General features: G+C 41.0%; 1 protein-coding gene and 3 long non-coding RNA genes across 5 annotated transcripts; all 4 read left to right on the forward strand.

Moving 5' to 3' along the window:
* Positions 1 to 2,227: 2,227 nt before the first annotated feature.
* On the forward strand, positions 2,228 to 101,705 carry LOC118557149 (NACHT, LRR and PYD domains-containing protein 12-like). The gene is made up of 12 exons (XM_036126498.1): positions 2,228 to 2,495; positions 12,759 to 12,884; positions 15,120 to 15,245; positions 16,621 to 16,699; positions 16,859 to 17,087; positions 17,231 to 19,019; positions 19,451 to 19,624; positions 68,044 to 68,217; positions 90,314 to 90,487; positions 92,139 to 92,312; positions 98,229 to 98,275; positions 98,424 to 101,705. The coding sequence occupies exons 1-12, from the start codon at positions 2,356 to 2,358 to the stop codon at positions 98,942 to 98,944; spliced, it is 3,753 nt and encodes a 1,250-aa protein (XP_035982391.1). The 5' UTR covers positions 2,228 to 2,355; the 3' UTR covers positions 98,945 to 101,705.
* LOC118557153 lies at positions 2,641 to 3,967 on the forward strand. Of its 2 annotated transcripts, XR_004927650.1 has the most exons (3): positions 2,641 to 2,837; positions 3,133 to 3,227; positions 3,608 to 3,967. It is a non-coding gene; the product is annotated as an uncharacterized LOC118557153 (long non-coding RNA). The 2 variants fall into 2 exon arrangements; XR_004927649.1 differs by lacking the exon at positions 2,641 to 2,837 and having other exon boundaries at positions 3,065 to 3,227.
* LOC118557157 lies at positions 59,939 to 65,443 on the forward strand. The gene is made up of 3 exons (XR_004927658.1): positions 59,939 to 59,992; positions 62,576 to 62,689; positions 65,401 to 65,443. It is a non-coding gene; the product is annotated as an uncharacterized LOC118557157 (long non-coding RNA).
* Positions 101,706 to 119,821: 18,116 nt separating the features above from the next.
* Positions 119,822 to 121,554, forward strand: LOC118557132. Its single transcript, XR_004927630.1, has 3 exons — positions 119,822 to 119,852; positions 120,297 to 120,410; positions 121,473 to 121,554. It is a non-coding gene; the product is annotated as an uncharacterized LOC118557132 (long non-coding RNA).
* The last annotated feature ends 1,433 nt before the right edge of the window (positions 121,555 to 122,987 follow it).

Here is a 122,987-nt window from a genome sequence, read left to right on the forward strand (position 1 = left end):
AATATCATCTTTATTGTCATTGAAACACACATTGAAACATACAACAAAATTTGTTCTCTGCTTTTAACCCATCACCCTTGGGGAGCAGTGGGCTGCCATGTGAAGCGTTCAGAACTGCAGCTGTCATCACTTGTAGAGTCTGCAAAATTTGGTATTCATTGTTTAAATCATAACTAATAAAATTAATTAAACGAATTAGAACCAAACTCAAAAAAATCCATTTCCTATTTCTAAATTTGCTCGGCTTCGATTGAAAGGGCAAGCCTAAATAATGAATTGAATTGAATTTTAATTCATACAATCCCAACTCCGGCTCGCTTTCTTTACTACAGCATCACTCATGTCCAGATTATTAAGTAAAATTCTGGGAACACATAAGATAAGATAAAATAGGGATTTATTAATCTCACATTGGAGAAATTGACTTGTCACACATCGGCTTAATAAACAAAAAGAAGGTGCCAAAAGGAGGAGAGGTGCATAAGGTATAAGGTATATACAGTGTGTCCACATATGTACAGTGTATCAAAACAAAAAGAATAAAAAATAAATAAAAGTACAGTGGAGATAAAGCAGATATTTAGGATGACTTATGTACACTCAGGTGACTTATATACAAATGGAATGACGTTTTACATTAAGTGGTACCAGGTAAGAACACGGTGAGGTAGTGAGATAACTATACAGCTGAAGTTGCTTATTAAACAGGATTATTTAACAGTATTATAACATAATGCTGAGACACTGTGGTTTGTGCTGAATGTACATCTTTTTCTTTTATGGGCTGTTTTGGCGGATTTCAGCCGTCATAAATGATGCCAGGCAATCGAGCTTCGTTGAGTTGTTCCCGTGTTTACATTTACAACTGTCAGGCAGAACCGTGATTATAAGACCCAATTCCAATTATACACCATTTCGTTTATTCTCCTAAAATGTTTAGACAGACCCACCCGAATCGAAACAGACACTAGCGCTGTCTTTCGTGTTACACTCATCACTTTCTGAATCGCCATTCGAACTTGTTGTGTACTCCATTGAACTCTCTGTAGCGTAGCCTGAGCTCCGCCTACGAACTACGTCATCGTACCACGTGACCCAAATTGTGGATTTTCTGCCTAGCGGTCGCCGACGGACAATTTTTAGTCCTCAAAAACATCTTTAACGGCGCAATCACGATCTTAATGGCAATTTTTTTGAAAATATGGTCACTAGTGCATGTATTTCCGAGTTGGTCGATCTCAGAATAAAGAAGTAACATTAAGTTTGAATCGTCATTGTGCCTCGCTTAATTTCGGTTAATTACACTAAATGCTTGGGTTAAACCATCAGCTTTTCTAAGCTTAGCTAAATTTACCTTTAGATAAACTTTGTTTGTAATCTTCAATACAAATGCAAATGGTGTTTAAAACTTGATGGTATTAAACAAACAATTTGATTCAAGTTTAATACTCACTATAATATATATATATATATAAATATATATCATAGCTCTCAACTCTCACGCATTGACCGTGTGACACACGCATTTCAGCAATTGCACACGCTCACACGCATTACTTTGAAAATCTCAATCTTTCAATGAAAATCTCACTCTTGAAACGCACGCGTACGGACACCTCGCGTCATGGCGGAACCAATTTGCGTTGCAATGGTTTCCGCACGTCCAGTAGTAGAGGTAACACAGCTGCAAGGACCGCCGCGGCGCAAACAAGTTTCCCTCATCCAAAGTGAAACACTTCTACGGTCCGTGTTGCGTGCGAATAAAATGGTAATGGGCCTTTCAGACAGGCTGCGACGACCGCACTGCTGCGCTGTGAAACCCATTCTTTTCAATGGCTTGCGCCGCGCCAGGGCGGTTTATCGCTGCGTCGAGCAAAGCGCAAGCACAGCGCAGAACTTTGAGCGCGGCGAGCGCGGCGCGCCGTGACGAATGCACGCGTTGCCATAGAAACCGCAAATGCGCTGCGCTGAACCCCGCGGCCAGCGCAGCGCAAATCGCTTCCTGTCTGAAAGGCCCTTAAGTCGGCATGTGTTATTACAAACTGTAACATGAAAGCAAAGTCCGTTTAAAATAGTGACCGTCTTGAATCGACCAACAGCACCCCCCCCCCCCCCCCCGTTGGACCGTATCAATCGACCAACAGCACCCCCCCCCCCCGTCAACAATCTCACTCTCAGTCGTCAAAAGTTGAGAGATATGTATATATATATATTTACGCCTTGTACATACAACAAAAGATCAGAATATGCATCATAAATGGCCTATGATACAATATAGACAGTTGACAATTCAAAACAGGTAGCTATTTAATCAACTTACCTCAGAAGTTACTCGAGAGTCAGCAATGGAAGTAAATGATGTCCGACGCCATAGAATGGCTTTTTGGAACTATGCGAGGCTGCATACCCCGGAAGTGGGCGGCAAACAGCGTACAACGCAGTCCAATGGGAGTGTCGCGACTCTTTTTAGCTCTATGGCTCTGGGTAGATCGACGGTAGGTCTCTGTCTGTTCTTCAGCACTTTAGACCGTCTGAACAAACTGTAAGTTTGCTTTGTTTCCTACCAGAACTTTGTCTTGGGGAACTTTCCTCTTTGTTTCTGCTCTCTGATGTTTGGACAACATGTTCACTTTTGATTTCAGATCAAAATTTAATCTCTGCTATTTGAAAACTAATCTACAGGATTATTAGATTATTGGTGAATTGGAACTAAACATCATTAAAAGCTGATGTTTCTTTGTTTTCTTCATTGAAGAAACTGCGTCATTTTCTCATTTCCTGGAATCAAACTCTGGTCTTCCATTAAAGTCAGACACAACAGCTTCCTGCTGCTTCCTGTGAGTCCTTTCAAAATAAAATGACATCGTTGTTAAAATGTGTTTGATTCAGTCAGATTATTAAATAGTTCAGCTGTTTTCAGTTCAGCTTTGATGCAGCAGATAATCCACTTGTAGAGTTTGATGATTGTGAAATAAAATAGTTGCTGATGTTCAGTCAGAGTGAATCAGTGTCAGTGGATGAAAAGTTGCTCCATGGCTCCATCTAGTGGACTGATAGTAGAAGTACAGCTGCCATCAGCTGCTGATGGCAGCTTCCTCTAAGTACCCCTGACCATAGATATCCATAATAAAGGCTAGATGTCTTACGGCGGAGTCTCAAACGTCATCACCGGCGGCCATCTTGCCTCAGGCAAGCTTTCTGGCGTGCTCTGTGGTACCTAATGTAAGGTGAGTGATCAGCACGAACACAAATACTCTTATCTCATTGAATTCTTGACGGATTTACAAACAGTTTGGTTTCTTACAAACGTTATTAACGTGGCTATAATTCTTGATGCTTGAACATGTCAAAATTGCAGATTTTCTTGTTGAAAAATGACTTAATCATGCAGCATAGTTGTGCATCACGGCTACTTGCGCAAGTTATCAAGGCTGAGACCACTGGTCAATTATATAGGTTTTACTGACACCAATAACGATTGTATGACAATTAATCTTTGGTGTAAATTTGAGGGAAATCAATCTCACAATGGTCCAAAAAGATAAATGTTCCCCTAATTTCCCCATGGTTATTATAAATTATTTTAATATACCAACTCTTATTTCAGGATTTGTTGTGCGACGGGCTCTGAAGAAGCTGTCCTGTGATGTCTGCCGTGCCAGCTTGGTAACAGATGCTGCATCTGCCATCACGGACCAGCGCTATCACCTGCTGAAGTTAAAAAACAATGGAAATCTGGTGATTCCATCAGAAGGCACAGTGATGTGGTCAGGACAGCAGAGTGGGTCATTCGTCAGACCTGTCTATGGCAAAGACAGCCACCACCATACGCTGTTAACGTTGGTTGTGTCCTTGTTTTTTAAGTTAAGGCTGCACCACATTGCCAAAATAACTAACCTTAGCTTACAGAGCAACAACATGCAACAGAAGCTCAATAAAACCGTCCTTTTCAAAGGGCATTAGCCAAGCTATGTTTTTTGGGTCATTTTTTAAATCTCTGTCTTCCATGTGTATACCATCACAGTAGTGTAGGTGGGGATTTCAACATGCTACATCTATATATACTTGTGAAGGGGACTATTGTACCAATTTTTATAGCAAATAAATGTCACTTTTATAATGGTTTAAAAATAGGAACTTTTGTGTAATTACTCCTGATATATAATCTGAATAGTCTACATGAAACTTCAAAGTGTTACCTTTAATTTGAAACCTGGATTATGCTTCTACACCAAGAGGTTGCCACACAATAAGCCTTTTTTGTCAGTATTTCATATTTTATTATAACAGTAATATTCATATTATAAAAGTATGTATGTAAATATAAATAAATTAGGACTGTGAAATAATTAGTCACACCCAAATAAAAGTGTATATATATATATATATATATATATATATATATATATATATATATATATATATATATATATATATATAAATGTATATATAAATATATGTATATATATATAAATATATATAAATGTATATATAAATGTATATATAAATATATATCTATATGTATATATAATTATATATAATATAATATGTATATATAAATGTATATATAAATATATATATATATATATATATATATATATATATATATATATATATATATATATATGTGTGTGTGTGTGTGTGTGTATATATATATGTCATGTTGCCATTCTGTACACTGAGTTTTAATAGCATATATTGATTTAACATAAATACCTTGTGCATGTGTATATTTATTGCACCTGTATGTTCTATTCAATGTTCTTTTCATATAAAATTCCATGGTTATAATTATTCATAAGTGTGCAGTGTCATAACTACATGTCTGACTTTTGTTTAACAAACCAAACAGTTTGAGAATCGTTAGACAATTGAGGAAGTTATGGTTATTTAAGTACATGCGCCATTGAAAGACAATGTTACGAATGAGCGAGCTGCCTGTGGCAAGATGGCCGCCACGTGCGGACGTTGACCACTGAGCTATATAATACACTGGAGTGCTGATTTTGCCGAAAAACTGAAGTCACTGGCCGCCATCTTGCTACTCCCTACTCTCACAGAATCCCATAGGATTTGGTTGCAACAACAAGCAGTTTTCTGGCTCAGTGAAAACGTTTCACAGGTAATTCTACAGTCAGTGGATGTACTAACACTATCAACTACTAGGAAATTAGGTGCTGAAATATTTTACATGTTATTCATATTAAATATATACATATGTATATATAAGTATGTGTATATGTATTTATGTATATATATGTATACACATATGTAAATATATGTTTTTGTATATTGTTATTTATATATTTATAAATGTTAAACATATATATTTAAATGAATAAAATGCAAAATATTTCAGCACATGACTTTCTCAGTAGTTGATATTTTTAGAACATAACATAAAAGTATATGGCATTTGACATTTTAAAAGTCTTAAGCCCCCCCTGAACATGATAAAATCCTCGTTATTCGATGCTGTAGCACACATATTCCCTAGTTACTGGGGGGAAATAGGGAGTACCAATATGGCGGCTGGTGGCTTCAAAGCGACTCGTTCAAACAGACGGTGATTAGCACTCCAGTGTATTATATAGCTCAGTGACGTTGACCCCCATTGGCCAGCAGCGCGGACGAGACATCTAGCCTTTATTATGGATATCTATGCCCCTGACTGCAGAACGCAGATCGGGGCGTGTCTCAACATTGAGCCACGCAAATGTTGAGACACTGTTGAATCCTTTTCGGGCGCCATCTGGTGGCGGAGACCCTTCAGCACATTTACAAATAGCAATGCATCACCTTTGGCCAGCTTTTTTTTTATTTTTTTATTTTATTTTATTGAATGGATTTTTTTCAGACAGACAATTCCACTAACTAAACAAAAAAAGGTGATCAACAAAATTACAAGAACATCACAATCAACACATGCATATTCATCGGACAGGCTTTCAGCAATGTGCAAAAAGTAGGCGTAAGTAAATTAAAAATACCATCAACTTTTTAAAAGCATGCATAAACACTTAGAACAAATTTGAAACTGAATAAGGAAGGAGGTTGGAACCACAAATAAAAAGCTTTTATAATGGGCCTGAACAGAACTTACCCACTTAATTTACTGAGGAATGGTCTTTCATATGGTTGTCCATCACTGGTTTTGTGCAGAAGGGACAGTGGAATAGTCTGCTGTTTAGTCACTGTTTATTGTCATCATCCAACAATATACTTATGTGTCTTTAAATACTGCATAAATGGAATAATTTAAAAAATCACAAGACCAATGCCTAAAGCTATAAAACTTTGTTTCAAATGTTGTTTTGGAGAGATCTATATATAAAAAAACATCTAATCATGGTCACATATGAGGTTATACTTGTAGTTTATTAAAAGGGAATTGTTTTTTTTGTTTTTGTCATCCATCCATCCATCCTTCCATTTTCTAACACGCTTGTCCTGCTGGGGTCAGGAGGGGTGCTGGTGCCCATCTCCAGACGTCTTGTTTTTATTGGTAGTTTCTATTTCTGTTCAAGTTCATATATAAATATGTAAGGTGGCGTTGGTGCTCATACCAAAGAATGTGCATGTGTTAATTGTGATTTTAATGTAATTTTGTCAATCACTTTCTTTTAGTTGGTGGAATTATTGGGTCTGTCTGGGAAAAACAAATATTAAAATAAAAAAAACTCGCTTTTTTTCTCTCTTTCTTTCATCTTTTCTCTTTTTTTTTCCATCTGCCTTTTTGTTTTAGTGTTCATATAATATGAAGGATTCCCTGCAAAAAAAAAAAAAACTGGCTATGGGGTGGTTCACGCGTGACGTCCGCGCTACTTCCAGGTCCCGCGTGTAGGCAAAAACAGGACTTTTCTTGCATTCTATCACTACAAAACGGGTGATTTTGAGTGTACTTTTAGTTAGTTTATTTTCGAAATGTAAACAATGCCTACGCCTTGTTGTGCTCCTGGTTGCACACAGAGGCATTCCAATTCGTTGGATGTACGTTTCTGTCATTTACCGAAGGACGAAGGACGAAGAAAGAAATGGATATTTTCAATGAAAAAGGACCTAGGCAGACAATCCTAATGGACTGTAGGAGCCATCATACCCTGACAGAATTTGCAGTCTACACTTCATCTCCGGTAAATACAACTTAATTTTGCACTGGTAATGTAATGAATCACGGCAGCGGACCCAGAATTCAGCCAGACCAGCAGAGGTTCTTAAAAAAGGGATTTATTTAACAAAAAGCAGAGCAATCCAAAAGGACTGAATAATCAAAAAGACTAATAAAAAACATCCAGAACTTCATAGGAACAGAAACTGACTGGTAACATGGCAAAATAACTCAGGTTCTCTGGAAGGGGAAAAACTTGGTCAAAATTCCAAAAACAAACATCAGATCAGGATTGACTCAACCAAAAACATGACAAGACCAACAAGACGACCTGGCACTGATGTCTGGTCTCAACAGTATATATGGAGGTGGAGGCAGGTGAAACTGGTGAGAGGTGATTGCAGCAGGGGTGGAGTTAGGCAGGTGTGCAGAGTAAGTAATTAGACCAGACATCAGTGCTGAGGCTCAAAACAAGAACAGCTCAGAAACCAAACCTAAAAAGCTGAGAGGACAAGTGGACAGAAACAAACTACACCAGACCTTATAAGAAACAACCCCTAAGTATAAAACTAAAACAGAAGATAAAGCCAAGACTAACACAGATGACCAAAACAGGATAAACTAACTGTAAACAAGCAAATCAGGAACCTAGACAAGACAAAACTCAAAGCAGCCAGAGAACCTAAGGCAGGAGAGTGAACAAACCAAAACAGAACCTAGAATATTACAGAGCCCCTCCCTCAAGGGCGGATTCCAGACGCCCTCCAACGTCTACAGGAGTCCAAAGAAAACAAGACAGACTGGGCGGGTGGAGGGGGTTCCAGGATGGAGGGCCAACGTCTGAAACAGAAAGCTGTTAATGAGGTCATAAAACACAACTCCAAACAGAAAACAACCCTAAAAGGGCGACCCCGGCGTGGCAGAGTCTCTACAGGAAAACCCTGCGTCAGAAAGCAGAGCAGGGCTTTGGGCGGCCGGCGTCGGAGCAGGGCTTTGGGCGGCCGGCGTCGGAGCAGGGCTTTGGGCGGCCGGCGTCGGAGCAGGGCTTTGGGCGGCCGGCGTCGGACAGAGACTAGAGGCGGGTCCTCCTGGACCACCTCCTCGCAGGGCTTGAGGACACAGACCGGAGGCGGGTCCTCCAGGACCCCCTCATGGGGCTTGGGCGGAGGCAGGTCCTCCAGGACCCCCTCATGGGGCTTGGGCGGAGGCAGGTCCTCCAGGACCCCCTCATGGGGCTTGGGCGGAGGCAGGTCCTCCAGGACCCCCTCATGGGGCTTGGGCGGAGGCAGGTCCTCCAGGACCCCCTCATGGGGCTTGGGTGGAGGCAGGTCCTCCTGCATAGGCTCGGGGACCGAAGCGTCAGTCAGTCCCTCAGAAACCGATTCAGAAGCCGAGGCGTCGGCCGGACCCTCGGGGACAGACACAGGTGCCGAGGCGTCGGCCGGACCCTCGGGGACAGACACAGGTGCCGAGGCGTCGGCCGGACCCTCGGGGACAGACACAGGAGCGGGTCGGCTGTAGAAAGCCGTGAGAGCTGCCCTATAATGGCCCTCAACGTCCCTTAATTTTGCCTCCAATTCTGCAGAATAACTGCAGCGAAGAGCCTCCCTGAGGCGTTTAATTATGGGGGCAAAAGTTCTTATTTTGTCCTCCAAAGCCTTGTAGTCGGCATCTGGGACCCCACTAGGAGGAGCAGTAGACGTCTCAGGGCTGGAAGGTGGAGGAAACTGAACCGCTGGACAGGAAGTGGCAGTAGGGGCCGTGGAGGCTGCCGACAGGAACTGAGACGCAACAGCAGAAGGTGGCTGGACAGGCCCGTCTGACCGCTGACCAGGACCGCTGCTGGAGGAGCTGCAGACAAGCCGTCGTCTTCTCCTCCGGCAGCCGGACAGTGAAGACTGCGGGGATGCTGATCCCTCCTGACTGGATGGAGCCGCCGGGCCTGGCGGCGATCCCTGTGCCTCAGTATCAGGAAAAGGATACGGGGTCGGCTCCGGGAAAAGGTCAGGACGAAGCTCCTGCACCACCTCCGCACTGACCTCCAGAAAAAAATCCGGGTCTGGATGGCACCGCTGCGGGGGAGTGTTGCTGCCAAGGAGGTGACGTCTGGGACCATACCCGGGAGGGCAGAGCACCAGCCTAGAACCCTCAAATGCTCCCTTCATTACAGCTCTGCAGGGAACAGGGCCCTCTGAATGCTGCAGACTTATGTAAACACTTAAAAAGCAGAGCGGGAAAAAGGCAAAAAATAAATAAACTTACTGATCTGGCGATGGGTCCAAAAACTGGCCAGGTCGTACTGTAATGAATCACGGCAGCGGACCCAGAATTCAGCCAGACCAGCAGAGGTTCTTAAAAAAGGGATTTATTTAACAAAAAGCAGAGCAATCCAAAAGGACTGAATAATCAAAAAGACTAATAAAAAACATCCAGAACTTCATAGGAACAGAAACTGACTGGTAACATGGCAAAATAACTCAGGTTCTCTGGAAGGGGAAAAACTTGGTCAAAATTCCAAAAACAAACATCAGATCAGGATTGACTCAACCAAAAACATGACAAGACCAACAAGACGACCTGGCACTGATGTCTGGTCTCAACAGTATATATGGAGGTGGAGGCAGGTGAAACTGGTGAGAGGTGATTGCAGCAGGGGTGGAGTTAGGCAGGTGTGCAGAGTAAGTAATTAGACCAGACATCAGTGCTGAGGCTCAAAACAAGAACAGCTCAGAAACCAAACCTAAAAAGCTGAGAGGACAAGTGGACAGAAACAAACTACACCAGACCTTATAAGAAACAACCCCTAAGTATAAAACTAAAACAGAAGATAAAGCCAAGACTAACACAGATGACCAAAACAGGATAAACTAACTGTAAACAAGCAAATCAGGAACCTAGACAAGACAAAACTCAAAGCAGCCAGAGAACCTAAGGCAGGAGAGTGAACAAACCAAAACAGAACCTAGAATATTACAGGTAATTGTTCTGCTTAAATAATTAAAGCCGCAAGCGCCGCTCTGGCCTATTAGCCACTGCAGGGGTTCGCGCACAGCCGGCCGCCAGCCACCGCAGAACGCATTTTCCCCGCCCGTCCACCGGGCGATACACACGTACGCGTTGGGCAGCGCTCCCCCACGACTCACAAAAATCTGGTGCAGATCGGTCGACGCAGCGAGGAGATACAGCCGTTGAATAATGATAATGCATTTGGCCACCGGACTGGACTAAAGCGTTCGGCCAGCATTCACAGACTCGCTCCGTGCCTTCAGGCGACAGTATCTGGATGTTATCTGGCAATCTGATACCATTAACCATCAACTTACTCTTAAAACGATCTTGTGATACGTGATCTAAAGCAGAAAAACACGTCGAGAACTCATCGTTTGCTCTGTTTGCGTCTGCCACTGTGCTCGCCTTCTGCCTTCCAGTCCGGTGCGCAGGCGCAAAAAACCCGGATGAAAACAATAGCACTGAACTGGCCTATAGGATAGTTCAAGCGTGACGTCTCGCGTTACTTCCGGGTTACGCCGGTAGGCAAAAGCAGGACTGTTCTCGCCAAAACAGCGTGACAAAACAGTTGAATTAGAGCGTGCTTTTAGTTTATTTTTATAATCTAAACAATGCCTATGACTTGTGCTCCCGGTTGCACACAGAGGCATTCCAAATCGTCGGATGTACGTTTCTGTCATTTACCGAAGGACGAAGGACGAAGAAAGAAATGGATATTTTCAATGAAAAGGGCGCAGGCAGACACTCCCAATGGACTGAGGGAGCCATCATACTAAGACAGAATTTGCAGTCTACACTTCATCTCCGGTAAATACAATTTAATTCTGCTCTAGTCATTGTTCTACTGAAATAGCGGCGGAGGGGAGGTGGGGATTGCTAGACAGGGCCGGGAGAAGCGGAGTCGATGCAGCAGCCTGCTACACCAGACAGCGACTGCATTACGCCCCTGTTCACGCGCGCTAGTACGTCTGTGTTTACGCTGCAACGTCGCCGACACCCCCACCCATTTTAACAAGACAAAAACACCAAAATAATCCGTAGTGAACAATGTTTTTTTTTCTTATTTTTTTTTAACCTACCGGGCGGGTCTTCCTCTCTGCTGACGCGCGGTCTGTGTCCGACTCCGCTTTCTGCTGTTACACAAACATGTCTGAACATCCATCCATCCATTTTCTGACCCGCTTAATCCCTCATGGGGTCGCGAGGGTTGCTGGTGCCTATGTCCCGATCTTGTGATACGTTATCTGTCTGACTGCATTCAACTGATACTGATATGAAGCAGAGGAGGAGCAGATGATCTTTTTCCAGCACTAATGATGTAAAGGATGATCAGAGTTGATGTGCAGATGAATGATTTGTGTTTCCTCTGCAGGTGAAGGTAGAAAGTGTGTGTGAGCTGATGTGGATGTGAATTCAGCAGCATGGATCAGTGTGAGGACAGAGAGGAGGGAGTCCCTCCCTCTAAAACCACTCTGTGTGGGGAAGCTGAGAGCCAGAGCCACGATCAGAGGTGAGATCAGCATCTCTAAGTGTCCAGAGCCCTTTTCACACAGCGTTCTCACTATATCAGGTCAAAAGAGACCAAGTGGTCCTGAAGCTGCTGCTGTTCCTCTTTGCTGCTTCATCCAGACTGAACAGAGCAGCTTAGCATGGTACTAGGGGTGGACGATATATCGAATATACTCTGTGTATCTCGAGTTTTCCTCGGCGCGATATTGAAAATGGCTTTATCGCGACCATCGCGTGCAAATTTTCATGGCAAGATTGAGCCGCTGTATTTAATTCACTGAGTTTAGTTTCTCCCACATTCTGTGAACGCATCATTCGTTCCGCCTCCAAGCCAGAAAGCGCTGGCGCAAACCCGCACACACAACAACGTACCCGTGCGATTACTTACGTTGACGAGACGGCAAGAACCATGGCGACAGCGGGCGTTTCAGGCAGTGGTTTGGATTTCACAAGAAGGATGTCGAACAAAATGCGTTAATTTGCAAAATATGCCGTAACACCATTGCCACAAAAGGTAGCAGTAGCACAAATTTGTTCCACCTAAAAAGTCATCCAGTGCAACTCTTGCAAACTCCACGTGTCAACCCCCAGCCCCCATGATTTTAATCAGTGATTGTGGTTAAAATGGAGAAAACTGTCAGTTCTGACTAGTGGGCATCCAGCTGCTTCACTTCATTATTGATCAGGCGTCTAGAACAACCTCTATTCTGGACTCAGCAGTGGATCAGCTTTGGTTCCACCTCAGTACGTTACAAACACAACACCAAGACTTAATGAAGCTCCATCAGAACCTCCTTGATGGTCCGAGTGAAAAGGACTCAGGATTCTCCTCCGTGTCAGAGCTCAACACTAATATCACCAAACTGTCCTCTCAGTCATTTCTAACCAACATGTTTGTCTCAGAAACAGCTCTTTCTGCTCTAGAAACAAGGCTGGACTTTATTCAGGAGGATCAATGATCAGGAACATGGTGGAGGATTGGACCGGTTCTGATGGAACCATTTAGAACATCAAGTTTATGATCTGTCTGGTTCTGTTATGTCTCACAGCTCTTTATTTTAGAATCAGTCATATTTAAAATGTGTTTAAAGTAAAATGCTACAAAATGTGTTATACTTTTTTTTCCTGACAGGATTCCTAAGACACTGACACATAAACATCAACCAGAACCAGAACCCAGCTGTGTGTCCTTTAAGAGCGACTGGTCAAAGGATGCTGGCATTGACTTCAAATCTCCAGGACCTTCATCCTCAGAGAGGTGAGCTGTATCTAACTGCTGTAACTGTGGAAACTGAGTCAGTCTGAAATGTTTTTATTCCAACATGTGTTTAACGTGAGCTCAGCTCTTTTTCCCACATTTCTATGTTCATATGTGAAGCGGTGTGTGTTGGATGTTCTCCAGAACCACAGCAGTGAAAGTGGAAAGAATGGATGTTGTTGGAGGCGTCCTGGATGCTGCTACATCATGTTTAACAGCTCTGTTCTGTTTGCTTTTGGGCCTCATTGATTAGTCGCCATCATTAAACACTTTTCTCTGCTTAAAGTCAAAGATTTAGTTTGGACTGGAGCTCACTCTGATTGGGTCTCTGTGGTTCTGTAGAACCTTGTCCTGTTCACCATTAAACATCCCTGAATTTAAAGCTTCATCATTCTGATACAAAAATATAATTATGATTATTTAGCTCCATATTGTAGTAACTAGTAAATACATTTTTCTTTATTAAGTTTGTAAAAATGAACAACCTATTGCACTTGGAGTTCAGTGAATTGCTGTGAAGTTGAACCTGAAACCTTTATTGTTGAAGCTTCCCTTGAAATAACTGATAAAGGATTTATTCAAACATAAAGAAAAATGAACACTAATAAGTTAAGTGATTGTTCCTGAGTGATTGTTCTCGGCCTCCCCTGGTTCTTTTATCTGGTAAGGTGGTGATTGCATTGTAGATTTCTGTAGTAATAAAAATACTCTTCAAACCATAACTATATTTTTCCATATTTAATCTAAAAGACAGAGGAATGTTTACAGACAGAACTATGTTCTCATAACAACGCAATGCAACCGGCCCCTGAGAACCTCGTTAGTTACATTAAATACCAACCATGTGTCCACCCATTCAGGGCGTTCCCAGTATGATATCAGCGTTCCATTTATCCCATTGGTGGAGAAGGTCTGTAATGCAGACGTCCTTGCTGACACATTTCACCATAACAGTGATTCTGTCCAGTCTGAGTATGTCAGACACTTTGCCTTCAGAGTCAGTTTATCTGTAATTTGCATGGCAACCAACTTTGCAGTTCAGTTTCTGTAATCTCTTACAAGTCTTTAAGTTTAAAATCATCACAGCTTAAGGAAAGAACCTTTTATTTTGGCGCGATGTCCCAGATTTAATCGCTCCATAGCTCTTCCCAGAAGGGAGACATTCAAACAGGTCTCTGGCAGGATTCAAATGGTCCTTAATGATGACTACAGCCTGAGAGCAGACAGGATGATCCACTCCTGTTGCCATGACCACAGGGAGCTTTTTACCTCCTTCACTGACCTCAGAGAAAGTGATAGACTCGCCTTCCTCCAAGGACCCAGACGCTCAGGAACCACCTGACCTCTCCACTACATTGAGGGGGGAATTCTGCTAAAAGTGTCTGGATGTCAGAAACTCGCCAACTTCCAACACATTTCCTCGATTTTCCCTCCAGTTGTAGGTTGTAGCTACTAGAGGAGCTTTGGTTCACATCAGTTTATTTCTAAAGCTCTGATTCACAACAGATGTCGTCTTGAGATGCTTTACAAAACATCCAGTTTAGACACAGAAATTTAGAGTCAACCCAGTTTCATCATTTAGATTTAACCTAAAATATTCCTGGTTAGAAAACAATGCAGTTTCAGTTTTTCAGTTTTTCATTCAAATTAGGATAAATTTCTTTTGTGTGAATAAATGAAGCTGACAACTCATCACATCATGATTTTAATCAGTGATTGTGGTTAAAATGGAGAAAACTGTCAGTTCTGACTAGTGGGCATCCAGCTGCTTCACTTCATTATTGATCAGGCGTCTAGAACAACCTCTATTCTGGACTCAGCAGTGGATCAGCTTTGGTTCCACCTCAGTACGTTACAAACACAACACCAAGACTTAATGAAGCTCCATCAGAACCTCCTTAATGGTCCGAGTGAAAAGGACTCAGGATTCTTCTCCATGTCAGAGCTCAACACTAATATCACCAAACTGTCCTCTCAGTCATTTCTAACCAACATGTTTGTCTCAGAAACAGCTCTTTCTGCTGTAGAAACAAGGCTGGACTTTATTCAGGAGGATCAATGATCAGGAACATGATGGAGGATTGGATCGGTTCTGATGGGAACCATTTAGAACATCAAGTTTATGAACCTTCTAGTTATGTTATGTCTCACAGCTCTTTATTTTCGAATCAGTCATATTTAAAATGTGTTTAAAGTAAAATGCTACAAAATGTGTTATACTTTTTTTTCTGACAGGATTCCTAAGACACTGACACATAAACATCAACCAGAACCAGAACCCAGCTGTGTGTCCTTTAAGAGTGACTGGTCAAAGGGTGCCTACATTGACTTTAGATCTTCTGGACCTTCATCCTCAGAGAGGTGAGCTGTATCTAACTGCTGTAACTGTGGAAACTGAGTCAGTCTGAAATGTTTTTATTCCAACATGTGTTTAACATGAACTCAGCTCTTTTTCTCACATTTCTATGTTCACATGTGAAGCGGTGTGTGTTGGATGTTCTCCAGAACCACAGCAGTGAAAGTGGAAAGAATGGATGTTGTTGGAGGCGTCCTGGATGCTGCTACATCATGTTTAACAGCTCTGATCTGTTTGCTTTTGGGCCTCATTGATTAGTCGCCATCATTAAACACTTTTCTCTGCTTAAAGTCAAAGATTTAGTTTGGACTGGAGCTCACTCTGATTGGTTCTGTTCCATGTTAATGAGCTAACTGGACTCTTTAGTCCCTCTCCCATATTCATAGGTTCTGGAAATGCCCCGTTACATTTCTTTAAGAGCCAAGAACAGAAACCCAGTTCCTCCCAGTGAGCTCTCAGATGTTCCAGTTCTATTTGCAGACAGAGGTTTGATCCGTTATCTCCAGAAATCAGCTGCCCTGTTCTGATGAAAACACCTTCATGTCTTCATGTGTGGAGTGCTGATGCTGATCAGGAGGTTCTGCTGCTTCCTGGCTCCATGTCAGACTAACAGTGGATCACATTTCCACGACCCGCTGGGAAATAGCTGGTAGAGCCAGTCTGACCCATCAAGACTTGGTTCCTGTGTGCGTTGTGAGAGCAGTTCAGCAGGGAAGGAAAGCTTCATCATGTGGTTGGTGGAACCAAGCTGAGCTGAAGTGGACCATCAGAGGTTCTGCTAGTTCTTAGTGGATCAGCAGGAACATTAAACATCTCCAACTACCTGGATCCTCTGGTTCTCTGCTCACATCCAGATGTCCTTCATGGACCTTTACCTTCTGATTGTCTCTGTGTGGACAGATATAATGTGAGCTCACTGGCTTTCAGGGACCTACAGGATCCATTTTAAAATACTCAGCATCACATCCAGGACAGAACCTTACATGGACACACAGCCACATATCTCAGACCTCCTCCAGGTCCACACCACCTCAGATCTAGTCATCAGAACCTGCTGGATGTCCCACACACTGTCCTGAAGACCTGTGTGGACAGAACCTTCACCTCCACTGTCTCCAAGCTCTGGGTCACTGACAGTGTGGACAGTTTGAAGTCCCAGTTCAAGACCCACTTTTTAAAATGTCTACTGGGTGGTTCTGGTGGTTCTGGTCTTCATCCTTTTATTTCATCTTCCTCGTTTTAACTTATTTGTATCGCGTTCACTTGATGCTCAGTCTTTCTGTTTTAAGGACTTTTACTGTGAAGCTCTTGGTGAATTCATCTGTGAAAACTGCTGGATGAATATTTACTCCCTTCCTAATTGTTCTGGTTCCTCCACAGAGTGGACCAGCAGAACTCAGAGGTTCCCAGAGGTCCATCTGCCCGGCAGCATCAAACCCAGCTGGACTCCATATTTATGGTCTGTACATGTACAACAACTAGTTTTCCATCGGTTCTGTTCAGTCGTCTCCATGCTGGACTTTGTAGACCAGTGGACCGTCAGTCTGTCCAACATGGTTCTGATGTTTGGATCCATGATCTCAGTCTGATGTGTCCTTCATATATTATTCTGTTCCAGCTGCTGGAGGACAACATTGTCACTTTTGTGAAGAAGGAGCTGAAGAAGATCCAGAAGGTTCTGAGTCCAGATGACCCAGACTGCTCAGAGAGTCAGAGAGATGATGAGGAGGTGTTGGAAGGTGAGGACGAAGAGCAGAGGAGGAGCAGCAGAGAGGCACTGATGAAGATCACTGTGAACTTCCTGAGGAGGATGAAGCAGGAGGAGCTGGCTGACCGTCTGCAGAGCAGTAAGAGGATTTCTACAAAGATTTAACCTGATGGATAAATCACACATTTACTGATGTCTGAAGAGATGGAATCACATTTATTCACATCATCTTCAGAAAATCATTTGGTTTCCTTCCTGATTTCACTTTTTGTGTTAATTTAGAACAACTTCCTGCAGTTCAACATAAACTTAAATCTGGTCTGAAGGAGAAGTTCCAGTGTGTGTTTGAGGGGATCGCTAAAGCAGGAAGTCCAACCCTTCTGAACCAGATCTACACAGAGCTCTACATCACAGAGGGAGGGACTGGAGAGGTCAATGAGGAACATGAGGTCAAACAGATTGAAACAGCATCCATGAAACCACACAGAGCAGAAACAACCATCAGACAAGAAGACATCTTTAAAGTCCCACCTGGAAGAGATCAACCAATCAGAACAGTGATGACAAAGGGAGTGGCTGGCATTGGGAAAACAGTCTTAACCCAGAAGTTCACTCTGGACTGGGCTGAAGACAAAGCCCACCAGAACATCCACTTCATATTTCCATTCACCTTCAGAGAGCTGAATGTGCTGAAAGAGAAAAAGTTCAGCTTGGTGGACCTTGTTCATCACTTCTTTACTGAAACCAAAGGAATCTGCAGCTTTGAACACTTCCAGGTTCTGTTCATCTTTGATGGTCTGGATGAGAGTCGACTTCCTCTGGACTTCCAGAACCAGGAGATCCTGACTGATGCTACAGAGTCCACCTCAGTGGATGTTCTGCTGACAAACCTTATCAGAGGGAAACTGCTTCCCTCTGCTCGCCTCTGGATAACCACACGACCTGCAGCAGCCAATCAGATCCCTCCGGAGTGTGTTGCCATGGTGACAGATGTCAGAGGGTTCACTGACCCACAGAAGGAGGAGTACTTCAGGAAGAGATTCAGAGATAAAGAGCAGGCCAGGAGGATCATCTCCCACATGAAGACATCAAGAAGCCTCCACATCATGTGCCACATCCCAGTCTTCTGCTGGATCACTGCTACGGTTCTGGAGGACGTGTTGAAGACCAGAGAGGGAGGAGAGCTGCCCAGCACCCTGACTGAGATGTACATCCACTTCCTGGTGGTTCAGACCAAAGTGAAGAAGGTCAAGTATGATGGAGGAGCTGAAACAGATCCACACTGGAGTCCAGAGAGCAGGAAGATGATTGAGTCTCTGGGAAAACTGGCTTTTGATCAGCTGCAGAAAGGAAACCTGATCTTCTATGAATCAGACCTGACAGATTGTGGCATCGATATCAGAGCAGCCTCAGTGTACTCAGGAGTGTTCACACAGATCTTTAAAGAGGAGAGAGGGCTGTACCAGGATAAGGTGTTCTGCTTCGTCCATCTGAGTGTTCAGGAGTTTCTGGCTGCTCTTCATGTTCATCTGACCTTCATCAACTCTGGTGTCAACCTGATGGAAGAAAAAGACACATCTAAGAGGTCTTTATTGTCTAAGAAGTCTAATCTAAAGTTTCTTCACCAGACAGCTGTTGACCACGCCTTACAGAGTCCAAATGGACACCTGGACTTGTTCCTCCGGTTCCTCCTGGGACTTTCATTGCAGACCAATCAGAGACTCTTACAAGGTCTGCTGACACAGACAGGAAGTAGCTCACAGACCAATCACGAAACAGTTCAGTACATCAAGGAGAATATCATTGAGAATGTATCTGCAGAGAAAAGCATCAATCTGTTCCACTGTCTGAATGAACTGAAGGATCGTTCTCTGGTGGAGGAGATCCAACAGTCTCTGAGTTCAGGACGTCTCTCCACAGATAAACTGTCTCCTGCTCAGTGGTCAGCTCTGGGTTTCATCTTACTGTCATCAGCAGAAGATCTGGATGTGTTTGACCTGAAGAAATACTCTGCTTCAGAGGAGGTTCTTCTGAGGCTGCTGCCAGTGGTTAAAGTTTCCAACAAAGCTTTGTAAGGACACAGATTGTTGCTGCTTTTATTTCTGATAGTGAGAAATCAGCTAATGATTGCCTTTGACTGTTCTAGTTAAACAGTTTTACTGTTTTTAATGTTCTTTTTTTTCCCTACTTGCTTTTATTCTATTTTCTATCTACATTTTATTATTTTGGTATATCTTAATCATGTAAAGCACTTTGTATTGTCTTGTACTGAATTGTGCTATATAAATAAATTTGCCTTGCCTTGCCTAATGATGTAAACATTGATTCATGTTGCTTCAGTTTATTTGTTATAAACCAGTTCACTATAAGGATCAGCATAAAGACGTATAAAATCAGAGAGATCCATCAATCTTTCCAAGGAGAACATTGGTGACTGTAAAGAAATCAACAATATTTCTGATGAATTGTATTAATAGCAGATTTTTCTCCCTGTCTCCTCAGACTGAGTGGCTGTAATCTCTCAGAGAGAAGCTGTGAAGCTCTGTCCTCAGTTCTCAGCTCCCAGTCCTCCAGTCTCAGAGAACTGGACCTGAGTAACAACAACCTGCAGGATTCAGGAGTGAAGCTTCTCTCTGCTGGACTGGAGAGTCCAAACTGCAGACTGGAAACTCTCAGGTACAAAGTTCTCCATCCTGTTAAAACCAGATCTCTATCCATTACCTACTAAAACATGATGGAAATGTTAGTTCAATGATAGATTTGTCAGCCTTTCTTGTCTGGCCTTTATTCCCTATAAATAGAAACACAGACTCATCATGTAGGTGTGGTTCTCAGATGTTTTATATCTGCCCCCGTTGAAGAATGGCCCTCCATCTCCATCACTATTCTCAAAGGTTTTCTTTTGTGAACGCTTTAAACAATGAAATATATTCAGGACCCCAATCCCAACAAAATGTGTCAGAATTATAACTTTTGTAGCTTTCTGTGTTAATGCATTAAATAATAATAATAATAGAATTGTCCTGCCTTTTGTTAAATTACAGCAATATAGTCATGGCGTGAATAAATGACATTAATAAGACAATAAATAAGTTCATGGTTTGAATAAGTCCAAGTAAATTCATGCTACAAACAGTTAAAAAGGTTTTGCGTTTGATATTTAATCAGAAAGAGACAATTCACCTTTGTCAGATTTGTATGTGTATTACGTGAGATAGTGAGTGCTCTTAACTTAAAAATATCTTTGATGTATTTTCTCTAGGAAAAACAGGGTTTTAGCAAGTAAGGTAGAAAAAAACTGCTCGTGTTGAAGTTAAAATATATTGTACACGCTTCCGACTTGGAAAACATTCTTCTTTGTGAGTGTTACTTTGCTCAGAAAGCTCTTGAATTTGTTTTGAAAGTATTTTGGGATAAAGAATAGATTAAATGTCTCCCCGATTTATTTGTGCTCAAGCTAAGCTAGCTGAGTGTGAAATTTACTGGTTATACTCAGACATGGATGATAAAATATTTAGTTTTGTATTCTGTATATTTCAGTTAGAATAAAACCAAATTTATGAATAAAGGTTCTTCAGAGAACTCAAAAAAAATCAAGCCTTGTGTGGAGACCTTTTCCATATTGTTCATTGGCTGTCAAGCTTCACCTGTTGTGCCGACAGCACAATAATAATAATAATAATAATAATAATAATAATAATAATAATAATAATAATAATAATAATACATCAAACTTATATAGCACTTTTTGGGCACTCAAAGATGCTTTACAAAACAATTTTTTGTAAAGCGAGTTACCGATGGTTTGGGGCAGCAGCAGTGAAATTTTGATCACCTAAGGCCGTTGATCTGAAGATTACCCAGAATCCATTTTAAAATTTAAATACATTATATTAAAATGGTTTCTAACAGCTATAATCTTTCAACATTGCAGGACTTTTTAACTATATAATATTAACAAGTATTTAAAAGTTTTTTAGTCCGACTTGCACCTGCAGTTAAAACAAAGGTTGTGGCGCACCAAAGAACACTAATAATTAAAGATCAATGTTTCGACTCACATTGGTTGCATGCATTTGGTGGTCCTATTACAGAGTAACAGTAATCTTACTGTTTAGTTCCTAGATTTCAGTAGGTGACACCACAAGGGGGCGCCTATTCCCTTTTCTTTCAGTAGTGAATGATCCAGTACGAGTAATGCCCACTGAGCTATATAATACACTGGAGTGCTGATTTTGCCGAAAAACTGAAGTCACTGGCCGCCATCTTGCTACTCCCTACTCTCACAGAATCCCACAGGATTTGGTTGCAACAACAAGCAGTTTTCTGGCTGAGTGAAAACGTTTCACAGGTAATTCTACAGTCAGTGGATGTACTAACACTATCAACTACTAGGAAATTAGGTGCTGAAATATTTTACATGTTATTCATATTAAATATATATATATATGTATATATAAGTATGTGTATATGTATATATGTATATATATGTATACACATATGTAAATATATGTTTTTGTATATTGTTATTTATATATTTATAAAATTTAAACATATATATTTAAATGAATAAAATGCAAAATATTTCAGCACATGACTTTCTCAGTACTTGATATTTTTAGAACATAACATAAAACTATATGGCATTTGACATTTTAAAAGTCTTAAGCCCCCCCTGAACATGAGAAAATCCTCGTTATTCGATGCTGTAGCGCACATATTCCCTGGTTACTGGGGAAAATAGGGAGTACCAATATGGCGGCTGGTGGCTTCAAAGCGACTCGTTCAAAGAGACGGTGATTAGCACTCCAGTGTATTATAGAGCTCAGTGGTAATGCCATGTTGTTTTGAGAGGAAAAGAAATGACGTGATGCTTAAGTTTTTTTATTGAATTTATCAAACATTTACAACTTAGACTTCGGCTCTTATCAAAACATCTGTAACAAACATACATGATTAAATATCTCCCACATTTTTCAACTATTTCAAAATAAAAAAAAACAGGAAATTTTAGAACATTTTAATATAATATAGAAATATAAACAAACAGTAAAATAAACCAGTTATTAACTGTGGTTAATAACTGTTATTAACCAAACAGTTATTAACCACTAAGTGGTTAATAGCTGAAAATCTTCCATTATCGTGTACAGTTTTTTCCAAATCTACATTTATGTATGTAGTATTGTATTGCAATATTTACAACATTAACCAGTAATTCCATATTACTCTTTCTGAGAAGTAAACCAAATGTTTTGAAATTAGAAAAAAATCCACACTTATGGATTTGGGAGACATAAAGGTTATGAAATAATCTTCATAAAGTTGAACGTGTTCAGTTGTCGCAGGGCAACACAGAGACAGACAACCATTCACACACACTCACACCTTACAATTTAGAGAAGCCAATTAACCTAACAGTCGTGTTTGTGGAATGTGGGAGGAAGCCGGAGTACCTGGAAAGAACCCATGCATGCACAGGGAGAACATGCAAACTCCATGCAAAAAGACCCAGGGTTGGATTTGAACCTTCTTGCTGCAAGGCAACAGCACTACCCACTGCTCCACTGTGCAGCCCTCTCTTATGAAATCATTAGAACGATATGTGTTAATTATTATTTTAAAATGCAGGGACTGGAAATATTGAAAATATTTTGTCCACACCCACTATAAACAGGGTTGGTACTGCACTGCTTCCCCCTCCTGAGACGCCGGATAGTGGACCAGAATCGCTTCGAAGCCGTACGGAAGTCTTTCTCCGTGGCCTCTCCAAACTCTTCCCACGCCCGAGTTTTTGCCTCGGCGACCAGCCGAGCCGCCTGCCGCTTCGACTGCCGGTACACATCAGCTGCTTCCGGAGTCCCACAGGCCAATAAAGCCCGATAGGACTCCTTCTTCAGCTTGACGGCTTCCCTCACCGCTGGTGTCCACCAGCGGGTTCGAGGGTTGCCGCCGCGACATGCACCGACAACCTTGTGGCCACAGCTCTGACTAGCCGCCTCAACAATAGAGGCGCGGAACATGGTCCATTCAGACTCAATGTCCCCCGCCTCCCTCGGGACGTGTTTAGAGTTCTCCCGGAGGTGGGAGTTAAAGCTCCGCCTCACAGGGGACTCTGCCAGATGTTCCCAGCAAACCCTCACAGTGCGTTTGGGCCTGCCAGGTCTGACCGGCTTCCTCCCCCACCATCGGAGCCAACTCACCACCAGGTAGTGGTCGGTGGAGAGCTCCCCCCCTCTCTTCACCCGAGTGTCCAAGACATGCGGCCGCAGATCAGATGAAACAACAACAAAGTCGATCATTGAACTGCGACCTAGGGTGTCCTGGTGCCAAGAGCACACACCCTTATGCTTGAACATGGTGTTTGTGATGGACAATCCATGACGAGCACAGAAGTCCAACAACTGCTGTTTGGCGCATAAGCACAATCAATAGTCAGAACCCGTCCCCACACACGTATGTGGAGGGCTGTGCTCGTTCACCGGGCTAAACCCCAATTTACAGGCATCAAGATGAACATTCCCTTCCATCAATCATTAGACAATTAATTGTATTATATTCTTGTCTACATTTTTCTAAGTTGCAGAAGAAGGCAGTATTTTTAACACATTAAGGACAATTTGCTATCATTGCTTCATACACATAATCTAGGATTGCATTAGATACCAGTCAATAAACAATAGATGATCTACTTTTACCATCACTATTTAACTTAACTATTTAGCGTTGTTACGCTATTACAACTGTTTGATTATGAAGATGATTATTACTTATATTTCCCAATTATAATTTAATAATATATGATTCAAGATCAAAGGATAGCAATAATGAAAATTATTTCAAATGGTTGTGCTCAAGGGCTATGAGCCTGTAATGATTAGCACTAACCAATTGTCTAACCAATTGTTGATTGGTTTAGACTTGTCCACCAAATGTTGACAGCTTTAATTATAATTGCAATTGGAGTTTTAACCATTATTCCTTCATCACAAGCCAATGAAAATGTCTCAGTATATTCAGTTATTAACTCAAAACGAGATAATTTGATAACTCATAGAGACAAATCAATATCAAAAAAATCACAAACACAATTTCGCTGGTTAATAAATTGATAACTCCCTGTTACAGTAATTATTCTCCTTGATAAAATACTAGAAAACACTACTTATACTTAATAAAATATGGAAAAGAAAACAAATGAAAATAAAAGTCAGTCAAATTTGTTTCAGAGGTAGCAATTTGTGATCAATTCACATTTGATTAGGAATCTTATTGACATCAACATTTACTATCACAATCCAGACGTCCACACTTTGAGGTAACAGCATTGAAAGAATTCTGGCTAAATAGCTCTGAGGTAGTAAAGCTGGTATACCCAAACAGGCCTGGGGCTAAGATAGGGAATGCTTCTGGCAAAAATAGCCGCTAGCAGTGTTAGTTCATTCATAGTTAGCTTCTAACTTTCTTTAGTTCGGCTTCAAGGTGGAGCTTGGCTAACTATAGCTAGTCAGTTAATGCTACAACAGCGTGCAGCTAAGAGCCTCCACCCTACTCGGTGTCCTGCACAAGATGGCCGCTCTGAGACTTATGGTCTCAAGCCCATACGACAAATGCGCAAGATGGCGGCTCCGAGATCACAGGCTAACTCACTAGCCTATCGTGAAGGCGGGTTTTGAACAAAGAGCGGTAACCAGTCAAGACTAACGCTTCGACAAACCACGGGAAACCAGAAAGGCCTGACACGGAAAGCCACGGAAGAACTATGAAAAGAGTTTTAACTTAGCCGATCGGCAATTTGATCTTTGGATAGTCACCGTCTCCATGGTGATGGGAAGCTGTAGGCAGCCCAAGAAGTTGCTGTCCCAACTGTGTTGCATGCTGGGACCCAATGTCTGTTCTCATCTGCTTTTTCACTTAAAGCTTTGCCAGGACATCTGGAAAAGCAGATGGCAACTCCTGCCAAACGGTTAGTCCCATGACTGAAGAGAATTTTATCTCTCCGTTGTTGTCACAAGAACTTTGCATCTGTCCAAGTAGGAGTTTCTTGTAAAACGGTACAGTGAGCTTGTTGACCTTTACAAAACAAAAAACAACTATTTGTTAAAAAATAAGTTTTTATCTGAAAAATAGAACACATGGACAAGTCTAGAAAACATTAGGAAAGTGGAAAAGACCTTGAGGACAAGGTCCCTTTAACCAAAATGTCCATTATCTTCCATAAGCTTTCTAGGCTGATTTTGAGTCCACACCTGGAACATACCCCATGATACGTCAACCTTCAATAAACCCAAAAGGGCCCCTAAAGCCCACAGCTTTGCCTTCTTTCCATGCTCTTTCAATTTTTGGCCACATTGCTTGTCATGTTTTTCAGTCTTTGGGAGTCAAATCTTCATAGAAGCAAATTCCTTCTTCTTTGCACACTGGAGAAGTTTTTGTTCTCCTCCAGATCTTGTCTCTCACTGGCTGTTTCACAAAGAGAGAGATTATTTGTTGGTTAATGGTCTGAGGATCACAACCACCTAGCCTCCCACTAGTAATGGAACCTGCTGTACCCCGGCGTTATTTATGTATGTTTGAAATAAAATAAAGGTTTACAATCAGAAAAGTAACAAAAAAAACTGTAGCAAGCAGCAGGAGAGATCAGAATAGAGAGAGATGAAGCAGCGCTATCAAAGCAGAGCTGGAAGATGAATAAGTGAGAGCAAAGCCCTGGATGTCATGAAGGAAGATATTTAGATGTCTTTTAAAACCGATGCAATAACTGCGACATTTGAATTACGTATTTTGTTTAAAACAATGATATTAGTTTTTATTGTATCCCATATATTCACTACTCGCTTCACCATGACCTGACAATGAGTCAAAAGAAAAAGGCAGAAAAGATTATTTGTACACAAGCAACACCATGACTGCTCAACTACGCTCAGGCAGGACCCAAGTTGCTTATTTGGGCTTGACTTTCTTTCTAAGTGAAACCCTTTAAATATCTCCCAGTGTCCCACAGTAAAGCAAAACGAGTGGTAGATAGTTTGTCCTTTCCATGTTCCTGTTTCCTGTTCATCGCACCCACCAGAGTTGACTCTGTACATGGCAAACACACGCAGGCCAGAGCCCAGAAGGAAAGGGAAACTAGTGATGAGACAGAAAGAGAATGAGATGCAGTTAGTGGGGAAAATATAGGAAAAGGTTGAATAAAGAATGAAAGAAAAAGAGAGCACACAAAGACTGGATCTGACCTCAGATGGGAGATTTATCAAAGGCATTCTGCTGATTCTGCAAGTGTGAAATATGTGCTCACCATACGCTGGTAATGCCACTGATCCAAACCACTGCTTTATTCTTTATCTCAGATTCAATTCTTGACTCCATCGATGAGATAAAGATACCTAAACACCAGAACAATGGTGCCACTGGGACCACCAGTTTATCTTGGGTGTTTTAGGTCCAGTTTGAAGTTTGCTTAAAGCCAGAACCTTCTGCAGAGTTTGTGTCAGTTTGCAGAGTTTCCATCCCAGTGGAGCTAGTCAGGATTCATCTGTTTAAATATATCAGATGTTACTTTTTATTACCTACGGAACAAAATAGAGTTTGATTTCTATTTTATATTTATTGAAACCAGCTGAGCAGCAGCTTTTTAAGCACTACTTTTTCATGGTAACATCATGTGTTGAATTGTGTGTCTGCAGCTTGTCAGGCTGTCTGGTCTCAAAGGAAGGCTGTGCTTCTCTGGTATCAGCTCTGAGCTCCAACCCCTCCCATCTGAAAGAGTTGGACCTGAGCTACAATCATCCAGGAGACTCAGGAGTGAAGCTGCTGTCGGCTGGACTGAAGGATCCACACTGGAGACTGGAAGCTCTCAGGTATTGGAGGAATAAATGTATAGAGGTACTTTATGACAAAGTTTGATCCGACTTATTACCCCAGATGAAAAATTTAACCCCCTACAAATAATTTTCAAAATGCCGTTTACATGCCATTTAATAAAATGACAATGTTTGGACTGATTAATGACCCAGGTGATAAATCAAAGCCTCCTTTATTGAACCCCCTCCTCCATCCCTCTCCTACACCTCTTATCACTTCCAGTCAGAATAATTGTGTAGTTAATTTAAATAGGTCTATAGACTAATTAGGAATAGTTTAATTTAGTGTCCCACATTCGGAAGATTCAAGATGATGATACAAATCCAGGCAGGCTCAGCATGATGGTCTGTTCTCCCAGAAATAGTGGAAAGCTGTGGGCTGACTTTGGGCAAGGTTGGAGCAGAAAGACTTGAAATACAAAGATCACTGATCATAATCTTAAGGATATGTAAATTAAAATGGCTGCTATAGAACAGTGGTGTTCTGAAGACAGGAATGAAGTGCAGTTTTCAGGTTTGAGTCATGTTAGCAGAGATGTAAAATTGGTGTTTCTGGAAGCAGTGAGGATCTTTAGAAGCCGAGTTTTGGAAGCAGTCTATGTGGTATTTCTTGACAGTGTGTCCTTAAGATGATTTGTTAAGTAGGTTTGTTGTTCTGGCTCATGTTAGCTGACAGCAGATATAGCTAACTAAGCTTTTTCCCTTCAGTTGGTGACTCTGATCATGTTTAGTTGCCTTGTTTGCTTGATCTCCACATTATCAGTGATTGAAGCACAAGAGTGGAAGAAGATAAAACAGTTTTCATTTGTTCCCAGATCTAGTTTGGGCTCCAGACAGCATGTGTCTATAATGATTTGTGTGATCTACTAATATGAGAGGTTGTGATTACATCAGATTATAATTTGTGTTTTTATTAGTTTATTATAGTTTGTAGAACCACACACATACAGAGACCTAAATCTTCTTATTAAGGAAATCAGAACGCATCACTTGGCCTGGTCATTGGATCTGGGGTCATTTAGGCATTTAACCAATTCGTTTTTCTGCATTTCAAGGCTGCAGTGAGGAGCAGATTAAAGAGGTAGAACTTTGTTGGTCCCTCTGACCCGTCTGAGGTGAGACCCAACAATGCAGAACTGGGTTCTGGTGATATGTTGGCTTTAAAAGCTGCTTTGAAGCCTCTGATCGATCCATTCAGAACACATCCAGCTTGGAACAGAACCAGAACACATGGCTGTGATCTGCTATGTGGGTTCTGCAGGTTCTCCAGCATAAACTGGGTTATTTGGGTCCATCTTTGCTGTAATTCCTAGAGTTCTAAAGAACCTCATCATTATTCTCCACTTAAACTCCCTCCATGTGTCTGAATTTGTAGTCAGATGAGCTTCAGTGCAGATTGTCTCCCAGTCATCTTCAGAACAAACTGGGCCCGGTTCTTCCTCCCATCTCTGCTGAATTGCTCCAGAGTTCTGCTGCTTCATGGACCCAAAAATCCTGTAGAAGATCCAAGATATTTCTTTGCTGCTCTTCCTACCTGGACATCAATCAGAGCTTCTCAATGGGAGCTGGAGCTCTGATTTTACTCCTGATGTGACATCAGGGAGGATCTGAGCTGAGAGCATCTAAAATGATCATTGTTGGCAGTTTATCTTCACTTTTAAGTCCTTTAAATGTTTTAAACTGGCCGTTAGCAAATAGTTGATGAATGTAATGAAGTTTATATTCTGCCCATTTTTAAACTACTATCCGGGTTATTTGGAGCTAAGGACTTCATGTATCCAGTAGATGACAGGGAGAGATGGAGATTGATGTTCCAACGTTTTCTGGATCTTGGTCCCAAATTGAAGTGTTCTGCTTGTCCCTTCTGTTGTCTCCTTAAACTGATAGTCCAGATCCGACAGGATGTGCAGGGGTACGGTACCTGAGCTCTGCTCAATATGAAGCCAGAGCGTATCTACATCATTCATGATCCAAGTCATGATGGATTTCATTCATGCAGCAACAATTCAACTCTTTCTGAAAACTAATTAGACATAAAACAATGGAGGTTTTTACCATCCAGACCTTCAGAACCAGTTCAGCTCAATAATTCAGTTGTTTCTATGGAAGATGAACAGATTGGATCTGAAATAATAAAATTATTCACTTCTAACTGATGTTCCAGCAGATCTCTAGAAAATGGAGCTGCATCTCTCAGATATTTTAGTCATCATGTATTCTATCAATGAATCCACTGATTAAAGCAGTAATCTCAGAGACATGTGCTCCTCCAGAGGTTCCCAAGGCTTGTTCCTGGAAGCTCCTACTTGGACCTCCAATCCAGGCTCCACCCCCTTTAGAGAAGATCTTTGCATAGATGAAGCTAAGAGTCACCTTGATGCTGCAGACCTTTGTTCAGGGAGGAGATGTCAGGATGTTTGGGACAGTCTGCGCCAGGCTTTAGATGTTCTCCTCATGAGGAGCTGAAGTGGGTGTGTCCAAATGTTGGACTGGTCTTTTCTCAGTGGAGGACAATGTGTGTCTGAGAGACATGTAATGTCTATGTTTGCTGCTGAAAGAGACTGATGGTCTGACCCCTCTCCTCCTTTCAGGGTGGAGCCTGCTGGAGTCCAATGGTTGACACCAGGTCTGAGGAAGTGTAAGTGTGTTTTATATTTGATTCACAACAACAAAGCAGCTCACATTCAACCATCTTCAAACTGTCCATCACTCATTCAGGAGTCATCATCAAAGTGTAAGAGATAAATGATCAATAACTGCAGCTGGATTGTCTTTGTTCTCTCCATCAGATTCCTGTCAACTCACAATTGACAAAAACACAGTGAGCAGAAAAGTCAAACTGTCTGAAGACAACAGGAAGGTGACACGTGTGGAGGAGCTTCAGTCATATCCTGATCATCCAGACAGATTTGTTCAGCCTCAGCTGCTGTGTAGAGATGGTCTGACTGGTCGCTGTTACTGGGAGGTCGAGTGGACAGGACATGTTGAGATATCAGTGAGTTACAGAAGAATCAGGAAGAGAGGAAACATTGAAGACTGTTGGCTTGGAAGGAATGATCCGTCCTGGAGTCTGAGATGCTCTGGTGGTCGTTACTCTGCCTGGCACAATAACAGAGAAACGCCTATCTCCTCCTCCTCCGTCTCCAACAGAGTAGCAGTGTATGTGGACTGTCCTGCTGGTATTCTGTCCTTCTACAGAGTCTCCTCTGACTCACTGATCCACCTCCACACCTTCAACACCACATTCACTGAACCTCTGCTTCCTGGCTTTGGGGTCGGTTCTACTTCCTCAGTGATTTTGTGCTGATTGAGTCTAAAGAGTCTCCTCCTGTCAGAGAAAGCCTCTCCCTGTTGAACAGATAGTTCAGTCTGTTCATGTCTGTCTCTTTCACTCAGAAACACGTTTTCACATTCATGGATTCAATCTGTTTCTTTGTGAAACTCTTCTAAATGATTCTTTGGAAACTTCTTCCTCTTCCAGTCCTTTAAAGATGGAAGCTGGGATTATTCCAGGATCCACATGTTGTTTTTCTGCCTGTTTCCAGTTTTTCTCAATCTCTGGACATTATCTGTTTCTGTCGGCTCCTATTTTTCTAAACACTTTTTAGATTCAAATGGTAAATCTTCCTTTGGTATAATTGCAGTTCTGTAAGGTCTTCTCCAACCGGAGCCAGCACATTACCAACGCAATCGTTTTGAGGAGATCGAAAAGAAAAGAGCCACATTTTTGGCAATGGCGTTTTGTGAGGCAGCAACATCTATACAGAGAAACGTGTGGGTGCGGAGTAAAAGCCAGGAATGGTGAGATAGTGATGTGAGCCGCTTTACTGATACGGACTTCATTCATAATTTTTGAATGACAAAGCCAACCTTTATGTGCATCTGAACAGATATCTTTAGCGCTCTCACATAAAAACACACATCTTCGGCGGCCAGAGCAGCAAGTAAACGCGTTGCCATGGGGCTGCATTGGCTTGCAACAGGTGTTTGTTACCGCACCATAACCAACTTTTTTTTTTTTAGCCAACCTCTTTGGCCCAGTCAGGTCCACCGTTAGTGACGTTTGTCAAGTATCAATGACATGTAGGTCGGATAAATGCGACCGTGCCGTACAGATACAGGTCGCATTTGAAAAGATCAGATACGTATCGGATTCAGGACCACATATCCAAGCGACCCGAGTCGCATTTGAAAAAATATGATCTGTGTTGTTCAGACTGTCAAGATCAGATACAGGTCGCATATGGGCAAAAAAATCGGAATTGGGTCACGTCAGGCTGCAGTGTGAACATAGCCTTTGTCGTTCCACATGTACCTATTATTGTTATGTTTTCCAGCATTATGGGAACAATTAGGGCTGGACGATATAGAAAAAAAGCTTATCGATAAAAAAAAAAATTATATTGATCGATATCGATAATTATTGAAAATATTTAAACCCATATTTTATGTACAGCTCTGCCTGGACATTTTATGATACCGCTAAATGATTTAATTTTAATAAAAAACACAAACACATAATTCCAATTAAATCTTTATTTAACCAACTTTTTTAACCATAACAGAATTTTTTTAAAGAAAAATAACTTAAAGTCTAACTCTTGGACTGAACGTATTTTTTTGCCAAATGCATTCAAATAGTCACCAGAGTAAAGAAATGTATATTATATGTGAATTATGTGCGCCGTTTGGAAGTAATTTCGATAAAACTTGCTGTATAAGCGAAAGTGCCCGACAATTCTGCATTCGGGCTTTTTCGGAATGTGACGTCACAGACAGAACTAGTACCGTGCATCAGGCTGCTAATACTACGTCTTTCGCTACCGATTTGTTAAATTTAATTAATAACTCTTACTCTACGTACAAAAAAATTATAAAAAAAAATGTCTGATACATCTTCAAACTCCCCCTCAAGCATCGGCGACTCCGATACCGAATATATATACGAAGAAACGGAGTTTAAACAAGGTGAACCTGAGGAGACTATATCTAACGCTGCCCAACACATAGAGCCCATGCTCCATTGTAAGTACCCCTCAAAATCCTCGCTCGTGAAGTGTGAATTGCATAAAACTCTTTTGTCACTGCCGGCAATCCAGCCCTTTCGCGTTTCTTTTACGAATTGATCCCATTTCTTTCGGACTTTTTAATCCTTCGGCCAAGTATGTAGCGCTACTTTCTGTCCTGCACTAGACCGCGGTGAAGTTGGCTTGACATTGGACATTCAAGCTCCGCGGAGTCAGTGGAGCACTCTTGAGAAACAAAAATCAAATCAGATTTGTTGACGGTCCCACCGCGTATGGGAGAAGGGAGCAGCAGAGAGAGCTGGCCGAAATCGGAGTCCTTCAAACGGATCAACCGTGAGCTAGATCCCGCTGACTCCGCGGAGCTTGAATGTCCAATGTCAAACCAACTTCACCGCGGTCTGCACTACAGCCACCAACTACGGCGATTTTTGTTTAATATACGTACATGTACAATGTATGCAAACCCTCTGGCATGAGTCTGTGAAAAGGATTAATAGGACAAAAACACCGAAATAATACTTAGTGAACAATTGTAGGTGTTACATGCCTGCAGGCTGTTTGTTTCTCTTTCCCCTCCCCCTTTGTCTCTTCACAGGTACTAGGGAAAGCTGGTGTCAATCTCCCTTGATTGATTCTCACCAACCATGGGCCAATCAGCATCCAGGGAGGCCTTATTTAAGCAGCCCAGCTGGGGAGAGCTAGAGATCCAACTGGCTTTGTTACCTGACGCTTGTATTGTTGCTCTTTGTGTGAAGGTTTGTGTTGGGAGTTAGAGGGTGAGGTAAGTTTGGGGTACCCTGTACATTTCATCACGTAGGTGTTTGTTTTTCTGTTAGATACAGTAGGCAAGTAGGTGGGTGCCACCCATGTAAAGTTTTGGTGGAAACTTTTGTTTTTGATAGGCAGGGTTTTTTTTGTTTTCTTTTTGTTTCTTTAGCCCAGACGGTAGTTAGGCACTGTTTTGTTTTATTATTTTCTTTGATTTGGCACCACCTAACCACCCCTTTCTCCCCCACAGTTTGTGTGAGCCTTCTGGGGATTTTTGTCATCAATAAATCCCTCCTTTTTACAACATTCACCTGGACTCTGTCAAATTGTTGTGGTTGTCGTGTTACTCCCCTCCTCACAAAAAAAAAGGGGGGGGGGGGGGGGGCGTAACAACGGAGCACTCTTGAGAAACAAAAATCAAATCAGATTTGTTGACGGTCCCACCGCGTATGGGAGAAGGGAGCAGCAGAGAGACGCTGGCCGAAATCGGAGTCCTTCAACCGGATCAACCGTGAGCTAGATCCTGCTGACTCCGCGGAGCTTGAATGTCCAATGTCAAACCAACTTCACCGCGGTCTGCACTACAGCCACCAACTACGGCGATTTTTGTTTAATATACGTACATGTACAATGTATGCAAACCCTCTGGCATGAGTCTGTGAAAAGGATTAATAGGACAAAAACACCGAAATAATACTTAGTGAACAATTGTAGGTTAAAACAGTTTTAACCTACCGGGCGGCTCATCCTCTCTGCTGAAGCGCTGTGTGCCCGCTGTGTCTCCGCTTTCTGATGTTAAACAAACATGTCTGAACATCCATCCATCCATTTTCTGACCCGCTTAATCCCTCATGGGGTCGCGGGGGTTGCTGGTGTCTGTCCCGATATAAAATAATTCTTAGCTGTCCAGTGGTTTCATGCTTCCATGCTCTCGTGTGTACTGGCTGGCGTGTTTATAAGGTAGCTGTATATGTCGCCGCACAGAAGCCGTGGCCAGCATTTCACAGACTCGCTCCGTCCCTTCAGGCTTTTGCTGTATAAATCTGGCAATATGATACCATCAACCATCAACTTACTCTTAAAATGATCTTGTGATACGTTATCTAAAGAAGAAAAATACGTCCGCTATGTGTTCGCCTTCTGCCTTCCAGTCCGGCGCGCATGCGCAAAAAACCCGGATGAAAACAATAGCAGTAATCTGTTCTATAAGCGACACTAGAAGGCATATTATTGTGGACTTAGTTTGGCGATTTTTTTTTTTTAAAAAGTGCTTGCTCAAAGTAGACGTGGATCAGCAGATTTGGTGTGTGAAAGAAGATACTGGAAAACTTGCATATATCCTTGTTCGCCGTACCGGTTGTACAACGTAAACGCCTGTGTGTTTCTATGCAAGTTTGCTGCGCGCATTCTCGGTGTTCTTGAACTGACGTCACACGTCGGAAATGGCCGATCGTAAACGAAGACAGCATCAAATTCGGAATACCAAAATCGGTGTATAAAATGCGCAATATTTCATATTTAAACTTAATTTGAACACTTTTGACACATGAATATTCAAAGTTTACCTTGTTCTGGAAGTTATTCAACGGTTTTCAGGATTTTTTTTCAGTCCAAGAGTTAGACTTTAAGAGACCTGAGTTATGTTATTAAATAATGACTAAGAATAAACTAAAGTGACCAGTAAAATGACCAAAATAAATATACCAAATTGATAAATAAAATAGCCTGTTTAGGTGGGAATAGTACACTAATTACTTCTCAGGTTTCATAATTGAGAGGCTGACGCAGGGCTGAGGTCCGAGGTTGTGGCGTGGGAAGACACAGATTGCAGCTCATTTTGCACAGATTCACTGCACTAGTTGCACAATTTAGGGAGCGCTGTTAGAGAAAAACTTGCGGCCCGGAACTTTATATCGCGGATCAAGAGTGGCAGGTAGTCGTTTGAAGCCAGGTTTTTCAGCTGCAGACAACCGCAGCGTATCCATCACTATGAAGCACGTTACTGCATGCGTGATGTCCTTACGCCGCCAGGACGCTTTGTCATTTTATCACAAAGAAGGTAGCCCAGTTTAGTTGCTGTACCTGCTTTGTTTTGGAAGAACTTCCAGAAGATTTCTCCGACGACGACGCGGAGCGGCGGCGGGGCTGCACAGCTCGCCTTGCTGCGGGTGTGAGCGGCTTACGTGATGAAACAAGTTGGTTGTGTTACCAGAATCTGTTTTTACTGGTTCCTTGCAAGTTTTACAAATCACTGGTTTGTTTCTGTCAGACTGGCGAACTAGTAAAACCCCGTTTTGGGAACGTTTGCTCCGCCGCTCCTTGCTGCGACATATTCACCTGCTCTGTGTTGTGGTTTGAGAGGGCGGTGCTTTGTGACGGCGTGCCTGGGTCCGCGATTACGATTGGTCGAGAGGAAGTAGTGACTGTAGCATCAACTAATATGATAGGCTGAAAGGAAGGAAGGAAAACTGTTTTTTATCGAACTTTTATCGGCCCGTTTTTTTCCTATCGCGCCACACGTCTATGGATCGATATATATTGTTATTGAATTATCGTCCAGCCCTAGGAACAATCAGGAAGCAGAAACAGCTGATCATGTGAGGTAAATGTTTCCCACCTCAGAACTGATTCGACAAATGTTTCCTTCTCTTTAGCGCATTTACAGTTTTTTGAAAAAGAGCGTAAAAAATGAATACAAAATTAAAAAGTTGTTAATTTGAATTCTGCCTTTCCATTAACCTGTTCTAATGTGATATTTCAAAATGTTCATTAAAAAGGTTGATGGAAACATGGCTTTTGTCTCAGAGGAGAGGGAGGGCGTTTCTCTGTTCAGATTTTCTTCTTCTGGCTGTCTCCTCTCAGGACTGTTTCTCCTTTCCTCTGCCAACTCACTCCCCACAACACGCTCTCTCGCTTTTTGTCAATCTGAATATAATATTAAAATAAAAATAAAGTACTTTTACAGATAAAGATTTTACCACTTTTGTTAAAATTGCAGTGGATTTTTCTTTGTGAGGCATGTTCACTCTGGTGTCTGTTATCTGTTGCAGGTGATTTTATTTTACATTAGTTGCTTGCTTTTCTCAGCTGATTATTAAGTTTGAGCATTTGCTTTGTTATAAATATTCTATTGGGCAAATTGGCTTGTGAAATTTGAATGTCATTGCATTTTGCTTGAATTCTTTAAAAAAGTCCCTAAGTCTTCTTGAAACGCATTTGGAATATTGGTGTGTGAGGGCTTAATCAAGACAAAGTCACAGCTGCACCTTCAAGTAAGTGGGGAAAGGATTTGTTATGGGTTAGAGATGCGCCATCATCATACGTGGGTAAGTGCTGTGAATCCACCGCTCCCCCTTAAATTGTGCTGGCAGTAAAAAATATTGTAGACGTAATAAAAAAGGTTGTAAGTACGCTGTGAGCTTCTAAATTGCAGACCTTTTAGATGATACTGTTGGTTGTAGAACTACATTTTATATTCAACGCTTTATTGATAAGAAGTATGGTTTTAATCTTCAAACAGCCAACAGCTAGAGTTTTTGCGGTAGAGTTAGTAAAAGTTATTAAAGTTAACTGCTATTCCTGTATAAACCTCGAATTTTAGTTTATCTGTGTTAACTTGTCTATTTTAATTTGACTTTTTTACAGTTGTATGCACAGCTTTTTGTTGACCTTCATTATTGTAAATGTAGTATGGTATTTGCTGCTCATTCTCCTCTGTTCAATTACCAGTTACTCAATAAAATTTCTTTCTATCAAGACTGACTTACAAAACGTCCTAGTTTACAGTAAAATATTTCCATCTTCATCCTGACAGGTTTTTTTTATGATTTTCTTTAGTTGAATGAATTAGCAGCAGAAACTCAAAGCAATGATGAAATGATGTTTCTGCTCCACCTTTCCAGACCTTGAAAACATGTTAAGGAAATGAAGGGAAATGGTTAGCAGAGCAGCAGCTGAACCACTATGAATTTTGTGCTCTGATCAGAACCATATGTTTAAGACTTTTGAAATGCTTAGAAGGTAGATTTTATCTGTTAAATGGGTCGGTCGCTGTGCAGAACCAGGCTGAAGGATCCAATACTCCTCATGGCTTCCTTAGAGCTCCAGGTTCTATGGTGGTCAAACTGCAGACTGGAGGTCCAAGAGAGGACGCAGGTCTTGTGACCACATAACAAATTCAACAAAGATCCATCAGAGAGGAGCAGCTGCATCCAGGTAGTAGTTCCTCTGAAATTGAACACATTTCAAGATTCCAGATTTTATTCTATAAGACTCTGTGATTCTAACCTACAGGATTCTTTGTTCTGATGGTTCTCAAACTCCTGTCATTTCCTATGGAGGACCAAGTCTTCCATATCTAAAAATAAATACAGAAATAAATAAATGCTCAATAAATAAATAAGCATACAATTAATTGCCACCAAATTAATAAATGTAGGTAGAAATTAAATTATACAGTGAGACATAAATGTATATATTTCTTTTAATTAGCTTATTTATTTATTCGCCTTTGTAATAATTACCTTATTTATTTATTGCGCGTTATAATCTTCAACTTTATTTATTAATTACTTATATTTTTCAAGTATTTATTTATGTGCATGTTATAATATTTTTGTCTGTTTTATTCTTTCTTTGTATTTTTTTACCCTATATATTTCTGTGATGCTATTTATTTCTGCATGTCGTTTTTACATTTCTGCCTGTCCTTTTTACATTTCTGTATGCATTTCTGCCTCATTATGCAAATGAGGAGGGGCTGTGTCTTAAGGGCTCAACTTCTTCCCATTGGTTGGTTAGCATTTTACTGCATCGGTCAAATCTACATGGCTTTTCCCCGCACTAAAGCTTAAGTAATGTCAAACTCAGCAGGCAGACGTTCAGTGTCCGTCCTCTTAAGGAAAGCTGCTAATAGACTGGATATTTTCAATGAAAAGAGCGCAGGCAGACACTCCCAATGGACTGGGGGAGCCATCATACTACGACAGAATTTGCAGTCTACACTTCATCTCCGGTAAATACAACTTAATTTTGCACTGGTCATTGTTCTACTACTCAAATAGCGGCGGAGGGGAGGTGGCGATCGCTAGACGGGGCAGCAGCATGCCGCATCATTTTAGTTTTCTTCGTGCAATCAGTGTGCAATGATGTTCACCAGACAGCGGCTGCATTACGCCCGTGTTCACGCACGCTAGTACGTCTGTGTTTACGCTGCAATGTCGCCGACACCCCCACCCATTTTAACAAGACAAAAACACAAAAATAATCCGTAGTGAACAATGTTTGTTTTAACCTACCGGGCGGGTCTTCCTCTCTGCTGAGGCGCGGTCTGTGTCCGACTCCGCTTTCTGCTGTTACACAAACATGTCTGAACATCCATCCATCCATTTTCTGACCCGCTTAATCCCTCATGGTGTCGCGATATAAAATAATTGTAGCCGTCCAGTGGTTTCATGGCTTTCGTGCTCTCTCGTGTGTACTGGCCTGCGTGTTTATAAGGCAGCTGTATATGTCGCGGTACGGAACACTTGGCCAGCATTTCACAGACTCGCTCTGTCCCTTCAGGCTTTTGCTGTGTGGATCTGGCAACCTGATACCATCAACTATCAACTTACTCTTAAAATGATCTTGTGATAGCACATCATGTTGCCGACTTGATTGTCAAAGAAGAAAAATACGTGGAGAACTCGTCAGTTTCTCTGTTTGCATCCGCCATTATGTTCGCCTTTTGCCTACCAGTCCGGCGTGCATGCACGAAAAACCCGCATCAAAACAATAACAATGAACTGGTCTATTACCTGGTCCAGAATTCTGGGTTATCTATTCAAGTTGGTGTGGATGAATATTCGTCTGGCTGCTAACAGCCACTTTCCTTCCAAGCGGCCCTCCCCCATCGTCTTTTTGCCATTTAATCCCTAAGTACTCTTGCTGTGATGAGGATATACAACCCACAGCCTTTAGCAGCTGCTATTCCTCCGTTTCCAGCATGAACTTGGTATCTGATCTGGAAAGATTTTAGTGGCTAGGACAAGAATAAATCACCAGGGTGTTGTTTAAACTGGGCCAAGTCAATCTTTGAAAACCTCCTAATACTTCCTAAAAAAAAACAAAAAAAACCCCACTACTATTTTAAAACCATCAAAGAACTCAATGATAAAAATTACTCTAATAACAGAATGTCCAAAAATTCTTTAGAGTTTTATATTTTCTTTAACTAGTAATGTTTATCAGAGTGAAGTACTAACGGAAGCAAAACAATGATTAAGTCACAAAATATAATTTATTTAACTAAGCTAGCACTCCTTGATTTGCTGATACCAATGATCTCTAAATGAAACTTTGATGAGTTGAGGATCTGTCTTTATTACTCATCCGGTCTTAATTCTTTGTGTGTTGACTTCCTGGACCTCCTGTGTATGAGACAATAATGGACTATGGTACTTCCTGATGCTTTCTCCTCCGGTCATCCTTACTGGCTCTACTTCACGTCTTGTCCGTCAGAACAAAAATTTCTTGAATTTATCATTGTTTTGATGTCTCCGATGTAGATGATACGGAACTTGGCTTGCTGGCTCGCGGACTTCCTGTTTGCGGTAAGGCGTATTGCGTCACTTCCTGTTGTTGCTGTGTGAACGACGGAGCTTTGCTCCAGGCTCTCTCGCTTTTTATCTTTAAACCTCTTTGCTGTAACATCTGTTTCCAAACATAAGCACTTTTAAAACATTGTCTGTGGCTGCTCATCACGTTTGGGAACTCCTCGTGTTTCACACGGTTTGTTCTTTGGCGTGGTAATAGGGCGTTAGCCTAGCTTTAGCCTAGCGTTAGCCTAGCGCTAGCCAAGCCTTAGCCTCATAATGGCTTCTCCGGCTCTGACTAAGTCTCCTATCTGCTGCTCTCTGTGTCAGATGTTCAGTTATTCCTCTGCCTCCTTTAGTGATGATGGTACATGTAATAAATGTAGTGTTTTTGTAGCTTTGGAGGCGAGGGTGTCAGAATTGGAGACCCGGCTCCGTGCTGTTGAAAAACCAGCTGATAGCCGCTCTTTTGCTAGCGCGGAGCCGCATAGAGTAACTTCACGTAGCGAACCTAAAGCAGTAGCACCCAGCCAGCCTGGTAACCAGGCTGGCTGGGTGACGGTTCGTAGGAAGCATAGCTCTAGATTACAGACCCCAGATCACCACCAACCCATCTGCGTTTCTAATAAATTTTCCCCTCTGAGCGACAATCTCGCCGAGGAGCCGACCTTAATTATTGGCAGCTCCATAATGAGAAATGTGGCACTAAAGAAACTAGGGACCATAGTTAAATGCCTACCAGGGGCCAGAACAGGCGACATAGAATCCTACCTAAAACTACTGGCTAAGGATAAGCGTAAATACCGCAAAATTGTTATTCACGCTGGCGGTAATGACACCCGGTCGCGCCGATCAGAGGTCACCAAAGTTGGTGTTGCTTCGGTTTGTGAGTTTGCTAAAACTATGTCGGACTCTGTAATTTTCTCTGGTCCCCTGCCTGATCTGACCAGTGATGACATGTTTAGCCGCATGTCATCATTCAACCGCTGGTTGTCTAGGTGGTGTCCAGAAAACGACGTGGGCTACATTGATAACTGGAGAACTTTCTGGGGAAAACCTGGTCTGATCCGGAGAGACGGCATCCATCCTACTTTGGATGGCGCAGCTCTTCTTTCTAGGAATCTGGCCGGATTTATTAGTTCTCCTAAATGCTGACAACCCAGGGTCCAGACCAGGAAGCAGAGCCGTAGTTTAACACACCTCTCTGCAGCTTCTGTACTGTTACCCACCCATTATCCTATTGAGACGGTGTCTTTCCCACGGCCAAAACTTAACAGATCAAAAACTGATCTAAAAGGAACAAATCATAAAAACCTAATAAAAATCAATATGGTTCACCTTGAACCTAAAAATAAAATAATAAAATGTGGTCTATTAAATATAAGGTCTCTCCCTCCAAAGACTTTGTTAGTTAATGAATTGATTTCTGATAATCAGATTGATTTGTTTTGTCTCACAGAAACCTGGCTACAAGAGGACTACGTTAGTATAAATGAGTCAACCCCCTCCAGTTATTCAAATTTCCACATTCCCAGATCTGTGGGAAGAGGAGGAGGAGTGGCAACTATCTTTCAGTCTGATTTATTAATTAGTCCCAGGCCAACTAATAATTACAGTTCTTTTGAACATTTAACCCTCAGTTTCCCTCATCCAAACTGCAAAGCAGTAAAACCTCTTCTGTTTGTTGTTTTGTATCGTCCACCAGGCCCTTACACTCAGTTTTTGGATGAGTTGTCAGATTTCTTATCTGATTTGGTGTTAAATACTGATAAGGTTATTATAGTGGGTGATTTTAACATCCATGTTGACACTGAATGTGATAACCTTAGTGTAGCCTTTAAAACTATCCTAGATTCAATTGGTTTTGTTCAAAATGTGCATAAACCGACGCACTCTCGGCTCCATACTTTAGACCTTGTTCTGACATATGGCATTGATTGTGAAGAATTAACAGTATTCTCTCACAACCCTGTCCTGTCTGATCATTTTTTAATAACATTTGAGTTTAATCTAACTGAATTCTCCACCCCCAAAAGAGGGTTCCATTATAGTAGATTTTTATCGGATAATGCTGTATCAAAACTTAAAGAGTCTGTCCCCTTCTTAATATCCTCAGTATTGCAGAAATGCCCTGTAGATGGCAGCATTGCTGTTTCTTCCCATTCACAAATCGATACCTTTGCTAACAATGTGACTTCCTCATTGCGTTCTGCATTAGACAATGTAGCTCCCTTGAAAAAGAAGGTGATTATTCACAGGAAGCTGGCTCCTTGGTTTAATTCAGAGCTGCGTTCCTTGAAGCACAATGTTAGGAAATTGGAGAGAAAATGGCGCTCTACACACCAAGAGGAATCCTACTTAATCTGGAGGGACAGACTATTGTTGTATAACAAGACCCTCCGCAGAGTTAGAGTAGCATATTTTTCATCATTAATTGAAGAGAATAAAAATAATCCTAGATTTCTCTTTAGTACAGTTGCCAAACTTACCCAGAGCCACAGCTCTGTTGATCCATCCATTCCCTTAGCTCTTAGTAGTAATGATTTTATGGGATTCTTCATAAATAAAATTGATGCCATTAAAAATAAAATAATTGGCATCCTCCCAAACATGATTACCTCGTCCTCAGTAAGTGAGGCAGCATTGGAGGAATCTTTAGAATCTGCGCAGTGTTTGAACTGTTTAGAAGCAGTAGAGCTTTCTGAGCTATCTAAAATTTTAGCTTCATCTAAACCTTCTACCTGTATGTTAGACCCAATCCCAACCAAGTTGTTTAAGGACATATTCCCTTTGATCAGTGGCACTATTTTAGACATGATTAATCTATCCTTAGTAAATGGATATGTACCACAGGTTTTGAAAGTAGCTGTTATTAAACCTTTACTTAAGAAACCTTCTCTTGATCAAGATGAGTTAGTAAATTACAGACCTATATCTAATCTTCTTTTCTTATCTAAAATTCTTGAGAAAGTAGTTGCTAATCAACTTTGTGAACATTTACAAAGTAATGACCTACTTGAGGAGTTTCAGTCAGGCTTCAGAGCTCATCATAGCACTGAAACAGCTCTGGTGAAGGTCACTAATGATATTCTCATGGCCTCAGATAATGGACTTGTGTCTATACTTGTCCTGTTAGATCTCAGTGCTGCGTTTGATACAGTTGATCACAATATTCTCCTACAAAGACTTGAACATACTGTAGGGATTAAGGGGAAAGCATTAGGCTGGTTTAAATCTTATCTGTCAGACAGATTCCAATTTGTTCATGTTAATAATAAATCTTCCTCAAACTCTAGGGTCACCTGTGGAGTACCACAGGGTTCAGTCCTTGGACCAATTCTCTTTACTATATATATGCTTCCGATAGGCAAAATTATCAGACAGCATGGGATTAATTTCCACTGTTATGCTGATGATACTCAGCTATATTTATCCATAAATCCTGATGAATCCAATCAATTACTTCGACTGCAGTCATGTCTTGATGACATCAAAAGCTGGATGACTTTAAATTTCCTGCATCTAAATTCTGACAAGACCGAAGTTTTAATCTTTGGGCCAGAGTCCTCAAAAAATAAACTTCTTAACCAATCACTTAATCTGGGTGGCGTTAACCTGGCCTCTGGTAATAAAGTAAAAAATCTTGGTGTTATTTTTGACCAAGACATGTCATTTAAATCCCATATTAAACAGGTTTCCAGAGTTTCCTTTTTTCACCTCCGGAATATCGCCAAAATTAGAAACATTCTGTCCAGGAGTGATGCTGAAAAACTGGTCCATGCATTTGTTACTTCAAGGCTGGACTATTGTAATTCTTTACTATCAGGAAGTCCACAAAATGCAGTTCAAAGCCTTCAGCTGATCCAAAATGCTGCAGCAAGAGTTCTGATGAAAATCAACAAGAGGGATCATATTTCTCCAATTTTAGCTTCCCTTCATTGGCTTCCTGTTAAATCAAGAATAGAATTTAAAATTCTTCTTCTAACGTATAAAGCCCTTAATAATCAAGCTCCATCATATATCAGAGCTCTGATTACCCCGTATGTTCCTAACAGAGCACTTCGCTCTCAGACTGCAGGTCTGCTGGTGGTTCCTAGAGTCTCTAAAAGTAGAATGGGAGGCAGATCCTTTAGCTATCAGGCTCCTCTCCTGTGGAACCAACTCCCAGTTTTGGTCCGTGAGGCAGACACCCTGTCTACTTTTAAGACTAGGCTTAAAACTTTTCTTTTTGACAAAAATTATAACTAGTGGCTCATGTTACTCTCAGCTACCTTTATAGTTTTACTGCTATAGGCTTAGGTTACTGGAGTATATCAGGATCTACTTTTCTCACTATATTGAGTTCTACTGTTCTTCAATTATGCATTATGTGTTGTCATTTCTGCTTTAACTTTCTGTTCTCTCTCTTTTCTCTTCATAGTAGGTACACCTGGTCTGGCGTTCTGTTAACTGTGACATCATCCAGAGAAGACGGCTCACCTGCTACTACCATCTAATGTAGAACAGATTACTAGATCAATGTGTGCTTCTGTGCTTTTTTGTTTCTCTTGTTGTGTCTCTGTTCTGTCTTCTGTAACCCCCAGTCGGTCGAGGCAGATGACCGTTCATACTGAGCCCGGTTCTGCCGGAGGTTTTTTTTCCCGTTAATGGGTGGTTTTTCTTCCCACTGTCGCTTCATGCTTGCTCAGTATGAGGGATTGCAGCAAAGCCATGTACAATGCAGATGACTCTTCCTGTGGCTCTACGGTTCCCCAGGAGTGAATGCTGCTTGTCGGGACTTTGATGCAATCAACTGGTTTCCTTATATAGGAAATTTTTGACCAATCTGTATAATCTGACCCAATCTGTATAATATGATTGAACTTGACTTTGTAAAGTGCCTTGAGATGACATGTTTCATGATTTGGCGCTATATAAATAAAATTGAATTGAATTGAATTGAATTCATGTGTAGGCTGGGACGCAGGCTGGGTGACCAGTGTGGGTCAAAGTTAGACATATTACCAACACTATTATGGCATCATAATGTTAATTTAACATGGATTTCATATTACATTAATCAATCTCTGCTTTAACTCTTAAAGCTAGAGTTGGCGATCTTCCCCAAGTCCCTTTGTGAATAACTTCACATAGGCAAGACCATCTTACCTTGCTCTTTTGCCATTCAGGGGATCCCGTGAAAAAAAATCTCCCAAATCCACTCTGGTCTTATTTTTTTCCTTCCTCTTCTTTTCATAAACATGAATGTGGTTAGCTTATTGCGACAGATACATAAATACAAGAAATATGCATGTGCAGCCTGCAAACAGAAACTGTCAGATTCAAACACCTAAACGTTTATTAAATAACATAAAGAAGAGAGACAACAGAGTTAAATCTTTTCTTGCAAGGAGAACGCCAGGTTGGTGCTCAGTTGCATATCTCCTACCCATTCTGAAACACACCTGCCGCTTCCTTGTGTTTATTAAGATTTTGTAATATTCTGGTTTCTGTCTTGGTTTCTGTTTATTATTTGATCAGTTAGTTCACTCTCTGCCTCGGGTTTTATTTCTGGGGCCCGTTCTTCGTAGCCTCGTGAGACCATCCTGATCTCGCAAGCTTTCAAGGTTTCACTCGCAGATCAGTCTGGATACTCTCCGTTAAAGAAAATTTGGAGCCGTTCACCAAACGAACGTCCAATCAGCGTTGGCTTTGAGGCGGGTTGAGGTGTGACGCAACGGGAAGCGCGACAGTTCAGTCTAAACAACATGGCGGCTTCAGTCGATGAAACTAGCGTTAGCGTGGCTATCGAGCAAGTTTTATCGGAATTACAGAGTGTTTCTTTGCTGAGCTAACGAGCCTTTACCTGCAGCAGCAAGAGTAGCTTGGCTTGTGGTTGTGTTTTCGTCGTCGCTCGTAACAGAGTGACGACGAATCTGATTGGTTCATTTGGCCCGTCTATCACCAACATAGGCCAATCAGCTAACCAGTATTTTCGCCCCTTCCCAACGTTACTTCAACGGAAGGTTTCCAGATGGATATGCGGAGCAAATCTATCTGGCGGAGTCAGGTAACGTTCTTCGTACGTTGCTTAAAACATCCGAGATCAAATGAGACATCCAAGATGATTTCATCCGGCTAATCATGATCCGTCTAATTGGGTTCTTCTAACACACCTGTTGTTTATGATTAGTATTGCTGGATTGAGTTATCTGAGGTAACTGCGCGTTCATGCGTTTGTTTAAAAGGGGAAATGTATCGATAGTAGAAACAATAATCAGCAGCGCTGCTATTGGCTGTTCAGCATGGCCAAAGAACGCGCACAGTTTTTCTCCCAAGCAGAACAAAAGCTTTTAATGGAAGGTTATGCCGAATTTGAGTCATTAATTAAAACGACAGGGAACACTTCAAAGTCTGCTAAAGCCAGGAGAGAGGGCTGGCAAAAAATAGACAAATTAAATGCATAAGTGCTGTCCATGTTAGATGTTTCTATCACTTTCTACAGTATGTACTTTTGCTTTTTAATAATTTCATATTTACTTTGTTCTTTTATGTCAGAGCCTCCACGGGACCCACTAGAACATGGGGACAAATAAAAGTGAAATACAAGAATTTTCTACAAAATGGTAGCCTTTATTTATTATGCTGTATTTTAAAAAGCAACTTCTTCCTCTTTTTAAAAGCCACTGTTAAATGATGTGTTTGTCTGTTTATAACAGCCACTAAGAAAAAGGCTGAAAAAAAAAATGTTAATTAAAATGGTTGATGGAAACATGGCTTTTGTCAGTGTGAGAGGGAGTGCTTTTCTGTCCAAATTTTTTTCTTCTGTCTGTCTCTCTCAGGACTGTCTCTCCTTTCCTCTGCCATCTCACTCCCCACAGCACGCTCTCTCGCTTTTTGTCAATCTGAATATAATAATAAAATGTATCAGCTGAGAAATAAAGTACTTGTACAGATAAAGGTTTTACCACTTTTGTTAAAATTGTAATGGATTTTTCTCTGGCATCTGTTATCTCAGCTTATTATTAAGTTTGAGCATTTGCCTTATTATAAATATTATATTGGGAACATTGGCTTGTGAAATTTGAATGTCATTGCATTTTGTTTATATTCTTTAAAAAAAATCCTAAGTCTTCTTTAAATGCATTTGGAATATTTATGTGTGAGGGCTTAGTCAAGACAAAATCTCACCTTTAAGTGGGGAAAGGTTTTGTTATTGGTTAGAGATGGTCCATCATCATACGTGGGTCAGTGCTGTGAATCCACTGCTCCCCCAAAATTGTGTTGGTAGCAAAAAAAATATTGTAGACTTAATAAAAAAAAACATTGTAAATACACTGTGAGCTTCTAAACTGTAGATCTTTTATATGATGATGTTGGTTGTAGAACTACACTTTATATTCAACACTTTATTATTATTAAAGAAGCATTGTTTTAATCTTCAAACAGCCAACAGGTAGAGTTTTTAGCAGTAGATTTATTAAAAGGTAGTAAATATAACTGCAGTTCCTGTATAAACCTCGATTTTAGCTTGTCTGTGTTTTACTTGTCTATTAAAATGTGACTTTTTTACAGTTGTGTGCACAGCTTTTTGTTGGCCTTCATTATTGTAAAGGTGGTATGGTATTTGCTGATCATTATCCTCTGTTCAATTGCCAGTTATTCAATAAAATTGATTATATTCTATCAAGACTGACCTACAAAACGTCCTAATTTACAGTAAAACATTTCCATCTTCTTGTCTAGTCATGTGACCACATAACAAATTCAACAAAGATCCATCAGGTGCAGGGGTCACCATTGTCTTGATTTCGGCCTAGTGAAATCACCATGGGTTGGCTCATTTTCCTGGTGCCCCTGCAGGACTTCATCACATTTAGAGTCCAGACACTGCTGGTTTTTATGTGTGAGCAGGAAAATAACCTGGGAAATGTCTAAAGGTCCAATTAGTGAAGAGTCCAGAAGACGTTCTGCTCTGGAACTGACAGGAATGTCCAGCAGAACAAAGACAACTGAGAGTCAGAACCTATCCATCAGAACTTGGTCACATCTAAACAAACAAACAAACATAAAGGGACTGGTTGGAGTCCAAGTGATGCAGAGACAGGTCCATGTGTCCCCTGGCAGAGTGGACGTTAGAGGCTGATCCAAAGAAGATGTCAGAACAGAACCACAAACGGGAAAAGGAGAACTTTTCACATCCCAGATTGTTCTGCTGGACCTTGAAGGAGTGTTGTTCTGTCCAACTAAGGGTCTATTCCTCTTTGACTGACGTGTCTCTGTTCCTGGTGATCCGACTCGGTAAACAAACTGTTCCAGAGTCTGTTCTCCTCCATAATGTGAGCCATCAGGACCAGGTGCAGGCTGTTAAAGGATCAGAACCTGAAGCTTGATCAGGACTCTTGACTCCGCCCTCTCTGTCTGTCAGCTTCTTCTGAACAAAGCAGAGAGCAGAAAGCTAAAGCAGCTTCTGCTGTTATTGTTCCTCGTTTCCAGACTAGAACGTTCACATGTTACATTATGGAAAACTGCCTTTAATTTAACAGGAAGCTGTTCAAACCCAAACCTCTCACAGATGACTTTTATTTTTCAGCAAAAGAAATGAGAAAGAAAACAAAACAGCGATCTTACCCAGAGGAGAAAAAAAAAGACCTAACTGAAAATCAGAACCATGAAAATCAAACTTTTCTCCTCTGATCTGGTTTTACTATTTTGTTTAATTCATGGATTCTTTGTGTTATTTGTTGATGAACTTTGGACTGAAATGAAGTCTTTTATTTCATTAATATAATTTATTCCTGTAGTCGGGGTTATCTGCAGCAGGAATGTCTTCTGCTGCTTTTTAAAAGCATCCACAGAGTCCAGGGACTACAGGTAATGAGGTTCCTTCCACAGTCTGGGTCCAACAGCTTGGACTGTCCGTCTCCTTGGATCCTATTGAATCTGAGGGACCATCAGCAGGTTCTGCTATGAAGATCTCTGGTTCTGAGCTGGACTGTAAAGCTGAATCCAGTCCCAGATGTAGGGAGGGGCTGCTGCCAATGCTGCGCTCTGAATGTCCGAACCAAAATTTTATAGTTGATGCCATGTGCTACAGGGAGCCAGTGGAGAGGGTTTAAAACAGGGGGAATGTGGGCTCTTCTGTTAGTGTGCAACAGGATCCTGGCAGCAGAGATCTGGACCAGCTGTAGATGGGCCAGCTCCTTTTGTTCAGGCAGGGGAACAGATTCCAGTCGTCTAAAGGAGATGTAACCAAAGCATGGTTTAACAGCTGGAGCTCATTTTTAGAGATGGTTGTATGGGGCTTAGAGATGTTACCCTGCTGGAAGAAGCAGGTCTTTATTCGTGGTTTTGTTTGGTGTTCTGGAGACATGGCTTCAACAGACTCCTAGATTTCTCTAGCTAGATTCTGCTGCCAGGCTAAGATTGCCTAGGTGCTGTTTAATGCCAGGGATAGCTCTATCTGGGGCAATAATGAGAGTCTCACTTTTATTTGGGTTTAATTGGAAACAATTATCCCTCAGCCATTGCTTTATGTGTGAAAGGCAGCTGATCAGGAGCTCGATTTATGAAACTTGGATGTCTTAAAAGAACAATAAAGATGGTACGTTAGTACGTTAGTATAAATGAGTCAACTCCCTCCAATTATTCAAATTTCCACATTTCCAGATCTGTGGGAAGAGGAGGAGGAGTGGCAACCATCTTTCAGTCTGATTTATTAATTAGTCCCAGGCCAATTAATAACTACAGTTCTTTTGAACATTTAACCCTCAGTTTCCCTCATCCAAACTGCAAAGCAATAAAACCTCTTCTGTTTGTTGTTTTGTATCGTCCACCAGGCCCTTACACTCAGTTTTTGGATGAGTTGTCAGATTTCTTATCTGATTTGGTGTTAAATACTGATAAGGTTATTATAGTGGGTGATTTTAACATCCATGTTGACACAGAATGTGATAACCTTAGTGTAGTCTTTAAAACTATCCTAGATTCAATTGGTTTTGCTCAAAATGTGCATAAACCGACGCACTCTTGGCTCCATACTTTAGACCTTGTGCTGACGCATTGATTGTGAAGAATTAACAGTATTTCCTCACATCCCTGTCCTATCTGATCATTTTTTAATAACATTTGAGTTTAATCTAACTGAGTTCTCCACCCCCAAAAGAGGGTTCCATTATAGTAGATCTTTATCGGACAATGCTGCATCAAACCTTAAAAACTCTGTCCCCCTCTTAATATCGTCAGTATTGCAGAAATACCCTGCAGATAGCAGCAATGTTGTTTCTTCCAATTCACAAATAGATGTCTTTGTAAACGGTATGACTTTGTCATTGCGTTCTGCATTAGACAATGTAGCTCCCTTGAAAAAGAAGGTGATTATTCACAGGAAGCTGGCTCCTTGGTTTAATTCAGAGCTGCGTTCCTTGAAGCACAATGTTAGGAAATTGGAGAGAAAATGGCGCTCTACACACCACGAGGAATCCTACCTAATCTGGAGGGACAGTCTATTGTTGTATAACAAGACCCTTCGCAGAGTTAGAGCAAGATATTTTTCATCATTAATAGAGGAGAATAAGAATAATCCTAGATTTCTCTTCAGTGCAGTTGCCAAATTTACACAGAGTCATAGCTCTGTTGATCCATCCATTCCCTTAGCTCTTAGCAGTAATGATTTTATGGGATTCTTCATAAATAAAATTGATTCCATTAAAAATAAAATAATTGGCATCCTCCCAAACATGATTACCTCGTCCTCAGTAAGTGAGGCAGCATTGGAGGAATCTTTAGAACCTGCGCAGTGTCTGAACTGTTTAAAAGCAGTAGAGCTTTCTGAGCTATCAAAAATTTTAGCTTCATCTAAACCTTCTACCTGTATGTTAGACCCAATCCCAACCAAGTTGTTTAAGGAGGTATTCCCTCTGATCAGTGGTTCTATTTTAGACATGATTAATCTATCCTTGGTAAATGGATATGTACCACAGGCTTTTAAAGTAGCTGTTATTAAACCTTTACTTAAGAAACCATCTCTTGATCAGTTAGTAAATTACAAACCTATATCTAATCTTCTTTTCTTATCTAAAATTCTTGAGAAAGTAGTTGCTAATCAACTATGTGAACATTTACAAAGTAATGACCTACTTGAGGAGTTTCAGTCAGGCTTTAGAGCTCATCATAGCACTGAAACAGCTCTGGTGAAGGTCACTAATGACATTCTCATGGCCTCAGATAATGGACTTGTGTCTATACTTGTCCTGTTAGATCTCAGTGCTGCATTTGATACGGTTGATCACAATATTCTCCTACAAAGACTTGAGCATACTGTAGGGATTAAGGGAAAAGCATTAGGCTGGTTTAAATCTTATCTGTCAGAGAGATTACAGTTTGTTCATGTTAATAATAAATCCTCCTCAAACTCTAGGGTCACCTGTGGAGTACCACAGGGTTCAGTCCTTGGACCAATTCTATTTACTATATATATGCTTCCGATTGGCAAAATTATCAGACAGCATGGGATTAATTTCCACTCTTATGCTGATGACACTCAGCTATATTTATCCATAAATCCTGATGAATCCAATCAGTTACTTCGACTGCAGTCATATCTTGATGACATCAAAAGCTGGATGACTTTAAATTTCCTGCATTTAAATTCTGACAAGACAGAAGTTGTAATCTTTGGGCCAGAGTCTTCAAAAAATAAACTTCTTAACCAATCACTTAATCTGGATGGCATTAACTTGGCCTCTGGTAATAAAGTTAAAAATTTTGGTGTTGTTTTCGACCAAGACATGTCATTTAAATCCCATATTAAACAGGTTTCCAGAGTTTCCTTTTTTCACCTCAGGAATATCGCCAAAATTAGAAACATTCTGTCCAGGAGCAATGCTGAAAAACTAGTCCATGCATTTGTTACTTCAAGGCTGGACTATTGTAATTCTTTACTGTCAGGAAGTCCACAAAATGCAGTTCGAAGTCTTCAGCTGATCCAAAATGCTGCGGCAAGAGTTCTGATGAAAATCAACAAGAGGGATCATATTTCTCCAATTTTAGCTTCCCTTCATTGGCTTCCTGTTAAATCAAGAATAGAATTTAAAATTCTCCTTCTAACGTATAAAGCCCTTAATAATCAAGCACCATCATATATCAGAGCTCTGATTACCCCGTATGTTCCTAACAGAGCACTTTGCTCTCAGACTGCAGGTCTGCTGGTGGTTCCTAGAGTCTCTAAAAGTAGAATGGGAGGCAGATCCTTCAGCTATCAGGCTCCTCTCCTGTGGAACCAACTCCCAGTTTTGGTCCGTGAGGCAGACACCCTATCTATTTTTAAGACTAATCTTAAAACTTTCCTTTTTGACAAAGCTTATAGTTAGAGTGGCTCATGTTACCCTGAGCTACCTCTATAGTTGTGCGTCATCAGGACATCAGGGTCTAATTTTCTCACTCTACTGATTTCTACTGTTCTTCAGTCTACTGTTCTCCAGTTTTGCATTGTCATTTCAGCTTTTAACTTTTTGCTCTCTCTCTTTTATCTTCATAGTAGGTACACCTGGTCTGACGTTCTGTTAAACTGTGACATCATCCAGAGAAGACGGCTCACCCGCTACTACCATCTAATGTAGAACAGATTACTAGATCAATGTGTGCTTCTGTGCTTTTTTGTCTGTCTTGTTGTGTCTCTGCTCTGTCTTCTGTAGCCCCCAGTCGGTCGAGGCAGATGACCGTTCATACTGAGCCCGGTTCTGCTGAAGGTTTTTCCTTCCCGCTAATGGGTGGTTTTTCTTTCCACTGTCGCTTCATGCTTGCTCAGTATAAGGGATTGCTGCAAAGCCATGGACAATGCAGACGACTCTTCCTGTAGCTCTACGCTTCTTCAGGAGTGAATGCTGCTTGTCGGGATTTTGAAGCAATCAACTGGTTCCCTTTTATAGGACATTTTTGACCAATCTGTATAATCTGACTGATTTTGACTTTGTAAAGTGCCTCGAGATGACAGGTTTCATGAATTGGCGCTATATAAATAAAATTGAATTGAATTGAATTGAATCGAGTAGGAGACAACAATAAACAGTTGTATAATCCTAAAACCCAGAACAGAGCAAACCTCTGTTTCTCCTCATGTGTAAAGAACAAAAACATGGCAGAAATCCCACTGAAACATTCATTCTTCAAACTTTTCTGCAGCATCAGTCTCATCTTTCTGCTGTCCTCCTCCTCCTCTTGATTGTCGTCCACTTTTACAACCCAACGCTCCTCCAATAAAACACCACCTCCTTTTTGATTCACCGGGTTTCTGAAGGGATGCTGACCCTGTTACCATGGTGACGGCTGATAGTTGCTCATTGAGGTAATTAACAACCTGGTTGAAAACACATGGCGGCAGAACAGAGCAGGATGAGCAGACAGAGGGCCCACTCTGCAAGTTATTAGCAATACAAGCTAATAAACAAGGTGTTTCCTTGTATTTGATGCTTTCCAGCCTGAAGGAATGTCTTCACTACTATGTTGTGTTTTATAATGTGGCTGACTGATTTAATGAGGTAGAAAACATCAGAAGTTCCAATGTTTCAGGTCCATTTTTTGATTATTCTGATCCAATCAGCATCTTTAGGAGGTTCTGAGGTTTCAGTGAACGTCAGATTTCATCCTGACTGACGGCTTGTTGGATCAGAGACGCTGAAATGACTTTCATGTCTCCACAAAATTCTGTCTTTTCCTCAGAAAACAAACTGTCTTCTTGTCTCAGAGCCTTCACTGCATCTGGACATCATCTCCCTGAAAAGCCATTCTGGATCTTTCTCCCTGTGTTTGTCTCATTTATTTTGGACCGGGTCAGGATTTCATACATTGTGTTTCTTTATTTCTATAACTTCATCCTTGGACATGTGTTTCTGTCCTGTCTGGTGCTACTGTTCCTCCTGATTGGACAGAAAAAGCATTTAGCTTTGCTGCAACTTTTAATCTGAAACATATCCAAAGCATTGTGTTCATCCACAGAGAGCAGATGAACTGGAAGATCTCCATGTTGTTTCTGCCTGATGTGAACGAGTGGATGAATATTAACTGTTCCTGTAAAACGGCTCAAGGACTTTGTTTGTGTAGGAATGAGCAAAAGAAAAACAGGTTTTCTCAGTGAAATCTTCCTTTATTTTCCTCCCTGCAAACACACTGACACACACGCTGCTGCAGACTGATGCCTGGTGAAGTTATACTGAGCTTCAGGCTGAGAAATGCAACAATTTCTTCTGGACCAGAACCACAAAGGAGGGAGGTCTCTAATATTAGTGTTGATTAATCTAATAAATCAGAATCAAATCAATGTTAGACTCGCTGCAGCTGTTGCAGAGCTTGTTGGTGGAAACGTCTCATGAAGTCCAAATGGATCTTCTCCTGTAATCACTGGCTGATCAAACATCTGCTGACTCCTTAATTTTACTGAACATCAGATCTATCCTGCTGGAGGTTCTGTTGGTTCTGGGTTTTTATAAAATCATTGAATTTCATCAGGAACTCTCTGCAACAGTTTCTGGAGGAACCCACAGGGTCCTGCATCTCAGGTTCAGGTTCCAGAAAAAACTTGAAACAGCATTTGTACTGAGAGAGAGTTTGGATCTTTTAATGGTTCTGGTCCTGGTTTGGTCCTGGGGAAGTATGCATGAAAATGTGAATCTCTAGGAAGCAAAGATGTTCAGAGGATAATTCAATAAAACTTTATAAAGCACTTTAAAAATAACACAGTTGACCAAAGTACACTGTTAAAACTAATAAAATGCAGAAATAACCTTGCCAGCTCTAGCAAGCAGAATTACAATAAAACTATAAAAAATAATAAAACATCAGATCAAAAAACAAATAAATCAGATAAAAGATAAAATAGTGAAGAAAAATAAATAAAAACTAACTTGCAGTGGCAGCTTATTCCACAGTTTGTGGGCAGCGACTGAAAACACTCGCTTCCTCTTATGCTTTGGGAGAACCAACAGTAACTGATCTGCTGACATGAGGGAGCAAACATTTGAATCAGGTCAGACAGATACTGAGGGTCAAGATCAAGAAAACACTTAAAAACAAATTAGAGGTCTTTAAAATTTTACAATGAATTCAAAAACTAACTGGAAGCCAATCTAGAGATACCAGAACAGGAGTGATATTTTCTTGTTAGGAGGATCTCCACTTTCAGATCAACCAGAAGGGAACACAAACTGTAATGTAATCAAAATAATAAAAGTGTCTACTTTTCATTTCTCTTTGATCTCTTTGAATTCAGATGGAACCCAGACCAGATATGTGGTTCTGTTTGGTCTCAGTCTGTTGTTCAGATATTGTTCTTCAGCACTTTGAATCGTCTGAACAAACGTTTTCTTTGTTTCCTACCAGAACTTTTGTCTTGAGGAACTTTCCTCTTTGTTTCTGCTCTCTGATGTTTGGAGAACATGTTCACTTCTGATTTCAGCACAGAGTTTCATCTCTGCTGTTTGAAGAATAATCTACAGCATTATAAAATGATTGATTAAATGGAGCCAAACATGATGGACAGTTGATGTTTCTTTTTTTTTCCATTGAACAAACTGCTTCATGTTTTTTATTTCCTGGAATCAAACTCTGGTCTCCCATTTAAGTCAGACACAACAGCTTCATGCTGCTTCCTGTGAGTCCTTTCAAAATAAAATGACATAAATGTTAAAATGTGTTTGATTCAGTCAGATTATTAACTAGTTCATCTTTGATGCAGCAGATAATCCACTTGTAGAGATTGAGGATTCTGAAATAAAATAGTTGCTGATGTTCAGTCAGAGTGAATCAGTGTCAGTCGATGAAATGTTCTAGTGGACTGATAGTTGAAGTACAGCAGCTGATGAATAGGGTGTTTTCACTGACGTCACTTGCCAACTTCCGGTCCGCCATATTGGGTGGCACACTTCCTTATCTCTAGTTGTCTTACACGTATTATCTTATCGCGAATGGATAAGTACGCCAGCACGCTAGAGCGACCAGATAAGGACGTATATCTGAGGAAATGTTCCGTGATCGACCATATGGACCCCTATGCCCTCCACGGTGCCTTGTTTAGCCGTAATCCAGATGATTGGCCAAATGTAGAGCACGGCGACATAGTGCATTACCTGGTGTTCGGTGAAAACCCTCTGCACACTCTTGAGGAAATGAGAGCTTACAAGGATCTAGAGGCTCACAACCAGTTCACATCTGGTTATGTACATCAAGGAAATCGCCATCATACGTGGACGGGTGAGTTTTAATAAGATGGTAAAAATGTAAACAATCCGACGCAAATGTGTTGCAAATGTGTTGCAAATGTGTTGCAAATGTGTTGCACCGCCCACCGGTGGCGGGCGGTGCGCGAAGGCGCTTGGCTGCAAGGCCGATCGACGCCGCTCGCGGCTTTAATTATTTAAGCAGAACAATGACCAGTGCAAAATTAAGTTGTATTTACCGTATTGGCGCCGGTAGGAGCTGCAGATCATAAAGCCAGCAAACAGTGGGAACACAGCAACTCGTTCAAAGGTAAGCTGCGCTCAGACGGGCTGGCACATGCTAGTTTAGTAGCTGCTAACCGCCAGTGCTAACAACCACTCGCGCATGTAATGTACTTTTAACTTGCTGCTATGTGTTTCAAACGTTTAGAACACACTCTCATTGACATCGGGATACTGTGGAAAGTTATGTTCGGTCGACTTACAGCCGCGATCCAAGCGAGCCGACGACTCTTTATCGCTAACAGTTGTTCTCCGTGGTTGCGCCTCCAGGCAGGAAAGCGGTGGAAAATTAATCTGTTTCTATGTTTTTCCCATGGCGATCATGTGTTGCGCTGTTACAGCCCACAATACAGCAACGGTTTACCATGGTTGAAATCAAGTTAAGGTGAAATTAATCAAATTAAAACACGGCTGAGAGAGGGAGTACAGTATGCGGTAGTAATAGGCAGTAGAGGCGGCGGAGGCAGTCAACACGACAGCCGCGGAAAGTAATAAGTCATAACGCCCAAGCCCTATTATTAATATATTCTTCTTATATGTTTTAAATACTTAACAGTTAATTACCTGTGACAAAGTGAGCACCGCAGACTCTGGCGTATTCCAGCTTAACACCGTCCAAATCGGACCTGGATATCCGTGTCAGCCATAGGTGACGGCGTTGTTCAGAGAGCTGTTTTTTTTTTTTTCACACTGATTCACTATTACGGCTGGTAGGCGATAGAAAGAGCGTTGATCTCCACCTCCACGGGCCGTGCAACCAACCATTAAACACGTTTTCCCCATTGTTCACTTCCAATACTGCCTAAGGCGTCATACAATGCAGGTCAACGGTGCGAAACGACTGCCACCCAATATGGCGGACGCGCTGAGTAGTCACGTGAGCGTGACGTCAGCTGAAAACCCCCTATTGAGAAAGCTTTCTGGATTGGAACGAAACGTCTTCAAACTTCGGAAAAAAGTCCAGTTGTCTTGTTTTTTAACTTTGAAAATAGAGCAGCTGATAGCAGCTTCCTCTGCCTCTCACTGCATCAGGCTGGAAAATAAGGCTCTAAAATAAACAATAAACTAATTAAATCATAATGAACAGAAAACTGATTAATAGGAACAAAATCTACAGATAAGAAAAATACCAAGACGTGAAATAAACAGATCTACACAATCCCTAAGAACCTCAAAGTAATAATACATCAGTCACCTGGGGATCATGACAGAAACATTTTTCCTTAACATGTAAATATTCTATGGCTAATTCTGTATAACTGACTATAATAAAACTACCATTCGAACAGGGCCTCTTCTCTCATCAATTTACTCTTAATTTTGCAGCTAAACTCCATTTCACTGAAAATATGAAGGCTGGACAGTTATAAACAGGTAAAAATGAGAGAGTCTTGTTAGTCTTAGTTTTTCTAAAAGAGATTCTCAAATATAGGTAACTGAGTGATATCAATGTAAATATTTTGAAGCAAACATAAAACGAAACAAACTTTTCTATTCATGATGTAATGATAATGCAGAATTTACAAGGAGCTTTGGCACTAAATACTAATTTGTTTTTGCAATGTCTATTTTTCAGAAAAAGTGAAGCTACATTTTTTTTTTTAAAAGTGGATCAAAGTATATGCGTTAATGTGTTTTATATACACATTCACTCTTACTTGATATTGTGGTTAATGTAAAGTTTGAATCGTCATTGTGCCTCTCTTAATTTCGGTTAATTACACTAAATGCTTGGGTCAAACCATCAGCTTTTCTAAGCTAAGCTAAATTTATCTTAGATAAACTGTTTTCTTCAAGACAAACAGGGCGTGTCAACTATCACCGTAAATGGTATTAAAAACTTGTAAATTTATCACAGAAAATCCGCTATTTAATTCTCAGATTAAAGACAACCTTAGTTTGACGGTATTAAATAAACAATTTGATTCAAGTTTAATACTCACTTTCCTATCGCCATCCATGTTGACTCGTCAGGAAATAGATGCCGCTGTTGTGCAAAAAAGGGGTCTAGCACATTTTTAAAATGATTTAATAAAGAATGAAACGATACAGAAAGATTTTACAATACAAACTCTTGTGGGGGATAACAACTTAGGGGGCAAGAAAAAGATGTAAGCTGTACAAAACCAAAGAAATAAAATAGAAAAAAGCCATACAATGAAAAGCTTAAAACAAAAGATTTTAGCAATCTGTTGTGAGATGATGTAGTTTTTTTTTTGCCTTTTCTATTGTTTCACCTCTTTTAATGCTAAATAGTATCTTTTAAATCTGTATGAAACAAGGGCAGGATGGCATATTACCTCTCATTTTACTACTGTAATATGGTATTTAGCCAAAAGAACAACAATATTTATTTTATCAGAAAAAGCTGGATTTAAATTGTCCACATACAATAAAATGGCATCAGTATCAAACAGAGGAATGTCAAGTTTGAGATTAATCCAGTTTCTAATGTCTTTCCAAAAGCTTTGTGAATATTGACATGAAAATGTTTTTAAATAAAAACAATGCTATGGGGATTTATCTGTCTATTTACAAAAGACTCAAAGGTCAACATTAAATTTAAATCTCCTTTCAAGAAATAAGGCAGAAGGAAATATTTTGTCAATGATTTTAAAATGGGTCTTATTCACTTTAGGAGTTATAGGCCATTTTATTAATTTGGAACGAGCACAAGTCATAGTTTTATGTCTTGTTTCGGGATATTTCATAAAAGAATCTCTATTATAGTCAAAGTAAATTCTTTGTCTCATACTTTCTTTTATAATCTTATTATTAAATGTATGGTCAACTAAACTACAGTCATTTACCTTTAAGGTTGGCATTGAGAAAGTCATTTTCAAACATCCAATGAAGTTTTAAATCAGTTGTTTTTAATTGAATCTACTCCAAAGGGATTGCTTCACAAAACACTTGCTTCACAAACCTTCAAAAAATCTTTATAACAGCACCTTAGATTACATTATTTTTTAACAAATGATGAGAAATCCAAAAGATTACCATGACTATCCAAAATGTCTTTAATGAAAAATAACTCCATTCTCATGCTAGTCTTCTTAAAGTAATAACTTCCTGCCTGTTGTAATTACCCTATAATTCCGTAAAAATTGTGGGGTGAGAAATTATGCTGAAATATAATTTTTCTGAGGTAAAAGATTTGTTTGTGAAAGTTGGATAGGTCTACCGGAATTTTACCAATATCAGAATCACATTTTGCAGGAAATCCAATTCCTCCCAGTTGTTTAAAGGTAAAATTAGGAATATGAAACCACACTGAATTGGTTCAGAACTGCGGGTCTCTGGGTCTGCAGACAAATGCTTTTAATGCGATGCTTGTCTCGCGCCAGTCCGTAGGGCGTCTACGGAAGTGTCGGAAACCCAATCGGACCAATGTAAACAACGTGAGGTGACGTTAGTTATGCAACGTTCCTCACAGTTACTTTCGATTTCGTTCCGTCGGGGGATCGACGGTGGTTCTGTTTGGTCTCAGTCTGTTCCGATCTTGTTCTTCAGCACTTTGGACCGTCTGAACAAACTGTAAGTTTGCTTTGTTTCCTACTAGAACTTTGTCTTGAGGAAACTTTGTTTCTGCTCTCTGATGTCTGGAGAACATGTTCACTTCAGATTTCAGCACAAAGTTTTATCTCTGCTGTTTGAAGAATAATCTACAGGATTATAAAATTATTGATTAAATGTAACCAAACATGATTAACATCTGAAAACAGCTGATATTTCTTTGTTTTCGTCACTCAACAAACTGCGTCATGTTGTTTTAAAGTCAGACACAACAGTTTCCTGTTGCTTCCTGTGAGTCCTTTCAAAATAAAATGACATCAATGTTAAAATGTGTTTGATTCAGTCAGATTATTAAATAGTTCAGCTTTGATGCAGCAGATAATCCACTTGTAGAGTTTGATGATTTTGAAATAAAATAGTTGCTGATGTTCAGTCAGAGTGAATCAGTGTCAGTCGATGAAATGTTGCTCCATGGCTCCATCTAGTGGACTGATAGTAGAAGTACAGCAGCTGAATGCAGCTTCCTCTGCCTCTCACTGCTGTCTGACTGCATTCAACTGACACTGATATGAAGCAGAGAAGAAGAGCCAATCAGAGGAGGAGCAGCTGATCTTTTTCCAGCACTAATGATGTAAAGGATGATCAGAGTTGATGTGCAGATGAATGATTTGTGTTTCCTCTGCAGGTGAAGGTAGAAAGTGTGTGTGAGCTGATGTGGATGTGAATTCAGCAGCATGGATCAGTGTGAGGACAGAGAGGAGGGAGTCCCTCCCTCTAAAACCACTCTGTGTGGGGAAGCTGAGAGCCAGAGCCACGCTCAGAGGTGAGATCAGCATCTCTAAGTGTCTATGTCTCTTTTATAAAGCTTGGATACGCACAAAATAAATAAATTCTGTTTATAATAGTATCCATCTCTATATTTATTCAGTAAAAACCCATGTCCTGTACTTATGGAACCATTGTTTATTCTGCACTTGCTGCTATTGCACTTCTGGTTAGACCTAAACTGCATTATGTTGCCTTGTACCTGTACCTGTGTAATGACAATAAAGTTGAATCTAATCTAATCTAATAAAACACGAAACTTGCATATGTTTCATGTTTTATTTTCATTCTTTCTTCCATAGTAATATCACTCTACGTATGGCTGTCACAATTCATAAATGCAATAAATACATTGACAACAACAAATTTCATGCAAAAAATAATGGGAGTTGGAAGAACAATTGTTATTAACTCCTTGATAAATCAAATATGACAGCCTTACCTATGTGCTTGAGAACAAAAAGGAAAACAAACAGACCAGATGGTAATAAGCCATATTTCGCTGCATGCATAACTAATAATGTTTTTAATACAACTCCTTCATTGTAATAGTCCTTTATTGTGTTCTTTTAAAGTAGACTAGTTAACTATGCTTATGATCCTCTTGTACAATAAATAAGCACATTAAATTAGTAGCATATATGTTGCCTCACCCCTCTACAAAGTACATTAGATATAAGAACAGCAAAGAAGAGTAAATAATTCTAAGTCAACATATATTAGGCTTTACTCAAAACAGCAATGTTTTTACAAATTTTCTTTTTAACGTGTTGAATTTTATGTGAGACTTCAATTTCAATTTCTCATCAGTAAGTACTCCTAAAAACCTAAATTCTGATACCATTTAAATTCAAGTTAATATGTTCAGGACAGGTTTGAATTGTGAATAACATAAATTTTGTTTTACTTAAATTTAATGATAGTTTGTTATTCATGAACCATTTTGGCCGATGTACCATTTCTTGCTCAACAGTTTTCATTAGTTTTCGAAGTTCCTACCAGACACAAAAAATTTGGGCCATCAATGAAGAGAACAAAATGCAATATCTTTGATGCATCACAGAGGTTATTTACATATAAAATAAAAAAATTACACCCCAGCACAGATTCTTGAGCACCCTTACTTGATAGTAAAATGTGTTGTTCTCACAGCAACTCTGACCCAGGCATACATTCATTTTGGTGGATGCATTGGTACTGCTGCAGGACCTTGCAGGTGGCTACACTTCCCACCCAGGTGCTAAAAGATCGCTGTCCAACCAGAGTGTAGAGAAGGTTCACACCCATGCAGCACAGCATCCATCAGCTGCCTAAAATCCTTTTTGCAGTGTTTTTTTTTCTATTTTTTTTTTCTTATCATGGGGGAACCTCTCATTCCTCCTGGTCTCCCTCCCTCTGAATGTCTATCTGAACGCACAGCCTCAGAGGAATTTCAATACAGAGTGCAGCTGTCATCCAACATTGAAAACGTTTAAACAATTAGGTTTAATCTTTAATGAGCCCCTTTTAATTGAGACAATATCTGTGCTTTTACCTCTGATTTACAAGTTTAATAGATTCTTCTTTTTGAAATTTTTCCAAAATTTTGTTGCTTTGTCTCCGTCTCCATGGTTGCCACTTCTCTATGATAAAAAAACAACGATCAGCTGATCCATTTTTAATACACATTAACGTTCTTGAGGTGCTTTAATTTGACCATTTACGGTTGAATCTGGGCATGTTGAGGGCAGAACATGAGGCAGAACCTGGTACGCAAACGTTCAGGTACAGCCGTGATCTGTAAAGAGAAATTGTTTGCATGCGCACACTGTTGTAAATCACTTTTATTTTATTTTTTTTGGTGTACGCCGTTTTAAAAATTTTGGCCGTTCATACATTTCAAGCATGAACTCCATGCAATGTTTTATAAATCAGACCCCAGAGCTCTTTTCACACAGCGTTCTCACTATATCAGGCCAGAAGAGACCAAGTGGTCCTGAAGCTGCTGCTGTTCCTCTTTGCTGCTTCATCCAGACTGAACAGAGCAGCTCAGCATGGTACCAGTGGGTTCTGACAAACAGCAAGTCAGTGTTGCAGAACTAGCTGAGTGACACCAGCCTGTTGCTTAGAGCTCTGGGTTCCAGCAGGACACATCTGGAAAAACTCACCAACTTCCAGAAAATTTCCTAGACTTTGATGACCAACATGTGTTCAATATTATTCATCCTAGAAAGAAGGACAGCTGATCAGACATTTTTGGAAGAATCTTTTCATTTATGTTCTGTCTAAATACGACCCAGATCAATAGAACCAGTTGGTCCCTCTGTGTAGGTACTGACTGGATCTGAAATGAGTCTCAGGTAAATCAGATAAAATGTAGAGGAACCTTTGGTACCAATATGGCTCCCAGTTTTTACCCAGAGTTGTTCTGCATCAAACCTAAATAGACAATTAACACAGAGCTGTTATTTAACTTTCAGAAAATCCATCTGGGTCCCATTTTTCAGCCCAGATCCTGCCCATATGGGTCCATGATGTAAATGTGGACTGATATGTAAACAGAAACTTACAGGGTGTGCTTTGGTCATAATGTTTCTGTCAGGATCCATCAGCGACTCGAACCAGAACCAGAACCCAGCTGTGTGTCCTTGAGGAGCGACAGGTCAAAGGATATCATCATTTACTTCAAACCTCCTGGACCTGCATCCCCAGAGAGGTGAGCTGTATCTAACTGCTGTAACTGTGGAAACTGAGTCAGTCTGAAATGTTTTTATTCCAACATGTGTTTAACGTGAGCTCAGCTCTTTTTCCCCCATTTCTATGTTCATATGTGAAGCGGTGTGTGTTGGAAGTTCTCCAGAACCACAGCAGTTAAAGTGGAAAGAATGGATGTTGTTGGAGGCGTCCTGGATGCTGCTACATCATGTTTAACAGCTCTGATCTGTTTGCTTTTGGGCCTCATTGTCATTGCTACTCTAGATTTTTCTTCAACAGCTTTATTGTTACTTTGGGAAACTAATAAAATCCTGATTTCACTGCAAGGAATCATGTTGAGATATTTTAGCCAATCACCACCCCTAGTATGGACTCCTCAGTCGGGCTCTGAGGTTCTGGAAATGACCCGTTACATTTCTTTAAGAGCCAAGAACAGAAACCCAGTTCCTCCCAGTGAGCTCTCAGATGTTCCAGTTGTATTTGCAGACAGAGGTTTGATCCGTTATCTCCAGAAATCAGCTGCCCTGTTCTGATGAAAACACCTTCATGTCTTCATGTCTGGAGTGTTGATGCTGATCAGGAGGTTCTGCTGCTTCCTGGCTCCATGTCAGACTAACAGTGGATCACATTTCCACGACCCGCTGGGAAATAGCTGGTAGAGCCAGTCTGACCCATCAAGACTTGGTTCCTGTGTGCGTTGTGAGAGCAGTTCAGGAGGGAAGGAAAGCTTCATCATGTGGTTGGTGGAACCAAGCTGAGCTGAAGTGGACCATCAGAGGTTCTGCTAGTTCTTAGTGGATCAGCAGGAACATTAAACATCTCCACCTACCTGGATCCTCTGGCTCTCTGCTCACATCCAGATGTCCTTCATGGACCTTTACCTTCTGATTGTCTCTGTGTGGACAGATATAATGTGAGCTCACTGGCTTCCAGGGACCTACATGATCCATTTTCAATCAATCAATAATCAATCAATAAATTTTATTGTCAACTACAATTTGCATTGCAATCGAAAATTCAGTTCCAGTACAACCGTCCATCACATACACTTAACAAACATTTTGGGGGAACGGTTGACTGAGGCCTTGCGTTGCCAAGGAACGCAGACAGTCGGCCGCTGCTATTTCAGCGCAGCCGTTAGTTGCGTTCCTCCAAACTGCCCCGGACCCCGCCTTACACGGAGTCCACAGGTGCTGCCTTTTAAATCTGTTTAAGGAAAATTTAAGAACATAGGGAAAGTGGAGGGAGAAAAAAAGAGAAGAAATTATCATGCTCTAACCTCTCACGTTACAATATGAGAAATCCTGCACAAAAAAAACTCATTGCACAAAAGGCACAATTAAACACGAGACAACATATATGCAGAAAAGGTAAACATTGAGAGCCAGTCGCGTGTCTGTTCGTCTGTATTCGTGTGCATCAGTTATGTGTGTCTGTTGGGTGAAGAGTTTATATTTCCGTGGAAGCTCTCCAGGCCATTGTCCTTGATGTTATCCGCTGGCCAACAGTTCAGAGAAAAACATCCACAGGTGTCAGCGGGAAGGCGGGGGCAGAGGAGAGTTTTGAGCACTCTCAGTCATAACAATCCAGGGTCAGTTGATGAGGGAAGGCAATCCAAATACGTTATTTGTGTATGAGACAAGCTGCTCAGACTTTTCATGTCAGCTTTAAGTCTTTGCTGGCTTCAAATAAATCCAATATTCCATATTGCTGGGCTTATTTCCGCGATACACCAGATATTATCCCATCAACCATTGAGTTCAACCACCGAAGCCAGTCTGCGTCCAGCACAGCCAGCTTTTCGGCTCAGCTTCTTCACCTTCCTGGTCTGTCCGTTCCCAGACTTAGTGACCGCGTCCTATGCAGCCGGTAGAGTGATCAGGGCCAAATGGCTACCGACATCCGCTGTATTTGCTGATACATCAAAAATCCACCAAAACCAATAAGTAGAAATCCAAGTATCCTGAATCCAAACATGCAATCATTTTCAAACGTCCAGGAGTGACAAAGTTGAAGGACACACCGTTTTCCATCCAGGAATGTAGGATGTGTCTCCCAAAAATAGTCATATCGGGACAGGACGGGTCCCCCTTTCATTGCCAACCCGTTGCCAACCCGTCGAGACCAGCTTACCGGATCCATGATTTTACAGAGTTCGGGTATTATGAAGAAAGTGCTCAAAAAGACAAGACAAAGCAAAAAGCAGGAGAGAGGGGGGCAGGGAGGCAGAGCAGATAAGGAGCTCTGTAGAGATCTGAAGAATTTTAAAATACTCACCATCACATCCAGGACACTACCTTACATGGACACACACCCACATATCTCAGACCTCCTCCAGGTCCACCCCACGTCCGATTAAATCATCAGAATGTGCTGGATGTCCTACACACTGTCCTGAAGACCTGTGGACAGAACCTTCACCTCCACTGTCTCCAAGCTCTGGGTCACTGTCCCCACCAGCATCAGATCTGCTGACAGTGTGGACAGTTTGAAGTCCCAGTTCAAGACCCAGTTTTTAAAATGTCTACTGAGTGGTTCTGGTCTTCATCCTTTTATTTCATCTTCTTCTTTTTTACTTATTTGTATCGTGTTCATTTGATGCTCTGTTTTTCTGTTTTAAAGACTTTTACTGTGAAGCTCTTGGTGATTTCATCTGTGAAAACTGCTGGATGAATATTTACTTCCTTCCTAATTGTTCTGGTTCCTCCACAGAGTGGACCAGCAGAACTCAGAGGTTCCCAGAGGTCCGTCTGCCCAGCAGCATCAAACCCAGCTGGACTCCATATTTATGGTCTGTACATGTACAACAACTACTTTTCCATCGGTTCTGTTCAGTCGTCTCCATGCTGGACTTTGTGGACCAGTGGACTGTCAGTCTGTCCAACATGGTTCTGATGTTTGGATCCATGATCTCAGTCTGATGTGTCCTTCATATATTATTCTGTTCCAGCTGCTGGAGGACAACATTGTCACTTTTGTGAAGAAGGAGCTGAAGAAGATCCAGAAGGTTCTGAGTCCAGATGACCCTGACTGCTCAGAGAGTCAGAGAGATGATGAGGAGGTGCTGGAAGGTGAGTATGATGAACAGAGGAGGAGCAGCAGCAGAGAGGCCCTGATGAAGATCACTCTGAACTTCCTGAGGACGATGAAGCAGGAGGAGCTGGCTGACTGTCTGGAGAGCAGTAAGAGGATTTCTACATAGATTTAACCTGATGGACAAATCACACATTTACTGATGTCTGAAGAGATGGAATCACATTTATTCACATCATCTTCAGAAGATCATTTGGTTTCCTTTATGTTTTCATTTTTTGTGTTAATTTAGAACAACTTCCTGTAGTTCAACATAAACTTAAAACTGGTCTGAAGGAGAAGTTCCAGTGTGTGTTTGAGGGGATCGCTAAAGCTGGAAGTCCAGCCCTTCTGAACCAGATCTACACAGAGCTCTACATCACAGAGGGAGGGACTGGAGAGGTCAATGATGAACATGAGGTCAGACAGATTGAAACAGCATCCAAGAAACCACACAGACCAGAAACAACCATCAGACAAGAAGACATCTTTAAAGTCCCACCTGGAAGAGATCAACCAATCAGAACAGTGATGACAAAGGGAGTGGCTGGCATTGGGAAAACAGTCTTAACCCAGAAGTTCACTCTGGACTGGGCTGAAGACAAAGCCCACCAGAACATCCACTTCATATTTCCATTCACCTTCAGAGAGCTGAATGTGCTGAAAGAGAAAAAGTTCAGCTTGGTGGAGCTTGTTCATCACTTCTTTACTGAAACCAAAGGAATCTGCAGCTTTGAACACTTCCAGGTTCTGTTCATCTTTGATGGTCTGGATGAGAGTCGACTTCCTCTGGACTTCCAGAACCAGGAGATCCTGACTGATGCTACAGAGTCCACCTCAGTGGATGTTCTGCTGACGAACCTCATCAGGGGGAAACTGCTTCCCTCTGCTCGCCTCTGGATAACCACACGACCTGCCGCAGCCAATCAGATCCCTCCTGAGTGTGTTGGCATGGTGACAGAGGTCAGAGGGTTCGCTGATCCACAGAAGGAGGAGTACTTCAGGAAGAGATTCGAAGATGAGGAGCAGGCCAGTAGAATTATCTCCCACTTGAAGACATCAAGAAGCCTCCACATCATGTGCCACATCCCAGTCTTCTGCTGGATCACTGCTACGGTTCTGGAGGACATGTTGGAGACCAGAGAGGGAGGAGAGCTGCCCAGCACCCTGACTGAGTTGTACATCCACTTCCTGGTGGTTCAGACCAAAGTGAAGAAGATCAAGTATGATGGAGGAGCTGAAACAGATCCACACTGGAATAAAAAGAGCAGGAAGATGATCAAGTCTCTGGGAAAACTGGCTTTTGATCAGCTGCAGAAAGGAAACCTGATCTTCTATGAATCAGACCTGACAGAGTGTGGCATCGATATCAGAGCAGCCTCAGTGTACTCAGGAGTGTTCACACAGATCTTTAGAGAGGAGAGAGGGCTGTACCAGGACAAGGTGTTCTGCTTCGTCCATCTGAGTGTTCAGGAGTTTCTGGCTGCTCTTCATGTTCATCTGACCTTCATCAACTCTGGTGTCAACCTGATGGAAGAAAAAGACACATCTAAGAGGTCTTTATTGTCTAAGAAGTCTAATCTAAAGTTTCTTCACCAGACAGCTGTTGATCAGGCCTTACAGAGTCCAAATGGACACCTGGACTTGTTCCTCCGGTTCCTCCTGGGACTTTCACTGCAGACCAATCAGAGACTCCTACGAGGTCTGCTGACACAGACAGGAAGTAGCTCACAGACCAATCACGAAACAGTTCAGTACATCAAGAAGAAGATCTGTAAGAATGTGTCTGTAGAGGAAATGATCAATATGTTCCTCTGTCTGAATGAACTGAGAGCTTGTTCTCTAGTGGAGGAGATCCAACAGTCTCTGAGTTCAGGACGTCTCTCCATGGATAAACTGTCTCCTGCTCACTGGTCAGCTCTGATCTTCATCTTAGTGTCATCAGCTCAAGATCTGGATGTGTTTGACCTGAAGAAATTCTCTGCTTCAGAGAAGGTTCTTCTGAGGCTGCTGCCAGTGGTTAAAGCCTCCAACAAAGCTCTGTAAGGACACAGATTGTTGCTGCTTTTATTTCTGGTAGTGAGAAATCTGCAGATGATGGAAATATTGAATAATGTTGTTTATGTTTATTTGTAATGAAGCAGTTCACAACAAAAGGCAACATTAAGATCTGTAAAATCAGACAGATCCATCAATCTTTTCAAGAACATTGGTGACTGTAAAGAAATCCACAATATTTCTGATGAATTGTTTAATAGCAGATTTTTCTCCTTGTCTCCTCAGACTGAGTGACTGTAATCTGTCAGAGAAAAGCTGTAAAGCTCTGTCCTCAGTTCTCAGCTCCCAGTCCTCCAGTCTCAGAGAACTGGACCTGAGTAACAACAACCTGCAGGATTCAGGAGTGAAGATTCTCTCTGCTGGACTGAAGAGTCCAAACTGCAGACTGGAAACTCTCAGGTACAAAGTTTTCCATTCTGCTGATGGAAATGTTAGTTCAATAATACATTTGTCACCTCTTTTTCTGACTCCCTATGAATAGAAACTAGGCCCAGACTCTCCGTGTAAGAGTGGTTTCTTTAATGATTTCTTTTTCACTTACATGAACCCTTCACTCCCCCGAACTCAACAAAATGGGCCTAAATTGTAACCTTTTATTATTTTCTGTTTGGATTCATAATGTCATTGCTCTGATGATTGCCCAGAATCCCATTTAAATGTATGTACAATATACACTCACCGGCCACTTTATTAGGTACCCCATGCTAGTAACGGGTTGGACCCCCTTTTGCCTTCAGAACTGCCTCAATTCTTCGTGGCATAGATTCAACAAGGTGCTGGAAGCATTCCTCAGGGAGTTTGGTCCATATTGACATGATGGCATCACACAGTTGCCGCAGATTTGTCGGCTGCACATCCATGATGCCAATCTCCCGTTCCACCACATCCCAAAGATGCTCTATTGGATTGAGATCTGGTGACTGTGGAGGCCATTTGAGTACAGCGAACTCATTGTCATGTTCAAGAAACCAGTCTGAGATGATTCCAGCTTTATGACATGGCGCATTATCCTGCTGAAAGTAGCCATCAGAAGTTGGGTACATTGTGGTCATAAAGGGATGGACATGGTCAGCAACAATACTCAGGTAGGCTGTGGCGTTGCAACGATGCTCAATTGGTACCAAGGGGCCCAAAGAGTGCCAAGAAAATATTCCCCACACCATGACACCACCACCACCAGCCTGAACCGTTGATACAAGGCAGGATGGATCCATGCTTTCATGTTGTAGACGCCAAATTCTGACCCTACCATCCGACTGTCGCAGCAGAAATCGAGACTCATCAGACCAGGAAACGTTTTTCCAATCTTCTATTGTCCAATTTCGATGAGCTTGTGCAAATTGTAGCCTGAGTTTCCTGTTCTTAGCTGAAAGGAGTGGCACCCGATGTGCCTTCTGCTGCTGTAGCCCATCTGCCTCAAAGTTCGACGTACTGTGCGTTCAGAGATGCTCTTCTGCCCACCTTGGTTGTAATGGGTGGTTATTTGCCTTTTGTTGCCCTTTTATCAGCTCGAACCAGTCTGGCCATTCTCCTCTGACCTCTGGCATCAACAAGGCATTTCCGCCCACAGAACTGCCGCTCACTGGATGTTTTTTCTTTTTCGGACCATTCTCTGTAAACCCTAGAGATGGTTGTGCGTGAAAATCCCAGTAGATTAGCAGTTTCTGAAATACTCAGACCAGCCCTTCTGGCACCAACAATCATGCCACGTTTAAAGTCACTCAAATCACCTTTCTTCCCCATACTGATGCTCGGTTTGAACTGCAGGAGATTCTCTTGACCATGTCTACATGCCTAAATGCACTGAGTTGCCGCCATGTGATTGGCTGCTTAGAAATTAAGTGTTAACGAGCAGTTGGACAAGTGTACCTAATAAAGTGGCCGGTGAGTGTATAACAATGGTTTCTAATAGCTAGAATTTTTCAACTTTATCACACTTCTTAACTATATAACCATCTTGTTATATATCCATCCTGTTGAAAACAGATTTCTGTCCATTACCTGCTAAAAACATGATGGAAATCCAAGTTTATTATTCATCATTTAAAAAAAAGAAATATCTCACTACTGTTCAGTTTAACACTGTACAATATTTACAGCTTCTATCCTACAATGTAAAAAATTTACACACATTTTAACTATAGATACAACAATAAATTGTATATCTGCAATGTACAGAACACCCAAGACTGTACACTGTACCACTTAATATTAATACTGTATATATTTTTGATAATATGACATTTTGATATTTCTGCACTGGTTGGAGCTGGCTTTAATCTCGTTGTGCATGTGTGGAACATGTTGTACAATGTATTGTACAGAGGCATGTTGTACAAAGGCATTCTGATTCATTCTGGTTCTAATTCTGATACATTATCTATTAACAGACAACCATACGTTACCTCAATGCAGAGAGGCTGAAGGCAATAACCTGGGCCTCCCACCAGTAATGGCTCATCAGTTGCCCAGCCATTTGACAGTAATCCTGCATTATTAATGCATGTTTGAAATAAAATATTAGGATTTACACTTAAAAAGGTAACAAAAAAATGTAACTTAATTCATCATCGACTTCTGCTTACATTTCCATAAACTAAAATTGACTATTCTCTCACCATGTAAAAGATCTCAGAAATGCAGTGTAGCAATGAAGCCGCAGGAGAGCTCAGAACAGAGAAAAATGAAACAGAGCTATCAAAGCAGACTGAAAGCTAAAAAAGCAAGAGAAAATAAATATTTGTTACTCTACCAAGATGGTCAGCATCCCTGGATGTTTTCTAAACAGCCCTGCATTCCATGGAAAAAGATATTAGATGCTTGTTAAAAAGATACATTAAGCCCTAAATTGACATTTGACTTAGGTATTTAATAAAAAGAAAATCCGATTAGTTTTTATTGTATTTTATATAGTCACTACTTGCTCCACCATAACCTGACAATGAGTCAAAAGAAAAGACAGAACAGATTATTTGTGCACAGGCAACACCTTGACTGCTAAACTACTCTTGCAACCAGCACCTAGAAGTTTTTGAAGGTGAAGTCAATTATTTCCCAGTTTCCCACTATAAAGCAAAACATGAGTGGTAGGTAATTTGTCCTTTCCATGTCCCCGTTTCCTGGTCATCATGCCCGCCAGAGTTGACTCTGTACATCCCAAACACACACAGGCCAGAGCCCAGAGTGACAGAGAAATGAGTGATAAGACAGCAAGAGAATGACATGCAGTAAGTGGGAAAATATAGGAAAACGTAAAATAAATACTGGGAGAAAGAGAGCACACTGAAAGACATTATCTGACCTCAGATGGGAGATTTCTCTAAGGCATTCTGCTGATTCTGCAAGTGTGAAACATGTGTTCACCATACGCTGCTAATGACACTGGTCCATACCACTGCTTTATTCTCTATCTCAGCTTCATTTTATGATTCCATCATTGAGATTAAACCGATCTAAACACCAGAACAATGGTTCTACTAGGACCGCCAGTTTATATTTGGTATTTTAGGTCCAGTTTAAAGAAATCTTAAAGCCAGAACCTTCTGCAGAGTTTGTTTTAGTTTGCAGAGTTTCCATACCAGTGGAACTTTAGTTAGAATTAATCTGTTAAAATGTGTTGAATTGTGTGTCTGCAGCTTGTCAGGCTGTCTGGTCTCGGATGAAGGCTGTGCTTCTCTGGTCTCAGTTCTGACCGCCAACCCCTCCCATCTGAAAGAGTTGGACCTGAGCTACAATTATCCAGGAGATTCAGCAGTGAAGCTGCTGTCGGCTGGACTGAAGGATCCACGCTGGAGACTGGAAGCTCTCAGGTATGGAGGAATATAGTTATAGTCCAGTCAGGCACTTGAAAATCACCCGCACTGTTAGCAGCCCATTATACGTTACAATCACCTTAATGTTATTGCCTACTTCCACACTCTCTTCTCAGAATACCTAAATTAACATTTCTATAAATGAAGGCTCAATCATCATTGTTCAATAAGCACCTTACTACCTTCTTATCTTTATCTGTGACTCATGAAGCACTTGGCCATAAAACCTTTGAACCCTCCTTTTTTTAATCTCTCTTGAATGCTACAGTAAAAAACTTACCCATGTTCATTGCCTGTTCGTCCGGTTTTTTTGCCTTCATTATGTGTAATGTGAACTGGAGTAGCAAAGAGAAGTTTTTATTCCTGATTCCTTACACAAAGACCTGAATCTGCATCTGAAAGCATCGCTTGGCCTGGTCTTTGGATCTGGGGTCATTTCGGTTTTGAAATTAGTAAAACATTTAACATTCATTAGAGAGAAGTCTACAAATACTACTGCTACTGCTACTACTACTCCTCATCTAACATTCGTAGAAATAGGTAGAGCAACTGAACTGTAATATGTAGTAATAGACTATTAAATGAGACTAAATTAAATATAGTTAACTATTATAATCCCTGTAAAAAGTTCGATCTGAATATGTTGTGACTTTAACACACATGGAGTGTTATGGAGTGGAAAAAAACTGTTAGAAATGGTAGAAGAACATTTAGAGGCTAATAATTTATTCCGTTGAATGATGGAAGATGAACCAGAACAGATATTCATCCAGGAAATGTATCAGTCCTTGATTTAACACCAGTGTCCAGGAATATTTCAGCTGATTGTGAAATGGGATTTATTAAACAACTCATCTGCAGGCAGAGATCATTGCCCAGTTTTCTGTAATATTCTCCTCACTAAGAACAGCTCACAAGGAAAATTAAAGGGTCAAGGGTCAATGGTACTGAATAGAAACTGAATATATTTGTGAAAGAAGTTCACCAGTTAGATTAACATGATGAAGCAAAGAGGATAGCAACGACTTTAAACTTCATTTTTATTGAGTTTTTCATTTTATAAATAACAAAAAGAGCCAATCATCAAACAGTCTTGTGTCAGAGCTGTGTTGTCACAAAGTCTCAGATCCTCCATCTAACAATGATCCAATTAATTATTACTACCTTTAGTTTTATTGCACCAATAACATTACTGTAGGTTCCAAACGCCAATCGAACATATTAATTTAAAATGTATGGTAAAATTGGTTTCTTTCTCCATTTGGTACCTGGCTAAACTTTCAGCACCACCAGTTGTAGGATGGAGGTTCTGTCTTCATTCAATTAGTTGTTCTGCATTTCAAGGCTGCAGTGAGCAGCAGATTGACGATGTAGAACATTGTTTGTCCCTCTAACCCATCTAAGGTGAGACCCAACAATGCAGAACCGAGTACTGGTGATTTGTTGGCTTTTGTTGGCTGCTTTGAAGCCTCAGATCCATCCTTCCAGATCACATCCAGCTTGGGTCAGGACAATTGAACATGGGTGTGATCTGCTATGTGGGTTCTGCATTTTATCCAGCATAAGCTGGGTTATGTGGGTCCATCTTTGCTGTAAGTTCTGGAGTTCTGAAGAACCTCATCATTATTCTCCACTTAAATTCCCTCCATGTGTCTGAATTTGTAGGGAGATAAGCTTCAGTGCAGATTGTCTCCCAGTTTTACTCCTGATGTGACATCATGGAGGATCTGAGCTGAGAGGATCTAAAATGATCAGTGTTGGCAGTTTATGTTCGATTTTAAGTCCTTTAAATGTTTTAAACTGCAGCTCTCAGATATTTTAGTCATCATGTCTTCTATCAATGAATCCACTGATTTAGGCAGTACTTTCAGAGACATGTGCTACTCCTGAGGTTCCCAAGGTTTGTTCCTGGAAGCTCCTACTTGGACCTCCAATCCAGACTCCTTTAGAGAAGATCTTTCCATAGATGAAGCTAAGACTGAACTGGTCCTTTCTCAGTTTAGGACAATGTGTGTCTGAGAAACATGTAATGTCCATGTTTGCTGCTGAAAGAGACTGATGCTCTGACCCCCCTCCTCCTTTCAGGGTGGAGCCTGCTGGAGTCCGATGGTTGACACCAGGTCTGAGGAAGTGTAAGTGTGTTTTTCATTTGATTCATGACAACAAAGCAGCTCACATTCAACCATCTTCAAACTGTCCATCACTCATTCAGGAGTCATCATCAAAGTGTCAATAAATGATCAATAACTGCAGCTGGATTGTCTTTGTTCTCTCCATCAGATTCCTGTCAACTCACAATTGACACAAACACAGTGAGCAGAAAACTCAAACTGTCTGAAGACAACAGGAAGGTGACGCGTTTAGAGAAAGAGCTTCAGTCATATCCTGATCATCCAGACAGATTTGATCGTCCTCAGCTGCTGTGTAGAGAAAGTCTGACTGGTCGCTGTTACTGGGAGGTCGAGTGGAGAGGAGGGGTTGAGATATCAGTGAGTTACAGAAGAATCAGTAGGAGAGGAGACATTAGAGACTGTTGGTTTGGAGCAAATGATCATTCCTGGAGTCTGAACTGCTCTGACGATGTTGGTTACTCTGTCTGTCATAATAACATTAAAACATTTATCTCCTCCTCTTCCATCTCCAACAGAATAGCAGTGTATGTGGACTATCCTGCTGGTATTCTGTCCTTCTACAGATTCTCCTCAGACTCACTGATCCACCTCCACACCTTCAACACCACATTCACTGAACCTCTTTATCCTGCGTTTGCGTTCTGGTACGGTTCTAGTTCCTCAGTGTCTTTGTGCTGAGTTGAGTCTAAAGAGTCTCCTCCTGTCAGAGAAAGCCTCTCCCTGTTGAACAGATAGTTCTGTCTGTTCATGTCTGTCTCTTTCACTCAGAAACACTTTTTCACATTCTTGGATTCAATCTGTTTTTTTGTGAAACTCTTCTAAATGATTCTTTGGAAACTTCTTCCTCTTCCAGTCCTTTAAAGATGGAAGCTGGGATTATTCCAGGATCCACATGTTGTTTTTCTGCCGGTTCCCAGTCAAAGCTTCACTCTGAATATCAGCATGTTGACATTTTCTCTTGTTTTTATTTTTTTATTTTTATTAATTTCATTTTTTTATTATTGTAGAATAATCATCTTCCTAAAATCATATTTTGGTATGTATTATAAAAGGTAACCATATTTTTTCTTTCATCTTTTTTTCTAGTCCAATGTAAATTGGTTTTGAAGGGTGGGCATTATAAACTTATTGCTTCTACCAAAACCCTTTTTTTCAGACTTTTAATTTATGTTACATGTACATATACTGTCATTTAATATATACTTCTGTGTCTGAAATAAATATCAAATATTATTATAATAAATATTCACAAGTCAGATTTCCTTGAAATGTTGGGCAGTTTTTTCTAGACATGACCTGTTTCTCTCGGCTTTAATTTTTCTAAACACTTTTTAGATTCAAATGTTAAATCTTCCTGTGGTATAATTACTGCAGTTGTACTTCATGTGTAATGTGACGTAACAGATTTTCTTCTTCTGTGTTTGATTAATCCCCCACCTATCTGAGCTGCTGTACTCCCATACACCTGCCCACTCTTTTAGGTCTGTAAACCAGTTTCTCCTTATTGTTACTGAATTCAAGTAGAAACTAAGAGGAAATCGCTGTAGTGGCTCAAAAGTTGTGCCCCTAAATGTCAGGCAGGCCGAAGTTTAAGACTTCTTAAAACACACATTTATGCAGAAGCCTTTTGCACATGATAAGAGGTTGACCATTGTAATCATATTTAACTATTTTTATTTCTAATTAATTTTAACTATATCTTGTTTGTCTATTTGACAGGGTTTTTATTGCGATATTTCAAAATGTTAATTAAAAAGGTTAATAAAAACATGGCTTTTGTCTCAGTGTGAAAGAGAGTTTGTTTCTGTCCAAAGTTTCTTCTTCTTCTGTCTCTCTTCTCTCAGAAATGTCTCTCCCACAGCACGCTCTTTCGCTTTTTCTCAATCTGAATATAATATTAAAATGTATCAGCTGAGATATAAAGTACTTTTACAGATAAAGATTTTACCGCTTTTGTTAAAACTGCTATGGATTTTTCATTTTGGTTCATTTTCACTCTGGCGACTGTTATCTATGTTGCAGGTGATTGTATTTTACATTAGTTGCTTGTTTTTTTTTCAGCTGAATAAGTTTTAACGTTTGCCTTGTTATAAATATTCTATTGGGAACACGGGCTTGTGAAATTTAAATGTCATCGCATTTTGTTTATATTCTTTAAAAAAAGTCTTCTTGAAATGCATTTGGAATATTTATGTGTGAGGGCTTAATCAATACATAAAGTCAGCTCAAGTCTTTAATGAAGACTTAAAGTCACAGCTACACTTTTAAGTGGGGAAAGGTTTTATTATTTAGAGATGGGCCATCACTATACGTGGGTCAGTGCTGTGAATCCACTGACCCCCCCCCCCCCCCCAAATATGTGTTGAAAGTAAAATTTTGTAGACGTAGTAAGAAAAGGTTGTAAATTCCTGTAAATACCCTGTGAACATCTAAACTGCAGATCTTTTAAATGATAGTGTTGTTGCAGCAACCAAACTTTATATTCAACACTTTATTGATAGGAAACACTGTTTTAATAGTTAATTCCTGTATAAACTGCAAAAATAAACCTTGTCTGTGTTCACTTGTCTTTTCTAATTTGACTCGTTTTTTTACAGTTGTATATGTACAGCCTTTTGTTGACCTTCATTATAACGGTGGTATGGTATTTGCTGCTCTTTCTCATCTTCAATTTCTGTTCATTCAATCCAATACATTTCTTTCTATTAACACTGACTTTCAAAAAGTCCTAATTTACAGTAAAACATTTTCATCTTCTTCCTGACATGTTTTCAAATGTCTGATTTTATTTAGTTGAATAAATTAGCAGCACAAACACTAAGGAAGATAAAATGATGTTTCTGCTCCATCGTTCCAAACCATGAAAACAAGTGGAGAGTGAAAGAAGAGCCGACGCTGACAGTCTGAGACTAAAATCTTCCAAACACCTGACTTGGACAGACTGAAGACCAGTTTTTCATTTTCTAGCTAAACTCCTGCGGCACCAAACCAGAAGCTGAACAAACACCAACAACAGAAGCACATGGAACATTTCTACATCACAACTTCTTCCTATTGTGGACTTTTATTTTTACACAGGAAACGTGTGAACATGCCCCAAAAGCAGCAACCTGCTGGGTGTCCTGCTGCTCCTCTTGAAGGGACAGTCCCACATTTCAGCTTCAGGGAGCTGTTCGTGTAGATTAGCACAAACACTGGAAGTGGAGAAAAACTGTAAGCAGAGCTACAGCACAACAGAACCGCTATTATTTTTGTTATCAGATTAAAACACCAAGTTAAAGAGTTTTGGAGTGTTTAGAAGGTGGATTTTATCTTTTAAATGGGTTTGTGGATGTGCTGAACCAGGCTGAAGTGTCCAATTTTCCTGATGGCTTCATTAGAGCTCCAGGTTCTGTAGTGTTCCAACTACAGGCTGGAGGTCCCAGAGAGGATGCAAGTAGTGGGACCACATAACAAATTCAACAAAGATCCATCAGGTGCAGGGGTTACCATTGTTGTGATTTCTGTCAAGTGAAATCATCAAACTCTCTCTGATTCTATGCAAGCTGCAGATTCCCTTTCTAAGACACTGCCCCTCACACCTAGGTGACCACAAAATTAAAGCCCGGGAGACAATCTCTTTTTCAGGAGACAGCTAAGAATTGTTAGGCCACTTAAACTGAAAAACCGGTATCAGAGGATGCCGAAGTACATAGTGCGAAAAGATCGCCAATTTTCCGCAGAGTCAATCCCTACACACCTCCAAACTTTATGTGGCCTTCAGATTAGCTCAAGAACAGTGCAGAGAGCTTCATGAAATGAGTTTCCATGGTCAAGCAGCTGCATTCAATACATCCATACATCACAAAGTTCAATGGAAAGTGTTGGATGCAATGGTGTAAAGAAAGCTGCCACTGCACACCAGAACAGTAGAGTCCTGTTCTCTGGAGTGATAAATCACACTTCTCCATTTGGAATCTGATGATTTGGAAGTCTGGATTTGATGATTTCCAGGAGAACGGTACTTTTTATGACTGCATTGAGCCAAGTGTAAAGTTTGGTGGTGGGTGGATTATGGTGTTGGGTTATTTTTCAGGAGCTGGGCTTGGCCCCTTAGTTCCAGTGAATGTTCTGTTCAAAGTATCCTAACTGTGTGTGTAGCTGCTAAATGTGAATTGAGCTCTTTCTGTCATATTTAGCAGTGTTGTATAGTAATGAAGTAAAAATACTTCACTACCGTACTTAAGTAGATATTGGAGGACTTTATACTTTCCTCGAGTATAAAATCTTTTGAGAACTTTTATTTTTACTTCACTATATTTTTAACCTCAATTGTATACTTTTCCTTCAATACATTTTCAATGTTTGGTTTAGTTACTCGTTACAAAAAAAGCGAGAGAAGAGCAAGAAACCTCCGTGTTTTGATCCCACCTACTGATTGACTGCAACAAAGTCGGGACTTGCATGGGCTTGTTCATCACCACCAATAGGATAAGAAGCTGGTTCAGTGGTAAAGCAGATTAAGTTAACCTTGTGGTATAGGTAAAGTATCTATTAGCAGAGCCAGGAGTCCTAATTTTCTCACCTAAATGATACCTACACATGTATCTGTTAGCAGGTTTACCACTTCCTGTAGGTTAACTAAGCCTGGTTTATCACTTAACCATGTTCTTAGTATACTTCCCTGGTCTAAATTTTGCATGCACCTGGTTGTGTACAATTTTAAAGTGTATAGCACTAACCTTACTTGAAGAAGGAAAACTGAAAGCTTACAAAAAGGTTGTATTTTCTGTCTAAACTTGGTCTAAATTTCTCCTGCACTTGGTTGTTTATATTATTTTAAGGGAATTTGACCTTCAAAGTTTACCAAAATCCACAAAAATGTCATTCAAACTGCATTTGCTTTGTTTTACTTTTTAATTATACTTTTTATAACATTACTTGAGTACATCTATTTTTCTTTAGGACTTTTACTCAAGTAACATTTCAGTCAGTGACTTGGACTTTTACCAAAGTCATATTTCGGAGAGGTACTTATACTTTTACTTGACTCTGAGATTTCAGTACTTTATACAACTCTGCTGAGGAGCATCACCCTTTTAGTGTCCTTGATTGGCTGCTCCCTCCTGACGAGGATGCTAATTTGTTATTCAACACTTTAGGCTCACCTCTCTGATTATTTAGTTGTAGAGACCTGGAGAGAGACTACAAAAAAGTGTTGGTCTACTGTCTCGTTCACAGTATTGCAGTATGAAAATTGTGACCACCCTACAGAACCTTTAACACTCAGGGCAGACTTGGAAGAGGGCACTGTCACAAAAGTTTGACTGGGGCCCTAAAATGGCTAAATCCACCATTGATACAAACCTCTACTTTATCCTTTATCTCAGCTTTATTTATTGATTCCATCAATGAGATTAAAGCTATCTAAACACCATAACAATGGTTCCACTGAGACCACCAACGTAGCTTTTGTATTTTATGTCCAGTTTGAAAAAAGCTTTAATCTAGTGCCTTCTACAGAGTTTGTAATTTTGTCGAGTTCCAATCCTAGTGGAGCTCCAGTCAGGATTTGTGTCTTTGAATGTGTCAGATCTTACTTTGGATGACCTACAGAACAAAACAAATTTAGATTTATATTTACTGTTAATAACCGCTGAGCAGCACTTTATTGAGCACTACTTTCTCATGTTAACATTGTGTGTTGAATTATGTGTCTACAGCTTGTCAGGCTGTCTGGTCTCAGATGATGGCTGTGCTTCTCTGGCATCAGCTCTGACCTCCAACCCCTTCCATCTGAAAGAGTAGGACCTGAGCTACAATTAACCAGGAGATTTAGGATAGAAGCTGCTGTCGGCTGGACTAAAGGATCCACAATGGAGATTGAAAGCTCTCAGGTATGGGGAAAACATGGTATACGGTACTTTATGACGCAGTTTGGACAGATATTAGGTCAGATCATAAATCAAAACGCTCTTGATTAAATTTCCTCCTCCATCCCTTTCTTACCCCTCTCATCACTTTTGGTTAGATAATTGCATAGTTTATTTAAATAAATCTAAAGAACAGTCTCTAGGATCAGTGCCTCCAAATCCGAGGCCTTGGTCTAGAGCTGGAAAAGGGTAGACTGTCTTCTCCGGGTCTTGTTCATGAATAAGGGAAAGATGAAACAGGAAATCAATAGGCAAATCTGTGCTGCCTCTGCCATTATGCAGTCACTGCACTAGTCTGTTGTGGTGAAGAGACAGCTGGGTCAAAAGGCAAAGCTCTCGATTTACCAGTCGATATACGTTCCCACCTTCAACTATGGTCATGAGATTTGGGTCATGACTGAAAGGACTAGATGCCACATACAAACCGCCAAAATGAGTTTTCTCCGTAGGGTGTCTGGGCTCTGCCTTGGAGACAGATTGAGATGCTTGGTCATGTGGAGGGGATTCAGAGTAAAACCACTGCTTCTTCATTTCTAGAGGAGCCAGTTTAGGTGGCTGGGGCACCTGCTTAGGATGTCTCCGCGGCACCTCCGTGGTGAGGTGTCAGGTCTAAATACCTAAAACATCAGACAACACAGGGAAAGAAAGGCACAAGGACAATTTATTGGATTTACTCTGGAGGAGAGTCAGAAGAGACCGTGCAGTTACAATCTCAACCAACTCTGCCGGTCTCAGCGTTCTCCTCTTGACTTTATTAAATTTGGGGCGTTTCCCTAGTTACATGACTGAGGCTGTACTAAAGGGTGGGGAAACAAAATAGTTTACAGCCTTAGTTGTCAACAAAGATACACAGCTGAGCAATCACGTTCAGTCAGCACATAATCTTGTAGCTGAGTCTTCTTGTTTCAGGAAGCGAAGAAACAGAATGTCTCCTGTTTCTTCGCACGGACACGATTAAGCTATCATGTGAGTAATATGATAATATCAGAATCTTACATTACTACATCATAACAAGATAAATTGGTTAATGAAGTATAAACATTTATCCCAACATGAGGTATTCCAGGCATGTCCCAATCGGAGGAGACCCAGAGTAAGAACCAGGACACACTGGAGGAACTATGTTTCTTGGCTTGCCTGAGAACACCTAGGAGTTCCCAAATAGGAACTGGCCCAAGTGGCTTGGGCAAGGGAGGTCTGGGCCTCCCTACTAAGGCTGCTACCCCCACGACCCAACCCCGGAAGCGGAAGAAGATGGCTGGATGGATGGATAAACAATAATTAGTAATAGCTTAATGAAGGACTTTCCAAAGTTAAGGACGCACCTCATCTAGAGGGCGCCATTGCTCTTCAGCCTATGACTATGGCTGGCTGTGGAGACTGAGTTCCTTTGCATCTCAATCTCTACATCTACATAACTGCATGAATGTGTATTTTCTGTGTTAAGAAGCTTTCACACTTATCGTTCTCGTGTGGTGTTGCATTTGACTGAACAAACTGAGAAAATTAGCCTTATATGAGAATTATCACTTCTGATTAAACTCAGGTCATATAATCAAAGATTGAAGGATTCAAACATTCTTTGATGACAATACGAAACAAAATTCATATTGAATTTCACCGTTGTGAAATTTCATTCAGGACACTCAGCTTTAGAGTACTCATAACAAGCAACACAATGAACAATGTTTACAGTTTTTTTCACATTATAGTGTGCAAAAGGTAAAAAAAATAAAAACTCTGGCATTAAAGCTCAACTAACTTTTTTGCAACCAAAACATTAGATATTAGCCTTTCGACTGATGTGGCAACATACCCATGTTGAAAGCGGGTAACAATCAGTGTTCAATGGTAGCATACATCTTGGTGATGCATGATTCTATAATCAGAGCTCAAAATGTGCATATCAAAGAGTATTACATGATAATACATTAGCTCGCTGTGACTGGACTTTCAAGCATGAATTTGTAAGACACTATAAAAGGCTATTAATGTGATCAAACCAGCAAAATTACGGCCTTTTTTGAACACTGATAAGAATGGGTGAACAGGGTATAACCATCTTGCTAGGTAATTGGGGATGTGGTTGTGTGCATAGTCCAGCTCCTGTCCCTAAGTTCACATAAATTCATAAATCAAAAACACAGAAATTTACAGTCAATCCAGCTTCATCATTTTGGTTCCGTTTAAATTTAATCCTATATAGAAAACAATGCAGTCAAGTTCAGTTTTCATTCACATTAGGATGAATTTCTACAGTATGAATAGATGAAGCTAACAACTCACCACAACATGATTTTAATCAGTAATTCTGGTTAAAATGGAGAAAACTGTCAGTTCTGACTAGTGGACATCCAGCTGCTTCACTTCATTATTGATCAGACGTCTAGAACAACCTCTATTCTGGACTCAGCAGTGGATCAGCTTTGGTTCCACCTCAGTACGTTACAAACACAACACCAAGACTTAATGAAGCTCCATCAGAACCTCCTTGATGGTCCGAGTGAAAAGGACTCAGGATTCTTCTCCATGTCAGAGCTCAACACTAATATCACCAAACTGTCCTCTCAGTCATTTCTAACCAACATGTTTGTCTCAGAAACAGCTCTTTCTGCTTTTGAAACGAAGCTGGACTTTATTAAGGAGGATCAATGATCAGGAACATTGAGGATTGGATCATGTCAGGAACAAGAGATTGTGGACCCAGTATTCAGCCAGACACAAAAGTGCAAATAAGAAGGCTTTAATAAAGCTCAAAAAGATCAGACAGGGATAAGCAGATCCGATGGTCAAAAACAGTCCAGAATGGTACACTGATAAGCAAACTAACTAGGCAGGGATCAGGCAAACTCAGAAACTCCACGACAGAACCAGGGTCAGGCAAAAACAAGCAGTCAAAAACAGGCAGTAAAAACAGGTTTAAGGATCAGGCTGGCTCAGAAGTCAAAAAAGGCAAATTGGGTCAATATTTAAAGGACCATCAGAAAAGAGTACACTGGACAAGAAAGAGTACACTTGTTGTGTTCAGGGGAGTTTCACCAAAATGGCACGAATTGATCTGGCAGATTGCAGGGGGCTAGGCAGGTATAAGTAGGGGAGTGAGCAGGTGAATGGAGTGAAACTAATTACCTGAATGGGTGGAGCCAATCAGGGGAAGGGAAGTGACTGGAGGAGGAACAGAGCTGACTAAAAAGTGACAGGTGAAACTAAAACAGTACACAAGTTATAATAGAAACCAAACAAGAAAGAACTCAAAGCAGAAACTGAACTTAAGGCAGGAGAGTGAACTAATTAATCAAATAACATAAACCATAACCAAATCCAAATCATTACAGATTGGTTCTGATGGGAACCAATTAGAACATCAAGTTTATGATCTGTCTGATTTTGTTGTGTCTCACAGCTCTTTATTTAACAGTCATATTTAAAATAAAGAGTAAAACTCTTAAAAATGTGTTATAATACGTTTTTTTCTGAAAGGATTCCTGAGAGACTAACACACCAACCAGAACCAGAACCCAGCTGCATGTCCTTTAAAAGTGACATGTCAATGTTTGATCCTCTTAACTTCAAATCTCCTGGACCTGCATCCTCAGAGAGGTGAGCTGTATCTAACTGCTGTAACTGTGGAAACTGAGTCAGTCTGAAATGTTTTTATTCCAACATGTGTTCAACGTGAGCTCAGCTCTTTTTCCCACATTTCTATGTTCATATGTGAAGCGGTGTGTGTTGGATGTTCTCCAGAACCACAGCAGTGAAAGTGGAAAGAATGGATGTTGTTGGGGGCGTCCTGGATGCTGCTACATCATGTTTAACAGCTCTGATCTGTTTGCTTTTGGGCCTCATTGATTAGTCGCCATCATTAAACACTTTTCTCTGCTTAAAGTCAAAGATTTAGTTTTGACTGGAGCTCACTCTGATTGGTTCTGTTCCATGTTAATGAGCTAACTGGACTGTTTAGTCCCTCTCCCATAATCATAATGATTGAATCAAATCCAACATGGAACCAACTGAACTTTCTTTCTTTGTTCCTAAAACGTTTTGTCATCGTATCTGAAAGTCTTCCTCAGTTTTAGTGACTGAAGAGTTTCAGGTCTTCTCAGCTGGAGCTGGAACAATCACTGGGATCAGAACCAGAGACTTGGTGTTGTTCCCTCACAGGAGTTTAGAGCTGCAGCTGTTCTTCAGCTCTTAAATATCTCAATGGATTTATTACATTTCAGTTGAGCTTCAGACAAGTTAGCAGAACTGCAGAAACTCATTAAAATATGTCCAGAAATGCTCTGGTCTAAATGCTTCTCTAGATTTTTCTTCAACAGCTTTATTGTTACTTTGGGAAACTAATAAAATCCTGATTTCACTGCAAGGAATCATGTTGTGATATTTTAGCCAATCACCACCCCTAGTATGGAGCGGTCTCCTCAGTCGGGGTCTGGGGTTCTGGAAATGACCCGTTAAATTTCTTTAAGAGCCAAGAACAGAAACCCAGTTCCTCCCAGTGAGCTCTCAGATGTTCCAGTTCTATTTGCAGACAGAGGTTTGATCCGTTATCTCCAGAAATCAGCTGCCCTGTTCTGATAAAAACACCTTCATGTCTTCATGTCTGGAGTGTTGATGCTGATCAGGAGGTTCTGCTGCTTCCTGGCTCCATGTCAGACTAACAGTGGATCACATTTCCACGACCCGCTGGGAAATAGCTGGTAGAGCCAGTCTGACCCATCAAGACTTGGTTCCTGTGTGCGTTGTGAGAGCAGTTCAGCAGGGAAGGAAAGCTTCATCATGTGGTTGGTGGAACCAAGCTGAGCTGAAGTGGACCATCAGAGGTTCTGCTGGTTCTTAGTGGATCAGCAGGAACATTAAACATCTCCAGCTACCTGGATCCTCTGGCTCTCTGCTCACATGCAGATGTTTTTCATGGACCTTTACCTTCTGATTGTGTCTCTGTGTGGACAGATATAATGTGAGCTCACTGGCTGCCAGGGACCTACAGGATCCAACCTTACAGAAACACACACCCACCACAGTGGGGCGATGGTGGCACAGAGGTTAGGGAGATTGTCATGCAATTGGCAGGTTGCTGGTTCGATGTCCCGCCTTGACTTTCTCTGTCGTTGTGTCCTGCATTGCTGGCAGTGGTCAGAGGGCCCAGTGGTACCGGTGCATGGCAGCCTTGCCTCTGTCAGCCTGCCCCAGGGCAGCTGTAGCTACTAACGTAGTTCACCACCGTCAGGGTGTGAATGTGTGTGTGAATGACTGATTGTAGTGTGAAGTGCTTTGGAGGTTGTCAAGACTGGCTACAAGCCATTTTTTACCATTTACCCACATATCTCAGACCTCCTCCAGGTCCACCACCCCCCCCCCAGATTTAATCATCAGAACCTGCAGGTTGTCCCACACACTGTCCTGAAGACCTGTGTGGACAGAACCTTCACCTCCACTGTCTCCAAGCTCTGGGTCACTGTCCCCACCAGCATCAGATCTGCTGACAGTGTGGACAGTTTAAAGTCCCAGTTCAAGACCCACTTTTTAAAATGTCTACTGGGTGGTTCTGGTGGTTCTGGTCCCCATCCTTTTAGTTCATCTTCCTCTTTTTAACTTATTTGTATCGTGTTCATTTGATGCTCAGTTTTTCTGTTTTAAGGACTTTTACTGTGAAGCTCTTGGTGATTTCTTCTGTATTTTATATTTACTCTACAATATTTACTTCCTTCCTAATTGTTCTGGTTCCTCCACAGAGTGGACCAGCAGAACTCAGAGGTTCCCAGAGGTCCGTCTGCCCGGCAGCATCAAACCCAGCTGGACTCCATATTTATGGTCTGTACATGTACAACAACTACGTTTCCATCGGTTCTGTTCAGTCGTCTCCATGCTGGACTTTGTGGACCAGTGGACCGTCAGTCTGTCCAACATGGTTCTGATCCATGATTTCAGTCTGATGTGTCCTTCATATATTATTCTGTTCCAGCTGCTGGAGGACAACATTGTCACTTTTGTGAAGAAGGAGCTGAAGAACATCCAGAAGGTTCTGAGTCCAGATGACCCAGACTGCTCAGAGAGTCAGGGAGATGATGAGGAGGTGCTGGAAGGTGAGGATGAAGAGCAGAGGAGGAGCAGCAGAGAGGCACTGATGAAGATCACTCTGAACTTCCTAAGGAGGATGAAGCAGGAGGAGCTGGCTGACCGTCTGCAGAGCAGTAAGAGGATTTCTACAAAGATTTAACCTGATGGATAAATCACACATTTACTGATGTCTGAAGAGATGGAATCACATTTATTTACATCATCTTCAGAAGATCATTTGGTTTCCTTTCTGATTTCACTTTTTGTGTTAATTTAGAACAACTTCCTGCGGTTCAACATAAACTTAAATCTGGTTTGAAGGAGAAGTTCCAGTGTGTGTTTGAGGGGATCGCTAAAGCAGGAAGTCCAACCCTTCTGAACCAGATCTACACAGAGCTCTACATCACAGAGGGAGGGACTGGAGAGGTCAATGATGAACATGAGGTCAGACAGATTGAAACAGCATCCATGAAACCACACAGACCAGAAACAACCATCAGGCAAGAAGACATCTTTAAAGTCCCACCTGGAAGAGATCGACCAATCAGAACAGTGATGACAAAGGGAGTGGCTGGCATTGGGAAAACAGTCTTAACCCAGAAGTTCACTCTGGACTGGGCTGAAGACAAAGCCCACCAGAACATCCACTTCATATTTCCATTCACCTTCAGAGAGCTGAATGTGCTGAAAGAGAAAAAGTTCAGCTTGGTGGAGCTTGTTCATCACTTCTTTACTGAAACCAAAGGAATCTGCAGCTTTGAACACTTCCAGGTTCTGTTCATCTTTGATGGTCTAGATGAGAGTCGACTTCCTCTGGACTTCCAGAACCAGGAGATCCTGACTGATGCTACAGAGTCCACCTCAGTGGATGTTCTGCTGACAAACCTCATCAGGGGGAAACTGCTTCCCTCTGCTCGCCTCTGGATAACCACATGACCTGCAGCAGCCAATCAGATCCCTCCTGAGTGTGTTGGCATGGTGACAGAGGTCAGAGGGTTCACTGACCCACAGAAGGAGGAGTACTTCAGGAAGAGGTTCAGAGATGAGGAGCAGGCCAGGAGGATCATCTCCCACATGAAGACATCAAGAAGCCTCCACATCATGTGCCACATCCCAGTCTTCTGCTGGATCACTGCTACGGTTCTGGAGGACGTGTTGGAGACCAGAGAGGGAGGAGAGCTGCCCAGCACCCTGACTGAGATGTACATCCACTTCCTGGTGGTTCAGACCAAAGTGAAGAAGGTCAAGTATGATGGAGGAGCTGGAACAGACTCACACTGGAGTACAGAGAGCAGGAAGATGATTGAGTCTCTGGGAAAACTGGCTTTTGATCAGCTGCAGAAAGGAAACCGGATCTTCTATGAATCAGACCTGACAGAGTGTGGCATCGATATCAGAGCAGCCTCAGTGTACTCAGGAGTGTTCACACAGATCTTAAGAGAGGAGAGAGGGCTGTACCAGGACAAGGTGTTCTGCTTCGTCCATCTGAGTATTCAGGAGTTTCTGGCTGCTCTTCATGTTCATCTGACCTTCATCAACTCTGGTGTCAACCTGATGGAAGAAACACAAACATCTAAGGAGTCCTCAGTTTCTAAACCAAAGTCAGACCCTAAACCAAAGTCTCTTCACCAGAGAGCTGTTGATCAGGCCTTACAGAGTCCAAATGGACACCTGGACTTGTTCCTCCGGTTCCTCCTGGGACTTTCACTGCAGACCAATCAGAGATTCCTAAAAGGTCTACTGACACAGGCAGGAAGTAGCTCATAGACCAATCAGGAAACAGTTCAGTACATCAAGGAGCAGATCAGTGAGAATGTGTCTGCAGAGAAAAGCATCAATCTGTTCCACTGTCTGAATGAACTGAATGATCGTTCTCTAGTGGAGGAGATCCAACAGTCTCTGAGTTCAGGACGTCTCTCTACAGATGAACTTTCTTCTGCTCAGTGGTCAGCTCTGGTCTTCATCTTAGTGTCATCAGCAGAAGATCTGGATGTGTTTGACCTGAAGAAATACTCTGCTTCAGAGGAGGTTCTTCTGTGGCTGCTGCCAGTGGTTAAAGCCTCCAACAAAGCTCTGTAAGGATGAATTACATTAGAGCAGGGGTGTTAAACTCATTTTGGTTGAGGGGCCGCATTCAGCTTAATCTGATCTCAAGAGGGACACACGAGTAAACTCATTGCAAGATTAAATAGAACTAATAAATGTGGACTTGTTGATTTTTATATTAAATTTATTTCACTTTTACACAATATATTATGAATAACCTCAGCGTTTTTAAGAAAAGTATGTGCAATTTCAATAATACTTTTACTCAGTTAAACATTTACTGCAGTGCATTATGCAAAAGAACTGATCAAAGTGATTGTACAATGTTGAAAAACATTTATTCACTTTTTTGGAACTTAAAAACACTGTCCTGCATGACAAAATACATCAAACAGATAAAAATTAAGAAATGATTTAAATTTTTCCACACCTGAAGCTTAATCTGCTAATTAAAACACAGCGCCCCTCATGGACAATATGGGAACTGCAGATTTTCAATTAAACAAAGTACATGTTTTTTTTCAATAATTGTTTTATCATTCATTGTTCTTCCTTTCCTCTCCTACTTTCCCATTGTAGTGTCCATATCATTTGAGATATTCCCCGCATGAATCATAATAAAACTATTCACATTCATAAATTAAGCGGAGCACTATGGCAAAAGCAGTACTGCTCCACTTGTGAAAGTCAAATCTGATGAGCTCTTTTTGGCATTAAGACAACAATTCTTATTGACACATTGTCAGACAGGACACTGGAAAAAAAATAAAAAAAAAAATATATATATATATATATATATATATTTTTTTTTTAATAATGATAATGCATTTAGCCACCGGGCCGGACTAAATTGTTCGGCGGGCCGGATCCGGCCCGCGGGCCGTATGTTTGACACCCCTGCATTAGAGTGTTGTGGCTTTTACTTCTGACAGTGAGAAATCTGTTAAAGGAGAAGTCCGGTCAAAATCAGAATACAAACTGCTGAAAGTACTTTAAATATAAAATTATTACATACTGTTCAATAAATGATAAGCTTTTTTAATTGAGTAATTTTCATTTGAAGGTCCCTCTATGGGGGCAGCCATCTTGGTGAAGGACAGTACTGCCACCTCCCTGTTTGTGACGTCAGGTCACGGGATCGGCTGTCGAGCAAGTCCCAATGCCCTATCTGTAAATAAATATCCATTTTCATGCCAAAATATTTTTTAACCCCTTAAATAAAGATAGACATGGTATTAAGCATTTAAATTTAAAGTAATACTAATTTTACATTTTAGAGACATAAAAAGACAACAAATAAGCATTAAAGTACAGTTTATGGGTTGGGTTCTCCAATCTTAGAAGATGAGTATAAAACTCATCTTTAGAACCAATCTCTGCTCAAAATGGTGATCCGCACCGCCTAATCTACTTTCAGCAGTTATCATCAGTTATTGCAACCGTAAACTGCAGAAAATACGGGCAGAGCGTCTCATTCTGAGTTCACTCTGCTCCTGTCAGAATGAGCTGCAGTGCGTTATGAGTCGGAGGGATATTTCAGCGTCACTTAGTTTAGAGCCCAAAGACGCGACTTCACTTTCAGAAACAAGCCCAAAAAAACCTGCAACCCGCAACTCATGAAAGTTACAAGCGACTTTAGGAAAAATAAGACCAAAGTCGCATAAAATGAGTGGGCTTCACAACAGTGAGCATTTTTTCCAAGTCTATCGTATCCCTCTGCCCCTCTGGTCGGGTAAACAAATGTTCCGGCAAATTCTACATTATAAAAAAGAAAAACATACCGAAAAGTCTCGCTCTAATGTCATCTTGAAGATGTTGTTCTTCGAAATATTGGCTACAGACGACGTGTTTTCTCTCTGGCCAGAAGCACGATGGCAAATTCTCTCTCTTCAAGTAGGTAATCCAACAACAGAACACGTGGTGGATCATGAATTGGAAGGGTTAAAAAACTAATGTTTTTTTCACTTTTACCCGATGTATTGGAACATCCAACTGCCATGCACGTAAGCATTGTTGCTTCAATAACAGCTCTCGCAAATTTCAAGGGTGAAGTCCTCTGGAAATCCGAAATAATTGTTGTGTAGAAAAGTTCTTATTGAATTAGTTTGTAGAGCGCAGTGCCTTACCGTGACATTACGTCACAGGATGTGATGTCGGGCGGCTATTATTGCCCATATTTGGCCAATTATGGCCGCCCCCATACACAGTGATCGAGACGACAATTTATGCTTTTATTTTCTTATTGATTAACGCTAAATTCATTAAATCACCACGGACGTATTAGTTTTAGGTATAGCTAATGATCCACTGATTTTTCCTTGTTGACCGGACTTCTCCTTTAATGATGTAAATATTGATTCATGTTCCTTCAGTTTATTTATAATGAAGCAGTTCACAACAAAAGGCAACATAAAGACGTGTAAAATCAGACAGATCCATCAATCTTTTCAAGGAGAACATTGGTGACTGTAAAGAAATCAACAATATTTCTGATAAATTGTTTAATAGCAGATTTTTCTCCCTGTCTCCTTAGACTGAGTGGCTGTAACCTCTCAGAGAGAAGCTGTGAAGCTCTGTCCTCAGTTCTCAGCTTCCAGTCCTCCAGTCTCAGAGAACTGGACCTGAGTAACAACAACCTGCAGGATTCAGGAGTGAAGCTTCTCTCTGCTGGACTGGAGAGTCCAAACTGCAGACTGGAAACTCTCAGGTACAAAGTTCTCCATCCTGTTGAAACCAGATTTCTGTCCATTACTTGCTAAAACCATAGTGGAAATACAAGTTTATTATTCAAAATTAAAAAAAGAAATACCTCACTATTGTGCAATTTAACACTATACAATATTAACAGCTTCTATCCTACAATGTGAAATATTTACACACATATATTTAACAATCGATACAACAATCTATATCTGCAATGTACAGAACACCCAAGACTGTACACTGTACCACTTAATATTAATACTGTATATATTTTTGATTAGATGACATTTTGCTATTTCTGCACTGGTTGGAGCTGGCTTTAATCTTGTTGTACATGTGTGGAACATGTTGTAAAATGTCAATTAATGGCATTGTGATTCATTCTGGTTCTAATTGTGATACATTATCTATTAACAGACAACCATACGTTACCTCAGTGCAGAAAGGCTGAAGGCAATCACCTGGGCCCCCACCAGTAATGGGACCTATCGGTTGCCCAGCCATTTGACAGTAAACCTGCATTATTTATGCACGTTTGAAATAAAATATTAGGATTTACACTCAAAAAAGTAACGAAAATTCTAACTTAATTCATCATCGACTTCTGCTTCCATTTCCATATACTAAAATGGACTATTCTCTCACCACATAAAAGATTCCAGAAATGCAGTGTACCAATGAAGCCGCAGGAGAGCTCAGAACAGAGAAAGATGATGCAGAGCTATCAAAGCAGAGCTGAAAGCTAAAAAAGCAAGAGAAAAGTTGTTATTCTACCAACATGATCTACAGCCCTGGATGTTTTCTAAACAGTCCCGGATCCCATGGAAAAAGACATTAGATGCTTGTTAAAAAGATACATTATGCCCAAAATTGACGTTTGATTTAAGTATTTAATATAAAAAAACAATCAGATTCATTTTTATTGTATTCTATATAGTCACTACCTGCTCCACCATAACCTGACAATGATTCAAAAGAAAAGACAGAACAGATTATTTGTGCACAGGCAACACCATGACTAAATTACTCTCACAACCAGCACCTAGTGTTTTTGAAGGTGAAGTCAATTATTTCCCAGTTTCCCACTATAAAGCAAAACATAAGTGGTAGGTAATTTGTCCTTTCCATATCCCCGTTTCCTGGTCATCACGGCCGCCAGAGTTGACACAGCACACCCCAAACACACACACAGGCCAGAGCCCAGAGTGACAGGGAAATTAATGATGAGACAGCAAGAAAATTACATGCAGTAAGTGGGAAAATATAGGAAAACGTAAAATAAATACTAGGAGAAAGAGAGCACACTGAAAGACATTATCTGACCTCAGAAGGGAGATTTCTCAACGGCATTCTGCTGATTCTGCAAGTGTGAAATATGTGCTCAGCATACACTGCTAATGCCACTGGTCCATACCACTACTTTATTCTCTATCTCAGCTTCATTTTAGGATTCCATCATTGAGATTAAAGCGATCTAAACACCAGAACTTTGGTTCTAATAGGACCACCAGTTTATATTTAGTATATTAGGTCCAGTTTGAAGAAAGCTTAAAGCCAGAACCTTCTGCAGAGCTTGTTTTAATTTGCAGAGTTTCCATACCAGTGGAGCTTTAGTCAGAACAAATTTGTTAACGTGTTGAATTGTGTGTCTGCAGCTTGTCAGGCTGTCTGGTCTCAGAGGAAGGCTGTGCTTCTCTGGTATCAGCTCTGACCTCCAACCCCTCCCATCTGAAAGAGTTGGACCTGAGCTACAATCATCCAGGAGACTCAGGAGTTAAGCTGCTGTCGGCTGGACTGAAGGATCCACGATGGAGACTGGAAGCTCTCAGGTATGGAGGAAAAAAGGTATAGATGTACTTTATGATAATGTTTGACTGCTCCTCTCCCATCAGATAAATGCTTCAGAAGCCTTAAAGCCAAAACAAATAAACTTAGAAACAGCTTCTTCCGAAGAGCTGTGAGGGTAACCGCCCCTTGATGGGAGACTGCAGTCCAGCACTTTAGAATCACCCGCACTGTTACCAGCCCATTATACATTACAGTCACCTTAATGTTACTGCCTACTTCCACATTTTCTTCTCAGAGTACCTAAATGAACATTTCTATAAATGAAGGGCTGAATCATCAATGTTCAATAAGCACCTTACTACCTTATTATCATTAACTGTAACTAATGAAGCATTTGGCCATACAACCTTTGAACCCTCCTTTTTAATCTCTCTTGAATGCTACAGTAAAAAACTTACCCATGTTTATTGCCTGTTTGTCTATTTATTTGCCTTCATTATGTGTAATGTGAACTGGAGTAGCAAAGAGAAGTTTTTATTCTTGATTCCTAATACAGAGACCTAAATCTGTCACGAATCGGAGCAGAGGACCCAGAATTCAGCCAGACCAGCAGAGGTTCAGATCAGGTTCTTTATTAACAAAAAGCAAAACAGGGAAAAAAGCCAAAAAGACCGTCAAACAAAAAGACGGCACAAAAATAAACAGTAACGGGGCAGGCACGGCAGGAACAGGCAAAACAGGATGGCTCAGGTTTCTGGAGACAAGGGGGTCAAAAATCCAAAAGCAAACCAATAAACAAACTTGCAGGAGGAGACTCACCTATACTCAAACAGACGACCTGGCACTGATGTCTGGTCTCAACAGTTTATATGGAGGTGGAAGCAGGTGAAACCGGTGAGAAGTGATTGCAGCAGGGGTGGAGTTAGGCAGGTGTGCAGAATAAGTAATTAGACCAGACATCAGTGCTGAGGCTCAAAACAAGAACAGATCAGACAAATATAAATAGCTGACAGAAACAAACTACACACACACGATCTAATAAAGAACAAAACAACCCTGAAGTACAAACCTAAAAACAGAAAATAAAGCTAAGACTAAAACTGATGACAAAACAGGATAAACTAACAGTAAACAAGAACCTAGACAAGACAAAACTCAAAGCAACCAGAGAACCTAAGGAAGGAGGGCAAAATACCTTAAACATAAACCAGAACGTGACAAAATCTGCATCTGAAAGCATCGCTTGGCCTGGTCATTGGATCTGGGGTCATCTCGGCTTTAAAATCAATAAAACATTTAAAATCATTAGAGAGAAGTCTACAAATACTACTACTACTACTACTCATCTAATATGCGGAGAAATAAGTAGAGCAACTGAACTATAATATGTAGTAATAGACTTGTTACGAACGTGAATCAGGCAAACCCAGTATTCAAACCAAACAAGTGAGGTGAAGGCAAAAAACAGGATTTTAATAATGAAAACAGGGACAGGCGGGCTCAATAGTCAAAAGGGCAGTCCAAAATCCGGTACACAAAAAGTAGTCCAAAATAGGCAGAGGTACAGACAGGGCAAAAGCAAGCTCGGATAACCATGGGACAGAATTAAGTCGGTAAACCGGTAAATCAGTCAGACAGGGCAGGAAAAACAGATCAGGGAACAGGCTGGCTCAGAATCAAAAGCAATCGGGTTTGCATCAACAGGTCAAACAAGAAAGGAACGCTGGAACAAAACTCACCGTGGCTCGTTAATGATCTGGCAGAGAACTGAAGACCGAGGCAGAACTATATAGTGGAGTACACAGGTGAACGGGAGTGAAGACTAATTACAAGTGACAGGTGGAAACTGAACTGAACTGATTGGCTAGTGACTGGTGTTTGGGGAGTGACAGATAAACAGATTGAGTGAGCTGGCAGATTGCTGGGAAGAGACAGAACTGAACTGGAAACATAAATAAAATCAAACTACAATAAAATCTAACCTATTCCATAAACCAAAACTAATACAGAACCTAAACCTAAGACTAAACACAACACACACAAGCTATAATAGAAACCAAACAAGAAAGAGCCCAAAACCAAAACTGATTTTAAAGACCGGAGAGTTAACTAAATACATCAAAATTAACAAACAGCTGAAATAAAACCCAAATCCTGACAAGACTAATAAATGAGATTAAATTAAATATAGTTAACTATAATAATCCGTGTAAAAAGTTAGATCTGAATCAGTTAATGCAGATTAAAGGTGGATATAAGCAGACATATGTTGTGACTTTAACACACATGAAGTATTATGCGGAGGAAACAGAACTGTTGGAAATGGAGAAAAATAGTAGAAGAACATTTAGAGGCTAATAATTTATTCCGTTGAATGATGAAGATGAACCAGAACAGATGTTCATACAGGAAATGTATCAGTCCTTGATTTAACACTAGTGTCCAGGAATATTTCAGCTGGTTGTGAAATGAGATTTATTAAACGACTTATATGCAGGCAGAGATCATTGCCCAGTTTTCTGTAATATTCTCCTCACTAAGAACCACTCACAAGGAAAATTAAAGGGCCAAGGGTCTTCAATGGTACTGAGTAGAAACTCTAAATATATATTTGTGAAAGAGAAGTTCACCAGTTAGATTCACATGATGAAACAAAGAGGGTAGAAAGAACTTTAAACTTCATTTTATTGAGTTTTTCATTTTATAAACAACAAAAAGAGAAAAAGAACAATGAGCCAATCATCAAACAGTGTTGGGTCAGAGCTGTGTTTTCACAAAGTCTCAGATCCTCCATCTAACAATGATCCAATTACTTATACCTTTAGTTTTATTGCACCAGTAACATTACTGTAGGTTCCTGTTTTATGAAATGTTTATTTCAGGATCGGGAGAGATCGGCTTACCATCTCTTACCATGGTTAGGACTGGGAAGTCGGTCAGTCTGGTTAGAGCACAATCCATGCGGCCGGGCGTCCATACAACCCACGGCTGTCTTCAACGACTGAGGGCGGTCCCCTCCTTTTTATACCAATAAACAAAGTATCAGATGGGAGCGAGAGTGGCCACTTCTCCCTCCCATCTGAGCTGTTTGTCCTGTTTCCAAACCAAAAAATGTTCCCAGCATCTCAGCAGTGTGTGAAGCAAAATAATATTGCAAACTCAGATAATAGCGCAAATATAAGCAAAATAAGGAATACAGAATCAGTCTTTCCCACAACACATTGTCATAGGTTCCCACCACAAGTTAAAACAAGTTAAAGCAAAATAACACGTGTTGTTCTTAGTTTTATGTGAGCAACATAACAGACACGAGCATTTATGTTGCTCTTAGTTTAAAACTAACCAGTTTTTTCCAAAATACATTGTCAAAGAACAAAAATAATTCTTTAATATATCAGTTCCAAACGCCTATCGAACATACGTATTAATTTACAAAGTCTGGTCAAATTGGTTCTTTTCTCCATTTGGTACCTGGCCCAAACTTTCAGCACCACCAGTTGTAGGATGGAGGTTCTGCCTTCAACCATTTAGTTGTTCTGCATTTCAAGGCTGCAGTAAGCAGCTGATTGAAGAAGTAGAACTTTGTTTGTCACCCGTCTGAGGTGAGACCCAACAATGCAGAACTGAGTACTGGTGATATGTTGGCTTTAAAAACTGCTTTGAAGCCTCATCCATCCTTCCAGATCACATCCAGCTTGGGTCAGGACAAGAACACATGGGTGTGATCTGCTATGTGGGTTCTGCATATTCTCCAGTATAAGCTGGGTTATTTGGGTCCATCTTTGCTGTAATTTCTGGAGTTCTGAAAAACCTCATCAGTATTCTCCACTTAAACTCCCTCCATGTGTCTGAATTTGTAGTCAGATGAGCTTCAGTGCAGATTTTTTCCCAGTCCTCTTCAGAACAAACTGGGCCCGGTTCTTCATCCTATCTCTGCTGAATTGCTCCACAGTTCTGCTGCTTCATGGACCCAAAAATCCTGTAGAAGATCCAAGATATTTCTTTGCTGCTCTTCCTACCTGGACATCAATCAGAGCTTCTCAATGGGAGCTGGAGCTCTGATTTTACTCCTGATGTGACATCAGGGAGGATCTGAGCTGAGAGCGTCTAAAATGATCAGTGTTGGCAGTTTATCTTCACTTTTAAGTCCCTTAAATGTTTTAAACTGGCCGTAAGCAAATAGTTGATGAATGTAATGAAGTTTATATTCTGCCCATTTTTAAACTAATATCCGGGTTATTTGGAGCAAATGACTTCATGTATCCAGTAGAGGACAGGGAGAGATGGAGGTTGATGTTCCAACGTTTTCTGGATCTTGGTCCATAGTTGAAGTGTTCTTCTTGTCCCTTCTGTTGTCTTCTTAAACTGATAGTCTAGAACTGGCAGGATGTGCAGGGGTACGGTACCTGAGCTCTGCTCAATATGAAGCCAGAGCGTATCTACATCATTCATGATCCAAGTCATGATGGATTTCATTCATGCAGCAACAATTCAACTCTTTATGAAAACTAATGAGACATAAAACAATGGAGGCTTTTACCATCCAGACCTTCAGAACCAGTTCAGCTCAATAATTCAGTTGTTTCTATGGAAGATGAACAGATTGGATCTGAAATGATGAAATTCTTCACTTCGTGCCCCATGTGCCCTCTTTTAACTTTGAGCACCTGCCCCTCCAACGGTCTCTGCACGTCCCTGCCAAAGACAAATCATGACATCTAGATACCAGATCTGTTTGGGAGACTGAATGATCATCTTACCATATAAAACCTTTTCCCTAAATAGTAAACAGTTTGTTTAGTTTTATTCTGTGTTATTGAATTTGTTTGACGGATACAAGTAAAATGTCTGAAAGAAGCAAGTAATGTTTTGCACATCTATTTGTTTGTTTTTATCTTAAAGTGGCTTTTTCCAACAAAACTAAGCGACCAGTTATGCTTCCTGTCTGCTCCACTGATTTACTCCACAGCAGCTGTTGATAAAGTTCTAAAAGATACAACAAACAGTTCTGAATAATATCAAATATTATTTTTGACTTTCTGTAACAAAAGCAAACCAGTGTCACAACAATGTGCATTGATTGAAGGCACACAGCATATATTTTGTCATATAACTGCATAACTTATGGCATAAATGTGACACGATAGTCTTGTTGTGTCTCTGCTCTGTCTTCTGTAACCCCCAGTTGTTCGAGGCAGATGAACATTCATACTGAGCCTGGTTCTGCTGGAGGTTTTTCCTTCCCGTTAATGGGTGGTTTTTCTTTCCACTGTCGCTTCATGCTTGCTCTCCCTGGTTTATGAGTCTGAGCTCAGAGATCAGATCTTTGATTCTTGTTGAACTCTTTGTTGAATGTGATGCAGCTTCTCCTTTTTAATGTTTGTATTTCTGGATCTTCCAGTGTGGCCACAGCAGATTTCCACAGGGCTCTTTAGTGTTTCATTCCTCCATCTGTGTGTGGGAGTGTGGATGGAACAGGGATCCAGAGTTGGTGTCAGTGTTTAGATTGATTGCATTTTAATGCTGATTATTAAATCAGGTGAAGCTTCCAGAAATGTTGACTTAGTTTCCTGATGTCCTTTTAGGCTTCAGGCTGTTTCTTCAGGTTGTTACTGAGGGATTTCCTTTCTCCTCTCTGTTGGAGCTTTTCCTCTGTTTGGACAAATGAGTTGTGCTACAGCGCCACCAACTGTCCTCACTGCATCCACTGCAGGTTGTAATGTTTCTTCATCATCATCATCATCATCATCATCATCATCATCATCATCATTATCAGAGCCCAGGTGTCTGTCTGCTCTCAGCTCTTCTTTCTTTCTCTGGATTTTTACAACAAGTGGACGTGTCCAAATGTTGGACTGGTCCTTTCTCAGTGGAGGACAATGTGTGTCTGAGAGACATGTAATGTCCATGTTTGCTGCTGAAAGAGACTGATGGTCTGACCCCCCTCCTCCTTTCAGGGTGGAGCCTGCTGGAGTCCGATGGTTGACACCAGGTCTGAGGAAGTGTAAGTGTGTTTTTCATTTGATTCATGACAACAAAGCAGCTCACATTCAACCATCTTCAAACTGTCCATCACTCATTCAGGAGTCATCATCAAAGTGTCAATAAATGATCAATAACTGCAGCTGGATTGTCTTTGTTCTATCCATCAGATTCCTGTCAACCCACAACTGACACAAACACAGTGAGCAGAAAACTCAAACTGTCTGACGACAACAGGAAGGTGACACGTGTGATGGAGCTTCAGTCATATCCTGATCATCCAGACAGATTTGATCAGCCTCAGCTGCTGTGTAGAACTGATCTGACTGGTCGCTGTTACTGGGAGGTCGAGTGGACAGGAGTTGTTGAGATATCTGTGAGTTACAGAAGAATCAAGAGGAGAGGAGACATTAGAGACTGTTGGTTTGGAGCAAATGATCAATCCTGGAGTCTGAACTGCTCTGATGGTGTTGCTTACTCTGTCTTTCACAATAACATTAAAACATTTATCTCCTCCTCCTCCGTCTCCAACAGAGCAGCAGTGTATGTGGACTGTCCTGCTGGTATTCTGTCCTTCTACAGAGTCTCCTCTGACTCACTGATCCACCTCCACACCTTCAACACCACATTCACTGAACCTCTGCATCCTGGCTTTGGGGTCTGGTTCGGTTCTGTCTTTGTACTGAATTGAGTCTAAAGAGTCTCCTCCTGTCAGAGAAAGCCTCTCCCTGTTGAACAGATAGTTTAGTCTGTTCATGTCTGTCTCTTTCACTCAGAAACACGTTTTCTCATTCATGGATTCAAATGTACATCAACATATACATTTATTATATACTAGTGTGTCTGAAATAAATACCTACTTTTCAATATTATTATTATTATTATTATTATTATTGTTATTATTATTAGTATTAATAATCATGAGTCAGATTTCATTGAAATGTTGGGCAGTTTTTCTCAATCTCTGGACATGATATGTTTCTGTCAGCTCTAATTTTTTATGAACGCTTTTTAGATTCAAATGTTAAATCTTCCTTTGGTATAATTGCTGCAATTCTATTTCATGTGTTTGAATGTGTTGTAAACAGATTTTCCTCTTCTGTATTTGATTAATCCCCACCTATCTGAGTTGCTGTACTCCCATACACCTGCCCACTCTCTTAGGTCTGTAAACCAGCATCTCCTTATTGTTCCTAAATTCAAGTGGAAACTAAGAGAAAGTCACTGTAGTGACTCAAAAGTTGTGCCACTACATGTCATGCAGGCCGCCTCTCTTTCAGACTTTAAAACTATTCTTAAACCACACATATTTGCAGAAGCCTTTTGCACGTCATGAGATGTTGACTATTTTCAATCATATTTAACTGTTTTTAATTAACTTTAACTATATCTTATTTGTCTATTTTACAGGGTTTCCATGCAGTAGTAAAATGTAGTAGATTAAATAACCTCAAACTAAGGCCATTAAAATGTAAAAAGTTAACAAATAGAACATGACTTGCTTGTCAATTTCCTGTTAACCCTTCAATATGTTCAGATTTTTCGAATGATGCCGACTTTTGTTTAAATTCGTTTAACTATAACATCTGCAAAAAAGAAAAAAAAAGTATACCTATAGCAGGATCTGAGCCAGCGTAGACCCGATTGATTCCACTGTCTGATTTACTGCGCACAGCATGGAACCGCTTGATATGTTGAGAGTAGCAAGTCATTTTGCTCCTCACCATTGGAAAATGTAAGATTTCATAACCATGGCTTCATTTTTTTCTCCCAGAGGTCACTCTTTTCTTTACATGGGTTTCCATCTATTGGTTTATAGTGAATTAACCAGGCGACGCAAAGCATTGTGTTGTCATATACAGATGTTATGCTGTAATAAACAGGAAGTAGAAGATGCTAACTACCACGTGCCACAGATAATGTAATGGAGTAAAGTTTCAATGAGTGTGTTGCTATTTAATTTTTTTGACAGTTGACACGAAGACATGCTTGAGTCTCCTCGTTGGTCCACATGTACCTGTTGTTTCTTCCAGTTATGTTTTCCAATTTCCAGCGTTATGGGAACAATCAGGAAGACATTTAGGAAGCAGAAACAGCTGATCAGTCATGTGAGGTAAATGTTTCCCACGTCAGAACTTATTCGACATATGTTTCCTTCTCTTTAGCGCATTTAGAGTTTTTTACTTTTTTTGAAAAAGTAAAAATCAAGCGAGCTTAAGAAATTAATACAAAATTTAGGTCAATTTGAATTCTGTCTTTCCATTAACATGTTCTAATGTGATATTTCAAAATTCATTAAAAAGGTTCATGAAAACATTGCTTTTGTCTCAGTGTGAGAGGGAGTGTGTTTCTCTGTCCAGATTTTCTTCTTCTGTTTCTGTTCTCTTAGGACTGTGTCTCTCCTTTCCTCTGCCATCTCACTCCCCACAGCTTGCTCTCTCTCGCTTTTTGTCAACCTGAATGTAATATTAAAATGTATCAGCTGAGAAATAAAGTACTTGTACAGATAAAGGTTTTACCACTTTTGTTAAAACTGCAATGGATTTTTCATTTTGGGTCATGTTCACTCTTGGGTCTGTTATCTGTGTTGCAGGTGATTTTGTTTTACATTACTGGCTAGTTTTTCTCAGCTGATTAAGTTTGAGCATTTGCCTTATTATAAATATTCTATAGGGAACAGTGGCTTGTGAAATTTGAATGTCATTGGGTTTTGTTTATTTTCTTTAAAAAAAAGTCTTCTTGAAATGTGTTTGGAATATTTATGTGTGAGGGCTCAGTCAAGACAAGATCAGTTACACCTTCAAGTAAGTGGGAAAAGCTTTTGTTATGGGTTAGAGATGGGCTGTGGTCAGTGCTGTGAATCCACCGCTCCCCCCAAAATTGTGTTGGTAGTAAAAAATATTGTAGACGTAGTAAAAGAGGTTGTAAATACCCTGTGAGCTTCTAAACAGCAGATCTTCTAGATGATAGTGTTGGTGCTAGAACTACATTTTATATTATTTAATAAGAATTACCTGTGAAACGTTTTACCACAACCAGAAAACTGCTTTGTTGTTGCAGCCAAATCCTATGGGATTCTGTGAGAGTAGGGGGTAGCAAGATGGTGGCCAGTGACTTCATTTTTCAGCAATCCAGTGAATAAATAGAGATCAGTGGTTCTGCTCCAAGGGGCCATTATACTGGCAGTAGTTATTGTCTTCAGCCATCAGGGGCGCTGTTATCTTATATTCTGCTGTGGCTCATTCATTAGTCACTGTAATATGAGTCTGGTTGGAATTTTATTCACTTATTGACTATTTAGTATCTTTGTATGTTTGATTTGCGATTCTGACCGTTCTGTTCTTGTTGTTCTGTTAGAAATCACACCAATACCCTCAAACTGGACCTCTGCATTCTGGTTTCAATAAAAGGATTTAACCCACTTAAGTCACATTAAAGTTTGCCCAAACGTCTCTCTGAGTCTTGTCCCTCTCTGATCAGAACCATCGTGTTTTGGGTCCAATCAACAAACATCCTACAGATATCCTCTACAAAACCAGAATCTTCTCTGGTATCAGAACTTTCAGTTCAGTTTCTTTTTCATTTTCTTTCACAGATTAAATATTTATTTCAACCTTCAGAACCAGGGATATACCCAGAGAGTTCTGATGGTTCTAGTTGTTTGCAGCGACCACAGACTGTATATATACAATGGATCATGGATATAATGGGTTCTACAGTCTGTGACAGCGACCCACGGACAGACAGAGACAAACTGGGTCGGCTCCTTTTCCTGGTGCCGCTGTAGGACTTCATCACATTTAGAGTCCAGATGCTTCTGTTTTTTATGTTTGAGCAGGAAAAGAACCTGGGAAGTGTCTAAAGGTCTGATTAGTAAAAATGTTACAGTCCAGAAGAAGTTCTGCTCTGGAACTGACATGAACTTTCAGCAGAACAAACGGGAAAAGGAGGAAAGAGGGAAGCAGGACGTTTCACATCCAAGTTTATTCTGCTGGACCTTGAAGGCATGTTGTTCTGTCCAACTAAGGTTCTGTTCCTCTTTGACTGACGTGTCTCTGGTCCTGGTTTGATCCGACCCGCTAAACAAACTGTTCCAGGGTCTGTTCTCCCCCATAATGTTAGCCATCAGAACGATGTGCAGGCTTTTATCTGAAAATCAGAACCATGAAAATCAAAATTTTCTCCTCTGATCTGGTTTTACTATTTTGTTTAATTCATGGATTCTTTGTGTTATTTGTTGATGAACTTTGGACTGAAATGAAGTTGTTTATTTCATCAGTATAATTTATTCCTGTAGTCGGGGTTATCCGCAGCAGGAATGTCTTCTGCTGCTTTTTAAAAGCATCCACAGAGTCCAGGGATTACAGTTAATGAGGCTTTTTCCACAGTCTGGGTCCAACAGCTTGGATGGATCTGTCTCCTTGGATCCTATTGAGTCTGAGGGCACATCAGCAGGTTCTGCTCTGAAGATCTCCGGCTCTGAGCTGGACTGTAAGGCTGAATCCAGTCCCAGATGTAGGGAGGGGATGCTGCCCATGCTGCACTCTGAATGTCAGAACCAGAATTTTAAAGTTGATGCCATGTGCTACAGGGAGCCAGTGGAGATGTTTTAAAACAGAGGGAATGTGGGCTCTTCTGGTAGTGCGTATCAGGATCCTGGCAACAGAGATCTGGACCAGCTGTAGACGGGCCAGCTCCTTTTGTTCAGGGAGGTGAACAGATTCCAGTTGTCTAAAGGAGATGAAACCAAAGCATGGATCAACATCTGGAGCTCATTTTCAGAGACGATTGTTTGTAGCTTAGAGATGTTGCCCAGCTGGAAGAAGCAGGTCTTTAATTGCCGTTTTATTTGGTGTTGGTGTGAAAAGTAGTTAGTCAGTAGCTCAATTTATGGACCTCGGACATCTTAAAAGAACAATAAAGATGGTAGGAGACAACGCTAAACTGTTGTATAATCCTCCCTAAAGCCCAGAACAGAGCAAACGTCTGTTTCTCCACAGGTTTAAAGAACAGAAATATGGCAGAAATCCCACTAAAACATTCATCCTTTAAACTTTTCTGCACATCAGTCTAATCTCTCTGGTGTCCTGCTGATTGTTGTCCATTTTTACAACCCAACTCTCCTCCAATAAAACACTGCCTCAGCAGTTTCGTGGAGGAATGCTGACCCTGTGTTACCACAGCTGATGGCTGTGGTAACACAGGGTAATTGACGTAAGCACACACACGTTAATACAAGGTAATTGACAACCTGGTAAAAAATGTAGAGTGGCAGAACAAAGCTGGATGAGCAGACAGAAGGTCCACTCTGTACGCTATTGTCAACTGTCATATGACAATTGATGCAAACATATTAACTTCATTTATTTTAAAAATGTAAAAAAAATTAAAATAGTGGTCAGAACAATAAAGTGCAGCGTTTTTTCATCTATTAAATGTGTTTCATTTTGGTCCCATAAAATGGAGCCTCTTACAGATGAGGAAAAATATGCCTTTAAATTGATTGAATCCAGTTTTTTAATATTTTAATTTGGTAAATACTTTTTAAAAAAGGTTATTGTGCATCTGCCAGTTAAGTAAAAATAAACTCATATAAACCAACCCAAGAAACACGACACGCCTTTAGATGCCGAGCATCTAAAGGCGTGTCGTGCTAGTTTTACAACTTCCAGAGAAAGATTTCCTGTTTTTCTGGTTTGAACAGAGCCGTGCATGGAGCCAACGTGACGTGACAGAAACAGTGTTTACATGCAGGACTACTCTGAGAAACACAACTTGCTACAGTGGACTTGCCCCAATGTCAGAAGTATGAAAACAAATCCCCACCACTAAAGAATCCAGTTGGTTCAGATACTGGTTGCATCAGACCTGAACAGAACTTGGATCATCAGAACAACAATCAACACACTTAAACAGCAGCAGAGTGTCTGCGGTCACACTGGGAGTCGTGAGAAGGGTTCATATCTAAAAGGTGAGACAAGATTCATCCACCAGCTAACAGATTTTACATATATAACTGCAAAATATATAACAGCGTGTATATTTCTCATCCAGTTTGGCTTCAGTTTAAATTGTTTTGGTTCTGAATAAATTTATGTTATCTGTCTGAAAGGTCATCAGCATTGTGAACGTATGATTAAAATGAGATCTGAGCTGCCTCCTATTCATTCTGACAGCTGCTGTCTGATCTGTGGTCTGACCCATGATGGCCACCCTGTAGGCACGTCAGCCTAGCGGCCGGCAGCTTCAAATGGGGCATCCATGTATATAATGTCTATGTGTTACGACCCCTCCCCAAGACAACAAAAGGGAACTTCTGGCACTGGGTGTAACACAAAGAAAATCAGTAATCCTAATCAGTAGGTGTTCAGTAAAAAAAAGATAGTTTATGTGTAATGTAGGTAGAACTTTAATTACAGAAGTGCAAACAGAGGGAAGCTTTAAGCTTCAGGGTCTCCAAGGCCAAAACAACAAACAACCCCCCCCCCCCCTTCTAATTATAAAATAAAAAGAAAACACTTGCTAGTGGAGAACTGAAAAGTACAAAACCTAAACTCCCTGGCTATCCACAAATCAGGTGAAAACAGTTAAACAAAAGGACAGATAACCCCTACCAGCTTCCACTGTGAAAAGGAAAAACAAACTTTAGTTAGACATTTGGTTGCTCACAAAATGCTCACAGCAAAACCATTTAAGGTTCCTTACAAACAGTTCACAAACAAGATCACTTCAGATCAAGACCCAAGGAGAGAAGAAAAGGGGTCTGGCATCTCCGGTGTGAAGCTCTGTATGGAGTGGCTGACAAGCTCCAACACATTGCACCTGTGACAGCTTGGATTGTGATCCAGGTAGAACTGAAACACAAAGAGAGATCTCTCATGTAGAGAGCCCCTAGAGGTCAGTGACTGTAACAATGTCTGCTGGCTGTCCTCTGCATGCACAACAGTGACAGCATTGTGGGAGAGCTACCCGGCATTAGTTCAGCTGTTTTTCGGAAAGTGTCTGAAGACAACACACGTTTAAGGAGAAAGAAAAATGCGCAGGAATGCATGTGATGCTGACTCGGTGGTTATTTGTGTCAGAGATGGCGTATGTGAAAGATGCCCTGGAAACCCTGAAGGCCTTGTCTCTTTCTTCAGAGACGGGATGCCACAGCAATTACGGCAAAAACAGAAGTTGACATTGCGCTGAAATCTCTGAAATCTATGACTCAAAGGGATGGAGTGAATATAAGCATTCTAAAAGGGGAAAATGCCAAGAGGAACACTTTTAAGGGAGTGAAAGTGTCTGAGGCCAGTGAAAACCAGCTCAAGAAGTCTGAGGAGTTCTGCTCAAACTTCTTCCTTCTGCTTACTGAAAACGTCAGGCAGAGCATGGACGATGCAAACCGTGCGCTGTCCGCTGCTTCGGTGCTGGATCCATCCACCTAGCCATCTAAAGAAGAGGGCTGCGCCCTGTTCGGCGACACCAAAGTGCTTTATCTGTGCAGAGCCCTTCACATTAATTCCACCCCTGTACTTTTACTGAAGGATTTTAGACAATACAAGCAACGAGGCCGGATCGGCGAACACCTGCAAAAATTGATGACTGCATTTCACACGCTCCTAGTTTCCACAACAGAATGTGAGAGGGGGTTCAGCGCAATGAATGCAATTTTGACAGAGCAGAGGAATAGGATGATGATACAGACACTCAATAATCTTCTCTTCATCTGTGAATGGCCCAGAAGTGGAATTTTTCCCTGCAGAAAAATATTCAATTCAATTTAATTTAATTTATGTAGAGTTGTGGATGAGACAGGGCAGACATGCTGCTGCTGATGCTGCCACAGGGAAAATTTTGACAAAACCTGAGATCCTTCTCCAAACCAGATTGTTCTGCTAAGACTGGGTAAATATTTTTTAATTGCTATTGTTTCTTAACAAGCTTTGGTTGATATGTATGGATTAAAAAACAATGAGCCACTCAAATAAATGCACAATGTACTGCAGACTAGCCTATACAATGTTAAAATTCACCTCAAAATGTATCTCATTCAACTTAAAGCACCCGCTTCGACATATGCTTAAAAGCCAGCTGATCTGAACCTATGGTTTGCGCGTTGCTATGTTGACGCCCATAGTGAAGTGACAAACTTGCCGATGTGATCATATTTACGAAAAAATGCGTGCCATTTAGCCTGATAGTGATTATTAGACCAACTCCTTTTTTTCTGATTTTCCTTCCTGACTGGAAAGAGGAAACGTACGCTCAAGATACGCTGCAGCGGCAAGCATGCAGGCCATATAACCTTGTTTTTATGTTCATTAATAAAACTTTTGAAATGAACCCTCCCTCTGGTGTTTTTTTTTTTTTTTGCAAATCGCACAGTGGAAAGAACCAAACACAAAACACAAGTTAAACTTTTCCGCTGAGAAGGGGAGACGAGCAGACGGAGAATTGCACTCCCTGAAAGTCTGATCTCAACTCTGCTGGGACATCTTTGTCTTCTGCTTTTAGTGTTGGTCTTCAAAGAAGGTTTCAGGAGTCCATACTGGAGGGGTCAGGAATTTACCACATGTGGGTCTCACACAAAGAGGGTACAGGATTTTATCATTGTGGTGTTCAATCAACTGCAACCACACTAATGGATAAGCCAGACATTTGTTATCTAGCAGCACAGTTCAGTGATTCTTCTCCCCGTTTGAAGAAGAAAGCAGAACATTCCTGCAAGCCACCTCCGAAACAGACCAAATGCCTGTAACTTAATGAAAATAAAATGATCACATTTATATTTTTCCTAACACAGAGGCCTTAGTCCTTGATGTGGCCAACACAGGTTTAACTCTGACCTGTGGTCCTTTGTCTCTCCCCCTCTCTTGTACCCCCTTTCCTGTCAGCCCACTGTATAAAAAACTAGCCACTAGTGCTGTAAAAACCTCAAGAAAAAAAAACATTTCTAAACTCTGGCAGATCTAGAATTACAAAGATTTTCATTCAATCAGGAAGCAGGAAAGAAAAGAGGCCTTCTAAATAAAACCATGTATAAAGAAACACAAAAATGACAGAAAGATGGAGAAATTGGATAAAGATGGAGAAAGATAGAAGCTGGCCACTCATTTAAAGCTGTATTTTAAAATAGTAATGGAAAGTTAAGTGAAAGGAAAATCTTTGGCCTCCCCCCAAGGCAAAATTCCTAGGGGAAACACTGCTGTCCATTTGTCTCTTGTTTGTCTTCTATTGCTGTCTTTTTTCTTTTTGATTTTATTTGTGTGTCCGTGACTGTAGCCGTATTTCCATCCAATTCTCATTTGAATTTTCATCTTCCTTTAAAATGTCGCGAAAAATTAAATGTGAATCACATGCGTTTCCATCTACTGGTTTGTCGCAAATTAGTGTTATGTTGTCATATGGTGACACTATGCTGTAATGAACAGGAAGTAGAGTTTGCCAACTAGCATTGTCCACAGATAATGTAATGGAGCGAGGTTTTAATGAATGTGCTGCTATTTTGACTAAGGCATGCTCGAGTGTCTACTTTTGTTCACATGTAACTGTTGTTGCTTCCAGTCTTGTTTTCCAAAGTTATGAGAACAATCAGAAAGACCCCGGCAGCAGAAACACTTGATCAGTCATGTGTGTTGTGCAATTATACACTGTTTAAAATTATTTAATGTTTATTAAATAACTCTCTGTCTGTTAAGTGTTATCTGGAGGATATCAGCGCTAAAGCTGATATCAGGACAATAGTTGAAAGGGATGATACGAGCACTAGCGATCTTTTAACAGCATACTCTGCACACACATAGAATAAAGGAGTGACAACTTCTCTTCAAGTTCAAGAATCTAATAACAGAAATAAAATGAACATCCAGAGAACATCACTATATAATACTGTTTATCTGAATTATCACCATACTTCATTCAATAAATACTCTCTACTAGGTCAGTAAAACTTAACTGAACTACTAAGCAAAATGAATATAAAAAGAAACCTAAGCTAAGGAACTATTCACATGTAAAATAACACAAAAGATGAAACAAGTGTGATTTGCTCAGTAAAATTATTTACTTTAGGGACGCTCGATTTTATCAATACGATTCGACCTCCGGGAGCTAGGGGTCGCTGCAGCGATTGGTCACCAAAATCGGTTATTTTATATCGAACGATGGTGGAGCTGAAACAAACAAGCCTTATGCTTGAAACAAACCCTTTTTGAATGTCCGGAACCGAAAGTTACCAGAAACTAATAGCCGTTTGGCTAGCGGACATTCAGCGCTAACTTTAAATACTTCAGCTTTATTGTTAGACATAATGAGGGAGCTGGTTATTATAAACATTAATATTCCATCAGTGTATGAAACCCCTATGGAGATTACGTTTGTTATACCCATAAAAACACACTCGAATCACATCGGCAATGACATGGTACCAAATGCTAGCAATGAGCTACGACTGTTAGCTGTTTTTGTTTAAACAACCATGTGTGAGCATTACACAAACATTTCCAATTGACCATGTAACCTTTCCCTCTGGTTTCTCTGCCGAACCTGTCGGTGCCTAGTGTGAGTTCGGTCCACTTTGGCCATCCAAAGGAGAGAATATTGGAAACATGGAACCGTTGGTCCTTGTAGCAGCAGGCTAGCCTGCGGCTCTGCGGCCTAGCGGAAGCATACATGTGGCCATGTCCTCCGGTCCGGTTGCAGTCTCAAGTTTCTGGCATGCAGCAGGCAAGAGAGCCATACATGGGCCCTCTTTCAGGCCCCATGTATGGCTCCTGTAGGTGGGCGTCTCCTTTAGAGTCCCAGGAAGGAGTAGAACATGAAAACTGTGGGCAGACTGGATCTGATGTAGCTTGCAGGCGTGGCTCGCCAGCCACCCTCTCTCCTCGGAAGCCCCATGGGAGAAGAAGCAGAACTGAGCTTCTGGTCAGAAGTGCTCTGACCTTTTGTCTGTGGGGGAGTGGTTTGGGTTCATGGCAGGCACCCTGCCGAGAGAGGCCGTCCCAGCATGAAACTCTTTCTCACAACCCCCTTCTGAGTTGTCCTCCGGCTACATGACCAGAATTCAATCTGACATCAAATTATTTCATCATGGCTTTACTATGGCACAACATGTGAAATAAATGTTCTATACATCAGAACTGATTAGTCAAATGTTTCCATCTCCTCTAAAGCACATTTACTGTTTTTTGAAAAAGTAAAAATCCCCTTGAGCGAATGTAAAAAGTTTTTTACGAAAGTTTGTGAGTTATTTGAATTTTGCCTTTTCCATCAACCTGTTCTGATGCGATATTTCTTAATACAAATTAGAAAGATTAATGGAAATACGACTTTTGTGTGTATCTGTATGAGAGGGAGTGAGTTTCTCTGTCCATATTTTTTTCTTCTTCTGTCTGTTTGTCTCTCTCCTCTCAGGACTGTCTCCATCTGTTATGAATCGGGGACAGAAGACCCAGTATTCTGCCAGAAAAGCAGAAAGTATAATTAGAGAAGGTTTAATGACGGAATCCAGGCTCAGTCAGACTTCAGAAGGCGGCGAGCTACAGAGTTCAGGTGGTGCCGATATACAGTCTTCGGAAGGCCCCGAGATACAGGCTTTGGAAGGCGCCGGAATACAGGCTTCTAGCAGGACCTGGCTACACCCTTAGGGCGGCGCCTGGCTACCAGGTACAGACGGGACCTGACTACGGACCCCAGAGGGCACCAGGCTAACGGTCTCAGATGCCCCCAGACTCTTCGAGAGTAGGACTCTCAACAGGAGGCCCTCCTGCACCTCAGACCACGACAGCCTGTGCAGCCACTTATAATGTTGGCTGTCCAGCCGAAGGTGTGGAGGGCAGACCTTTAGAAAGGAACCGGGGATTTCTGAGTCTCCATGGGGCCCTGGGTGCTTGTCAGCTCGTCAAGACCCAGAGTTGCTGACTGGGAGAGGAATCATCTGAATCCCCTCCTCACAGGATGCTGGAACCTGAGTTGTATGTGGATCCACCTGGATCCCCAAATCACTGGCTGGCGGAGAACTCACTTGACATCCCACCTAACGGGCTGGTAGAGAATCCACCGTTGCCGGAGTGGCAACCTGCACAGCACCCCCGGTGGCAGGAACGTCAGCTTGCACAGCACCCTTGGTGGCAGGTTGACTGTCGAACGTTGCACCCATGCTGACAGAAGTCGAGGCGTCGACCAGAACCTCAACGTCGACAGAAGCAGGATCCGAGGTGCCGACTGGCCCTCTAGTGGCAGGCACAGAGTCTGAAACGGTAATTGTTTTCCCAGATACAGGGACAGATTCTAAGGTGGTAGCCGGGCTCTCAGCAACAGGAACAGGATCTGAGGCGGCCACCGGGCCCTCAACAACAGGAAGAGAGTCGTCCAATTCCCCTGCTTCTAATTTCTTCATGGCGGGTGATGAAGGGTGATTGTATAGTGTCCTAAGAGTGGTTCTATATTTCTCCTCCAGATTCTTTAATTTTACCTCCAGCTCGGGGGAATATTGAGAAAACAGTAACTTCCTCATCCATTTAATGGTGGAGATAAGGGATCTTATTTCCTCAGCTCGCCTTAAGAAAAAAATTACCAGAGTCAGTGGACGGAGCTGTGGCTGACTCAGCTGGAGCAGAGACAGACTCTACTGAGTATACTGGTGGAAACGGAGCCTTAAAAGAAGCGGAGCAGATCTCAGGCAAACAAGAATCAGGAGCAGATGGAGGCTGAGTGGATATGGCTGACTGACTTGCTGGGGAGAAGGAGTTATGTTTGGCAGGTCTACGACGGCGTTTACGAAGCAGACCTGAACGGGAGCACAGCGAACCAGCATCTGCCTGTGGGGATGAGTCGCCGTGAACTCATGCAGGCGGACACGCCCCCTCCATGTATTCAGGAAACTGATCTGGACTGAGGAAGAGATCGGGACGAAGATCAGCAATCACAGCTGCCTTGACTTCCACAAACAGACTCGGGTCTGGATAAAAACTCCAAGTAGATCCGACACCAGAGTCCTTAGGTCAGTTAGTCCCCCTTCTCTGAGCGGGGAGTGAGGTATGGGCGTCAACCACCATGATTCTTCCGGAGCATAAGGTCTGGGCTGCAAGCGGGTTCATGTTGCCAACCAAAAAAAAAATAAAAAAATAGAAAACAAAAAACTAACTTGAGTGGCAATGGGTCTGAAGGGGCCAGATCAATCTGTTATGAATCGGGGACAGGAGACCCAGTATTCAGCCAGACAAGGAGAAAGTATAATTAGAGAAGGTTTAATGATGGAATCCAGGCTCAGAGTCAGGAAACAGGTCAAGGTTCGGTTCACAGACAGGCTGACAGGCTGACAGGCTAAATAAGGACAGGCAAGTTCGGTGGTCAAATAACAGTCCAGAACGGTACACAGACAGGCGAATTACACAGGAAGAGATCAGGCAAGCTCAGATAATCCAAAGAACAGGCTGGGTCTGGTACACAGGTTATCAGTCAGAAACAGGCATGAAAAAAATAGGGGTCAAGCTGGCTCAGAATCAGGAGACAATCAGGTTAATATCAACAGGGCTATCAGAATATAGAACGCTGGATAAGACTCACCAAAAGGCTTTAATTGATCTGGCACTGTGCAAAGGTTTGAAGCAGGAATAAATAGGGAAGTGAGCAGGTGAACAGGAGTGAAGACTAATTACCAGAGGCAGGTGACAATGATCAGAGGGGAGGTGGTGACTTAAATGAACCGAATTGATTGGCTGGTGTCTAAACAGGGAAGTGACAAGTAAACAGCTGACAGAATGCTGGCAGGTGAACTGATTAAAGGCTGGTGACAGAAGTGATCTGAGCAGGCCAGTAGAACTGATAACATAAAACAAAATACAAAATCAAACCACAACAAATGAGAACAGACAACAGAACCTGGGAGAAAACAGGAAAACAGGGCAGAGTCATGACAAATTTTTCTTTGCCCAGATTTATAACTACAACATGAAACAAAATGATCCATGTCTGCCAAATTAGAACTGAACAAGATTATCAAACCTAATAGTCTGATCATCAGCATGCTCTGATAAACTGCATTAAATGCAGCAATGAGACCCAGTAAGAAATATAATTCAAAACAATTACTAATGCAGTCTCTGTGCTGATGTCTGAAGCCTGAATGTAAACCACTTAAAATATTATTTTTCATCATAAAGAGGTATATTTTTTCACAAACTGTTTTTTTCCCAATAGTCTTTAGAAACAGTAGATTTGGTTTCTATAAAGTGGTTGGATCTCTGCAGTTTTTTGAGGCAGTTGAAAATAAACTGATTGAAAGGAGGTGATTACTATCAGCAATATTTCTGGGGCAACACAGCTAAAACTGGTGACACAAACCTGGTGGGAATACATCCAGGCAGCAAGTTGTGGATTGCAGGTTCTGGCGGGTTTCTGACAACAATATAACAATGCATCTAAATGTTAAACTCATTTAGATGCTGTAATGATTCTGGAGCCTTGGTGGACTAATTCAGGAGGAACAGGTGGTGAAGGGTTGGTCAGCCTGTCAACAATAGTTAATAAACCTCTAGCATTTTTAGTACTTTTCTTGCTAATATCAGAGAAATACAGTACCTACAAGAATTCACATGATGATACCATGAAGTTTTCTGAATTACTGATCAGGGAATCTACATCTGAAAAAAAAAGAACAAGGCACTAATCATGCTCTCCTGAGCACACACCCACTATTTGATTGTGTTTTTGAATCATAAAACTTATCAACATTATTCAAATTAAGACTGCTCCAATACAATTTCTACATGTGGGGATAATATAACATCACATCTGGGTCAGAAAAATATCCAACAGTAAAACGAAAAATCTGGTTTAATATTGAGGATCACAATCAGACTGCTGTTCTTGGTGAGGCAGAGGAAAATCAGAGTTTCTCTCAGACGTCCTGCCAGGGATCAGGATGTCTTCACAGTCTGTTACCATTGTAACATACTCAGCATCAGACTGATCACTATTTATAGAGGAAAGCAACCAGAGTTTTTCTGAATTAAGGGTTTGCACACAGTAAAACTGAGTTTTTACATAACCAGCTTTCTGGAAAGCCCCAGGCTCTTAAGCAGTAAAACAACAGAAATGAATCCGAGAGAACCAGTTAGAATGCGGATCTGAATTCCTCCCACTAACTCCTCCTACCTGCTCTGCTTCCATCACAGGTGAAGTTTCGCCACCTTCCAGGAAGCAACTCAGTTATGTCTCAGTCTGTTGTTCAGATCTTGTTCTTCAACACTTTGGACCATTTGAACAAACTGTAAGTTTTCTTTGTTTCATAATGGAACTTTGTCTTGAGAAACTTTCCTGTTTGTTTCTGCTCTCTGATGTTGGAATGACATGTCAATTTCTTATTTTGGCACAAAGTTTCATCTCTCTGTTGTCTGAAGACTATTTGACAGAACAAAATGTTTAATGTGTCTAAATGTGAATTTTTTTAGTACTAATGTTTTGTCAGTAATCATGTTTACTGTTTGTTTCTGTTAAATAATACTGAAACATTTCTTACCTTTTTATTTCCTGGATCAAAACAATTGTTCTGCAGCTCCTTCAGTCTTTCCAGTCAAACTGGAATCACTTCATTCCTTCAACATCATGCTATAGTTTTGGTTGTTCTCAAACATTTTCTCTGGTTCCAGATTTTATGTTTGATTTAATTTCATTATATTTTTTAAACAATAATAAAAGGAGAATAAACATTCTGATATTTTTATACTCCTCCCACCAGTTGAGATCTGGTGGGAGAAGAAATCCTAACAGTTTGGATTTCCTGTTCTAACATCCTCTGAAAACTAACCAGTGATAGTGAGTGGATGCTTTGAACATCGATAATCCTCTGCTGCATGGTCCGGCACAGAATAGTAACATCGTCAGGCCAAGATTCTGCCAAGAAACCACCTGTTGTTAATAAACAGGCATGGAGGCTCCAGGTCCAACTTCCCCCCTCTTCCAGTGCTGTTCTTGCAAGAATTACTCAGCCCTGTGGGAACAATAAGTTGCTATCAGAGCACTAATGATCTTTTGGATGCCTTGTCTTCGCCTTGATTTCGGGCAAAAGGAGATCCATTGTCGAACATTGTCTCCTGGACACTAGCAGCTAAACTGGTGACAAGCCTGTGTTATTTTGGGGCATAATTCTGTAGTTAAACAGGAATTGTGTCAACCTTGTCTCCAATATATCCCCTTTTACTCTCTTTAAACCCTGTTTAAACGTCTGTACAGCCCTTTCCGCCAGTCCGTTTGATGCAGGGTGGAACGGTGCTGATGTAACATCTTGTATGCCATTTTTTTTAAGAATATTTTGATCTCATAGCTTGTAAGGCATGGACCATTGTCTGAAACTGTGATCTGGGGTAAACTGTGTGTGCTAAAATACTGTCTGAGCTTCTCTTTTGTCACCTGACTAGCAGCTTGACTTGTGGGATACACATCTATTCATTTTAAATGTGCATCTAGAACTATGTGAAACATTTTGTCTGTAGTCTACATGTAGTCTATTCCAGGGTGTGTCTGCCCACTGCCATGGGTGGAGAGGGTCTGCAGTGGGAGCCTTCCTATTTTCTGACATGTGTGGCAAGACTTTATTTTCTATATCCCAGTCCATCCCTGGCCACCACATATATGAACATGCCAAGCCCTTCATCTTTATGATACCAGGGTGTGTGTGGGGCAGCTGTTTTAACAGGCTAGACCTTCCCTTCTTGGCAATAATGACTCCAGCCCCCCACTGTATACACCCATCCTTTACACGCAACTCTAATCTTGTCTGACTGTAGGTCTGAACTGAGTATCCACTTCTTTGGGCCAACCTTTTAGGCACCATGACAGCATTTGTGACAGTCACTCATCTTTTGCTGTCAAGAGCTTTATTTGGGCTGTTGTGATCGGTGGGTCATCCGTCACATCCAGCATGAGTACCTGTCCTGTGCCCTCATCTTCTGTCTGTGGAAGCGACAGTCGGCCTCATGAATCTGCGTTTGCATGTACCTTGGCCGGCTTGTACACCATCTTGTATTCATATGCTCTCAACGGGGTGACCCACCTTTGCACTCTCAGTGATCCCATTTGTGGCACTCGTGGGAAAGAGATATCAGTGGCTTGTGGTCTGTGCTGATTGTAAACTTGTGCTAGTGTTTGATCCCAAATATGATGGCTAACCCCTCCTTGTCAAACTGTGAGTAACGTTTCTCAGCCTGTGTTAATGTCCTTGACAAAAACCCCAAATGGTTTTCACATCCATCTTCCATTATGTGTCACAACACGTTGCCGACTCCATACAGTGAGGCATCACATGCAAGCACCAGGTCTTTGTCTTCTGAATAATGCCACTTCAACCTTGACTGATTTTAGCAGTTGTTTTGTTAAACACCGTGTCCTTTTCTTTGTCCCAACACCACTGGGCGTCTTTCTTCAGTAACTGGTGTAAAGGTACCAAGACCGTGACAAGGTTAGGGAGGAACTTGTTGTAGTAATTTGGGAAACCCAGGTAAACCTTCAGCTCAGTCACTGTTGTTGAAGGTGGAACTTCCTCAATGGCTTTTACTTTGCTTTGCAATAGGTGCAGACCTTCGGCATTGAATTAATGACCCAAATATTCCACCGGATCCTGTAAAAATGCACAATTATGCCTGTGCAGTCACAAGCCGGCTTCCTTGGGTCTTTTGATAACCTCATTTAGCATTTCTAGGTGCTCTTTAGTGTCTATCCATCTGAGCAGTATATCATCTAAGCAGACTGCTACCCTGTACAGACACTGTAGCAAGCTTTCCATCGTTTTCTGTAAGATAGCTTGAACTGATGACATACTGAAGGCAAGCCTGTTGTAGGTGAAAAGGCCACGTTGTGTGTTGTACTGTTTATTATGACTCCTCATCCATGACAATCTGCTGCAATGTAGATCAAGTTTTGTGAACTGTTTTCCCCCGATAGTGCATCACATATTGTGATGATGCCATCAGGTTTGATGACGATCACAGTGGGTGCTTCCCACTCTCCACACTTCACTGGGGTATATTGTCCTCCTTCAGAAGTCTTTCTAACTCCTCATCAACCATGCCCCTTATGGTAAATGGAACAGAGTGAGGCCTGAAAAATGTACTCTGATTGTTGTTTGCATTCCTCTAACTTTCATAACTCTTCTTTAAAAACTTCCTCATGCCTGAAGAGAACTTCCTGCAGTCCATGTCTCTCTATTTCTACATGCTTGGTCTCATCCCACTTGAGCTTTAAAGGAGAAGTCCGGTCATATTCAGAATTCAAACTTCTGAAAGTACTTTAAATATAAAATTATCACATACTGTTCTTTTAATTAAGAGCAATTTTCATTTGAATGTGCTTTATTGGAGGCATCCATGTTGGTCAAAGAACAGTACTGCCACCTCCCAGTTTGTGATGTCATGGTGCCGTATCGGCTGTTGAGCAAGTCCCAATGCTGATTAGAGCACCTGTCTAATGTTCTTCTCTGTAACTGTCTGTTTCTTTATTTACACAATATGTTCAATAAAGTTTTATATAAAAAAAGTCCCAATGCTGACAAAAAAAGTCCCAATACTGTATCTGGTATATGTCACAACACACTATTATCCAAGATGGCAACAACTGGTGCAGTATGCAAAACAGTAATGGATTTAATAGCGACAGCGATAGGAGTTCTGTGGATTTATTGTCATCATTTGCTAGTGATTTGGAATATATGGAAGACTTTCTTGATAGCAACCTGACTAGGGGCAATATTTTCCTCTGTTTTGCATAATTCACCTGTACCTGTGCTACACCCACTACTGTGATTTTCTCCCCACTGTATAACTTACGAGAGAGCTTGGTTTCTTTTACCTGTGGACGGCCCTCTTCAAGCCATGTCTCACATAACTAGTTTTAATTTATAACGCTAACACTATGTTCTGTCTCAATTTCAAACTTGTGTTCCTTTTTATTTTGTTTCATTCTTACTTCAAATGGTTTAACTCTCTGTATTGATTGTCTGTTGCCAAACAAGTTAGAGTGAATGCTTCTTCCTCCTCATCAAAACTATTTTCATCATTTGTCTTTCACATACCTTGTGTCATCTGTGTGTCCATGTATGGCGCCGGGCCCGGTGTGCTATGTTATTTTTCTTTAGGGCACATGTCAACTTTATTTTTCTTTCTGGCGCTGCATGGCCTGGTGATACTTTCCCACAAACATGGCATTTTGCATCTTTAAAGTTGCATTCGGTGGCGCTGTGATGTTCCCAGTTACACTGGTAACACTTTTTCTTTTGTTTTTCTTTTTCTACTCTCTCCTTTTTCCTTTTTCCTCCGACACTAAGCTGTTGCATGCCACTGGCTACCTTTTGTCCCGAGCGTTCCTCTTAGCAGTTGCCATGGCTATGGCAATCTGAAAGGCCTTCTTGAAGGGCAGATCACTCTCTCACAGCAGACACCTTTGTATTATATCCTCATTAATCCCGCACACCTGCCGATCCCTCATAATCTGTTCCAATGTAGAACCAAGGTTGCAGTCCTGAACGAGCCGTCTCAATTCTGCTACATATGTGCTAATGGACTCAGTAGGCTGATGGGAATGAGAGTCTAACTGATATCTTTACACAATCTCACTTGGCTTCGGATTGAAATGCTCCTTCATCATTGTTACCGACTGCTTGTATGTTTTGGAGCTGGGATTATCCCGGTTTACAAAGTTTCTCATTAGCTTGTATTTGGTTTCACCCACCATACTAATAAAGATAGCTCTTTGTTTGTCTTCATCAGCTATGTCATTAGCTTCAAAAACTACGAACCTCAGAGTATTCTGTTCCTTTTCATCATATGAGGACAGGGTGCCTATCATTGCACTCATATTTGTGTTTGCTTGTCAAGGATGTTAAAAATGTGCTCAAAATTGGTATGATAAAATAATTTATGATAAAAGGATTTCTCCTTTTTGGAGCTGTTGGTTACCTGGAGTATCGAGAAATTTCGAAAGCGTTGGCAGCTGTTTCGGCCCCTTTCAAGGCTGCCTGAACTATGTGAGCAATATGTCGTGCTACTGCTACCAACGCTCAAACTGAAATGTTGTGTAAGCAGAACTGTAGGCCAACTGTGGTTCCTGAACTTGCTGGCAGGAGGGAATAGATCTTGGAGAAGATGGAAGCTCAGCTTTGGCAAAATGATCACAAATTTGGCTTTTTGGAATTGCCCTTTGAGAAGAACCAGTAAGACAGAAAAACAAAGGTCAGCCTGCCTAAAACAATTGTCAGAATCTGGCTACCCCGTGTTTGACTTGAAAGGCTGAATATCTTAATTTCTCCTGGATGTTATGTAAAAGAGACACTCTGTGACATCTGTGACCTAGAACAGAGTGCTACTGAACAGCCTGATAATGTTTCATCACTATCAATGACTACCGCCTCAAGGGCTATGTGCCACAGTTCACAGACCTGCAAACACACTCACACACAGATACGATTACAATAACTCCCGTGCATACACAATCTTTGCTGTGCTTTTCTTCTATCTCTGCTGCTTTCTATTTTAGCTTTAGTATCAGAAACGTAAGATCAGAGACCTTGAGTGGTAGCTTTAAGGATTTTGTTAATGTATAAACGGAAGCAATTAAGCTTTTAATTTTAGCAATTAAGCTTGTGTAAAGAATCAAGTTTTAGATCCTATAATTCAGCTGAGATACAAAGAAGGGTTTAAAAGATTTATTTAAGCAAACGGTGTAGCTGGACAGGTAATCGTCAGACTCAACCACAGCCACAGGAACCACTACAAAGAAGAGGGACAAGCTGCAGGACAAACACTGGGGAGCAGTGTGCAGTAAATGTGAGCCACTAACCTTTCTTCAGTCCAGAAGGTGGCAAAGAATGCAAGCCATGGATCCAGGTGGTTGGTGTTTGTTTTTTTGTCAGCCGAGGAAGCAAGCCATTTGCAGCTAGAAGCTGAAGGTTTAATCAGGGAACAGTCCAGGGTCATGCATGAGTAGTCAGAGCCAAGGAGAGGTTTAAGAGGGGAAATCCAGAAATCTTTGTGTAGGGTCTTTATCCAGCAACGAACCTTGCAAGCTCCCTATGTTAAGGAACTATCATACCTTCTACCTTCTTCTAACTGACTGTATTATTCATACTACACTTATCATGTCGAACGCTGAAGCACTTCCACTTTGGCTGGAAAGTCTTTACCAACAAATAGACCTTTTCAGATGCAGCCAATGTGAAGAACTAAAGCTTCTTGTCAGAGCGAATCACTATGTCAGTGGATGAAATGTCATTGGATGAAATGCTACTAAATGTTGCAGTAGAAGTACAGCAGCTGATGGCAGCTTCCTCTGCCTCTCACTGCTGTCTGACTGCATTCACTGACACTGATATGAAGCAGAGATGAAGAGCCAATCAGAGGAGGAGCAGCTGATCTTTTTCCAGCACTAATGATGTAAAGGATGATCAGAGTTGATGTGCAGATGAATGATTTGTGTTTCCTCTGCAGGTGAAGGTAGAAAGTGTATGTGAGCTGATGTGGATGTGAATTCAGCAGCATGGATCAGTGTGAGGACAGAGAGGAGGGAGTCCCTCCCTCTACAACCACTCTGTGTGGGGAAGCTGAGAGCCAGAGCCACGCTCAGAGGTGAGATCAGCATCTCTAAGTGTCCAGAGCCCTTTTCACACAGCGTTCTCACTATATCAGGCCAGAAGAGACCAAGTGGTCCTGAAGCTGCTGCTGTTCCTCTTTGCTGCTTCATCCAGACTGAACAGAGCAGCTCAGCATGGTACCAGTGGGTTCTGACAAACAGCAAGTCAGTGTTGCACAACCAGCTGAGTGACACCAGCCTGTTGCTTAGAGCTCTGGGTTCCAGCAGGACACATCTGGAAAAACTCGCCAACTTCCAGAACATTTCCTGGATCTTGATGGCCAACAATTGTTTAACATTAAAACATTTAACTTGTAGACAATCACATCTGGGTCCCATTTATCAACCCAGTTCCTGCCTCCTGCCTCCATAATGTAAAAGTTGGCTGGTATTTATGCAGAACCTACAAGGATATGCTTTAATCCTAGTATTTCTGTTAGGTTTCATCATAGAGCTGAACCAGAAACAGAACCCAGCTGTGTGTCCTTAAAGAGCGATGGTTCGAAGTTCCTTCCTACGGACTTTAGACCTTCTGGACCTGCATCCTCAGAGAGGTGAGCGTTATCCAACTGCTGTAACTCTGGAAACCTAGTCAGTCTGAAAGGTTTTTATTCCAACATGTGTTTAACGTCAGCTCAGCTCTTTTTCCCACATTTCTATGTTCATATGAGAAGCGGTGTGTGTTGGATGTTCTCCAGAACCACAGCAGTGAAAGTGGAAAGATCGGATGTTGTTGGAGGCGTCCTGGATGCTGCTACATCATGTTTAACAGCTCTGATCTGTTTGCTTTTGGGCCTCATTGATTAGTTGCCATCATTAAACACTTTTCTCTGGTTAAAGTCAAAGAATTAGTTTGGACTGGAGCTCACTCTGATTGGTTCTGTTCCATGTTAATGAGCTAACTGGACTGTTTAGTCCCTCTCTGATATTCATAGTGATTAAATCAAATTCATCATGGAACCAACTAGACTTTCCTTGTTCTTGAACTGTTTTGTCATCTTATGTCCTGTTTTTTCACATGAGCTCTTAAATATTTCAATGGGGTAATTATATTTCAGATGAGCTTCATACAAGTTTGCAGAACTGCACCAACTTATCAAAATGTGTTCAGAAATGCTCTGGTCTAAATGCTTCCCTTCACTTTTCTTAAAGAGCCAGAGCCACGCTCAGAGGTGAGATCAGCATCTCTAAGTGTCCAGAGCCCTTTTCACACAGCGTTCTCACTATATCAGGCCAGAAGAGACCAAGTGGTCCTGAAGCTGCTGCTGTTCCTCTTTGCTGCTTCATCCAGACTGAACAGAGCAGCTCAGCATCGTACCAGTGGGTTCTGACAAACAGCAAGTCAGTGTTGCAGAACCAGCTGAGTGACACCAGCCTGTTGCTTAGAGCTCTGGGTTCTAGCAGGACACATCTGGAAAAACTCGCCAACTTCCAGAACATTTCCTGGATCTTGATGGCCAACAATTGTTTAACATTAAAACATTTAACTTGTAGACAATCACATCTGGGTCCCATTTATCAACCCAGTTCCTGCCTCCTGCCTCCATAATGTAAAAGTTGGCTGGTATTTATGCAGAACCTACAAGGATATGCTTTAATCCTAGTATTTCTGTTAGGTTTCATCATAGAGCCGAACCAGAAACAGAACCCAGCTGTGTGTCCTTAAAGAGCGATGGTTCGAAGTTCCTTCCTACGGACTTTAGACCTTCTGGACCTCCGTCCTCAGAGAGGTGAGCTGTATCTAACTGCTGTAACTCTGGAAACCTAGTCAGTCTGAAAGGTTTTTATTCCAACATGTGTTTAACGTGAGCTCAGCTCTTTTTCCCACATTTCTATGTTCATATGTGAAGCGGTGTGTGTTGGATGTTCTCCAGAACCACAGCAGTGAAAGTGGAAAGAATGGATGTTGTTGGAGGCGTCCTGGATGCTGCTACATCATGTTTAACAGCTCTGATCTGTTTGCTTTTGGGCCTCATTGATTAGTCGCCATCATTAAACACTTTTCTCTTGTTAAACTCAAATATTTAGTTTGGACTCACTCTGATTCCATGTTAATGATTTAACTGGACGTTTTCCGTTTCCCATAGTCATAGCGATTTAATCAAATTCATCATGGAACCAACTGGACTTTCTTTGTTCTTGAACTGTTTTGTCATCCTATGTCCGGTTCCTTCACATGAGCTCTTAAATATCTCAATGGATTAATTACATTATATTTCAGTTGAGCTTTAGACAAGTGTGCAGAACAGCACCGACTCATCAAAATGCTTCATTTTTCTTTCAGAGCTTTAGTATTAGTTTAAGAAACTAATAAAATCCTGATTTCACTACAAAGAATCACAATGTGATATTATAGTTTATTACCCACCCCTAGTATAGACCGGTCTCCTCAGTCTGGGGTCTGTGGTTCTGGACATTACCTGTTGCTTTTCTTTGGGAGTCAAGAAAAGAAATCCAGGTCTTCCAAGTGAGCTCTCAGATGTTCCCAGTTATATTTTCAGGCAGTGTTTTGATCCGTTATCTCTAGAAATCAGCTTCCCTGTTCTAATGAAAATACACTCCCCACCCAGGCCACCGAAGGTTGCCCCAGAAATGCCCAAAGCCCCACCCCAGTGGGGGCAACAGACCCCAGGACCAGACCCACCAGGCACCTCAGTTCAGAAACATATCAGACCCCCAAAACCCAGAAACCCTTACATCAGCCACAACACCTCATACGACAAATCCAAAGGCCCTTCTGACCTCATAGGTGAAAGAGGCCAATCAAAGGAGGCTCAGAGAGACTTGAACTGATATACAGAGTTCACTATACAGAGAAAACACAGAACAGCATATGAAAGCTTAATCATTTGTATTCATATATTTACAATGGAAAAGAAAAAGAAAACATTAAAAGACTTCTTTAGTTTCATTGTAAGAAAAGGTCATCACTAACTTCAATGCATAATTATTTCTATTCATACATTAACTATAGCTAAAATAGAAAGCAAGCAGAGTAGAAGGAAATGAAGTGAAGGCAGTGTATGTGCATCTGTACGTTAGTGGTTGGTTCTATGTGTCAATGATTTACACTAAAAAAGCGTTTTGTCTTTGACAAGTGATGGGGCGTTTATCAGGGGATGAATGGAGCT

The sequence above is a fragment of the Fundulus heteroclitus genome, chromosome 22 (assembly GCF_011125445.2).
Source record: "Fundulus heteroclitus isolate FHET01 chromosome 22, MU-UCD_Fhet_4.1, whole genome shotgun sequence".
Classification (NCBI taxonomy): Eukaryota; Metazoa; Chordata; class Actinopteri; order Cyprinodontiformes; family Fundulidae; genus Fundulus; species Fundulus heteroclitus.

Bases quoted from the DNA above. Each gene is read 5' to 3' on its own strand.
- LOC118557149 (XM_036126498.1), top strand. From the start codon at position 2,356: ATGATGTCCGACGCCATAGAATGGCTTTTTGGAACTATGCGAGGCTGC. The intron at 15,246-16,620 runs GTGAGCTGTATC...GTTCCTCCACAG, and splicing joins GGACCTTCATCCTCAGAGAG to AGTGGACCAGCAGAACTCAG. The intron at 16,700-16,858 runs GTCTGTACATGT...ATTCTGTTCCAG, and splicing joins AGCTGGACTCCATATTTATG to CTGCTGGAGGACAACATTGT.